The 129,622-nt window shown below is 35.2% G+C and overlaps 3 protein-coding genes across 10 annotated transcripts in view; 2 read left to right on the top strand and 1 right to left on the bottom strand.

Moving 5' to 3' along the window:
- The first annotated feature begins 25,353 nt into the window (after nt 1–25,353).
- LOC127970291 (spectrin beta chain, non-erythrocytic 1) lies at nt 25,354–81,799 on the top strand. Of its 7 annotated transcripts, none has more exons than XM_052572770.1 (33): nt 25,354–26,599; nt 29,384–29,452; nt 33,178–33,330; nt 38,827–38,973; nt 39,496–39,687; nt 40,578–40,661; nt 41,034–41,152; nt 42,496–42,610; nt 42,787–42,864; nt 43,006–43,121; nt 46,730–46,892; nt 53,316–53,407; nt 53,493–53,574; nt 54,939–55,088; nt 56,261–56,410; nt 57,461–57,717; nt 57,795–57,915; nt 58,995–59,189; nt 59,615–59,767; nt 62,248–62,465; nt 63,520–63,703; nt 63,879–64,034; nt 68,612–68,926; nt 69,082–69,189; nt 73,616–75,538; nt 76,296–76,361; nt 76,499–76,579; nt 76,745–76,831; nt 77,028–77,119; nt 77,237–77,322; nt 77,423–77,695; nt 78,630–78,737; nt 79,458–81,799. In XM_052572770.1, the coding sequence occupies exons 1-33, from the start codon at nt 26,135–26,137 to the stop codon at nt 79,682–79,684; spliced, it is 6,825 nt and encodes a 2,274-aa protein (XP_052428730.1). In that variant the 5' UTR covers nt 25,354–26,134; the 3' UTR covers nt 79,685–81,799. The 7 variants fall into 7 exon arrangements, with proteins under 7 accessions (XP_052428730.1, XP_052428732.1, XP_052428735.1 ...); XM_052572769.1 differs by having other exon boundaries at nt 25,936–26,599; nt 40,575–40,661; XM_052572772.1 differs by lacking the exon at nt 69,082–69,189 and having other exon boundaries at nt 25,355–26,599.
- Nucleotides 81,800–90,755: 8,956 nt separating this feature from the next.
- On the bottom strand, nt 90,756–95,198 carry ntpcr (nucleoside-triphosphatase, cancer-related). The gene is made up of 5 exons (XM_052572788.1): nt 95,055–95,198; nt 93,986–94,148; nt 93,818–93,914; nt 93,235–93,435; nt 90,756–91,339 (listed from the first exon to the last, which is right to left on the bottom strand). The coding sequence occupies exons 1-5, from the start codon at nt 95,086–95,088 to the stop codon at nt 91,271–91,273; spliced, it is 564 nt and encodes a 187-aa protein (XP_052428748.1). The 5' UTR covers nt 95,089–95,198; the 3' UTR covers nt 90,756–91,270.
- Nucleotides 95,199–98,452: 3,254 nt separating this feature from the next.
- The window catches only part of LOC127970293 (signal-induced proliferation-associated 1-like protein 2), a 106,929-nt gene continuing 75,759 nt past the window's right edge, over nt 98,453–129,622 (top strand). The window contains exon 1 of one of the 2 annotated variants that reach the window (XM_052572779.1): nt 98,453–98,626. The gene's annotated coding sequence lies outside the window, so the exon portion shown is untranslated. The remainder of the gene's footprint in view (nt 98,627–129,622) is intronic. The other variant, XM_052572778.1, reaches the window with a different exon arrangement.

Below are 129,622 nucleotides of genomic sequence, written 5' to 3'. Positions count from 1 at the left end.
CATATCACAGTATTACCATGTTTTATAAAAATGATTGAGAATGCAAATGCTGTGGTGTTCTTTAATGCCACTCTGAAATCATCACAAATGAGGGTGCAATGTTGAATAATGGGATGGATCCTGAGCAGAGCAGCTGATGGTTTGATTGACAGCACAAGCAGCTGAGGGCTGGAGGTCAGCTGTCCAATGGGCTTCTAAAGGCCTGCGTGGGGCGGGATCAGCGTGTGTGAGCTGGGCTGTGATTGGCAGCTGCTTCACTGGAGCACAATGGAGGAGCAGCTGATGATTACAGACACCAGCCTTCACAGCCTTTCATTCAGAGAACCCAACATACACACACAATGTAATTACAAACCAACATCTGTCTGTGAGTGTCAAGTTATAATTATATAGGCCTACACTATGTTCAAAAGTTCGGGTTGTGGGCGTAGAAGTCCTTACCAATATCCAGCAACTACTAAATTGTCCCTAGAAATAATTTTAGTGATAAAGTTCTGCTTTTTTGTGATCATCTGCTTCTCCCATGCACTCTTTTTACTTGACTATCTCTCTATATAGACTAGACTAATACAATCAGATACAACAATAATTTCTCAAATATTGATTACAATATATACAATATCTACCAATTGAACTGAAACACAAACTATTGCAAATACACAGTAAAAAATGTTGGGTTGTTTTTTTTACCTAACCGTTGGGTTACACACAGGGCGGCGTTAGGGGTGGGCTAAGGGGGCTGGAGCCCCGAATGTTTTCAGTAAAGCCCCAAATGTTTTTATTATTGTCATCGAGCGGCAACCTCTCGCTCTCTCTCGTGAAGCCAATAAGGAAGTGACTAAAACTGCAATTCATCGACTGGCCGCTTCAGGCTGGCTGCAGAAGAGAGTCAGTCCCATAGACTCCCCATGTTAAAATGCCCAACTTTACAGCAGAAAAAAACATGTTTACAGCCTGGTTCAAAAAATGGTTTTGGTCTATATTGCTAATTTTGTCCTTCATGACCACTGTGAGGGGGGTGAATTTTTTTTTTTATAAATCATCCTTTTAAATTATATTAAGCCTTAAAGTTCAGCATAATTAAGGGCGTGGCCACTTGAGTGACAGGTGGATTGCCGCTGCTGACAATGCCGTCGCGCTAGGTGGGCGTGGCTTTAGCAATCAGCTCCCGCCATTTTAGCACTTCAGTTTCTGACGCGCAGACTCAAACTAAGCTTGATGACATCAGCAACCTGTCTTACAGATGTAAATCTTCTAGTAGTTGTGCGTGCAAACTGCCATCGTTAATGTTGCAGAGACGGCGAGCTTGAGCGGGGAGTTCTTTGGCGTGAGTGAGCAGGAGTAAGTATTCTGATTAATTATTTTGTATAGTATTTTAAAATGTAACGCCAGTACGTCATAGGTTAATTGCCTGCGAGCTTCTCCTCCTGTCGGTACGGTAATATCTCTACTGTGCAACAGAGAGTCGAGTGATTATGATGCAATCGTTAGCCTATTTTTACAAAAACTGTTTCTGCGGGGCCATAATGTAACATAGAAGCTCTAATGTAACAAAAATGGAGCCCTTTATACATTGTTGTGTATCTTTAGAAATAAATAATGGACAAATGGAGTCTTTAAACACATCAGATGTAAAGTTATTCGCTGTCAAAGTGACGCCAAAATGAATGCATTCCATGGGATGTCAATGGGATGCTAACGCAAGTGAAGTTCTGCTACAAGATGGCGGCACGCTGCCGACTTCAACTTCCGGTCGACTTCCTTGCCGCCTGTTTACACCCGACGAAAACCGCCCACTGAGTCTAGTGCTTCTGACTGACATGTAAACTGGCCAACCATCGATGAGTGTCTTTACGATCCAGCCAATGAAATGAGATCTTTTGGAGGCAGGCGGTGTGTTGGCGTGTAGTATTTTACTAGATCAATTTATTTGAAAATTACAATTTTAAAATTACAAAATTCTTTGTTTAACGTTACATTTTGAACATCTAACAGTTAACGGTTGCACAATACAGTCTTTAGGACACACACACAGACACACACGCACACAAACACACACAAACACACAGAGCAGTTATAATGTTTGCTTAGCACGGTCTGTGGCAGACCTTTCTGTCAGGACAACAATTCAATAAACAATATAATAAAAAAGACATATTTCGCAAAGGAAATGTTTCCAAACAAAGCATGTTGTTGTGCTCTGCAGCAACACACAGTGGTGTTTACTGAATAAATTTGCTTGAGTAACTTTTGTACTTTTTTTCTGAACGAATCATCCGTGTCAAACGAATCCATTGATTAAATGATTGACCGACTCACTCATTAAGGCAGTGGCATGCCGCCACCTAGTGGCAAAGTACCATTCTAAAATTTTTCATAATTTAATATTTCTGTATTCCAAATTTTATATTTGATACAATTAGCCTCATAAGATTATTTATGCAATTTGTAAGTGCTGTGTAAGTGCTCCTTCAAAAATATGTGTATAGAGCCCTGCATTTATAATTATTTTTGGCTTTAAGTGTACATAAACACAGAGATAAAGTCCTTTGACCGGTGTATCTTTGTAGAGTAAGAGTATGTCAGTCAGCTTCTTATCCCTGTTCTACCAGGACGAGTGTAGTCAGTCAGGCTTGATTGGCAAATAAAATAAAACAGAGACAGAGACAAAAATAAAAGTGAGATAGAGACACAACATCAGCATATGTGTCAGGATACAAGGGATAAACTTTAAATAAAATGTTTTAAATTTGTTTGTTTTTTTAAATTGTTTTTGTATATTTTAAACAAGGTAAATCTTTCTGATTTATTAAAATAAAAAGTCACATACATGGATTTTTCTGGGCTAAGCCCCGGATCTCCACTCACCCTAGAATGACAACAAACTCGAAGAAAGGGATCATTGGGGTTCTATATAGAACCATAGGCTTCTTTACTCATCTCCAAAGAACCTTTTATGCTAAAAAGGTTCTATAATGACAAGAATGAACCCTTTTGGCAAAAAGGGTTCATATCTTGAATTTTGTGATCATTCACATGCATTCATAAATGCATTTGAATACACCGAATAATGCAGTGAAAGAAGGCACTCAAAATGCACACACGCACTAGTATGACATCATCATTAGCCTAACGTTAGATGCGTGCACTTTTTAGGCACGATTTGTTTAGTTTTTTAATATACTTGATACTGTTAAAAGGCACATCGTTAAAACAAAAAAAATACGAGTTCACATATCACACCTAAACAAGCGTGGAAAACGTAATTAGAACTACTAAATTGGTTTAAAATGCCTATCCATATACAGCTATGATTTGCGAACCCCAAACTGACTCAAATGATTCACGAAACCGCTACGAACTCCCGAATTGATTCAAATGATTTGCGATCCCCAAACTGACTCAAATGATTCGCGAACCCGCTTTGAACTCCCGAACTGACTCAAACGATTCGCGATCCCGCTCCAACTCCCAAACTGTAGTCAGATGACTCAAATGATTCGCGATCCCGCTACGAATTTCCGAACTGCTTTAAATGATTCGCGATCCCCAAACTGACTCAAATGATTCGCGATCCCGCTACGAACTCCCGAACTTATTCAAATGATTCGCGATCCCCAAATTGACTCAAATGATTCGCGATCCCGCTACGAACTCCCGAACTGACTCAAATGATTCGCGAACCCGCTACGAACTCCTGAACTGACTCAAATGATTCGCGATCCCGCTATGAACTCCCGAACTGACACAAATGATTCGTGAACCCGCTACGAACTCCCGAACTGACTCAAATGATTAGCGATCAAGCCCCCGATCTCCACTCACCCTAGAACCACCCCTGGTTACACATATTGGTTCAATGTGTTGTGTTATCTTAAAATTTGTTGGGTCATTTATTTTTTGTTATAACCCAACTGTTGGGTTAAATATGTTTCCCGCTTCACTCCGTTCAAATTTTAATGGTCCAGTCAGCGACTCAGCGTGTCAGTGAAAGCCTGCATGATTATGAAAGGTAAGTAACTGTTAATATAATCGTATGATGTATATAACTGTTGTAACATTAAGTAATGTGTATGATACGTTATTTATTATTTTTTTATAGGTTAAAAAAAGTTTTAATTCCCTTTAGTCCGTTTGTTTCCCCCAGAGAATCAGATCTATTGTAAATGAATGCTATTCCTGTTTGTTCGCTAGCATTAATACATTAAAAGATTAGCTGCAAAACTTTTTAGACAAGTATTACTTAAAGTTAATAAAAATGTCTGGTGAAATGTGAAAGTTTGACGAAATCATTAGAGTTAAGCTAGAAAAGCTGCACGGACCATTTATCGGATCGGACCATATCAGTCATGCAAAAGACAACAGACTCAGTTTTGAATTGTTTGAATGAACCTGTAATTTTCTGTTATAAAAGTTCAAAACCCAGACGAAAGAAAAGCGCGCAGTCGTGAGGCAATCCGCTCTTTCAGGGGAAATTTATACCAGTGTCGCAAATTTACATAACGTTACTCCTACAACCAACCTTTAAGAGGGAGCGTAAAACAGAAGCCATATTCGTCTTAGAACACCAGCACTAATTAATTGTACAGTAAGTGTTTTAATGGTTTATTCATATTGAATATTGTTTTGCATCTATTAGAATAACCTATTTTTACAGCAATTTCTCTTATGAAGCTAGATTGATTGACATGTTTTTTTAAAAATGTGTTGTACTAAATGTGTTTATTCTTATGTTTTAGACAATGGACTTTTTCGTGAAGGAAAAATTGCAACAAAAGCAACAATTTCTGCCTGCTAATTGAAACATTTCAAGGTAAGTAACCTATTTAAATTAATGATACATATGTTTTCAATTTTACTTGGACCTATGACTTCCAAAAATTAAGAAAAAAAGACAAATGAGGTGAAATAAGTGTATTTTTGAAAAGGAAACAACGCGATATCACACGTGCAAGACTGGAGTTTTCACGTGAGACCGGGATAGCTCAGATGAAACGTCAATCAGACACTGGTGCTCCTGGTAAATTTATACTAATTTATCTTCCATTTCATGTGTACAAATAGACAGAGAAAAAAGCTTTTTTCTGAAATGAAGCCATGCTTGCTGATATTGTGGTCTATAACTCCTCCCCGAACTCCCCCTGCTCTGTATATTGCTCTCTCATTGGCTGTTGGTCATCGCCGATGTAGTTTTCAGTCAGAACACTTTTCAGACAGCATGATTTTGAATCGCCATCTATGTCTTTTGGAACATGTCTATTCTTTATCATCTGCTGACTATGGTTTCACTAATAATAAACATACGTACATTTGCATAAATCATCCAAGTCTAATCTCACTGTAATCAGCACAAACTGGGCTATAATAATATGTGAAATGCATTCATGTACATGATTGTGATTTTGAGAAAAAAATTTTTATGCGTTGTTAGTGAAAAACTAAAAATGTTAAATCGCTTGAATAACACATACAGAACATTGGTTCCCGGGATTTTTGAGAACTGGTTGCTTGTAGCCTAGAATTTTTCTTTCTAAATTATGTGAAAATCATCTTGTTTACTCACTTACAGAAAATAATATATTGATTTAATTTTTCTAAGACACTTTTTGTTGGTAAATGTCATATGCAAGTAGGTATCAACTATCATGAATATCATTGTGATTTACACCCATAGACAGTAAAAGAAATGGACACAGCGACCCCATTGGAACTCAACTGAGACAATTGAAGCCCATTTTTAGCGTTTTTTAGCACTTCCGTTTCTGACGCGCAGACTCAAACTAAGCTTGATGACGTCAGCAACCTGTCTGACAGATGTAAATCTTCTAGTAGTTGTGCGTGCAAACTGCCATCGTTAATGTTGCAGAGACGGCGAGCTTGAGCGGGGAGTTCTTTGGCGTGAGTGAGCAGGAGTAAGTATTCTGATTAATTATTTTGTATAGTATTTTAAAATGTAACGCCAGTACGCCATATTAAGTTAATTGCCTGCGAGCTTCTCCTCCTGTCTGTACGGTAATGCGACAGAGAGTCGAGTGGTTATGACGCAATCGTTAGCCTATTTTTTACAAAAACTGTTTCTACGAGGCCATAATTTAACATAGAAGGTAATGGAGCCCTTTATACATTGTCGTGTATCTTTAGAAATAAATAATGGACAAACAGAGTCTTTAAACGCCTCAGATGTAAAGTTATTCGCTGTCAAAGTGACGCCAAAATGAATGGGAGTCAATGGGAATGCTAACGCAAGTGAAGTTCTGCTACAAGATGCAAGCACGCAGCCGACTTCAACTTCCGGTCGACTTCCTTGCCGCCTGTTTACACCTGAGAAGACAAAGGCCTGCATAATGAGCTGCATAATGAGCTGCATACTGAGCTGCATAATGAGCTGCATAATGAGCCTTACAGTCAACTGTGTGTCACTGAGAGGGAGGAGTTAAAAGAATGAATGTGAGGACAAAATAAATCTGTATAATTTTATGTTTGTAGTTTATTTAGAATATATTTAATTATCCCACAACATAATTTAATTTCCATTTGGGAGTGCAGTTAAACAGTTTATTTACAATCAAAGCTGACTTTCAAACTGAATTTTTTGCTTCATTACTCCAGTCACACAATTCTTCAGAAATCCTTTTAACAATCTTATTTTCTACAAAAAAAATATTAATATTATTATTATTTTTAAAGTTGAAAAGAGCTAAGAATATTTTTTCAGTTTTTTGGGGATAAATTGAAAGAACAGCATTGTTTGTTAAATTTGTTATATTTGCATTTATTTGCTACATTTATAATATTTACATCAAGCTTTTGAATGGTAAAGTACTGTATATTGTTAAACTTAAAGTATTAATTTAAGAGACATTTACAATACATAAAAAGCAATTGAAAGTCCTGATATATATATATATATATGAGATTGTATAATTCTTTTCCAAACCATCTTTTTGGGAAAATGGCAGCTGTGAACAAGATGAGTTTGTATGAGAGTCATCTGTTTGACCACAAAGAATTCACATTTGACCCAGTGTGTCATGATAAGAGATGCCTCTCCCGTACACTCTCTCTCTCTCTCTCTCTCTGACACACACACACACACACTGAGGTCACGAGAGCGCAGACAGTTGTCCTCTTGTTCACCGCATCCAACTGCTGCAGGAATGCATGTCACTAACAGCAGAAAGAGCAGATGCTGTGAGTCTGATGGTTTAGTGGTGCTGTGGTTTAAATTCGCTGAATGATGGACAGGTGGCCTGTGATTGTCAAATGTCCAGTGGGAGACAAAAGTAAAGTACTTTAACATGGTAAGGCAGAGCACATGCCCAATCACCAGTGACATAATTAAGCTAACTATTGTATAAAGCAAACAAACTGTTTTCAGAGATTTTGGATTAGAAGTAGAGTGATATAGTTAGAAGAATGGTTTCTGAATAGCTGTTGTGCTTCCCAAACGCATAGGAATAAGAGCCACATTTTAAGAGCTGATTCATTTAAGTGAATCCATGTTTTCAATACGGAATAGTTTCGGAATGTGACGTAACCAATGAAGTCCGATTCCTGACGCCATCGACTCTTATGAACGGGTATTTTAATTAATCAAAAACATAAAGCGCAGCTTATGTAGTTCACAAACCTATGACTCTGTCTGAGCCGATTCTCTTTAGTGAATCAACAGCATACATCGCAACCAGTGAAATACGATTCCTGAATGCATCAATCTTATAAACCGGCTCTTTTTAGTGATTTTTACTTTTTAGCAAATATTTATTTTCTTTTTTAACAGTACAAACATTAAAACTCTAAGGCAGTGCAATTACAAAAAAAGAATAGACCCAAGTTTATTCACTCTGTTCATTGCCATTTGTCTATTCATTCATCCCTTCGCATTTTTTAAATTGCAGTAATTTATTCATTTGTGTCTCTGTGATTAGTTTCCCCAGTGCTGACAGATCAGAGCTGTATTCTTGCGTTCAGATTATTTCTGTCAACACGTAAATGTTTCAAAGTAGCATTTCTGAGACTGAATGCATTTGCTGAATAGAAGTGATATAGCTAGAGTGTGTAGACGTGGACTAAATGTTTTTTTACAGACTGTAATTAAGATATTGCTGCATGTTTGGCTTTAACTGGCCTAGCAGTAGAGGAATATGCCTTCAGTTGTCCATCTGAACATTTAGCATATCAATTTTGTCTAATCTTAGCTTCAAACTAAATTTAACTGCACATTTCAAGTATCAGAGCAGATGTTTCTGTGAATCCTCACACCCTAAATAACATACAATCCAACGAACAACAAAGACAACAACTGGGCTGCCATTGCTCTGCTGTAATCTTGTTGTTTTTTCTCTAGCATTCATACTGCTTTCAACATGTGGCTTCGATCCAGGGTTTCTGTATTTCTCAAAGTGAGTCACTGTGTGGGTCTTTTAAATAATATTCATAATAATTCTCAATGGCGTTTAATATGAGTTAAGAGGAACATATTTTTAGTTCGGCATTGGCAAAAAAGCAACCATAAAACCCAAAGAACACCAAGACTAATTTGACCATTGCGAAAACAAGTATGGCATGATTTAATATATTAATATAACTTTCCTGAACAAGCTACGGTCGGACAGAAAGAGTTCGACAGAGTAAGACAGAAGGATGATGTCATGACACATGATCTAATTCCAAGCCTAGATGATTGGATCATACATTTTCCCTTAATTTAGGGGTAATGAAATGAACAGTGCTCCTTTTCTGCACACCCTAATCTCCATCTCAAATGAATGACTGCTAGCCACAGCCTCTTCCTGACAAGTTACCCTTGAATCCTTTCATTTCTTTACGGAAGTAAATGCTGTAATAAGTTCTACTTCGATGGTACGGTTTATGATTTCATATTTTACACCTAAAGAGTTTAATATACTGTTTAATACTGCGTCCAATTACAGTCACAACTGGTGTCACATGACCTTAAATAATTCTACAGGTCTGTTCTAATCGCTCACAGATGAAAATAATGAAAAAAATTTATAATAAAATGCTCATGCCATAAAAAATTGTATAGCAGCAAAATACCATGTAATTTGTTGTTGACTTAAAAGGCTTATATTACTGTAATATTTTGCCTTGTGTTTTGTTCCAGTGTTATTGTAGTGTTAATTTTGTAACAATAAAATTAGTTTCTAGGTTTTATATTTTCATTTTAGTTTCTAGGATTTGTTTTGTTTTTTCATTAGTTTTTATTGATTTAAAAAAAAAAATTTGTGTGTGTAATATTCTAGTTAGTTAATATTCAGGTTAATTTTATTTCAGTTTTAGTTTTATATTTATTTTTATTTAGTACATTTAGTGCGTCAATGTAAACAATATTTCTAGTTTTTTATTCATGTAATATTTATATTTTATTTCAGCCGTCATTCATTTATCAGCTTTATTTCATGATTATTTAATAGTAATAACATTGCTTTGTTATATTTGTTTGGCTGTTAAATCACACTTCTTCTGTTGTTTATGTATTTACAAATTTGTTCATTTTACATTTCAGCCCTCAGTCATGTTAATATATCTGCATACTTTCGGTGTCTGCAATATCTGTTCATTTTTATGTTTGATTTGAAAGATGTCATGTTTAAAATCTGGTTTTCAATTTTATACGACTTTCATAAAAGTATAATTGTATTTATTTAATTTACATTATTATAGCATTTTATAAACAGTATGAAATCTTTAACTAAAGATCAATGCTGTAAACCAGTGAAAAAAACATAAAATATTTAGTGCACATTTAAATTTAGCTGCACGTGTGATGCTGAAAAGCCAGCCGTCAGTTGTGTGCATATGAATGTGGGATTTAAACATTTGACTCGAGCAACTGACTTCAGCAAATGCTGAGACGTGTGTTCTCCAGCTGTCTTCTCACCGCCTGTCTCCAGGCTTGACCGTCACACATATTTGTCCATTACTGTACAAAGAAAAACAAGTAGGATCTCATCCACATCCCTTTGCCTTTTCAAATGACTTTTATATACTCTTAAAAATAAAAGTTCTTTATTGGCATTAAAAGGTTCTTTATAGTTGAAAAAGATTCTTAAGCTTATTAAAGTTTTCCACATGCTAAAGCAAAAATGAAAGACTCTTCACTGAATTTTATTGTAAATCATACATTTTAAGAAATGCATCCATCAATCCATCCACACACACACACAAACAGAAGCTATGGTGGCAATATATTATTCAAATTATTACATTTTATTGCATTGCAATGGTATAGAAATGGCCTGTCTAATAGCAGTATCATTGCGGTGGAAAATTGCAAATGTAATATAAAAATCTATGTATTTTTTTGCATTTATATTTGGTGGGTAATATGTTCTATTTTATTTTGCATAATTTTTTATTGTTTTTTTTTCTTCTATTTAAAAAAATTCAGAGGCTAAGTTTAATTGGCAGGAATTTCTGCTGGATGCCATGTTATTTTGCATTTGCTAAATAATCTTACATTTCCATCACCTGCTATCCATCTGATCTGACACACACTTTATACATACACACACCGGTGTGATGTGTGTGTCCAAACATGAGCTCATCTGTTATCTTTTTATTGTTCTAGATGATGTTTCGCAGATTCAGATGACGCCTGGAAGAGAAAAACAAGACTTCTGCCATCTGAGAGAGGAAGGACACAAATGCCAACTCAACAACTCAAGTAAAATATATTCATGTTTTTCTCAGTGCACATTATATTTCTAAACAGTTTGATGTTGATTCTATAATATCCTCATGCCTAATAGTTGCATTTAGTAGATTAGAGCTGGGCCATGATATAGTTTTGGCATTTTATTGAACACCTTTATGCTATAAAACCATGCAGACACAGACTATTAGGAATGTTAAGGATGCTTTTCACAAGTGTGGCTCAGTACCAATTTGCACATCCAGAGAAAAGCAAGAATTCACTCTTGACATCAGCAGACGGTCTGATGCGTCTGGCTCTCTGATTACAGCTAACAGGCTGTAAACATTTCCTGTGATTAAACGTCATACCTGCTGGGTGAGAAATGAAACTCGCAGAGTTTGCGCTTCGACAGCTGCGTCCATGTGTTTAACCAAACCTCTTCATGTTTCTCATAAACCTCCTGCGTAATGAAGGCTGCGGCCACCTGACAGACGGCGATGACATCATGGGTTAAAGGTTAAACCCTTCATCACAGTAATTGAAGGGGGTAAAAAGTCCAGAGTACAGTAAGTGGGGAAACTGGGCTCCGGCATTACATAGATCATCGCAGAACATGACTAAATGTTGAATGACCTCACGCCGGTCAGTTTCTTTCTCGCTTGATTGCCACCCGAGGCGGACTTTATATTGAGAAGAATACAGAGTCTCATCTAGCACTTGTAATGATTTTCTACTTCTACTTTTCTACTGCTGGAACTAGAGTATCATAGCTTTAATATCTGGGCACTGTGTAGACAAAGGAAATGAAGAAACCAACTGCTGCGAAAGAAACATTATCTGCGCTGATCCTCCTATGGATTTAAAACCAATAATTTGTTCCTATGTTAATAACAAATGGCAAATATAGTGGGATCTATTTACAATGAGTAAACTCCATGAAATTATTACCAAGGTTGGAAAAATAATTTTCTAACCGATGGGACCAGAGAGTTTATACTTGTTTTAGAAACACAAACAAACAAAGTAAGTCTCGACGGTCTATAGTCAAGGTTGTTGTAGTTATCTAAAGATAAATGAATGCTAAAAACACACAGCAAAACTACTAAAAGTTTAGAATTACAAAAAAAGTAATTAAATATGAATAAAAAGTGTGATACTGTGTCTAAAAAAAAACTGAAATAGAATAAAATATATCTCATTCTAGTTTGGTGTAACTTGATGTACTAAAATAAGAAAAATTAACAAAGAACACAAACTAAAAATGATAAAAACTACAAAAAATCTAAAACTTTGACTAAAATGGAAAAGCAAATAAAAACTAATTCAAAACATTAATAAAATAGTGCAAGTTTCTGCTAAAACCAAGCAAAAAATTGTTACTTGATAAAATACAAAATAACATTTAATTCAAGATTTTTAATTCAAGATTTTCATTTTTAGTTTAAAGGGGTGCAAAACGAATGCATTTATATATTATAATATATATATATTATTCACATACTTTACCTTCATTCCACACCATTCTGTTCCTTCTTTGAGAAACACGCTGATCATTTCCTGTTTTCATGAAGCCCCTCCCTCAGAAATAGGCGATGGGCTCTGATTGGTTAGCTAACCCAGTCTGTTATGATTGGCTAAACCGCCTCAAGCACGCGTCTAAATGTCCCGCCCCTCACCTCAGCAGCATGTGCTCCGCTTGTATTGTAAACAACAACGTCGTTAATATTGCTTATCAGTTAGAGCCTGATTGAAAAGCAGAGGATATTATTGAAAAGGATCATGCAGAACCTGTGCATTCACCGCTTTTAATGGTATCTCTGCTAATCTCTGTTTACATTGAACTTTCAGCTTCACAACTTTTACAGATATTGTTTATGTTCAAACAGCAACACTACATACTAACTAACAATAAAAAAATTACTTAATGTACTAAAATAAATAAAAAAAATACTAAAATAAAACTTAAATACATGTTATTAAAAAGTATAATATACTATATAATTTTTTTTATAAAAATAAAATCTCAAATGCAAATCAAATTTGTTGTAAAAATGAAAAAAAGGATAAAAACCCATTCCAACTCCTAAAAAAAGCATAATAAAATATCTAAAAGAAATCTGCTCAATTATTAAGCATTAACTGAAATAGAAATATGAAATAAAAATCTATTTCAGCTATTTATTTCAGCTATTTGCCAAGACAACATTTCTTATTTCTCATTAAAATAAATAAAACTAAAAGTGAAATAAAAATTAATAAAACTATGTATACATATTTTAAAAAGTATTTATAGTTCAAAATGATCATTTATTTAAAAATTAAAATGAAATCATGATAAAATCTTCATGTACAAAAATAGCAGAAATGAATAAAAGATATATTAAAAAAATAAAATAAATAACAATACAACAAAATTGTGGAAACGTAAAAAAATTTCAATTCAGCTGTAGAGCATGAGCTCTACATAAAATAATAAATACAATCTATAATAGTCTGTCACTAAAACAACACTCTTCCTAGTGACTCGATACGGCTTGGGTCCCTGCTTTAAATACGTCTCTGCATCCGAATGTCATTAATTGACTTCTGATTGAGACAAATATAGTTTTGATTAAGTGAAGTGGCACAAAAGCAGGGTTGTTGCCCTACAGAGCTGTATTGACTGGACGTGCACAGGCTTGAGCGCTGCATTATTTCAGCCTGCTGTCTGCGTTCTCCCCCTCTGGTGCTGCTGATTGTAAATGGACACATTGTTCTGCTTTCAAATTTGAATCTGAGGGAACGATCTTGAGAAATGTCTACACGTCTGACCACAAATCTAAAGTAGAGCATTACGTCATTTGGCAAGTCTGAGAGTCACAGATGTTTCATTTCAGTCGTTTAAGATGGTTATCAGCGTAGCCGGACACATTTGGATCATTTTCTAATTAATTACTATTACCATTATTAGTAGTAGCCTTTCTATCATCCAAGAGTGGTACAACATCACCTTCGTGGCGATGTAATAATCTAGCTGTTTTTGCAATTGTGCTTGGTGGTCAAATTTTAATTTTAATTGAATTGAATTTTATTTTATTTTAAAGCAAGCTCGATATGTTTGCATCGTTAGAAGTGTTTGCATTCATGCACATGAGTACGCTGACCTTAAAAAGTATCATTATTGCTTGTGTCTTCTGTATATTTGTCTGTCTTTCCCTCTCAGTGATGCACAACAATCAAACAGCTTGCAAAAGAAGTGAAAGCAGCTCACCTCCAAGGTGTTCATGTCTAGGCCCAGATCCTGTTGATACTGAGAACAAACCTTATTTTGGATGTCAAATAATCAGCTGGGGTGTTACTGAGACTCACATGACTCATAGTTCAGCTCTACAGCAAACTGATACGTAGGGTAATGTGTGGCGATTCAGTTTTAGAGGATGTGAATGCACAGTGGACCTCCACACGGTGTTTGATATTGATCCAGCTCTGGGCTTTATGCTTCCGCTTGGCATCGACACACATGTGTTTGAGCACATGGCTGCAAAGTTCAGCCAGGCTTTAACCATGTCTGTTCTGTTACAGAAATACAATCACTGATGAGTTGTGTGAGTTTGGAGCACCTAGCCACATTAAACAAACCCTCAGAATACATTAGCAGCTGTATTGCAGTGGCCAGGCAGGAATTAACACCACTATCATGGCAATGTAAAAATCTAAATATCTTTCCAATTATGTTTGGTGGTTAAATGTAAATTATTATTATTACTATTATTATTTTTTTTTTGACAGTATGGCGGATACCATAAAAAAATCTAAATATTTTTGCAGTTATGTTTGATAATTACATTTGAATATTTCATTTTTTTTTTTTTCTTTTTTTTTTTAGAATTCATTTTTTATTTTATTTTATGAAGCACCCTTGAGCTATGGAAATATGCTATATAATTGGGAATATTATTATTATTGGTGCGTACTTGACACTTAATTTTTAAGTTGTGGTACAGCTGCAAATTTAGTTTGGTGGTTAAATGTAAACATTTTATTTAATTTTTATTCATTTTAAATTTATTATGGCATTTGCAACAATAAAATTGAAATTATTTTCGCAAGGATGATTGGTGGTTAAATTTATATGTTTCGATTACATTTTTATTTTGTAATTTATAAAAATGTTTATTTGATTTTATGAAGCAACCTCGAGCTAAGGAAAGATGCTATGCAATTGGGACCATTATTATTAAAATTTATTCTTTTTGCATTTATGTTGGGTGGGTACATTTACATAATTTTATTATTTTAAAGCTACACTGAGCTATATTATTATTTTTATTATTATTAATGTGATATTTTCTTATTAACACTGCAAAAATGACACTTCATTTTTGACTTGTGGTATGGTGGAAAAAAGAAATCAAATTATTTTTGCAATCGTTTGGTGGTTAAATTTGAATAAGTGACAAAAAAGAAGTAGTAACCACTAATGAGTCTGTTATTTTAGTGGTAAAATGTCTCTTTTCGCTGGTGTGTCTTTGCACTGCTAACATGAGCTGATGTCTGGGTTCAGTGAAACACACGGCTCCAGGTGTATGCAGACGTCATCCATCAGGCATGCACTCCTCTCAGATATGTAACTTGCTACATATCTCTGGCACATTTCTGAGCATATTAAATCAATGATAAATAGATGAAGTCATAGCTGTTGGGTGCCAGAAGGCCCTTTCTGATGGTTAATGTTCCTTAAAACATGAGACCGAGCATTGAACAATGCATCCTGTTGTGTTTCTCCTTTAAATATGCATGCTTGAGGCGTAAGACAAATTAATGTGCATTATTTACTTTTGTGGGGACAGAATAAAGCAATTTAGAGATTCCAGTGGAGGTCAAGTGTCTGTGCATCCCACGACGAAAACACGAGAGGTTTAGCTCATGACTCTGGAATTCAAGACAAACAAGATACTCGCACCGCAAATTTATGACTTCACCGGTATTTTGCCAGAGTTTTTGTTTGCCTCTCGGTCGAGTTTCCTCCTTTGTTTTCACAAACTTCTCATTCACCAGCTTGGCGAGTCAAACAAGCCGTCCTTTCTGTGATGTTGTGTTTGTGCATGCTGTCATTTTATTCAACTGTCAGTTTCTTCATGTTTACTGATGAAATGATTGGGCGACCGTGATCCTGACCATAACTGGTTGTTCGTGTTGCTGTGTTAGTGTAGGAGAACGGCCAAAACCAAACACACTTAGTTCCTACATTTTATCTTTGTATGGGAATTGTATTATGACCAGATATCAGTCAACATCTCTGCACTGCAAAAAATGGCACTGTTTTAAATAAAACAATGATTATTGGAGTACTTTTTAAGAGAAAATACAATTTAAGACTTTATACCTAAAATGAAGCCTAACTGGATTTGTCATTTTCTTAAAGAAATGGGTGGCTGCCAGGGTGTTGCTATTCAGTCATTAAAGGGTTAGTTCACACAATAATCAAAATTATGTAATTAATAACTCACCTTCATGTCGTTCCAAACCCGTAAAACCTCCGTTCATCTTCATAACACAGTTTAAAGAGCCACACAGATGGGAAATCAAAAATGACCTGTATTACAGTGTATGATGTAGCTGTCCATCAGTGTAAACAATGTGCAAAGTAATTAAACCAAAAAGTACACGATTTATAAAGTTATTGGCTTCTAAAGTAAGGAGTCGACTCTGAATCGCTGAAAAGAGTCGTTATAGATTTCAAATCTTTTGCCCATCTCTATGTACGTCACTAGGACACTTTGCATAATAATCTCCGCCTACCGTGTTGGGAGAAACGAACTCTGACCTGCCCCACCCCCCCCACACACACACATACGCTCTGGTTGGTGTGAGAGCATCATGTCGAGGAGACCGTGTGTTTTTAGTTGTAAAGGCAAGTTTGTTTTATTTTCACTGCCAAAGAATGAAGATCAGAGGAACCAATGGCTAAAATTCATTTTCACCACAATACCAGAGCAGTACAACCAATCCCTTTTGTTGTGTTCACAACATTTCACTGATGACTGCTTTTTTAATCTCGGTGAGTACAGCGGGATTTTCAAAGCGTTTGGCCATAAAAGAGAGTTCATTACCAACTTTATTTAGAACAACGAGCATCTCCGAATCACAACGCGAAGTATGATTATGAAGTTATGTGTCTGTTTTCTCCCGAGCGTCGTATCAGTATGTGTGCTGTCTGCAGCCTTTGTCTGCGCTGATCGTCATGTACAAACACGTCATTAAAATGAAGTGTAACTCCGTGAATACTCAACGAAGAGACATGAGAGAGAAATCTATAGAAAGCTTGACATGTCTACTTTAAAACTAAACAAGTGCTGCCGAAAACAGATATTCTGTGATAAAGTAATCCATATGAAAACAACGCGATGTCTGTTTTTCACGTCTCCCTTCGTTATATGTGACCACACCCCCGCGCTGAACGCTCTATTCAGATTCAAACTGAAGCGCGCGGCTTGAATACACCCACACAGAAGAAAAAGCAGCGAGACTGTTCAAGTTTTTTATTTTACTGTTTGCTTCGCGATGAGAGGAATAAGACATAATTCACCCCAAACAGATGCTGACGCATAGTTTACCGTGAAGTTGTGTACGGAACAACCAATCAAACCTGACTATGTTAGTTGACCAATCAGAACACAGTATGCTACCGAAAGGTGGGGTTTAAGGAAACTGAATCTTTTGAACAGCTTCGCGCGAACCGTTTGGGGATCTCTGAGAATTGAGGTAATTTTAAAATGATATTTTGACAAAATGACAATGTTTTTTTAACCTTGGATGGATTTAAACCTAATGTACAGGACTTACAGTGATAGGAAGCTTAGAATTTTCATCTTACTGGCTCTTTAAGATATTTTAGATTTAGTCCGAGAGCTCTCAGTCACTCCATTGAAACTGTGTGTACGGTATACTGTCCATGTCCAGAAAGGTAAGAAAAACATCATCAAAGTAGTCCATCTGACATCAGAGGGTCAGTTAGAATTTTTTGAAGCATTGAAAATACATTTTGGTCCAAAAATAGCTAAAACTACGACTTTATTCAGCATTGTCTTCTCTTCCGTGTCTGTTGTGAGAGAGTTCAAAACAAAGCAGTTTGTGATATTCGGTTTGCGAACGAATCGCGAAAATGAACCAGTTCACCAAATCGAACTGAATCATTTAAAACGGTTCACGTCTCCAATACGCATTAATCCACAAATGACTTAAGCTGTTAACTTTTTTAATGTGGCTGTTCAAACAAACCAATATCCTGGAGTAATTCATTTACTTAAATGGTAAACTGACTGAACTGCTGTGAAGAGAGAACTGAAGATGAACACCGAGCCGAGCCAGGTAATGAACGAATGATTGACTCGTTCTCGAGTCAAGAACAGTTTCTGTCAGACGCGTCCGAACCGAGGAGCTGATGATACTGCGCATGTGTGATTCAGCGTGAAGCAAACCGACACACAGAGCGTCTGAACCGAACTGATTCTTTTGGTGATTGATTCTTAACTGATTCTGTGCTAGTGTTATGAGCGCGGGTAAACTGAAGGCTTGAATCATCACCAATGACGCCATTAAGTCGAGCACAAAAGAACAGGTGAACCATTTTCTTCAACTGGTTTATTTAATCGAACGGTCCGAAAGAAGTACTGGTGATCCGAAAACCGATGCAACCGGTACTTGACTCGTGAACGAGTCATTATCTGGCTCGGCTCGGTGTTCATCTTCAGTTCTCTCTTCACAGCAGTTCAGTCAGTGTACTGTTTGAGTAAATTAATTACTCCGGGATATTGGTTTGTTTTAACTCAGAGGGAGTGTCAGCCACATTAAAAAAATTAACAGCTTAAGTCATTTGTGGATTAATGCGTATTAGAGACGCGAACCATTTAAAACGATTCAGTTCGATTTGGTGAACTGGTTCAAAAAGATCCGGTTACATCGAAAGATTCGTTCATGAACCGGATATCCAGACTGCTTTGATTTAAACTCTCTCTCACACAGACACGGAAGAGAAGACAATGCTGAATAAAGTCGTAGTTTTTGCTATTTTTTGACCAAAATGTATTTTCGATGCTTCAAAAAATTCTAACCGACCCTCTGATGTCACATGAACTACTTTGATGATGTTTTTCTTACCTTTCTGGACATGGACAGTAGACCGTACACACAGCTTCAATGGAGGGACTGAGAGCTCTCGGACTAAATCTAAAATATCTTAAACTGTGTTCCGACGATAAAAGGAGGCCTTACATGTTTGGAATGACATGAGGGTGAGTTATTAATGTTGTAATTTTGATTATTGGGAAAACTAACCCTTTAAGGTGATCTGAGTGTTTTAGGCCTTGTTCACACTAATACGTTTTTATTTAAAACAAATCTTTTTCACTCCTTTTTTGGCCTTCTGTCCACAGTAAGATAGTGTTTTTAGTAGGGCTGTCAAATGATTAAAATTTTTAATCAAATTAATCAGAATTTTCAGTGGATTAATCATGATTAATCACTATTTGCAACTACACCTGAATCCTAACCATTTTTTTTTCTGAAATGCATACCAAAAGATAAATAACAGGACACAGATACATAATTTTCATGTATTGATTCATCAATATGTGGTTCTTTTTTTCTGAATTTCAAAAGTTTAACATTTACTTAGATCAAATTTACCTGAGCACTATATCAATCAAACCATGCCATTTAACTACAGATAGTGTAAGAGTTTTAGGTGAACCAGTGGTTAAATATAGCCACATATCTATGAAATTATGCATAGAGAAAGTCGAAAGAATGAACTCGGAAACACAAACATGCGCCACCATCACATAAGCAGCACTATGGGCACTCTTGTTTTTGGGAGGTGTTCATTTGCTCTGCCACAATACTTTAGGATCGATATTTTCACGTTCTGAAGGCTTCAAGTGCCAGTAAAACCCAAGTAAAAATGCATATGCTTTCCCAAACAGCTGTAATTTTCGCTGCATTGCATGTAGGCGTTAAGCGCATGCACAGTGTGAAACACAGGACGCTATAACACAGTGATCCTCAAATCTGGCTCGCGAGATCCACTTTCCTCCGAAGTTTAGCTCTAACCCTAATCAAACACGCATGAGTTTGCTAATCAGTGTCTTTAGGATCATTAGTAAATCACAGGGAGGTGTGTTTAATTGGAGTCTGAGCTAAACTCTGCAAGAAACTGGATCTCGCGAGCCAGATTTGAGGATCACTGCTATAACAGGAAGAAGAAGCTCCAGCGTATCAACTACCAAAGTCGTCTCTGTTTATCGAGCTTGGCATGAATGTATTTGAGAGTAACCGGGGTAAAACCTTAAAGGGACAATAAGTAACTTTTTAGGTATTTTATTATCTAAAATCAATATTTTTATTCATAAATATGCCCTCAATGGTGTACAAATACCTATGCCAATGTTTAAACTAATCCTCGTAAATGAAGAATTTATTATCTTTATATACATGGGACGGGTAGGTCGACGGAGGCTTCCATGTAGTTCCACCATCTTGCAAAACTATAATAGCAGAGAGGGACAAAAATTACTAAGCCAACGCGTTTCCACAACGCGTTTTCGGTCAGAGCCAGAAACGCAGGTGCAGAGCAGTGAGAGGCGCTTGAAACTGCACCGACAAGTTTAAAAGTCTGGATTGCATTCTTATTATGGACCATACATACGCCGCGCCACAGGAGAAGAAAACATCGTCGCCAAAACAGTCACAAATAGAACGTAAAAGGAAACGTGACCGTAGATTACAGAAAACAAGAGTTAATGTCGGGGATGCTTTTTCTAGGTGGAAAGAGCTAATGCTTGATAAAGATTTCAAAAGAGACGCTGAAGTGGCCAGTTTTCTTCTCGACAGGTAAGTCAGTGTTACAATCTATATTACAATATTTTTTTTATATCTAACAATGCACATTATTCAGAAAATATAACGAATAAAGAAGACATAACTACTAATTACAATATTTCATGTTTTCCACAGTCAGTAATTCATACTGTAACATTTGTTTGTTTATGGTCATGTTGCAGTTTGTTTGAAATAACACACCTGTTCACCTGAAGGAAAACTCGACGAAGTGCTATTAGAAGACATCCTGTCAAAGCTTTTTGGTACATATCGCCTACCGTAGATGCAACGCGCATTTGAAAAAGCGAGGCGCTGGAGAGCCAAATTAGTTTGAATGCAAAATACAATTTCACCACTAGATGGGAGTAATTCCTACTTAGTGTCCCTTTAAGCTTCTTCTGTGTTTTCGTCGCGGCGCTCGCCGCTGTTTTTTACTATCTTGAGAATTCAGAGATCGACGAGACTTTACTGACCTGCATAATTTGTCACACTGCGCATGCGTGAAATGCGTTAAAAAAATTGACGTAATTAACGACAAACAACTAATTAACGTCATTAACACGCTATTTTTGACAGCCCTAGTTTTTAGTCAAGGAAAACAGAGCTTTTTTTAAACCCTCTCCAATGTGGATACATTTTAAAATGCGGTATTCAAGTATTTCATAAGAAATGTGAGTTCATATTGAGATATCTAACATTTGATTGCAGACACAGTTCGAGACATTGATAAGATCTTTTCTGACAGGTCTTTTTCTTTGGAAAAAAAAAATCTCTAGCAAAAGTCTCCATTTGCTTGGATGTCTACATTAGTAGAAACGATTGAAATGAGAGAGAGATGTCATGATTGTTGTACACCGGGTTTTCGATTTGTAGAAAACCCCAAATCGAAGCATTAAAGTTAACTTGTGCAGACAAGAATGATGCCTTAAGCGAATACATTTTTGGCTTTGGCATTTGCATACAGCAATTTTTTTGCAGCAAATGTAAAGCAGTAGTTTGTGATTTTTCATTCGTGTGAAGAATCTTTGATGTGATTGAGTATAAATGAGCAGCAGTTGACCCGCGTGCTTTTCCAGTGATCACATACATCAAAAGGTTTTTCTTTCTCTGTGGTCGTAACATCTTGTGCTTCTCCATTTATTCAGAGCATCCCAGTAAGAGATCAAACTGATGTGATACTTGCGTTCTGTCAAGTAAAAGGGCCCTTTGTCTCAATGCAGAGCTGTAATTTTCTCTAATGAGGCCCTTGATATATGCTGCGTGTGTGGCACGGATGTGGCTAGACGTATTTATCATACGTGGCACATGTGGTTTTTGCTCGTTTTGTAAATAAAAAGACATTCTGTTGATTTATTTGAACAAATGCACATCAACCCACTTTTTCAGCTCTACTGTGCTTACAAAACTAGTTTCCGTTCTGAAAGTTTGTGAATGCCACTAAAACTAGTTTCTGCTTTGACAGTTTGCAAATGCATGATCATGAAATAATTAAAAGTAATTAGTAAAAATATTACAAAAAAAAAAAACATTGACTGACTGTAAAGCATATTTACTTTTTATTTTATTTTTATTTTTTTATTTTTTAAATCACCTGGAAAATATTAGAATTTTAATTAAATATTAAATTGAAAGATTATTGTTATTATTTGTATTTATTATTTGTATTATTATTATTATTATCATTATTACTATTATTATTATTGATTTTTATTTTGTTTATTTGTAAAGTTAATATTGTTAAATTATTGAATAAAATTCATTCAAGTATTATGATTCAATTGAATTACTTTGTATAGCCTCTGGTAGATAAATAAATAGAAAATGAAAATCTAAAGCTGTAGTAATAAATAATAATAATAATAATAATAATAATAATAATCTTTCAATTCAATATTGAAATAAAATTTCAGTAATATTATAATTATATCATTTTATTTGTATTTATTTTAATATTATTTTACTAATGTTTTGTTTTCATTGAGAAATTAAGCATATTTATGCTATTTTATCAATACTTTTGGCATTTATTTTCATTTATTAAATTTTTTTGGAGTATTATGAGCTGCATTTTATTATTCTTTCTGTTGTTATACAGTAAAATGTACAATATTTCTTAATTCAGCACATGTTGAATACATACTCATAATATAACATCTTTAAAAGTTGAAAAAATATATTTTTATGCATTAGAGTAAAGAGAATGTGGTCTTGTGTCATTACGCAATGCGATTGCATGGTGAAATGTAAATGGAAAAAACTAGCAACAAGTGAGCAAAAAGTTCATTTTCTGTAATCATAAAGCCTTGTATCCCCAAACCAAAGCCTGATGATGAAGGCGAGCAATCAAAGAGCAGAGAAAAGCACATCCGACCGCACATTTTCATGAGCACAGCTACACCATGACATCAGTGCTCATCTCAGAGGAGATTTTTGCGTTTATTGACTGCATTAAAGCACATATAAGCCCACCTTCTGCCAGCCAGCATGTCTTTTATCATCATCTTGGGAGGGCATGATATCATCTAGCCCAGCGTCATCTTCCCGCCGCCAGATCATGTTCAGAGACGAGCAAAATATTTATTTAAACAAGAACCATACGCACACCTCACTTGTTTGATATGCAAGAGTAAGTGCAATCTTATTGTCTGTGGTTTTGGTCTGTTTTCTCTAATCTTCTTTATTCAAATATTTTTCTTTTTAGTTGCTAAATAGTGTTACGACTAAGTCTAGTTTGAACACTAATGAAACTTCAGAAGAGAAAGTAATCCTAAACTAGATTTGCCATTTTCTGTTTTATTAAAAACAAAAGTGTTGCCTTAAAGTGATTTATCACTTTGTTTATCAGTGATTTGTTTATTATATGATGTCTGTAGTTAATTAAATATTTGTTATGTTTTTATTGAGAAAATGAAGCCTATTTCTGCAATTTTTTGCACCATATGCATTTATTTTTCATGAAAATTAAGTAAATTTAATTCCCAAAATGTGAATTATTTTAATTCTTTTAGATTTGAGTAATTTGAGTTAATAAGAAATTTGTATTTATGAGTTTTAATTTATATTAAAAAAAGGTACTTGTAATTTTTTTAATTTAAGACTGCATATTTTTAAATAAATACTCATTATGTTTAAAACGTTACAATTTAAATAATAAATCATACTTTTTTCTCATCAAACCAATATCATTACCATAATGCCGATTTGGAAAAAATGTAAATGAGATACACAAGCAGAAAGTTTTTATTTTACCGTTTGCTTTTTCTGAGGTTTTTGGTTTTTTGTTTCACCATTGTTTATTATATTTTAATGTTTCATTAACACTTTTTGCATTTATGTTCATGACAGTTAAGTATATTTAATTTCCCAACTTCTATTAATTTTATGATTTATTTAAAAAAATGTTATGAGTAATTTGAGTTTATTTTTGAGTTTGAATTTAATTTTAACGTTTTCCTTTTTCACGATTTCAAATACAGTAAAATTTGCAATGTATATTTTTAAGTCAGCATTTATTAAACACTCATGCTGTAAAAAACCTTTACAGCTGAAACAACATATCATAGTTTTTTTTGCATTGCAGTAATGAGAATGAGATATTTTGTCATTACTGTAACGACCGAGGGGAGGAAAATGTTTTTACATAAATTTAAACCATACATTTGAGGTCATATCTGGCCAAATTGTGTAAAATTGACTTTTTTTTTTCAGTGATCTCATCCCAAAGTTCCTTGAAACCAGTAATCTATTGTCTGTGCATATGCCGATATGTTTTGGCATGTTGCAGTACAATTTTAACAGTCTTGCCTAAGACTTGAAATATCAGAACAGGCTTTGAGCTGCGACATCATGTGAAATGAAGGTCCAGCACTTTCTAAACTCCACCCATTTCATTTGTGGCCCCTCCTCGTGTATAGAATTATCTCTGATGTTCAAGCTGCAACACATTAAAGGCTGTGTGTGGATGACTTCATAGTGAAACCAGAGCCTTTTACGACGGTCATTAACCATGTCATAACCAGGAGCGACGCAAGCATATGGCATGCTGCTGAGTGAGGGATCTGCTAAATGATATACCCACTCTTGAAATATTGGCGAAATGCTAAACTATTTGTGTTAAAACATACGTCCTGGTTGTTTAATGAGGCTTAAATGAATCTGGATGAAAGTTTGATTGCCCCAAGAGAAAAGAGAGCTCAGGAGTATTCAAATGTTTCTCCAAAAATGCAAAGAGATAAAGAAATGAAATAGTTCAAATGTGGCGAGTGGATAAACTGAGTTAAAAAGTGGGGTATAAACTTCTTAAAACTCTGGCTTTTCTCACAGTTGCGAGCTTGTATATTGGAATTTACCTTTTCCAGCATTTCACACTTTTTTTTAATTGTATATTTTCTCAGAATAGAGATACAAACTCGCTATTGCAGAATGCCAATTCTGATGGGAAAAAAAATACTATTTTCTTAAAATTTTTTAATATATATATTTATTTGTCTGAAAAAAGAAAGTCATACATCTAGGTTGGGTTGAGGGTGAATAAATTCTGTAATTTAAATTTTTGGGTGAACTATCCATTTAATATTAGTTTGAGGCGTTCTAGAATATTTGTCACAACTTTCTTCTTCAACAGACTTTCACGTCTGCTTTCTCACTCAATCATGTTGTTTTCTCTGCTGTTCAGACGTGACCAGTCAGCCCCACACGCTGTCAAGGGGTCAGAGGTCAGACATGAAGCCAACATTTGTTCAAAACACATGGCATTCCTGAGCTTAAATTAGCTTGTGCACTTTCATTGGGACGAAACCTGTCGAAACAACTGCTACCAAGGCCCAGAACAAAGACGCAGGGAGAAACTCCGGAGCGGTTCACTTGAAGAGCAGACAGAGACGCGAGCGCAACTCCAGAAATCAGAAGCTGCCGAAAGCATAAACACCTCTAATGTTTTTGAATTTAATTGAAGCCAAGAATCTTTTCTGGACAACATCTGAAGACCGTCTTCAACTTTGGAATGTTCCGCTTGAAGGCAAGATTCCGAAACATGCCGATCTTCTACTTTTAATAAATATTTACACTTGGTCTAAAAGGTAAGCGCTTCTGTTCTTGCGCTGCCTCACCCTGACCGAAAGGGTCACCCAGGGGCCTCCTTCCGTCTCCGCCGTCCAGCTCTTATCCCCAGGCTCCTCTGTTCTCAGTCAGAGAGGAAGTTTTGACAGCCAGACTTTACAACCTCCTCTTCCCCCTGCCTGCGCTCTGCACATGCTCTGACAGAGACTCCGGTCCGGTGACTTCATCCCTCATTCACGAAAGCTTCCCCTCCTTCTCCTTCCCTCTCTCTCCGGCAGCATGCCAGCCGTTTTCCTCTTGCTGCGCTCTCTGGTTGTCAGTCTCTTCAGTAGCAGATTAGCAGCTTCTGCCGCGCAGCTCCTTCGCAGAAGCCTGACGGCAGCTGCTGGGCACCTCGGCACCATCCTGCGCCACATTTGGGAGCGAATCAGTTCCCAGGAGTCCAAGGAAGCCATCCTGGGCTGCGTCTTGTGCATTCTCAACATGCACAAGAAGGTGGACAACTAAATTCGAGAGGAACGAGTATAGCTTGGACTTTTTAATTTGTGATTTAGAACCATGTCGGAGAGCATCGTGAGGAAAATCCAGCCGTTCACCATCGGGACCAAACTCTCGGCGCCTGCCGTGCCAAAGTGTTCAGATTTTCCCGATGGTTTTCTTCCGAATCGGACGTTCTCCGATAACTGCAAACTGAGGCACCTGAATGAACAGGTGTGTCTTTATCTCGGCCGTGACAGGCACTGTGGACCTGCGGCGAAACATCGACGCGAAGAGAAGTCCGACGACAACCAGAACCGAAACACAGTCTCGCCACCGAACACTGCGTCCAGATCCATCCGTAAGATCACCATCTCCAGCCGAATGGAGGCTGCGAAAGACAGACTGACTCCAGGTTTGGAGCTGAAGAAAATAAGAGCACACTCAGAGAATATTAATAACAATAACAACATCACATCCTCCAACACGCAGCTGCCTAAAATAGTGGGGGTCAGCTGTGAGAATAAACCCAGCTCACAGTTCAAGGTAAGACACGCTTATGTGAATTCATTTGTACAAATTTGAAGTCCAATCAATAATCCAGTCAGGATGAAAGTAAATAAAAATATTTGTTGTTTTATGTGAAGTTTTCATTGCTTTTTAATGCAGACATACAAAGAATATTAAGGTTATTAACAAAAATGCCTTTTTTTAATATTACGTAATGTATCAGTAAAAAAAACTAATTCAAAGGTTGTTATTGTTATTCATGATGATATAAGCATTCATTTTATTTATGTAGTGTGTAAAATGCTTTACAAGTAAGCGCTTTTATAGATATAATAATGAAAGAATGAATGTTTTAAATGAATTTTTATTTTTTATTTTTACTGTGCTTATTATTAATTTAATTTAATGCACAAACAATAATCTTCAATATAAATGTTTAAATTGATATGATTAGGAAAAAATATATTACATGTTTGTTAGGGGTGGTTAATCTGTCTGATTTCCCGATTCGATTCGATTACGATTATTGAAGTCCCGATTCGATTACAGTCGATTTTCGATTATTAACGATTCTCGATTAACGATTATTGATTTTCCATTTCACAACAGTAAGTAGTAAACAAACTGTGTAAATCATTACTAATAAATGGTAGAAACAAACCGAATGCATGTAGCGGTTGGGATTTTCAGTTTACTACATGCAGCAGGCACTCTGATTCCATGTATGGGGCACATATATATTATTCATATGACACACAAACACAAGTAGACAAGACCTTTTTAGTTCAAAATCTATGCCCCGTGTAACATCGCCTCTGCTTCTGCTATGAGCAGCGTGGCCAGATCTGCCTCGCGCACGCGCCGAGTGTGCACAGCTCGGACTACTGTCAGGGTCATTGCGACTCCCCACCTTGCCTCCTAACTGTCCTATGAATACTTCGACCTCGTCTAACATACCCAGAGGCATTAGACAAAGTTTCCACTACAATACTGTCACCGCGATTGCGGAGAGGTGCGGTCAGAAGACAAATATACATGTCTAGCGCGGAAAAAATCTCCCGCTTCGTCCCCGCAACACTAACACGCCTGCTAATTTCGCAATGAACACTCCGACCCCTGCAAACATTGTTCACACCTCTGACATTTGGCAAAGGACTATTTACATTGGGCAAAGGATTCACCGTTTGTGCTTGGTGTACTTTCACTTTCAATATCACCGTCATCTTCTGGATACAGATATTCCCCTTCAGAATCAGTGTCCGCGAATAGAAGTCCCAACACTTCATTGCGGGTTTATTGAAGCTTTATTGATTCCATTAGATAATAATAAAAATAATAATGATAATAATAATAGTCTAATGCCAATACTCGCTGACGTTGACAACATTGGTAAGATAAAATGGCTCACTCTCACACTAGCTCCGCTTTTTTTTCGCACTGATTCAATGCGCTCTCGAAGATTTTGTTAAGGAGCATTGCGTTTTTTTGAGTCAGAGATTAAGTATGTCTGCTATCTGGTGCAGGGGAGGTCGCGTGAAATTTGACACCCTATTTGACAAAATCGGCCGTTTTATTCAGTGCCGCATCTTGTCGAGTAAACTCAACCATGGCGCCAAGAGGGTTAGAGCTCCTGCCATGAAAACCAAAATAAATCCACACGCTTTGAGCCCAGATGGAGCTGGGTGGTTCGGTTGGTTGCTCGCTCCTGGTTTTTCAATTTTTTTTACAAAATAAAATAATGCAAAAATAAATAAATAAATAAATAAATAAATCGATTTTTGAAAATGTAATAATCGATTCATACTCGTCCATAACATACTCGCGATTAATCAATAATCGATTTTTTTCACCACCCCTAATGTTTGTACATCCTATACCATTTATAAATGCATCACACATGCCAATGAAGATTGAAATGTGATGGTAAATAGCCTGTAAAATCTCATTTAATTGCAGTAAACTTTAAAACATTGCTATATCAAGTTAAACATGCTTACATAAACTACTAAGGACAGTAACATCATGTAACTGGAATAAAAGTGGCATGCCCTGCTATTGAGGAATCTTGTTTTTGGAGAATCCACCACATGTTGCTGTTGTTTAGTAAAAGCTTAAAGAGATGCCATGGAAACGCTGATCCACAAATACACTCTAGTAGCCGATCTCATCCAGGCTGATGATGCCATCACTCTCTCAGCTTTAATATTAGTTCATGCGAGCCTCATGAACTGATAGGCATGAGCTGGGAAGGGCTGGAGATGAGTGCGGTCGTGTGCTCAGATGATGTGTTTATTATGTAACGCTGCTCTTCCTGGAATCACTGCTCAAGTTCAAATGATGTCAGAGCTTCGACTGAAAGGCTCCATTCTGTTCAAATCCACCTTCAGGATTCTGCATGTGTTCACTCGGCTTTTGTTTCATGTCAATGGGTCAGCAGGAGAAAAGCTTCTGTGTATTTATACGATCCAATATAAACGTCTGGCTCCACTAGTCACAATGCTTCTATGTTTCTCATCTTTATTTCATTACGATATATATAAAGTCAGTTTCAGTGAAAAGTTTAGCAATTAACATGATTTTCAGAATTGCTAAGTATTTGTTTTGTTCTTAATATAATAAAAGTGCATTAATATGAATTAATATATGAATAAATTAATAAATAAACATTAAAAATATTCTTAATGAATGTTTTTACTGTGTGTTAGTTTGTTCGAAGAAGTACCGATGATCAGTTTTGGTCTTGAAAAGCAAACCACAATATTGTCGGTCTCAGATAATGAATATAAATCATGACAGCTCGATGTTTATGTCTTTGTTTAGGTGTTGCTGTGTAAAGATGGTGAAAAGCAGTGCAGTGGTGACAAAGAGAAATTCACTTCTTCTCCACAGGTAACTTTATGATCTACCAGGTTAATCTTAATGACGATATTCTGAAAAAAAAAGAAGATAGTTTTAATTATTCAGATTCAGATTTGAGATTTTAAATGTATGTGTTAAGCGGAAAAACAAGCAAGCTGCTTTTTTCATATTTTTTTTCACCATACTGTTTTTTTTTAAGTGTTCATTAAAGCATCAACCAAACTAACCAGCTCTGAGATAAATATTTGAAGCAAGAAATTTGTTAAATGTAAAATCAGATGCTTGTTGTTGTGGTTGTGGTTTCATTTTATTCTAAAACAGTGTGATGATAAGCTTTTGGAAAATACTCTAATAGATACAAAAATGTAATGCATTTCATGTTTAATTCCAAGTACACAATTCCAGGGTTCGTATAAGATGCTTAAAGTGCTTTAATGTGACTTAAGAAAATGTAAGTCCTGGAAAACCCTTGAAAACAGCCATATTTTCGAGAAGGTACTTGAAAAGTACTTTAAAGTTTAAAGGGAAGTATATATGAAATAAGTATACATTTATGTCCTCTATAAAACAATATTTTAACACAAAATGAATGATGCAGCGTGCCTGATTTAAATATAGAGCTGTTTCTCCTGGTTTATAGCAGCGCACAAGATTTTGCGATATTACAGACTGTATAAAAAATGGATGTAGTGTCCGTGACGTAACCATAGGTCTGCGAAGAGCGCTAAAATCTCTGATTTTAGTCCTTAAACCATATATATATATATATATATATATATATATATATATATATATATATATATATATATATATATATATACTTTTTTATTTTTTATTTTTTTTTTTTTTTTTAGTTAATTTTTAGTTAATTGAAGTACATCAAGACTAACCAAGTGAAAATGTAATTTTTTTTTTTTTTTTTTTTTTTATAGTTTTATAGTTTTCGTTAGCTATAATAATCCTGATTTGCAGTGCATCATGGGAGTGGTAACAGTCAAGTCAAGTCATCTTTATTTATATAGCGCTTTAAACCAAATACATTGCATCAAAGCAACTGAACAACATTCATTAGGAAAACATTGTATCAATAATGCTAAAATGATAGTTAAAGGCAGTTCATCATTGACACAGCCACGTCTCTCATTTGTGAATTTTACCCATGGCAGTTCATTCCTAGGTATTTTATGTTATTGTTAAAAATCATTTTTTCACTTCCAGGACATGACTTTTACACAGTAAGCCAGTGGTATTGTAACAGTATCGTCTCTCTGTTGCTCTGTCGGTTTGCAGATCTTGTACTTTTTGTTCTTCGAACACACGACTGACCCCAGACCTGTGTGCAGCAGAGTTTAATTTTAACCGTGAATTCCCTCTTGAGTGGTTTGTGTTCAGCCGTAGCCAGATGTATATAAGATAATGGGCTCTTGGAATATAGGAAGTGATGTCAGTGGCGCTGCAGGCCAAGCCTAAACGACTTATTATTTTAAGTGTTCAGTTGGGTTTTGCAGAGGAAAAAGCAGCGGTGAAACTTTTACAGCCATTTTGGGGTAATGTGAGTGGAGGCCCTTAAAAAGCGGACCGCCCTCTAATGAAACGATGGCCACCTGCTCTGCGCACAGCCCTGTTGTTTGTGAGGCATGATGCCTGTGAAATAAATGTTTACTCGCAACATTAAGGGAAATCAGCACTCAAAACAAACCGGTTGCCTGCCTGTGGGCCAAGGCTTGTGTCATCTGTGACCAGGCCGAGCGGATCGGGAATGGTGTGGAAAACATGAGCTCATACAGGATGGGATGACACTCGGAATCACTGGACACAGACGGGACACGCCAATCCACACTGAGTGATGGAGTACCTCAGCATATGATAGATTTACACACTGCAAAATCATTTCTTTCTCACTGTTCTTCATCTTGATTTTCAGTCATAGTGTCTTTAATGGCCATAAAATGACTGAAATGAAACAGAATTGCTTTGTGATGTTTATTTAATTAAGTGTATTTTCCTTCAAACATTGACAAATTGGGTTGTCTTGTAATTTCAGAGTATATAAACCATTTTTTGGTTTACATAAAGCAAGAAAAGTCAACATGGAAAAACATTAAGTGTCAAAAAAAAAATAATATTTTTTTTTTTTTGAATGAATGGTTTGAATTAACTTTTTAATTAAATTTGTTTTTGATTTATAATTTATACTCAAAAGATAATAAATTGAAAAATATACTGTAATATATAAATATACATTACATTTTTTAATATATATATATATAAATATATATATATATATAAATATATATATATATATATATATATAAATATATATATATATATATATATATATATATATATATATATATATATATATATTTAAATATATATATATATATATAAATATATATATATATATAAAACAATTATTATATAGTTAAGAATACATTTATTTATAAAAAAAATATATAGAAAATACTATATTCTATAATTAATAAAAATAACAAAAACAATATAATGTACTTATTATAGGTTATGCTATTTTTTAACACTGAGTTAATGTAGTTTTAAATTTTAGTGTTTTTATTTTTCGTTTTAATTTCTAATTTTTTCGTGTTTTTATGTTTATAGGTATTATTAATTTGTATTACCACTGTAGTAGCGAAGTTATTTTAGCACATGCACATTTACAAGATACTTAGTGAAAATTAGAAATAATTGTTATATTTTTTTTATTTGAGTTAACATTCATTTTAGTTCAAGGACCATTTTATGATTTATTTTTTGTGGTTTTAGTTAACTATAATAACCATTACACATATTTAATAACTATTAAGCTATACTAAGAATAAACAAATGGATGCATTGCCATCTCAAGTAAATGTATCTTTCTTAAAGGATGATTAATAGAGGAAAACAAGATGATTTTTTTTTTGCAGTGTAATGGTTTTGCAGTACAAACATGTGATCTCATCTTTTATTTATGATTGTGATGATGTGTTGATGTAATGGGCCGCCCTTTCCCACCATCGGCACAGATGTTTCCTGACTTCATTGAGTTTGTCAAATGTTTTGAGCACTTTAAATGTGTCCTCAGCATCCATTATCATCACTGGATGTGCTGACGGTGCCTTTTGGCTATATACGACTGTCTGGCACGAGTTTGCAATGGATTTCTGTATTGTAAACAGTGTTGTTATCTGTTCAAATGGACCATTTACACACTGCCACTATCATCACTGTTACTGTACATATATCTGGCTACACACTCAAACATGCTAATTCATAACGTTAGTCTTGCACCAGGTATAAAATTAGCGAAAAATGCAACCTGATGCAATCTTAAGCCATGTACTGACACTTTAAATTCATTTACACCTTTCAGTTTAATCGTGACAACAGGAATAGATTTAGTTAAATGGTGCTCCTTTCTTATTCAGTGTGTTGTTGTGGTTGATTTGTCACATGTTTAAGCATGAATGGTGCCGATGAGCTGCTCTTTCTCACTCGTAGTCATCGATGACGTGATCACGGTGGGATTTGACTTTGTGGTCCCGTGTTCCAGTGATCTGAAATGACCTTGTTTCTTGCCCGGACTTGTTTTGCAGCTCTTCCATTCTGTAAATGTCTTGCTCTCAATATAAACTCACAATGACGTCACACAAGCTTTTCAGCCCACCAGCACGGTGTTCAGATGTTTTAGCTTGTATATATTACCAGTTTTCCCCATGAATGAGTGATCATTTCTTTTCTTTTTTTCCACACAGACCCAGATACTCAAAACCCAAGCAGGAAAGGATGTGGTGGAGCGTCTGTCCTGCGAGCACAAGGACGTGTGCTTGGTTTCTAAAGTCTCATCGGTGCAAAATGAGCTCAGTTTTACTCATCAGAACGCCATCTTCAATAAGGAAATCACTCAGGTATGATCAGGGAAAATCAATAGAGATGGCTTTGAAAGAATAGTTCACTGAACGAAAAAAAAAAAATACAATTCAGCAGCACCGTTTTATATGTTATTCATTTGGATTTTATGCATTTGGCAGATGATTTTATGGCATTCAAGTCATGCAAGATATTTGCTTAAAATGAGGCAAAAAAACAGTATGCCAACAACACGCTCAGTGTCACAAATTTAACTTTTTGGATTTGAGACATGAATAAAATAAAAAAAAATGTATTTAAACCAACATTTAAAAAGAAAAAATATTATATATATATATATATATATATATATATATATATATATATATATATATATATATATATATATATATATATAGCATTATATGTATTGTTTAATTTGATTATGCATTTTGCTGTTTATTTTATTAAAAAAAATGTGAAAAGAAAATTGAAGGGTAATGTTATTAAATCTTGTATTTTTATTTCTTTTTGGGTATATATTAATATATAATATATTTAAAATACCATTTAAATAACATCATTACTTTCTGTAACATTTTACAAAAATACATATATTAAAGGCAAAATGGTTTGAAAATGTATTTGTGCATAAAGAAAATAAAAAAAAATGTAAAAGCCCATTTACATATTTTGTTTTTATAATGTAATAATTTATTTTTAACAATACAAAATACTGAAAATATTATTTTAAACATAAATTAGTAATTAAGTACAACCAACTATTTAATTATAATTTGTAATTATATAAATACATATATTTATTTACTTCATTGGAGGGAAAATTATGTAAAAATGCCAAAAATAAAAAGCTAGCTTCATTTACTTTATGCAACATTTCTTATTTAATTCCTCTTGATTTTTGGGGTGAATTAAATACTGGAAATATTCATTCAATCTGCTTCAACTTGATAGCTGAAATTCAGTCTTTGTTTTAAAATGTTGAAACAACATTGTCTTTGTGGACCTCTGTGGACTTGTGTTTGGTCACTTTAGATTTCTTCCAGCTAAACTGAATGGGTTGAGTGGTTGCATTGCACAGTGCAGATTAAGTTGTTAAGTCCTTCTGACCCCGTTCAAACCCCTCAGTTTCTTTTCTTCCGCTCTTTGTGTCTGGAGTTGGAGAGCGGGCAGCACTGGGGAGTGGGAGGGAAGGGAACAGCCACAAGAGAAGCAATTATTTTGGGATGAGATCATTGTTTGGCTTTGTCTATTCACGCCTCTGGCCTTCTGAGACTAAACCGAGCCGCTCGAGCGCTCGCGTTATCTCATCGCCACGCTCACGCTGACATACGAGGACATTTTTCAGGGATATTTGCTTCGGGATGCAGCTGCTGCTCTCAGAAGCCCGTGTGACCCGTCAGATCTACTGAGCTGAAGTGAAGCGGGCAGCGCAGTGCTTTAGATGACAGACGAGCGTCAGGAACAGTAACACGTCGTTAATGTTAATAGGCTGCAGAAACGCTGCCATTCGTTTAGGAAATGGCCTTTGGATGAATCTTCGTGTTGGGCAAAGCCTCCAACTCTTACGTGTGATTCAGTTGACTGATAGCATTGATGAATCTGTGTTAGTGTAGCATTATAGAGTCAAGGATGTGGAAATTGGCTTGCGTTTCAGAAAGGTGAATTAGTTAAGTCAACACATCCTCCTGTGCTCTTGAGCAGTGCCCCGTAAAACCCTTCTGGGATTCATATAAAAATGCGTTAATTCTATAACTTTGATAATTAAAAGAATTTAGATTTTTTTTTTTATAAGAAAATGTGAGCCTGTCCAAAAGATTACCTTTTTAAAAATTTTTTATTAAAACATATATTTAGCAAGGCTGCATTAAATTGCATTTAAAGTGATGGTAAAGACATTTATAATGTTGCAAAGGATTTCTATTTCAAATAAATTCTGTTCTTTTGAACTTTCTATATCCCCAAAAAATCATAATAATCAGAAATGTTTCTCGAGCAGCAGATCTACATGATTTCTGAAGGATTTTTAGCTTTTAGCTTTTAGAAAATGTAGCTTTGCACGACAGGAATAAATTACATTTTAAAATATATTGAAATAGAAAACTGTTATTTTAAATGGTAATAATATTTTAAATTTTTACTGATTTTACTGCATTTTTGATCAAATAAATGCAGACTTGGTGAGCAGAAGAGTCTTCTTTAAAAAATTAAATAAAAATCTTACTGACCCCAAACCTGGTGTATGTCTGTAGGATATTTTCCACCTGTTCTCAGGTGAAATGGTATTTCAAATTAGTAATCAAACAGTACATGTCTCCTCAACAAGACACGTACTAACCTCAGGGATAAGGAAGAGTTTTCACTTTAAATCGAACATTTTAACATTTAAATAACCTATTAGATATCAGTTTCACTATACAGTTTCTGCTAATTTACTCAAAAAAAAGGTGAAGCTGGAAAACCGTCTATAGTTCATTTCACCAAAAACTTTGTTATGATTTACAGAATGAGATTTTTTTTTTAAATGGACTATTGTTTTAATGGGAAGCGGAGGAAACAAAGTATGAAGTCATGGGTTTCTCGTCACGGTGGGGTAGAAATGAGGCAATAGAGTTGTTGTTTACACAGGCTGCAAATATTAAAATACTTTGGAGCCTGTGGGAAACCATTAAAAATAATGGCTAATCTTTTATTAGAAGTGACATCATATTATTTTTTATCTGCACTGTGAGATCTTGCCAAACATCGTGGCAGGTTTGTTTTTCTTGTCCACTTGTGATGTGTATCTGTGTGTTTCTGGTGAGAGACAGATTTGGATTTATACTGAAACTCTTGAGACCATGATAAAAATGATATGATTTTTTTATTTTTATTTCTTCAAATATTTTTTGGCAAGATTACTCACTTTAATTTAGTGTAACTTGATGCATTAAAATAAAATAAAAAATGAAATAAAATTGTATATGTATGTGTGTGTGTGTATATATATATATATATATATATATATATATATATATATATATATAATTTTATTTTTTTAAAGAAAAAAAATATTAAAATGACGAACACATCAAAATAACCAACTGCAATTTAAACTTAAAAGATAAAAATAAAACTGATTCAAAATATTTTACATTAGTTTAACTTGATGTACAAATATAGCTAAAAATTAATTGAAAAACTATATTGACAATAGAAAAAAATAAAATATTAATTGCTAAAACTAACTACATTTAAGATAAAATGGAAATTCAAATGCAAAATAATAAAAAATAAAATATTAAAATAAAAACTGAATAGAAATATTTTAATTTGATGAACTAAAATAACTAAAATGGAAGTAAAAATTGGTATAAAGGTATATAAAATAAAAAACTATAAAATATGACAAAATTAAAATAAATTTTTTTCTTAAATATTATATATTATATTAATATATAAAAATAGGAACCAATTCATAATATAAATAAAAACTCTAATAATATCCAGATCCAAAACATTAGTTTTGAAATGCCTTTTACTTAATCTTAAAAGGTTTTTAAGTTAAAGGGGGTTGAAAATGCCTTGTACCTTTCTTAAAATATAGGGAAAATACAAATAATAACAAACATCTCAATCAATGAAACAGTCATGTCTGTCTGGGATGAATTATGAGGCGAGGTTTAATATTTTAATATGCCCAATAGCAGTAGAGATGGTTTCTGTAGCCAGCAGCATTAATAAATATCCTAAGCTGTCTCCTTACATTTAGTGCGATATGTTGGTTTTATTGGCTTTGGAGATCACATGCGTTTAGTCTTACAGAAACGACAACTTCAGTTAACAATCCTTTGGTTTGTGCTGATGTGGGTGGGCTTTTTGAAGACCGCCAGTGGTCATACATTGTGTTCATACCAAATAAACATGTCCAGGACCTATCTGGACTCGGCCAGCTGGTTTCTGTTCACACAGTGCAAACATGGCCAGAAATGGTGCTTTCAAAACCTTACGCAACAATCTGTGAGCTCCAGCCAAAAGAAACCTTCACTGCTCATAGCGTGATATCTGAGAAACGCTGAGCAATCTCCCGATGATGTTTCTGTAAGTCCAGACACAAGTAATCGCTATTTACTTCAAAAACAAAAGTCACAGAGGAACTTCACTTTCCCCGGCGTGAAATAATAGACAGCGACTGTAACTTCGCACATGGGCTGCTTTAGAAAGCTAAGCGAGCGTAAAATGGGCCTTAAGTGTCTCAACATGTGTTCATGTTTCAAGCATTAACAATAAAATGCAAAGAAAAAACAAAAAAGGATCCTCTGTGATGTGATTCAGCCTGAATTGTTCAGAAATTGGTCATTTTGTAGAGTTGCCATTTGTTTTGAGCAGTTTTCTTTAGTTATATTTATTAGAAGTAGGAATATTCTCTTCAACCAGTAAAGAAGTAAATATTTTATTGTATTTTATTTATTGCATGTTATTATGTAGTGTTTATTGCATTTATTGATATTCACTATTTTAGTTAGATACATTATTTATATATCTATTTATTTGTTTATCTAGTAATTAGCAATTTTGTTTCGTTTTACATCACAAATATCTAAAATATCTTAAACCAAGATACATTTATTCAGGTTTTTTTCTTATATTCAGAATATACGTCTGTCAGTGGGACAAGAATTTTTTTTTTATCTTATTTTACCCCTTTGGTGAATACGTTTTCTTGTTTTAAGCATAAACTAACAGAATAACAAAAAACAAGACTTTGTATCTAATTAATATTCATAATTTTTCTTCATTATTCATCATATTTTGTTTCATAAGTAAATGTGTTTTGATTCAAGGATGCATTATGCACTAGCAGTTTTTGTTGATTTTTGATGGATCTATTGTCACCAAGAATGCATTTATTTGATCAAAAATACAGTAAAAACAATAATATTGTGAATTTAATGCACACTATTTTTATATATATATTTTAAGATGTAATTTATTCCTGTGATGCAAAGCTGAATTTTTCAGCATCATTACTCTAGTCTTCAGTGTCAGTAATATAATGATTTACAGATGCTAATCCTTCAGAAATCATTCAAATATGCTGATTTGCTGCTCAAGAAACATTTCTTATGATTATCATTAATGTTGAAAACAGTTTTGCTACTTTATATTTTTTGTGATGCATTTACGTCCACACTGATTTTTATTTTTATTTTTTTTACTCAGGATTTTCTTGTTTTTCATTAGAAATGCTTGGTAATTAATAACTGTGTGTTAAACAGTGTTCTTGTTTTCTGTAAAATTAAGTTAATTTGCTTCTCAAGTACATCTATCTTGGTTTTAGGAATGTTTGCATGTTTGTAATGAGAACAAGACTAAAGTTCTAAATAAGTAGCAAGATTCTTTGTTGAATAGAATGTTCAGAAGAACATCACTGAAGTAGAACATTATGTAACTGTCACTTTTGTGTTCTAAATCAGCTGCTTAAAAGGTTTCACTACAGTTGGAAAGTAAGGATCTTGAGTTTGAAGTAAGTGTAATATGTGTGTGTCCCGCAGGCAGAGACATGGATCCGAGTGAAGCTGCGAGACCTGAGGGACGCCAGTAACGTCCACCGATGTCCTCTGACCGACTGGGAGGAACTCTCTCAAACCCTCCAGAGAGATTTGAAGGACTTCGAGAACACCTTCATACAACTCAACCAGGTGAGGACAAACCGTCTTCATTAGGAGACTCAAAGATTGATGAATCATCCTCAGGTTTCAACAGGTCTCTCGGCCAACATCAACAAAAGAAGTTCTCCCTTCTGCAAATAAACGGCAAAACATTTACAAATTGTTATGGTAACAATCATAACTTCTTTTTAATGCCGACTTGTCAAAACACAATTTTAACAGCTCAGTTTTGACGAGACCTGCAGAGCCTCAGAAAGCATTCTACGAGACCTCCAAAATCACACAAAATATCGAGTCACCCCATGTTTTTCTTTTCCCAGCACAGATGCTAAATTTGTCCTTTTTCCCTTCATGTTGAAATAGTACATTGCAAATAATTAACCTCTCCTGACATACATCCCAAGCGGGTTGCAAAACCGGATCTCCTGTTAGCCTGAGACACGGAGAACGAGGACTTGGCCGGATTTCAAGCGCGCTGATATGATTAAGCTGTTGTTTTAGTGGGCCGTAGGTCTTTTGTTGCTCATGTAGCGCTGCTGAATGTTTGTGCAGATGGGAGAGCAATTAATGTGCAAGCTTAACCCGACGTCTGACCTGGTGAAGAAACAGCTGGCTCAGATCCGCGACCAATGGAACGCGCTCAAACAGACGGCAGCCAATCAAATCAAGGCGATGGGCGGGGCAAAGACTCTCCAGGAGTTTAATAAGAAGGTGGACCGTCTGGAGGCGTGGCTTAAAGAGAAGGTTAAACACACCACTAAACCTAGTTATACTAATTAAAAGAGCCTTTTGATGGGGTTGGTTATGGGTTTTGTCCTAAATCGATCATATTAATGGATATTAGTGGTGATTGTGTGTTAGGATGAACCTCACAAAACCTCCCATGGTCATGTTTCAATCCACAGTGAAAAGACACTGCCAGAAAATTAAGCTTAGTCTTAGGCTCATTACAATTTTTCATATTATTATTTTTGCACTGTGACATTTTCATGACAAAAACACATTTTCAGTAAAATTCACATTCTACATATTTTTTTTTTGTGCATCCAGATGCTTTACTTTTGAGCTTTTTTTGTAATTCCTTTCATTTAAAAAAAATAAATAATGTAATACTAATTCTACAATTTATTAACATTTACATTTTCAAATTAGCCTTAATTTAAGGCAGTAAAACAAATGCTACTATGATATAGTATTAATACTATATATATATATGCATGTGTTTGTATAAACTCTAAATATGTATCTACTATATATAGATGTGTATTATAAATATTTTAAAGAATAAGTAAAATAAATGACATTACAATGAAATTTTATGACATTTATTTTAGTATTCATGTTCTGAAACATACTTTCTTTATAAAATGTGTAGTTTGCAAGACAACATAAAATGACTCATGCAAATATTTAAATATATTGATTTTTGGCCATATTATTCGTTCTTTTCTGCCATTTTTTCATCCTTTGCATGGTTTGCTACGTGTCCAAGAAGCCGAGGTGTTAATTATCAAGTCTGCTTACGTCTCACCATGGTAGCCAGGCTCATTTAGAACAACAGTAGCTGTATTCAAAGAAAACAATCGCTGAGCTACAACAATTCAGAGCTGTAAAGCTTTTATATGTGTCAGCAGGAGCAAGAACAATCACTGGCCAACATCCTTGGGGAAAACACTGACAAGATGCAGCTTACCAGGAAGATACTGGATTTGAAGCAGGTGGGTGATTCTAGACAACAGACACAGAAATTGCTGCTAAATTCTCAGCAGGCCTCGATTATCACTACAGGAAAACAGTTGGATTTTTTTTTTTGAGAGAATATCGTCCAGTAAGCAAGTGTGAGCAAGTGCTTCTGATTTAAAATGCAGTCTTAGAGGCCGAGACCTTCCGCTTACGCACATACAGGCCGTCATTCATTGTACTTACTCACAGATGTCACTGATTCTTTAGCATCTCAAAGCCAGTTGTACTTCCAGGGTTGGGGAAATGAGTGAAAAATGCGGTCCAAGCACCTGGTTAAAATGGGCTTTGGTTAAATGTAAGATCAATCGAGCTCAGGAAATCTTGTATGTGTGACTTTCTTCTTTCAGGATGAGCAGCTATATCATAATCTTCACGAGGAGATCAATCATATGGCCCTCAGACTGGAAAAACAGGGGAAGACTGAAGGAAAGACCATCTCAACCCGCAGGAAACACATCAACAAAATGTTAGTGCACATACTGATAATAATAATAATAATAATACACAAAAAAAGTCTTATTTCTTTTATAATTTTTTGTTTGATTATATGCAAATTATATATGAATGAATGAATGAATGAATGAATGAGTTTTTATTATTGTGTCATGCGTATAATTACGCCCAGCCCGCATGGACTTACAAGACACCAACATTAATAATCATAAGTAAGAGGATTAACATACAAGATCCAAAGTACATAGAATACATTGCTCCCCAAATAATAGTAATAGAATTAATAATAATAATAGTACATATGTATTCAAATTCATCCATGTATGTAATCCTATACACATGTATTCTCATTTATTCACATAATCACCCATATAAACACATAATCCTACACAGAACAAAATTAAATCTAATTAAATAAACTGGCTTGCCTTCTTTTCCAAGCCTTTGAAACAAAGTTTGCAAACTTAAACACATCATAGTTAAACAAGCACAATCATTTTTGATCATCGGCATACCAAAATATTTAAGAAATTTGTCGTGTAACTTCCAGAAACAAAGATTCCCTTAGATCATCATAATGTGTACAATACAAAAGGAAATGAGATTCATTTTCCACTTCACCAAGATCACATAGCACACACAATCTGTTTTCCTCTGGAGTATTTTTGAATCGACCAACCTCAATGGCTAAAGGCAAGATCCCACATCTCAGCTGTCCAACCAAAGATCTATGGCTTAATATATATATTATAACTATAAAATAGAATAAATTATACACACGAATATTTGTATACAGAATATTTTAGAATAACACACACACACACATAATCATCATTTATTACTATAAAATATAACGTGCATATAAATTATTTGATTTTATAATTATATATTACAATAATTCTAATGTTTGCAATATACTGTATATTATATTGACTTATATAAATGTATTGTGTAAAAAATATATACAAATATGCACAATTACCATTTACTATAATTATACATATAACAATAATAACAATAATGAAAATTATTAGTAGTAATTTAATATCATTTGAATAATTATATGAATACCTATATATATTTATTAAAGTTATTTATGTAATATGTATACACATAGAGAGACATTTTAGTATCAGAAATGCATAAATGCATAAATATTCAAATAATATTCAAAGCTAATAATAATAACTCTTTGTATTATAATTACTATATTAGTCATTATGATTATAATTATATTAATACATAAGAAATAATAATAATTATGCAAATAACTTTAATTTGATTATTTCCTACATTATTATTATAATTATTTTTATTTATTATATTTTTTTTTTTTATTATTTGTCAACTACCTAGGTGGCTGAAGGCTCAGTCGCACTTGAAGGAATATCAGGAGAATCTTCAGCTCGCCCTCGAAGTCTCGTCCTTCTACCAGCAGGCCGATAACATTGTCTGTTCCATCAACAACATGGTAATCATTTTCCTTCGTTGAGCTATTTCTGTTCGTGGAAACCTAGTATCTGTGCCATCTCGCTTCAACCTGTCCTTTGATACAAATATAACCTGACTCTGTCTGTATGTTGACATGCTGATGTAATCTAAGAATGTTATTTACGGTTTGCTCTCCTTTTTTAACTTCTCATCCAGAAAAAAAGCCTCTCACCGAGCAACGGAGTGGAAAACGCCAGAGACGGGGAAATTCGGGACATTGCCAGTCAAATCATGGTGCGCGATCCAAAATTCACATCCCATTATAGTCACACGAGGAGCCACGAGCTGTGCTGTGAACACACACTGACCCTAAACCTGTGTCCAACACCAGCCTGACGCCCGTGTTTGTTTTCCTGTTGTTCTGTGTGGTCTCAGATGCTGGATGTGAACGTTTCCCAGCTCTCCAACCTGCATCCATCGCTGGCAGCCCGTGTCGCACAGAAGCAGAGCGAGGTGAAAGACTGCTGGGCCGTTCTCCAGAAGACTCTCAGGTAACTCAGACTACCAGAGTTATAAACCACGCAAGTCCTCTCAGTTAGGATTAAACCCCAAATAGTCAAATTTTTGATGCTTAGATTGAAGGAGCCTGCTTCGATGCCACTCTCACAATCGAATATTCGCGGGGTGTTAGGATCAGTGTTTGGAATAACGCCGTTTAAAAGAACTGCGTTAGGTAACGACGTTATTTTTTCAGTAACAGGGTAATCTAACAAATTACTTTTCCCGTCGTTACAACGCCGTTAACGAACACCTGTCTGTTCTACTCATTTCAACTGACTTTTGAAAACTGCAAAAGAAAAAAATAATTCTCTGATATAGCAACTTTTTTTTTTTTTTTTTTCATACAGTAACGCAAATAGTTACTTTCCCTGGTAACGAGTTACTTTTATTATAAAGTAATTCAGTTACTAACTAGTGAGTAACTATAACTAATTGCTTTTTTAAAGTAACGTTCCCAACAGTGGTTAGGATCATGCCATTTTGGCTATATGAGGGTGCTCAGTGTCTGATTTCACATAGACCAACGGTTTTCTCCCAAATAAGTTAATATACAGCCTATTATCATAATGCAGCCAATAAGAATCTGAAAAGCTTTTAATAAATATTTATTAATGAATAAATCCAATTACCCCGTGACAGATTTAAGCTTCACTTTCCATAATCCATGAGCGATAGAGGAGCATCTTGGCAGGTAGGGTACAAGTTATTTCAAAACATTTATTCCAGTTCTAGTTTTATTTTTGGATGCTGTGAACCTGTGGGTGCTCGTATCGTAAAAACTTGAGATATTATTTGTTCACTATCATTTTGGGCGAAACTGATCTGTCAATCTATTTAATGCATATTTGTGTTTGTGCTCTGGAGAGAATCTAAAGATTTATTTTTGTCCAGTGCTTAGTCCAGTGAAAGATCATAAAGATAATAAAACTTAATGAGATCACAATGAAGACGAGGGACAGCTTTTTAATGATTATAAAGGCACTGTTTTTTGTGTGTGTGTGCTTCTCTAGACTATATAACCTATAATCCATTCAGAATTTGTATAGAACTGTTATTTTTCGACCAAATACACACTTCAGTGTTTCGGGAATGACATCCGCATATTTATGCAGTATTTACATTTGAAAGAACAATGGACGGGACAAAAATATATGTGAAAATGTATGTGAATTGAGGCTAGAGCACAATTTCTAGTAGTTTTCTGTGGAGAGTGCAAGCTAAAGCACGCTTTGCAGGACGTAAAGGCGCCAACGCAATCATGATATGCCTTAAGTTGTGCTCATAAAGGTAAGAGTAATACATAATTCGTTACTGTAAAGGGTCTACTTTTATTTGTGTGCACTCACAATCTAAACAAAATGTTGTGCTTTTATAAAATAAAGAAAACAAACATGATGCGCTTTCTGCCTCGTCTCGGTCTAGAACTGGAGCACTTCACAAAAATGAACCGAAACTCAGCGAATACATGCCTCACAGACATAATAAATATATCTATAGAAAGCTTTAAATTACTACTTAACGAAATAAAACATATTGAAAAAAAAACCATTGTAATATAATCATAATGCGTAAAGATGTACTTCTCTCTGAAGGTGCGTCTAATAAGACAACATTTAGTTGGAAATGGTGCTAAAACTCTCATTTGTTTGTTTGTTTGTGTGTTGCAATGTGGCAACCAAATCCAAGTGTGAGCTTATTTTGTTCTTTATTGCACCATCATCTAAGGTGTCCGTATTGATTTCTTCATCATTTGAGATTTTAAAGTCTGCAATTCCTGTCCCTGAGCCCAGTTAGTCATGATAAGCTTACTGCAAAAAGCTTGCCATCTCCTCTTGATGCCTTCGGTTGAAGATGAAGTGTGTTTGTTTATAATTAGAGGAATTTATTCCTTATATTAAATGCATAACAGTTTATTTGGGCAAAGCAGATGTTTAATCAAGATGAATTCATGGCAAAAGTCACTAATGGCAAAATAAATGGCAGCTCGTTCTGTTCTGTGAATGCAGTAAACGTTCATAGCCGAGTGGGACATTTCTGATGGAAATTAATAGTTTCTCTATATAGAAGTGATAATATAAAAACAGATTCTGTTAATATGTGTATTATTTTAGTCGTTTCTGACAGTCCCGGGTGTAATACTGTATTCACTGTTGGGTATGTCTTGAATTTGGAGCAGTTAAAGTTCACCTGTCAAACACTAGCTCTGCTTTTCTTTAACACCTGTGCATTTATGGATTATGTGTGACTGGATTTATGAACAGGATAAAGTCAGGCCGGATACTGTATGGTGTCATTGTTAACATCCACATTCTCTTAGTCTACAGTATTAATCATCGTCAGGTCAGTCGTTACTGTAACTTTTAGAAAAGAGATGAACTTCTCATGCATCAATCTCGCAGAACAAAATGCAGGTTTTATGTGACCTAGGAGTACTTTATTTATTTGTTTAAATGTTTTAATCTCATTGCATGCATTCCAGAATGTAAAAATGTAAGCCTTAGCTTGGATTTGACTATTTAGATTGCATGCTATGTGCATTACATATTAATATATAATTTTAATAAAAATTATTAATGTATAGTAAATGTTTTTCCTTATTCTTTATTGCTTATTAGTAGCATTAGCATTATTGTGGCAAACTTTGCAAAGCTAAACACCATTTACATTTTCTTAGGGCAATGTAGACTTAAAGTAGTGTGCATAGAATAGAATGGAATAGAACAGAAATGTAATTTATGTACTGTATATATATATATATATATATATATATATATATATATATATATATATACATTTAATATATAATATTAATAAATTATAATTGTTAACATAATATATAGTTATGATATAAAATTATATTAATAAAAAATTATAAGTATATTTATTATCTGTATTATATATGATAATTATAATATTTAATTAACATTTAATATAACTACTTGTTTATAATTTTATATTTTATTAGGAATGTGAACTAATGTATGTATAATATATAATATAAATACAATTTTATTAATATACATTTTTATTTATAGATATTATTATTATTATTACTATTATTGTAATTATTATTGTTATTATTATATTTTATATATAATAATGCTTCTCTTTATTCCTTATTAGAGGTGTTTTCATTTCTTCACATTTCTTTATGCTTTGTTATCATGTCTTTTACACTTCACATCATTTCTTAAGGAAATGTAAATGTATTAAAACTAGTGTGTGTATATTATACTTAGTATATTATATACACAAATTGTATATTATATTATATGTATGCTTGTGTTTTATCCTCCAAAAGTTTAGCATTTCAAGCTTTAAGTCTGAAGGAATTTGATTATTCCCATGTGCATATATAAACATGATGTAGTGTGTTTAGTGGCTTAGTTTAGAAAACCTTTCGGAAGTTGCAAATAGCAGATGTGTAATCCGTGATCATCTGTCCCTTACAGTTACTGTATTAAATCTGTGTAGAGTGACAACAAATGCGAATCCAGTGTCAAAATAATTCGAGGCAGTGCTGAAGCTTCTGTGATCTTGGCTTGGTCTTAGGTCGCGCTGGCAGCTTGATTTGATGGCTGAGTTTTTGTGTTTGTAGGAACGACAAGGCAGCTCAGCTCCCCTCCGACTCCTCGTTAACCAGGGACAGCAGTGACCCTGTAACCCCGAGCCAAGAGCTGCCCGGCAGCGTGGGAACAGACCCACACAGGATTATGGGAAAGGAGGTTAAAGAGGAACAAAATCGTCTGAAGGGGTTTACGGTATGCAGCTTTCATTATTTCATTAAGTATATTCTTGTTCTCTCTCTCATATCATTTGTTTTTCTTTTGGTCGTCCTTTTTGGTTTTCATGCTGAACGGAAATGTTTAAATGACACCAGAGGACTTTTCACATGTTTCCCAAAGTATACAATTCAGAGAATTGATGCTTCAAGCGTCATGCAAATTTATTGATTTCACTAGGATGCAATAAAGGTGTCTACCTCTTTGTTTTGTGGCAGTTGTTTAGTTTACACAGTGTTCAAGCCACAAAAAAAAAGAAAAAAAAAGTGAGGGATGAAATTTCTCATAATAGTGGTAATGGTTTCTAAGCCATGTATTATACACACTTAGTGCAAATTAATAAATAGTAAAATTGCACTTTTCATTTGGAAGTCAAAGCCACTGTTGCTGCTTGTTTTGAGAGGTGTTTTTAGCAGAGGTATTTTTTATTGATTTTAGGTTTTTTTATATGTAATAACATATATCATATATTAGTGTACTTTAAACAAATTAATAAATAAATATTTGTAATTATTTCTAATTACATATTTTATTACTGTATATTTTTACTGTGTAATAATGTTTTTCATTATTCATTATTAGTGGTTATGAGCATTTTGTTGGTAAATTAGAAGTGTTTTAACAGTGTTATTTTCGTGCTGTTTATATACTTTTAAAGTATTTATAATATGTTGAAATTAGCTATTTTGTTACTTCAGTTAACAAATACACATTTTTATAGTTTTATTTTTAGCTAACAATAACAGCACTTGTTTTCAGAGTCAGGCTTTATTATCATTTTAGCTCTATACAGCTTGTACACAGTGAAACGAAATAGTATGTATTTTATATATGTACAGTGGGGCTCAAAAGTTTGGGCACCCCTTACAGAATCTGTGAAAATGTGAATAAAAAAAAAAAAAAGAGAGATCATACTAAATGCAGACTAAATGGGGTTATTTTAATAATTTCAGCAATTCTTTTGTCTTGTGGACTAAATGTAAACATCTTTTATGTACAGAATCTTACTCAGGACAGTACTAAATAAAAAATAACATGCATTTAGTATGATCTCTCTTATTTTTTTTTTTATTATTCACATTTTCACAGATTCTGTAAGGGGTGCTCAAACTTTTGAGCCCCACTGTATATATAATATATGTTTTATACATAGAACAGGTCACAATATTAATAGACAAGGCACAATATTGAGGTTGATTTATGCAAAAGATTTTAAGTCGTGTGAACAAACATTAAGTGTTTCTACTGCTTAATGCTAAAAAGATCAGCACTTGACATAATTACATAACAGATGCTGTAAATGACCTCACTTTAGGCCACACAAGTCAAATACAGATGCTGCTCTTTATGGATGATGATGCAGTTCGCTGCTTTAATTTAACCGAGTCACTAATTAGTTAGGAGGGAAGAAATGTGAGGTAGCTCTTTCTCTGTGTGTTGGTTTGGATAGGATGTAGATGAGTCAATTTCTGTCATTTATTTTATGACATCCTGTCGATCTAACAAAGCCTCTTGTGTCTGTGAGACACTGCATTCAGGAAAGCCTTCAGAGGTGTTATTGACACTGGCACGACAAATCTAGACGTTTCCATTATGTATTGTGCAGCGAGGGCAAAAACAGGCCGCCAGGACAAACAGCATTCTCTCAAAACTCCCAAATCTAGACGTTTTCATATCCTCTCTCTCTGACATTATGGCTGTAATAACATCTTTTGGACGTACCTGCAGAAAATGGGGGAAAACACTCTTTGGATTAAAGAAATAGCAGCATAAACCATTTGTTATATTATGTTACAGGCCATTAGCGCTGAAGAAGAGCTTCATTGTGTGTAGTATGATTATCTTGGATGTGTTTCTGGATATTATTTTACCGTTCCTCCCTTTCTTAGTCTTTTTGTATTTTTTTTTTTCTGAAAGGAAATTAATAATTTTATTCAGGAAAGACGCATTATATTGATCAAAAGTTACCATAAATACATTTATAATGTTACAAAAGATTTCCATTTCAAATAAATGCTGCTCTTCTGAACTTTCTGTTCATCAAATCATCATGAAAAACAAATGTTTCACAGTTTATAAAACCATATGAAGCAGCACACGACTAATACATTTTTTTATGTTAAATAAGAATTATTATTGATTATATTAACTTTTTATAATATTTGTCAGTGTATAAATATAAATATAATATCGTTAATATAAGTAAATTAAATATATATGTTAATATTAACAATTTAAGGAAATAAAATATTTTAAATAACAATGTAAACTAAATTAAAAAATACTAATATTATTATAAGTTTGATTTCTAATTAATATTAAAGTATCATTCTGAAAAACCACAAACATGAAGTGGCACAAATGTTTTCAACATCATAATAATAATAAATAAATAATAGCAAATGTTTATTGAGCAGCAAATCAACATATTAGAATGATTTCTGAAGGATCATGTGACACTGAAGGCTGGAGTAATGATGCTAAAAAACAAGGTTTTGTTTACAGATATCAAAATTTACAATTAGGGATGCACAATATTGGATTTTTGCAGATATCCGATATGCCGATATTTTATCCGATATAACGCATTTCGGCTGATAACAACACCAAGTCACCCCTGTACAGAAATTATAAACAAATTATTTTTAATGTTGGTTAGTTTTTAACAAAAAATAATTAAATAAACAATGAAGTTATTTTATAATGACACTACATTGAAAGCTTTGAAAGTAATTGTTAATCAACTGTATATCAATCACATTTTTTTAAGAACGATGCGGTGGTAACCTTAAAATATTATTTTACGATTTAACATTTTGTAGATGGTCTGAAGCAAAAGTGCTGTAAAAATTCAGAAAATCTTTTAAAGCTTATAATTCATAAAAAAAAAAAAAAAAAATATTACACATTAGTGAATAAATCTGCATACATAAAATGATTTAATTTACAAGCGTCATGTTTGTGACTTTTTTTATTCATGTGTAAGCTACAGCTTCTGACTTTTAAAATCATGATTTTAAGAGATTGATACTGCTTTATTCAGAAACACAACTACTGCACGCACTACTGACTATTTACTCTTATCACACACCAAACGCATCATCTTGTTTGTGCATCATCAAATTAAATGCAGGGATCCAAAAGTCCCCTCAAGAATGACCACACTGCTGGACTTGATCTAATCGCTAGCACACCCTGAGCATGTGTGAGTTAATCCTCTTATCGGCAAGAAATATCGGCATATTTATTCATATCAGGGCGATGCCGATAATTGCATTTTAAGCCATTATCAGCCGATAATATTGTGCATCCTTATTTACAATATATTAGCATAGCAAACTGTAAGTGTAAGTTGTAATAATGTTTTACAATTTTACAGTTTTTGCTGTATTTTTATTAAAATACATGCCAGCTCGGTGTATAAAAAGTAATTTTGGTTGTATTTCTGGACCTGCAGTATTTCATACATAAACTGTTACTGCCAAAAGTCAAGAGTAATTTCCAGTAAAACATAGACTGTTTCATCCATTATTTTTTTGGACTAGTTTTAATTGTTACATCCCAACATAAGCTTTTGATCAGATGGTTTTCTGGCTTGGTTTTGACTGGCACAGTGCTGGCGATGTCTTGGCTAAAGCAGGTTTGTAACAATGGTCGCTTGTGTCAGTGCTGGTAGCAGAGGTTACCTGGGTGTATCGTGTATGAGAGCCGTGCTCATTATGCTTTATGGAGACTTTTACTGGGAGATACAAATCCCTAGGACTAACATGATGCCAGACGGCACCACCGGTCCAAATGCTCTCCATCATCCAACTCCAGTTCTCTTCAGACTGTTGTTTTGCCATGACTGCAGTTGATTGAAAGAGAAAATGAGACAGTTTATGCTAATACTCACTATAGCATCTCTGGCATAGTTTTTTGTTAAGTATCACATATATGATATATTTGGGCACTTTATTTAACCAGCTAAACACCAGCTTGACCAGGTTAAGAGACTAATTTAACACTGTAAAGCCTGACATTATTTAATGTGTGACGTTAGTCTCTTAATCTGGTCTAGCTGGTTAAATAAAGTGCCCAAAACCAATTTTATCAAATATATATTATGAGTGTGTGTGTATGTATCTGTTTTTTTCTGATCATTATTTCATGTCAGGTTTTACAGGGTTAAATTAGACCCTCAAATCAAGTTGGTGCTTAGCTGGTTAAATAAAGTGCACAAAACCTGACGACCAACTAACCTGGATTAATTTAAGCAGTTTTTTTTTCAGTTCAATCATGTGTAAACCTGTGTATTTTCATGCATTATGAGCATGTGTGTGTTTATGTATAACTAGACTTCTTGTTTAGTGACGTGAGGTAAACATGACGAAGAGGTCTGTATTTCTGTCTAATGGCTCCCAGATGGCTCGCCACATGCTTCATATGTGCTACGAGAGTGTTTTGACATCGCTCCACAACTTTACACTGAAAGACTCTCAGAAGAGCTGATGAAATACAGCACTAATTACTATCAGCGCTGAGAACGAACAGAGGAAGCCCTTCAAGAGCCGCTCGGTGACATAATTCACTGTCCCTTAGTTTTCATCACGCAGAAAGCCTGGATTGATTTGAAGCAGGCATGTGGAGAAGAGACGTCGGAGTGTGTAATTACACCACGCTTGTTACTCAGACGCTTACCGCTTGCGAATAGCCCGATAACGTGCCGCTGTGTGATTAAACTCCAGGCTTGCACTCTTTGAGTGGCGTGTTTATAAATGCTATTAGGCCTTGTAAATTTACTGCGCTCTCCAAATGGCACTTTCTCAGGCGACTGTTTCTTTCTTTCTCTCAGGCATCATGCGTTTCTCTCTCCCAAACTCTGACTCATTCATCCTGAGCTCATAATCAGAGAATGCCCCGCTCAGAAATGAGCCGATGGGGTGCCGTGCATGAAAACCAGTTTTGTCCGTGTGAAAGAAAGCACTGTGGAACTTTTGCATGATTTTGCAGTTGGTTCTCACATATATATATTGTCATTTATTGTTAGTTGCAAAATTCTAATTTTTGAAAAATCTTTGATATCTTTTAATTGTGCTTTTTGTCTTCTGTCCTCATTCACTTTTACTGTCAAAATTGGTTTGGAACAAAAGGATAGCATAATAATCAGTATTAAGTAGTGCTGTCAAATGATTAATCCCGATTAATTGCATCCAAAATAAAAGTTTTAGTTTTGTATATGTGCATATTAATTATGTATTTATAAATATACACACACATACATTTATATATTTCAGGAATTTTTTAAAAATATAATATGTATATTTATTTATTTATTTATTAAATACATGTAAATATTTTCAAAATACATACTCTGTGTATTTATATATACATTATATATAAACACAGAACACACACATATTATACAAACAAAAACTTTTATTTTGAATGTGATTAATCATTTGACAGCAATAGTTTTAAGTGAACCTTTGCTTAAAATAAGTACAAATAGCATTGAAGTTTGGGTACTTAAAAAAAAGTTTTTTTTAATTTTATATATATATATATATATATATATATATATATATATATATATATATCTCAAAATGTAATTTATTCCTGTGATCAACAGCATCATTACTCTTCAGTGTCACATGACCTTTCAGAAATCATTCTAATATGCTGATTTGCTGCTCAAGAAACATTCCTGATTTTTATCAAAGTTGAAAACAGATGAGCCACTTCATATTTTTGTGGAAACCATCATACTTTTACATTACACTTTAACATTGATTATATCATACTGATAAATTATAAAATGAATACCATCAACAATAATGAATATTTTATATAAATAAATAATATTATTCATTATTAATTAGTTATTTTTATATTATTAATATTAATTAGACATCTTAAATATACATTTGCATACATTTATATGAATTACACACACACACACACACACACACACACAGATAATTGTTTTTTAAGCAACAATTAATAATCTAGCATTAAAAAAAAAAGGTTATTTTCCCCAATACTTGTGATTGCTGTATATTGTTATGATTATTAGAGTATCATGTTGTTCATAGCTGATGTAATGCCCATGAAAAAGCAAAGACCTTCTACTCGAGACATGATGGTGATTATACAGAATAATTATTTTCCCATGTTGGCTTCCTCATGTGATGCTGGAGCTTGTTTAAAAAGCACTGCTCACTGTAACTTTCCAGAAAAATGAATTGGCTTTCTTTCTGGGATTACATCCATACTGTCCGCACGCTGATTGATATTCAGACCCGGCTTACCAGCCAACCTCTTCAGTATCACGGAGGACCACCGTGTTTTACACAAGCACACAAGGGTCCGTTGTAGGCGTTGTCTGCTGGATGAACACGCAGTTTGTGTTTCCCTCCGCAGGCCGGGAGAGATGCCGAGAGCTACGGGAAGCCCTCAGACAGCAGGGATGCAGAAGAGATGGCAGTCCTCAAACTACACACGGCCGCTGAAAGGTGACATTTTCACTTCGGAAAATTTTTTGCACACGTGTAAATTAAAGATGCACGCTAAATAGAGGTCCTGTGTTTGGCTTTACAGTGGGAACGTGCCAAGGTCCGACTCCAGCAGCCACACACCGCTCCACGTACAACTCCAGAAGTTCACCGTCTCTGCAGACAAGGTGCCTATTTATTAATTCACCATTACACAAGAGTTACACAATCACTTATGCTGTGAAAAGACCCACTGAGTCCAGTCAGAGCTGAACAGAAGAGCATTTCCCCACTTCGGATTCCTCTGATATAAACCTCATGAGAGGTTGATCGATGGGTCTTTGCTGTTTGCTTGAGGATCTGCTAGTGTATGTGACTTCCAGGAATTGTTCTAGCTTGAAAACACTGCCAGCAGCTTCTGAACGCAGTCTGGGCCGAGCAGCCAGAGGTTCAGAGGTCAGCCAGGTCTAAATAAGGATCTCTTTCTGTTAGAAATATGTCTTCCTGTTTTTTCATTGAATGGGGCGCCTTGGTTCTGTTCTAAAACCTAGTGAGCTGTACAGAAAGCATTTAGGCAGAATAGGTCATAGTAAGTCAATTAATCAAATTAGTTATTAATCAAAAATAAATAAAATCTATAATTATATTAAAATAATAATCAACACATAATACATAGAATTAGATTTGTTATACTATTGTTATAAAATTACTGTAATTATCAAATTTTATAACCATTATTAATATTATAAATTAGTAGTGATCAATAATAAAAAATATTAACTATAATAATAAAAATATACTTTGTTTATTATTTACAAACTTAAAATATTATTTTTTATTTAATTTGCATTAATTTAATGAATTTTTATACAAATTGTTTATGTTAACTATGTATACTTATTATTAACTGTATCATTATTCATATAAAATAGCAATATTATAAATGTATATTATACTTATAAACATAAAAAATTTCTATAATTTATCAAATTCAATAATTAAATTAACCGTAAAGAGAATTACTATTTTTAAAATTATTTTTTGTTTAAATGTATTCATTTCGATTAAAAAAATTTACTTTAAAAACAATATGAATATTATGTAATTAATAAATATTAATTATGTTTCCATCGATTTTCAGAAATTATATGTAAATAAACGTATGTATTTTTACATTATTTAATTATAATTTGAATTATCAATATTATGAAATAATGACAAAAATTATAAAAAAAAAGTTATAAGTATATACTAAAACTTAAACTTAGTTCATAATTAATATTTTTAGAATTCATTCAAAAACCTAAATATGATTAAAAATAGTTCTAATGAAAACTTTTTTTATAAATATATTTCATGTGTGAGCTGTTTATTATGATCATTAGAGTGTTGTGTTGTTAGCTGAGCAACATGCTAATGTCTAACTATAGGAATGAGTCAAAGGTGCATCTCTTGTGCAGTTCATGTGGAGTAGACTGCTGTCTAGGTAGGGAAGTCTCTAGGTGTTTAGAACAGAGCCTCTGTGTTCATGTTCTCATTGTATTCTCCACAGACTCTCTCCTGGCTCAAAGACAGCGTTGCGATGGCCACTCAGATCTGCAGTTTGGCCGGACCGAACGGTTTTGAAGCAGCCAAGAGGCGTCAGGCCTCACTGGAACAGGATATCCTGTCCAACAGAGCCAGGATAGAGCTGGTCAAGAAGGTGAGCACCGCTGTCAGAGTGTGTTAGCTCTGGGATGTTCAAGTGTGCTTGGATTCCTCATCGTGCACTAACATTCGTCTTCTGGTAATGCACTGTTTGGAAATGACTTAAGTTGTTATAGTGTAGAAAGGGAAAAAAAAGCTACTTTTTCCAACAAGCAGAAGTGTATTGCGTTGATTTCTTACTGCGTGCCATATTTTATTAAGAGAATAAATCCAAGTTGTTTTTTGTTTTGTTTTTTACATTTACACAAACAGGGTAAATAATGTTTTATGTTTTGATTAATAAATAACGAAGATTGGCCGGTTTTAACTTCAGAGCTGATGAAACTGAAAATATGCACTAAATAAAAACCTAATTATCCAGACATAAAATGAAATCAACAGATGCCAGAAGTATTCGATGTTTACTCTAACTCTATAGAGACTTTCATGGAGGAAATTCAAACCCTCATCAAACCCCATGCGATCGCTTAAATATGTGAAGCTGTCCCTTGTCTTTCTTCATCACGCGATCTCATGAAGTTTTGTTATAATGAGAGGAATCCTGAGCCTGCACTGGACAAAAATAAACCTTTTGATTTTCTCCAGAGCACACAAATATACATTGGTTTGCCAGATCTGTATGATAGTGAATAGATAGGCCTAATATCTCAGGTTTTTCCTTAGCCATCTTCAAGAATGGGCTATAAACACATATTTTCCAACTCTAGCACTCTCTAATTTAATTATATTCTTTAAAAAAACAATTTAGACTTTGTTTACTAACTGCTTGTTTTCTTAAAAAACAACAACAACAACAACAACAACACTAGCAAACTCTATTCTTTTAGTATTCTATTCTGTTTTCTTTTTAACAAATTAACAAATCACAGATTCTTGATTTTACTGCATTTTACAAAACGTCCCAACTTCTCTGGAATCGGGGTTGTGTATATATATATTTAAAGCAATAATATAAAAAATATATATTTATATTATACTGATAAATATTATAAAAATTAATATCATTAACATATGTAATAACCATAATGACAATTACTAAAATTATACTTAGAAATCAGACTTTTAAAATAATATGAATATTAATTAATTAACAAATGTTAATTATATTTGCATAATTTTTTTTTTTAAATGTAACAATTCTAATACAAACCACTTGTTCCCATCCAGGAGGGTTACAGTCTGGTGAGGGCTCAGCATCCGGGCAGCATCAAGATCCAGGAGTTTCTGAGTCAGCTGGAGGTTCTGTGGGACGAGCTGAAGAGAAGGCATGAGAGGAACGGTCTGGTCCTGAAGGTCTCAGAGGAGCTAAATTATAGGGTACATATACAGTATATGGGGCTTTCCTGAATGTTTGGAAGGGCATGCCTTCAGCTGTTTAAAGAAAATAGCATGCACTGTGTATACTGAGCAAAATATGCCATTTATTATGCCAAGAAATGCGCATACAGCTACATTTCCCTAAATGTACTGAGCACACTGTGGAGTACTGTATCCCATAATGCAGTGCGTGCATCATTGAGAATACATTTCCAGTGTAATGAGCAAGAAATGCTATCTATCATGATTTGACTTTTTTTTTTTTTATTAAACTGACAGAAAAAATACACAAAACTGGAATAAAAATGTAAAAACAGTATTACTTTGCAAGATGGATTAAACATGTAACGTAACAAGGTTATGTAACAAAAATGTAGTGGATTACAGTTTGAATTAAGACATTTTGATAATAAATAAATAGTAAGCACTGCACAGTGTATTTTGAATGAAAAAATGTATGTAAAAAAGTGATGTGTTTCTAAATTACATATTACATTTATGTTTATTAAATTATAAAATATAAATGAAAAAAAAAAAATATATATATATATATATAAATTTGTTGCATTTAATATTTGCATTATTACAGTCTTAAAAATTTAATAGGTAATCCAAAACAAAAAAAGAAATGTAGCTACATTACAGGAATTTTGTGATGGAAAATGTGCTTAATTATCTTAAAAATAATGTCACTCTGCAAAAGTTGTAATTTGAATACATATAATACAAATGGCAAGTAAACTAAAATCAAAGTAACATAAAAAGGGCAAAAAGAAAATCAATTAAATATTAGGACATATTTGCATATTTTTTAAAATCTTTTTTACTCTCTATTTCATTGGACTGCCAAAAGATAAGATATTCTACACAAAATTTGATTTCTAATGCAAAATAACCATGTTTTTGCCAAATGCCTGCAGTTTGTAAATTGTTCAGTAAACAATCATCAACCTGCATGGAATATTATATCTCATAATGCAGTGTGGGATAGACAGTCCACAGCAGCTGGGTTTAAGTGATCATTGTGAGTTGTTTGGCTGTGATTGGCAGGTGGTGCAGATGCTGCAGTCTCTGGCCAGTCTTGAGGCGTGGTTGGAGGCGGTGGAGCTCTCCATCAGGCAGGCGTCTCTGGCTGGAGACCCCGAGTCCGTGAGCGTGGCAGAGCAAGAGAGCTGCCAGCTGGAGCAAGAGCTGGAGGCCAGACGCCTGGAGCTGCAGAACCTCAGACAGGAAGTAGATCATCTGAGCAGTCATAGACATCTTCACACTCAGCTGCTTCCTGCACGCCTGAAGGAGGTGGAAATGAAGTATGTGCCACAGGTTCGATACAGATAGATGTTTATGCTGCGGTGTTCGGATGTATGAGTGTTGGTGTTTCTTTCAGGTTCAGCAGTGTGCAGATGGCACTGACCCAGCAGAGCTCAGAGCTGAAGGACACACGGATGCTCACGGACTTCCTGGAGAAGCTGGAGCTCGAGGAAAGCCACTACAGCACCCTGGGACAGGTTAGATAGCGGTTGTGTTTTTATAGTTCATTTGCATTCATGCATTTTCCAGATGCATTCATATAAAGCAATTTACTTTTCATTGAAGGTTTTTATTTTGTTGGTTCTTGCATTCGCTGGGAATCGAACCCATAACCTTGGAAATGCATTTGAACTACAGGAATGAATTTCTAGCATTAATAGTACCAGGTTAATAGGCATTGGAAATAAAGTGTGCCATAGAAAGATGGTGTGGTTTAATAATAATTAGAAAGGTTCCTGGTCGAATCCAGATTTGAACATCACTCCGAGAACTGTATTGTAAAAATGTTTTTCATTATATTCATAGCATCATCTCAAATGGTTCCATCTTTTTGTTAATAATTGTAATAATGTATTATTATTATTATATATAAATAAATATAAATAATAAATATATAATTTATAAATGATTATCATTATAAATAAGATTTAAATGTTAAATATTATGTAATAAATAAACATAAACTGGATTTGCATTAATCAGTCATACTTTTATGTAATTATAATGCAATTAATCATTAATAATTAATTATAATAATTTTATTTTATTATTAAAATATACTTAGTTCAGTTTAAAACTTAATTTTAGAATAAATTAAAAATAAAATCAATAAATGTAGTTGTGTGTGTGTGTGTCTGTGTGTCTGTCTGTTTGTTTGTGTTGTGTATTGTTATAATTATTAGAGTAGCATGTTGATAGTTTAGTCAAGTTGTCATAATTTGTCAATTCTATCCAATTTTAGAGCGTTTTCAGAGTTTTTCTACTTCTAGCCAGAACAATTCAGATTTGTTTATAATGACATTCAAAGTAATCGAAGACGTGCAATGAACTTGCCACAACTCAGAACAAACGAATAACAATATTTTGATTTGAGTTTAAATGATTGTATTATATGAGATGGAAGAGATTGTGCAGTGATATGAGGCATCAAACTAACACATTGTGTTGGAGAAAACATTTTATTATGCCATTTAGTCTTACTTTACACAAATATTTGATGTTTGATATTTGAGTGGTAGGCTCGACCAATCAGATACTGTGTACCATGTTCCTCCAGCCGCTGTGTGGTGAGCTTGACTCTGGACCGTCTCTTCTGGGCTTGCCCGTGAGCGGACATGACCAGCCCCTGATGGAAGCCATTGGGAACCCTGTGAAGGAGCTCAGAGAAGCAGTGGAGATGCTCAATGACACGGCGCGGGAGAGAGGCCGCTCGCAGTCACATGACCAGAGCATCCAGGAGCTGCTCACCAGGGTGTGTAGAGTCAGAAATTAATTGCATCCCATTAACTTTTGTTTGTGTTGAGGCGGACCTGGCATGCAAGATTTAATATGTAAATCCCAATTCTATTCTAATTCTCTTCACCTACACCTATGCCTTCCCCTTGTCCCTTGACATAAACTCTCAAGGGGTGGGGTGAAAATATTCCCCTAAGAAAAGGGACGCGTCATCATGCCTCGTACAATATTCACTTCTATACTGGTGTGCATTAGAGCCTTAATCTCCATTCTATATTAATATCAATATATAAGCTATGATGTGCATGAGACAGGATTTTGAAGTGGGTATACCCTGCACTATACCAAACAGAAGAGATTTGAGGGGTAATGGGTAGAAATGGGATTGGGCCTGAGTGTTCACTATTTCTCTTTTCTATTGGTCGTCTCCTTGTTTCCCAGCATGCCATGGTGTCAGCGCACGTGGAGCAGTGTCTGCAGCGCTGTGCGGAGCTCGCCGTAGATGTGCTGGAGATTGAAAGTGAGATGGCTGTGAGATGTGAGCCGGATCGCTGTGGTCTGGATGACCTGCAGGAGTACCAGGACCAGCTGGAGGTACGGGTGCACTGAATGTTACTGCGGGACTACCAGAGAAAAATGTTGCATGCGTTTAGGGTGAACTTTACAAAACCTAGCTCACCTTCTACCTTATTTTTAGGACAAGTAAAATATTTTGCAATACTTGCTTCTTTTTTATGAGTTAATAATTTTCTCCTAACAATCGTATTGCTGTAACACACACACACACAAACACCCAACGCACAACGAAGTTGACGTATGAGGCCCTCTACAATTGTGTGTGTGTGTGTGTGTGTGTGTGTGTGTGTGTGTGTGTGGTAGTGGTGGTGGTGGTGGGGGGGGTTATAGTAACGAACGCAACTTAAACATGCATCTGATTGATTGTGATGCTGTGCTCACTGACATGCTCGTGCACAAATCACGGTCACCCATAAGGACCTACTGCATAATAATAATAAATTAAATAAGTAAATAAGAATGCTAAAATGAGTTCAAGACTTGTAGACAGTTAAATATGAAGAGTTCAGATGCAAAAGCCTCTAAGTGCCATCAAACATTTTCTTCTAAAGTGATTATTTCCTCATGCTCCTATGTTTATGTTCAGTTATTTTACTTTAATGGGAAAGAAAAGAAACTATTCATTGCCATTAAAGTGAAATTACTGAACCTACACATGGGAGCCTGATAAAAATGCTCATTTTTAGAAGAAAATTTCAAACGGCTCTTACAGGCTTTTGCATCTGAACTCTTCATATGAAGTAGTAATCAATTTACACTATTTGAAACTAAAATTTTATTTTAACGTGCACACTCACTCTTATTCGTATGTCTAACAGTCGAAAACGCAAACGTGTATTGTCACATTTATTTATGATATACTTGAATCATTAGTCTATCGCATATTTTCAATTCTAAACGGTGATATTTGATGAAAGGTCGAGTAGTATGCATCACTAGATAGTCTATTACTTTCGGTCGCTAAACATTTCATCATTAAACAGATTTCTAATAGGCTACTACTTTCTCCCCTTTTCCCAAAACAGCTTATGCTACTGTTCCAGCTATTACAATAATTCAGTTTTGTATGTAAAGGCAAAGTGATTATATTTGATTTTGTTTTTGTATTAATTTAATTTAGAAAAACATTTGGACCATTTTTTTTTTTGTTCGTTAAATATACTTTTTTGTTTTTTTTAACGACCAATCAGCCAGCGCCAGACAGTAATGTTTGATAAATTTAGCCTTTTCGAATCATCACAAATCACCTAAGAAAAATCTATAGGTATAAAACTATTCAAGCATGTTGAAACAATAAACCTAGATTAAAATGCGCTATATCCAGTTGTTTTTTGCAGAGAGTGCAAGCTAAAGTGCGACATGGAGGTAAACCTGAAGAGGACATGGAGACGCCAGCGCAATCACTTGCATTTTTTTCAGTGGATATGCTGTCATTTTTGCTCATAAAGGAAAGTGTAATGCATTACTGTAAAGGGTCTACTTTTATTTGTGTGCACACAATATCAACAAAACATTGAGCTTTTATAAAATAAAGAAAATAATGATCGCTTTCTGCAGTTTCGTCTTGAACAGGAGCGCTTCACAAAAACGAACCAAAACACAGTGAATACATGCCTTTTTATTTTTTATTATTTTTAGTGCGTTTTATTTCATGACAATTAAGTAATGCAAATAATACAGTATAAGAAAGAAAGTTCTAATAAGGAAAAATAATAATTTGTATTATTATTATTCATACAGGTTTGTGTTATGAAATGTTACCCCTGCGAATCCAGACAGCAACCAAGTGTTTTCGCAACAATAACATGTCCGAAGCATTTACCAGGAAGCATCTTGTTTGCCAGGACTCTGTGACCTCCTAATGTTGATCTAATGGAAATGTCTTTCTCACATCTCTTGTGATGAATTTGTTTTAGCACATTGTTTCTAGAATCTGTTTCCTGTTGTGGTTGAAGCTGGACATCCACTGAGGCTCAGCCAGATCCTTGTTTTGTTCAATAGATGTTAATGAAGTGAGCCCACACATGCCTTTATTATCCACACAGGACTCCATTGTGTGTGTTTTTGGCGTTTATGATGTGTATTTGTATGTGTCGGTTGATTCATTCGAGACTGCAGCATTGTGCGGGTGCATGCAATGCAAAAATACCTCGATGGCGTGCAAAACGCGAACACATCTGTCTGGAAACCCCAAAGCCCATGAAATGACCTAATGGCTCATACTAAAATAGTTTGATGGTCATGCACAAAGCATCTGACAATCTCTGCTTTGCAGCCGCAGATCTGAAACACAGAGGTTTGATTCTCATTAACACTTTTAATTAGCTTCAGAAACTCTGTCAGTGATGCCAGCAATGCATATGTGAAGCATATGGTTTCTTTAACAGATTTAAAGCTCTGAAAGTGTGAGTTTGCACAACTGGGGTCTATGTTGAAAAAATAGCACTTGTAGGATGGTAGTATGCAATTGTGAACTGTGAAACGTTTTATTCTTCCAGGCTGAATATGGGGTCTTGAAGGAGGAGGTCGAGGCCATGGTGAGTCTGGCGAGCTGTTTGTCAGACGTGTGTCCGGAGAGGATGAACGCTGTAGGGACTGAGATTCAGACCAGCCTGAACGCTTGGGACGAGCTCGGCAAAAGTGTGGCTGAAAACAAGAAGAGACTCCTGCAGTTTGGACACCTGCGCCATTTCTTTAGGAACTACCTGGCAATGATGTAAGTCACTGATAAATCGATTAAATCGAGACCTTGTTTTGTTTCACATTTTGTTAAAGATACATAAGAAGAACACGTACAGCTCATAATTCACCCCAAAACCAATAGCTAGGAATGATAATTAATATGCATAGTTTACATTAAAAAGTACTATTTTTAGGACCGTCAGACTTTTTTGCATTATGAAATTTTTATGATATATATGATAAACAGTTGATAAACATGAAAAACAATTCTCCCTAAGTTTTTATTAATGTGTTAATACACATTAATAATACATAGAAAATACAAAAATAATTAAAAATAAAAACAAAAAATATTACTGAATATATAATACAAATCGTTAAATAACTATATATATATATATATATATATATCCTATTTTACGTGTGTGTGTGTGTGTGTTTGTGTAAAAAAAAAAAATTTATTTTATTCATCACAATTAATTAAGTTTCCTCCAAAATTTTTATTATTGTAATGTGGCTAGGCATTACATTTTTTTTATTAAAACATTTTATATTATTTTTAAAATCAACATTAAATTAATTAAATAAGAATAGAATAAATGCTTCCATAAATACCAAAAAACTAAGAATTTAATAGCCTTAAAATAGATTTAATAAAAAAGGGAAAATACTAAAATAATGCTAAACAAAAAAAATATTGTAATAATTAAAAAAAAACACTTAAAAGTAAATAATAGTTGTTGTTTCTTACAATAAAAATACGAAAACAAATGTAAATGTCTGGACTCTGGACGTATCACAGTAATGCAAATTTGCAGTAAACTTGCTTAATTGTCAAAAACTCGTAATGGTGGTACTTTCACTTTATTTTAGGGTTAAGTGTGACTTGGACATGTTTTGGTGTGATTGACCAGGAATGTTCTATGAATATAATTTGCCGAGCTATTATTTGATTTATTGATGGGAAATGTTTGTTCACATTGTGTTCTCTTCATGTGTTTAAAGAAACGTCTGTTGAGCATCATCTGGTGTGTGTTGGCCTGAAGCGCTTGTCTTCACCTCTCTGCTGTTCATCTTCTCTCCCACAGCTCTTGGACAGAAGACACCCGCTCCTGCATTTTCTCAGAAAGCGCTCTGCGTCAAAGCCGAGAGAACCAGGAGCCTCTGGTTGAGGTTCTGGATCGGCAGATAGAGCAGAAGTTCGAGGAGTTCGATCAGCTCGCCATGGCTGGAAAAAAACTCTTTGACAACGAGCATCACCTCAACAAAATGGTATAAAAGCTTCCTTTATTATCTACTTCGGTTGCATTGCTCAACTGATGTACAAAATGTTTAACTCTACACTCTCTCTAAGTCTCCTATGAAAGAACAATCTCAAGTTTTTTTCTGGATGAAATAAAGTTTAAATGGTTTGGGGTCTATTTCCATTGCTGTTTGTCTTGTGCAGATCAGAGAGAGGGTGGAGGAGCTGAGGAGCATGCTGGGATGGATCCTGGTCCACTGGAGGGCTCAGAAGGATCAGCTGTTGAGCAGACAGAAGACTGAAGAAGCTCAAACTGACGCTATTTACTCCGAGGCCATGGTCTGCAGCCCACAAACACAGGTAGAACCATTCATTTCTAAATTTCCCTTCTGGGTATAAATAAAGTAATTGATATCAATATCATTTTTTCCATGATTGTTGCAGTAAAATACTGTAATGCAATGATTCAAATTTTTTTACAGTTTTATAGTTTTTCACATTAGCTAATTTGAAGATGGGAAATGTACTTATTTGTCTTAATATCAGTATCAATCAGTCAATACTAACAATATATATATATTTTTTTCATTTTACATCAGAATATATAAATATAATTTAGGAGTAAATAAAGTTTAGCAAATGCTACTAAATGTAGAAGTATTTCACTTTAAAAAATTTCACTTTTTGAACTATTAAAATCGTTTTTTTTTTTTTGTATAAGCTTATACAAAATGTATCAAATGCTACTAAATTTAGCAATACTTTGCACCATTTTTTTTTTGCATTTTTTTGCACCAGCCAACATTACATGTGTTTATATTACGTTTTAAATGTTTAAATACTTCACTATTTAATATTATAGAATTTTTGCATTAAAGTTTTTTTTATTATTCATGTTTTACATTAAAAATCTTTAATATTTTTTTTATAATTTCACTTATTATCAGTGATATTTATATAGATATTTGTTTATTATATTGCATTTTTTAAATGAAACAAATGCTACTAAATGTAGAAACAATCATAATGCAAACAAGCTTTACTATTTTATTGTATACTGTATATTGTATACAATAAAATAGAATATTGAATACTGTAATTATGTACTGTACATATATACACACACACACACACACTCACCAGCTACTTTATTAAGTACACCTATTCAATTGCTTGGTAACACAAATTGCTAATCAGCCAATCACATGACAGCAACTCAATGCATTTAAGCATCTAGATGTGGTGAAGACGTCTTGCTGAAGTTCAAACCGAGCATCAGAACGGGGAAGAAAGAGGATTTAAGTGACTTTGAACAAGGAATGGTTGTCGGTGCCAAACTGACTGGTCTGAGTATTTAAAAAAACTGCTGATCTACTGGGATTTTCACACACAACCATCTCTAGGGTTTACAGAGAATGGTCAGAAAAAGAGAAAATATCCAGTGAGCGGTCAGTTGTGTGGACGAAAATGTCTTGTTGATGTCAGAGGTCAGAGGAGAATGGGCAGACTGGTTAGAGATGATAGAAAGGCACCAGTAACTCAAATAACCACTCGTTACAACCATATGGAAGCATATGGGTAGCATTATTCAATTTGGGATGTAATATGCAGAATGACAATGCAATATGTAAAATGGCAATGCATTTCTGTATTTACATTTACATTTTCCAATACATTTGTGCAACGTTTGGTGCAAAATGAAAATGAAAATTAAATTACATAATTTTAATTTGCCATTTACTACACCAGTTTTAATATGTAAAATGAATATTAATTTTAACGCTTTATAAGTTGCAAAATTAAAATGAAAATGTATTACAGAAATGATTAGATATGTCTAACATGTTAAAGCAAAAACTGTGGCAAAATGATCATTTAAATGCTATTTTTCATAATTGCATTAACACTCACAGTCAAGACACTTAACGATTGCATTTTCATTCGGTGTCCCGCAATGAATGTAGCAAAACTCAATGTGCACATTGAAAATGCATTCCGAGCCGATCACGTGTCCCCGCCCTCGCGCCACGTCAATCATTGTGTGAACAAGGCGGGGCTTACAGAAGGTCAGAGACTCAAGTCTCAAGAAGAGGATTCAATCAAGTGAGACAAGATGGACAAGACAGTTGGTCCGTGTATGTTTTGATCATTGATCATTTCGGTTTATGGCTTCAATATTTCATTCGGACTTGTGGGCGGAGCTGAAACGCTGCTTTCATCTGATTGGTCGAATCGGATCGGTTTTCATCTGACAGCCTTCAGCTGAAATGTCTGAAACTACACTCACTGTAAATTAGCATAATATTTGAATCAGATGTAGCTGGGCACATAATTCCTGCTGCTGAGACCTGCAAATTATTTCTAGGTTGTAGTATTGTATGAATATTGTCCCACTGATAAATACAGTGCAAATAGTTCTGTCCCTTTGGATAACAGTAAAGTGGAAATAAATATAGTTACATTTATGAAATAAAATTAAATAGGATTTTTTGGGAAGGTAAGTCTGGCCAGTTATACAAGCAACACGAGTCGGACGAGTCTAAAGATATGAGCTGAATTGGGTGAAACATTAAAGTTCTAGTCTGTGTCAATTACTCTCATAATAAATAATAATAATAATATTAACTGTATTTTTCGGTATAAGTTGCATCAGTCCAAAAATACGTCATGACGAGGAAAAAAACATATATAAGTCGCACTGGACTATATGTCACATTCATTCAAGACCAAGAGAAAACATTACCGTCTACAGCCGCGAGAGGGCGCTCTGGGGTAGGCTACAGGAGCACTGAGCAGCATAGAGCTAATTTTACTATTTTTATTTAGAAATGTAACTATATTCATTTTTACAATTATTTATTAATGTCACACACACACATACCTAGTGCCTTATGACTTAAAAGATGAGAGTGGTAAATGTTACAGACATGGAACTGTTCAGTCTATTATTGATTTTAATTTCCACTTCACTGTTATCCAAAGGGACAGAACTATTTGCACTGTATTTATCAGTGGGACAATATTCATACAATACTACAACCTAGAAATAATTTGCAGGTCTCAGCAGCACGAATTTGCCCAGCGACATCTGATTCAAATATTATGCTAATTAACAGTGAGTGTAGTTTCAGACATTTCAGGGCTTCACTCGCACTGACTCTTATTCTGCCTGAAAGAATGACAAGACCGAGCTGAAGGCTGTCAGATGAAAACCGATCCGATTCGACCAATCAGATGAAAGCAGCGTTTCAGCTCCGCCCACAAATCCGAATGAAATATTGAAGCCATAAACCGAAATGATCAATGATCAAAACATACACGGACCAACTGTCTTGTCCATGTTGTCTCACTTGATTGAATCCTCTTCTTGAGACTTGAGTCTCTGACCTTCTGTAAGCCCCGCCTTGTTCACACAATGATTGACGTGGCGCGAGGGCGGGGACACGTGATCGGCTCGGAATGCATTTTCAATGTGCACATTGAGTTTTGCTACATTCATTGCAGGACACCGAATGAAAATGCAATCGTAAGTGTCTTGACTGTGAGTGTTAATGCAATTAAGAAAAATAGCATTTAAATGATCATTTTGCCACAGTTTTTGCTTTAACATGTTAGATATATCTAATCATTTCTGTTATACATTTTCATTTTAATTTTGCAACTTATAAAGCGTTAAAATTAATATTTATTTTACATATTAAAACTGGTGTAGTAAATGGCAAATGAAAATTATGTAATTTAATTTTCATTTTCATTTTGCACCAAACGTTGCACAAATGTATTGGAAAATGTAAATGTAAATACAGAAATGCATTGCCATTTTACATATTGCATTGTCATTTTGCATATTACATCCCAAATTGAATAATGCTACCCATATGCTTCCATACAACCAAGGTGTGCAGAAGAGCATCTCTGAACACACAACACATCGAACCCTGAAACAGATGAGCTACAGCAGCAGAAGACCACACCGGGTGCTGCTCGTCAGATAAGAACAGGAAACAGAGGCTATGATTCCCACTGGCTCATCAAAAATTAGACAACAGAAGATTGGGAAAATGTTGCCTGGACTGATGAGTCTTAATTTCTGCTGTGACATTCAGATGGTAGGATCAGAATTGGGTGTAAAGAACATGAAAGCATGGATCCATTTTGGCTTGTCTCAACGGTTCAGGCTGGTGCTGGTGGTGTAATGGTGTGTGGGGGATATTTTCTTGGCACACTTTGGGTCCCTTAGTGCCAACTGAGCATCGTTTAAATGCCACGGCCTACCTGAGTATTGTTGCTGACCATTTCCATCCCTTTATGACTACAGTGTACCCATCTTCTGATGTCTACTACCATCAGGATAATGCACCATGTCACAAAGCTCAGATCATCTCAGACCGGTTTACTTTATTCACATGTCCTCCACAGTCACCAGATCTCAATCCAGTAGAGCAGTTTTGGGATGTGCTGGAACGGGAGATTCACATCATGGACAAATCTGTAGCTACTATGTGATGCTATCATGACAATATGGACCAGAATCTGTGAGGAATGCTTCCAACACCTTGCTGAATCTATGCCACGAAGAATTAAGTCAGTTCTGAAGACAAAAGGGGGTCCAACCCGGTGATAGCAAGGTGTACCTAATAAAGTGGCCACTGAGTGTGTATATGAAGACTTCAGATGCAAAAGCCTCAATTTTTTTTTTTTATATATTTATAGTAATGGGAAATAAAAGGCAGGAAATGTGCTTAATGTGCCTTACTGTCAAATAATGTCACAGTTCAAACAATTTTAAAAGTCTGAAAAAAAAAAAATATGTGAAATACAGTTTTTTATTTTTATCTTCTTTACGAAATGCAACTTTGAATTCCTGGAGAGTTTTCATGAGATTGACCCAAAGATGCAGTCTCCAAATAAGGCGTTCTAATTCTGCCATTTTTCAGGTGGAAGCCTCACCCAAGGTCTCTCAGAAGAGAACAAAAAGCATCACAAGTGCTCCCCCTGGTGACATGGAGGATGGTTTGCAGCACAATTATGAATATGAGGTGATGCAAAGTGTCAGTCCTAAAGGAAGCAGCGACAGCGGCCATTTAGAGAGGCCGGATTCACCGTACCTGGTGCTAAAGGAACCCAGTCCCTCAGCTTTAGGAGGCACCGTCAACCTCATCCTTAGCTTCAGTAACTCTGGAGACACACAAATCGAGGTACAGGCACCTGGCATGGAAGATGGTGTGCCGGTGTCCGAACCTGTGCACAGGGTGAGAATGATTAAACATCACAATCACACACTGTCAACTCCTATTGAACTTAAATGCTGCTCTGTGTTAGAAATCCCTCTCAGGCTCCTCACATTTCCTTCTCTTTCCTCAAAAACACCCTTCTCTGTTTTATTTTGTTCTACGTTCCTCTTCAGCCTGCTGAGTCTCACTCTTCTGCCTGTAAAAGCTTTTGGAAGCGCTGCCAGGGGCTTTTTGGTAGTTTAAAGCGAAAGACAAAGATTTATCGACACAGTGCAGAAGAGGTAAATATAGTTGGTCGGTGGCCCTGCACGAGTAAACAGAAACATGGTAATTGTGTGCAGTGCTGGGTAGTAACTGATTACATGTAACCTGGATTACGTAACCAGATTCCAAAAATGAAGTACTTGTAGTTATATTATACTACATTGTGAAATACTTCTAATCAGACTACAGTTGCATTTTTATTGGTGATGTGATTGCATATTATTTACACAATACCAATAAATTAATTCATTTTATCATCTTTTAAATGTTACTTTCTGAAACAGGCTGTCACTAAAGTTTAACTATGTATTGTTATGTCTTTGGAAGGCTTTTGTCTTTCAAACACAATTATTTTAAAATGATTGATTTTAATTTTAAATTTTTATGATACAATTAATTATAAGCTTTTAGTTATTAGCTTAGCATTTTCTAATTATTATTAGCTCCTTCACAAACCCCAGTTTGGGAAACCTTAAAGTAATGTAATGTTGACTGCAATTTATTTTGTTAAAAACAAAGAGTGGAATTTATTTTAAACACACACACACATATATATTATTATTACAAAATTAATTAAATTACAAAACAAAATTATTAAGTATTACAAAATTATCCTATTTAAATCAATGTGATAAATAAGTTAGGTCAAAATGGAAGCCCGTTTCTGCCACTGAATTAAAAAACAAAAAACATAGTATTAAATAACTTTGGAGTTGTGGGATATAAAGTCAGAATTGCATGATATAAACTCGCAATTACGAAAGATTTTAAGAAATGTGAGGTTAAATCGTTAAAATTTTTTTAGTTTATATCTTAAAATTGTCATAAAAAACTGAATTGTGAGTTTATATCTCGCAATTGCAAGAAGAAAGTCGGAACTGTGAGATTAAAAGTCGCAATTGCCTTTTTTATTTATTTGCGGAAATGGGCTTCCCTATAAAGTAATCATAAAGTAGTCTGATTATATAATCTAAATTGTGTAATGTTATGGATTACATTGCTAAATACAATTTTTGTCATGTAATTTGGCATTAGTATCAGACTACAATATGTAAGTAATCTACCCAGCTCTGCTTGTGTGTGTGCATGAGGACTGTAGTGTGGTGGACTGACTAACATCATGATCTCAAAACATCTCATCATATTTTTTTGATTACCGAAGCATTGCTGTACATCTTAGATTCATAGTGTTGCCATTCTGAATTTTCGCCCCTGGCTTGATCAATTATTTGTGCAGTGGTTGGAAAGGCAACAAAGCCAAAGAGACTTTGATGGAAGAGTGGTCACTGCGGATTAGAGGTGATTGCAAACAGGTATGGGCAGGTAATGAAAAGATGACGGAGGAAATAGCCACTTCCAGTGATCTCATTTTGAGCTGCCAGTATATGGGAAGTATTAGAAACCGGGACGGGAAACTCTTCCAAGACTCATATAAAGCCTCATTTCAAGCATTCGGGTTGTTTACAAAACTGTCTTTGGAAACATTTTGAAAGTAATTGCAGCAAAAAAAAAAAAAAAAAGTGTGTTTCTTGGAACGGTTACAGGGCCTTAAAATATAGTAGCATATAGTAGCCTTAAATGGTTTTGCAATATCCTTGGGACTTTTATTATGCTATTAGGGTCTGTGAAATGAAAACTTTGGTCAGTGTTAGAAGTTATTTTGGAAATTTTGCCCATTGCTGTAGAATCGCAGTTCTCGTATAATCCAGTATATATTTTTTAAAACATTAGGAGGATTAGGGTTTGTGGGAAAGTGTCTAGCTGCTGTCATATTGTTTAATTTCAAATTTTTTATCTGTCACCAGGATTTTCTTTTGTGACCTCGCAGCTTTCAGAACATATAAAGCCACTAATAACAAAAACAAGACCCTAGATATCTGAGCGTATCATCACACAAATTCAGAAATTAGGATTCAGTCATCTGCACCCATACAATAGCTTTGCATGAGGAACAGAGCAAACTTTTACTCTTTTTACTAGTGCTGCCACCCATATTTGTCAACGAGAAGAGGCTTAGTTTACCAAAATGTCAGTTATCCCCCCCCAAATTTTTTTTGTCTCTGATAGACAGACATATCCTTGTGGCAACTACAGTATATCAGACAGAAAATCAAAATGTTCGCCTATCATTCATCACTTTCAAATATGGCTTTTCATTTGTAATTGAAACATCTAAGTAGTAGAAACTTTACATGGCAGCTCACACTTATGTTAACCTAGATAAATGTGCTCTATTAGGTGCATATCCAAGTGTTTGTGTTGAGTGTGGAATCTATTAGTGCACACTGTATAACATGGAGGCTTGCATTTTCTCCTGATAACATAAAAAAATCTGAAAAAACACTTTCATTTTGTTCATACAGATAAGAGTAGTACATCATTTCAAACCGTAAAGACTCAAGTCACAATATCAACAAAATGTTGTGCTTTTGTAAAATAAAGAACAAACAACCCCCAACAACCAAGACGACTTTAGTAGTCTAACATTACTAACACTACTTTACTCTTTAAACTCTTCCTCCATCATGACAAATGAATCAGAAACCAGCAGAGGCCAGAGGTTTTTATTAGATCTAAAGATTTGCTGCAAATCAGTTGTTTTAATCAGTTATGCGTGGATGGAGAAAGACAATGACAAAGGAGGCAGAATATAAAAGAGAGATGAGATGCATGCAGTGGGGTTTTTCCCTCTTGTATAAGCTCTCTTTAGGGCTGATGTAAACTCACTCAAGACAGCAGCACGGTGCTGAGATGTGACCTCACCCTTCGCTTCCCATGATCGCGGAGTTTTGAAATGGCTCCCAGCAGGACCGGGGGGTGCTGGAGAATTTGTTGTGAACTTTCTAGAAGGCCCTCCTGACTGCCCTGTGTGATTTATGGTCTGGGGCTGCCAGAGCAGCACAAGATTAGTCATGGGGTGAAAGGTCAAGCCATTACAGCTGTGTATGACGACATGTTTAAAAGCAGATGATTCTTATTAAGCCCAGAGTTTCTTTTTTTTTTTTTTATCAAGTGTGGTTGTATAGTCATGCTAGTGTTCTTTTGTTCGCATTGTTCTCCTGTAAAACTAATGTTTTTGCATTAGTCGTGGTGTTTGCTATGGTTTGGTGTGGCTATTTGATGTAAGCATGCACTCAGAACACCAAAGCACAACCATCTAGAACATCAATTACATAGCCTTATCAACCACCCGGAAAACACCTTCGCAAATACTGTAACAACACACTAAAAAAAATCAGAATAGCTTAACAACTGCACAATAACACCCTGACAACAGTTCATAACATCTTAGTAACAGCATAGCAACTACTTAGCAACCATCTAAAACAACTTTGCTGTTGAATTGCAATGCCTTAGCAACCACCCAGAACACATTAGCAATCACATAGCAACATACACACAAAACAGTCAGAACACCTAAGCAGCTTTATTGTAATGCCTTGACAACTAAAACATAGAAATACTTTAGCAAACACCTAGAGCTACTTACCAATAATGTAGCAACACACTAAAATACTCGAAACCTAACCAGCTGCTTAGTGACATCTTGAAGACTAGCCACATATTAGCAACGGTATAGCTATACCACATAGTATGAAGCAATGACATGGCAATGCCCTGGAAAAACTTGCACAACATACTGCTGGTGTATTCTTGCATAAATTTTCTTCACAGAATGTAAGAATTTTTCTTTTTTCCTATAACAAATGTGAATTCTAGCTGCTTAATGTAAGCAGTGAAGGAAAATATGTTTGAGCATTTTAAATGTTTTTTATCATTGCAAAGTAATGTCATCATTCATCAGTAACAAATGTGAAGCAACATGTTGTCTATGTTGTTGCTTTGGAATGCTTTGCTTGAGCCAGACACCCACAAAAGTGTTGGGTTCAGATACTAAAACACTTATTTTCCAAAATCCTTTTTCAGTGTTTGAATTGTAAATTACACTGGCCATAAAAAGTATTTGGACACTAAAGCTACACTTAAATATGAATGCCATTGCATAAGATAACAAAATACCAAACCAAGTCACATTTACTGTATAACAAAAAAAATAACACAAGCACACTTACAAGGTCCAAAATGAAGACACCTTGTGGTTGTGAAATGTTGATAATTTAATGTGATGAACTACACCATTGTGTATTTGAGAGAAAAAAAAAATGACATTAATGTGCATGCATTAAAAATGACAGCAACAGTTGTTTGCAGATGCCACTTAATTTGATATTTTGTTTGTCAAGGCAATGGCATTCATTCATTTTTATGTGCAACCTTAACGACCAAATGCTTTTTAGGAGCACTGCACATCATACAATTAGCATGATGTATCTTTGAAGGATGAATTTTGTGTTGAAGTGTGTTACTTATGCATGCTATCCACTTAATGCATGGAAGAAGAAAAGTGATAACGCTCTAAAAAAAGTTTTCTTTGTGTTTTAGGTAAGTACTTACTTGCATGTTACGGAAAACAACACGTCAGTGTATGAAAGTATGGTGCTTCACCAAGACAAAGCTCCAAGGCCTTCCTCCTCCTCTCCGAGGACCCTGTATAATCTCTCCTCCCCTTGCACCTCCCCATACTCCTCGTCCTCCATCAAAGAGACACTTCAGCAGGCCAACAACCTCCTGCCAAAGAATGGCAACATCTCAATATTTAGCAGCCTGAAGAGGAAGAGCAAGAAGGCCAGGAAGAAGAAAGATGACCGTAGACACACCATTCAGAAGATCATGGGAGAGGATCCGTCAGAGGAGGCTGATTTGCCACCTGTACGTGAACCGGTGACATACGATACACATACTTGGCCCCTGAAGGAAAGAAAGAAGCGGAAAAATGCAAGAAAACCAAAAAGCGATGGAACTCAACTCTTGGACTACATAAAAAACCCTTTAGTGAAAGACATAGATGCAGAATGTTCTGGAGAGGTTGGATCTCCAGTTCACAGCACCTCAGAGGTTGCCACCCAAGGACATGTGAAGAACCACTGCAGATTTCTGTCCTTGGGCTCTGTGTTAAGCTTTGACCTGCCCAAAGATATGAGCCTTATCCCTAGCATTCAAGATGTCATCGCAATTGGCCCTCCTGAGCAAAAGAAGATAGACTCTCATCACCAGAACACTCAGATTGATCGTCCAACAGCTTTGAGCACCTTTAAAACAGTCCGCTCACGTCCAGTGCAAAAGGAAGAGCCCAAACAAATTTCTCAAGGTGAAGTAACCCTTAAAATTGATTGTAAAGACACCAAAAGGATCAGCATCGACACGGTTTCTTTTACTGAAGATAAATTTCCTCCTCCGCCTTCTCCATTTGTTGAGGACATCTCATTTGAGGAGAATCAACCCTCATCAGTCAGTGGTCGGACCAATATTCAACAGAAACATCTATCTGGGATCAGTTTAGTGCCCAAAGAAGAGGTGGTTAGTTGGAACGCAAATGGGACTCAACTTGAGAACAAGGAGAGCCACTATGTAAGTGTTCCAGAAGATGCCATCCAAGGTATAGCCAACCACAGCTCAATTATGGGAGAGATTCATGTATGTCCTAGCGTCCATACCTTGGTTCACAATCTTCATGGACACATGTTCCATAGGCCAGCGAAGAACTCCAGCACTCAGCAATTAAGTCCCAGCCATGCATCTCATGTAGTGTTGAACTTCAGAGCCAATGGAAGAGAGGACTCAGTGGACTCTGGTCATTCCAGCTCTGGGAGCTTCAAGTTATGTGCCGAGGGTCCATACATGGACTCCTCAGATTGTCCAGTGCCCAAGAGGACCATTGGGAAGGTACCATCCCTAGATGCAGGAGTGTCCAACAATAACTTTGAGTTCTCCAAGGACAATAGCATTACCTTATCTTTCGACATTGATGATCCAGTTCATCCTGACCATCAACAGTTTGAGCAGGAAGAGGAGGAGCTGGAGGACATCTGGAACCACACCAACAGCTACCGAGAGAGTCTGAACTCTGACATCATGTATAATGGCTACCAGGCAACCTCTTCTCTAGACCAGCACCGGGAACCCTCACCCAAAGAACAAGCAGTGCTCTTCAGGAAGTTGGTCACGGCCTCTGCACCCAACCTTCTTGTGGCGGAGTTCAGACTGCCACCATATGTCCAGACTATGGTCGGTTCTGGGAAGCAGCAGAACCCAAGGGAAGAAAGGCAAATTCTGGATAAAGGGGACAGAAGGTCTTGGGCTGCGTTCACTCAACAGGAACAGGTTTACAAACAAGTGACTGTTAATGAAACGGCTTCAGATATCTTGAAACTACCTGAAATACAGGACCAGCAAAAGTATATCTACCATTATAGAGAGGAGGAGGAGGAGGAAGGGGAGGAGGAGAAGGAAACAGGTTTTCTGAAGGTGAGGTCTATAAGTTGGCAGTCAAGCCTTGTTAGATGTTGTTTAGGACTGTTTTAGTCAGGGGTGTCCAACCCTACTCCTGGAGGCCCACTGTCCTGTAGAGTTAAGCTCTGACCCCAGTTATACACACCCTGAACTAGCAAATCAAGGTCTTTTAGGCATACTAGAAACTTCCAGGCACGTGTGTTAAGGGAAGTTGAATCTGAACTCTGCAGGACGGTGGTCTTCGAGGACTAAGTGGCTTAAGTCCTGCTCTTGGACGGCCAATGTCCTGTAGAGATTAGCTTCAATCAAACACACCTGATCCAGGGACCTCAAGGTCTTCACGATTGCTAGAAACTTCCAGGCAGGTCAGGTGTGTTTAGGCAAGTCAAAGCTAAACTCTGCAGCACAGTGACTTTGTGGTTTAAGTACCCTGGTTTCAGTCCTACTTCTGGAGGGCCGCTGTCCTGAAGAGTTTAGCGCCAATCCCACCTGATCTATCTAATCGAGGTTTTACTAGGTTTACTAGAAACTTCTGGAGAGGTGTGTTGGGTACAGTTTGAGCTAATCTCTGCAAGACTTTGGCCCTTTAGGACCAGGATTGGACATCCCTTGAACACGTCAGAATGATATTAATGAGATGAACGCTCGTGGCTGAAGTAGGAACTTCTGGAAATCTTTGCCATCAAATTAAGTTGTGGCCAACATATGTAATATATTTTTGCCCACTACTGAGGTTCTGATTAGTGCATTGATCTGTGTTCTCTCTCCGCAGGACCAATCCTTGAGCCTCCTGTCTGTTCATAAGGGATTGAATGGGAGCAATGACAATGATATCCAGGTACCTAAAGTATAATTGCAGACAATATACAAGAATAGAGAGTATATGCTTAAGAGTTCTTTAGAATATTGAGAAATAATTATTGTATCTCATCATATCAAGGTTGTTAATTCTAATCTTTGACCAATGTTTTTCAGAGTGGAAGACAAGAACTGGAACTGCCATCTATGGAAGGTACACTGGAGAGGAAACACAAACTACAGCTGGGTGGAAAGAAGGTAAATATCACAATTAGAGATATTTCCTTGACCTCAATCGCAAGAAATACGCATTGTGTGTCTCATGACTCATGTTTTACCTGCAGGCTACTTTGGTAGACGTCAAATGATGGTTGCATTTCGGTTGGTCTTTATGTAACCAATAAAATAAATTCCCTATTTCAGGCACCATGCAGGGCGTGGAACTCCTATCATGCTGTGCTATACAAACAAACAATATGTTTCTATCAAGACAGGAAGGACACACTCATGGTAAGCTTGAAGACTTCATGTTCTGGCTTTGTAACCAAGCAGAAAACTTTGTGTTCCTTTATTGCAAAAAGACATCATTAGTTACATTGCAAGGTTGAACCATGATTAAATTGTTATTGAATTACATTTAATGGCAGCTGTAAAGTATCTACGGGTATGAGTTTAGCCAAAATTACTCTATATTTGTACCCCATAGAGCTGTGTGACCAGCCTTCCTCTGAATCTAATTGGAGCGGTGTGTGAACCATCGCCAGAGTACACCAAAAAACCCAACTGCTTCTCCTTGAGGTAAATGATGGAACAACTAAATGGCGTCTCATGTTTGTCTTAGTTAGAGATGGAAGTAGTTATTTAAGTCATTTTTACCTGCACATATTCAGTTTAAGGACTTCACTTTTCTCTCAGATTGCGGGATGGATCGGAGTATCTCCTCAGTGCACCGTCCCGATTCATGATGAAGAAATGGATCCTCAGAATCCAAGCACACACTGGTAATATACCATTAACTGTCTGCCTGTCTGTCGTTAACAAGTTTTCAATGCTGCATTATATGACCACTCATATTCACATGCAATCCTCTGATTTCTACAGCGTCTATTGATTCTGTAGTGAACAGATCAACATGTCATGGGTCTTCAGCTTCAGCGACGCTCCCTAGACATTCTCCTGCTATCACTGGCTGTCAGTGTGGAGATAAATGTCACTGCTTCATGAGAAATTATGTCACCACCACTGTTTTAGCACAGAGTCAGCCCACCTCAGGCCGAACCAAAGAGATCATAGTTCACACCAGCGAGGCTCTGCAGATCCATCAAAGGCATCAGGATCTGTTGCACCCTTCGTTTTCAGATGCGGGACATCGTGGTAAGAAACTGTGAGACTAATACAGTTCAGTGAACTAGAAAAAAATTACAACAAATTGCAATTTTAAATATATCTCAATACAAAACAGTAATTTTAATCTTTAAAAAATAATCTATAATTCATTTGATCCAATAAATGTAGCTTTAGTAAGCATAATTTAATTTTATAATGTATTTATAAATGTAAAATATATATAATATATATATAATATATAAAATATATATATATGTGTATATATATATATATATATATATATATATATATATAAAATGCCGTGCATTTTGCAATAGTTTAGTGCTTCTGTTCATTATTTTTATGTCTCATTTATATAAATAACTCAAGGTTTAGTCATATTTTATAAACCCTCATAGCTCTGAGTATTTAATTTATGATAAATGTGTATAAATTGTATAAATATGTTGTTAGATAGTCGCTTGACCGTAGTTGCATTACTTTAAATAGCACTACAAAAAAAAAAATCAGTATTTTGCCTTGTCCAGGAAAGAGGAAAAAAAAAAAAAAAAAAATATATATATATATATATATATATATATATATATATATATATCATTTATCTTAAGTATGCTATTATAGGGGATTTAAAAGCATATACTTGATATAAATGTAGCTTTCTCAGCAGCTAATTCAAGTAATAAATAAATAATATGCCAGATAAATGTTTTAGACATTCAAAAGAGGGCAGTAGAGGACTCTGGTGCTGATCAGCGCTTCACCAGACATTATGAGGCATGGTCACATCTGTTTGCTGTCAGCAGCTTTCTATTTCTGGAGAAGCACTCTGGAATTTGTCATCTCCACCTTGGTCACATTATTTCTCACCTCGAGTACTTTGTTACTCACTTACACTGTCTGCCCTTGTACTGCAGAGGTTGAATGATTCATTTTCTGTGTTGTGATTTTTCTCTCTCTGTAGAGGATGAGTTCGACTCTCATGGCGAGTCTCTGAGACAGAAACCATCCTCTATGTCCACTGTTCAGGGCTGGACCAGCGAAAAGAGACGCTCACACTCCTTTACCTCAGGTACATATGAGCCACATACAATAGGACTGAATTCAGCTGCACTTAAACTAATATAGGGCCTTAAGAATTTTTTTCCTTTCTTTCTGTTTTTAACATTTCTTCGCTGTTTAACTGGTTGAATTCAGTTTCAGTCAAAAATCATGACATTAAGAAACAATTTATAAAAAGTAAAAAAATAAATAAAAATAATTCAGCCATATGGAATGTTTTATTTCTTCCCCCAAATTCCATTTTTTCCATTTAAATTATTCTGGATTCCATTTTAATGGTTGATTTAAATGTTAGTAATCAAAAAGCATATACTGTAATTGAAATCATGGAACTTTATCTGAGTAAAAAATGAAAAAAAAAATGACTGCCCTATAAAATACATTCTATTTTTCTTAAACTCTGTTTTCTGTCAAAATTGTTCTAGATTCAGTTTTAATGGTTTAATTAAATTTTAATAATCAAAAAGCATGACTAATCAATTGAATTCAGAAAACTTTACCAACTTGTGGTTAACTGTATGGTTTAATACAAATTATAGTCCAAAACTGTGGTAATCAAATTAAGACATGGAAAATAACAATTTAATTAAAATGTAATCAGATGAAAAAAAAAATATATATTTTCTTCTTTTTTTGGCAACAGATGCCTACTATTGAAATTAAATAATGGAAGGAAAATTGCATAATTATTCCTTAAAAAACATTTCTTACTTATTACTCATCTCTACAGCCACATATCAGAGGATCAAGCCTGTAGCGCCTCCTTCAGGCAGAGGCCAGGACAGCAGCTCCAGCTACTCAGTGACTCTCTTCATCAGAGATGGTGAGATGCCATCAGTCTGTAAAAGCACAGCGACAGCCTCATCAAACACCGATCTGCCCATGAGGAGCTACATGAGCCTCCCACGACCCCCCAACAAATCCGTCTTCAGGAAGTTCTTTGGGAAAAAGGAGTGATGGACACTTTCTGTGACACTGCAGGTCAAAGACCCTGACTGACACATGTGCAGGACACAAGTTCAAAACATTTCTCTTACATTTATTTATGGATCTGATGGAGAACCATTTGTGTATAGTTTTTTGAATGAGATCTTGTATGATTGTGTTGCTTCAAGATGTGTAATGTTCACTCCTACTTCTTCTCACTTCATCAGCCGTTTTGATATCGGCTCATGGACGGTTCAGTTAATCATTTACTCACCCTCATGTTGTTGTTCCTAACCCATATGACTCTTTCTTTAATGGAACATTGTGCATTTAGCTGCACTTTTATCCAAAACAAATTACAAGGAGGAACAAAAATTTGCAACGCTAGCAGGTTTTTTAGACTATTCAGTAGCAAGCTAGAGAAGAGAAGAAACGCAGAGATATGAAATAATTGAAGTCTGTCAAGCTCCAAAAAGACAAAAGCACAACACATACTGCATTATAACAGTTATGCTTATGACTCATCCACTATATTTCAAATTGCTCTGAAGTCATAAAACCGCTTTGTGTGAGAAACAGACCCAAATTAAATTTTTTACTCCCTACCCAAACATTTTAATATGAAAGTCCAAAAATCTCACTTGATTGAGGGCTGTTGGCTGAATGTTAATGCATTATAAACTAGCTATATTATATTGGTATATTCAATTTTGCATTAAATTATATTATATAATATTAGTGTATTAAATCCAACTAAAAGATTTTATCTTTGCCATTTTCCCGCTTTTTTTTTTTTAGATAAGACTGATAAAACTGGGACTCGAACTCAGGACGTCTGATGACAGCATGATATCCCATTTATCAAATAAATAAAAAAATCACTAAAATCAATTCATTAATTTTTTTTTTTTTACAAATCTTAGAAAAATTCACTTTTCAGTGCAAAAAAAAATATTATATATATATATATATATATATATATATATATATATAAATGCTAAAACAAAAATATAAATTAGAAATAAAATCCTCTCATGATAAATGGCATGACGGGTCAATTTAGGGCATTTTTGCACTCTGCAAATCTTCCCTTGGTGCTTTCTTGTCATTTTGGAGCACAATTAACCCAGTCCCCTTTTGTTACATAAAACGTGTTTCCAATTGTTCTGGAGGGTCACTTTGTTGCACAGACTTGAGTGTAATGACTTAGGCTTGTATCAAAACTCTGAATAAAAGTGGCTGTCAATGAAAAGTATTAGACAGAATATAGTTCAAACTATAAAAAACACTAGAAAATAGGAACATCATGAGGGTGAGAAATAATCGGTTCACACTAAACATAATTACTATATTATATTCTATCAAAACTTTATAGTTAAAGGTGTGAACTTTCATTTATGGATGACCTCTTCCTTCAACCTCAACATTTTCCCGTGCTGAGATGTCTTGAGATGTCTTTATTTGCCAGATTTGTTTCATGTGTATAAATGAGTGCAGTTTGCTGTGGATGTGATGACAGCTGTAAAATACTGCCATACTGAATCTACTGATATGATACTTTCGATAGCTAATGTGTTCAGTGTTCCTACCACATTCCACTTGAGGTGGTTTTCAGTTCATTGATGTTCTGTTTTTGGTGTGGATTGCAGTTTCTCTGAGGTTTTGGCACATATTATTTCTCAGCTTGTCATGTTTCTCTGCATCTGCTGGTGTGAGTTCTGTGTGGACTTATAGGGTTCATTCAACCAAAAATGAAAGGTCTGTCATCATTTATTTACTTGAGGGTGAGTAAATGTTGTCAGTAATGAACATTTTTGGCCAACTGTACCTTAAACATGTTGTTTTTCTTTCTAAACTAAACATTTGATTCACATATACTCTAGCGTTGCCTTCTGTATTTAAACTAATGCAGTGTGTCAGGAGAAGATGTTTTTTACTGTCTGGGTCATGCATGATCTTTTGAGATTGGTTGCACGAATGTCTATGATCATTTTTAAACAATTTAAGAATGTAATGCATTATTTGAGATATTTTACATGTGGAAATATGTTCAGATTGTAAAGAATTACATTTTGTCTTGAAAATAATGCATTCAAAAGCATTGTAAGAAAATAAGGTCATTACAGTTTGAATGAGAACAATGAGTATTCACAATGTGGCCTTTTTTCCTTTAAACGCGTGGTAAAATAGAAACACTACACTGGTTATATTTTATTGGGTCATGTACCTCCATAAACTACCATTCAATTATGAGGGTCCAAAAGCCTTTGGTCTCTGTCTCTAGAAATGGCTATTTGAACAATTTGTACTTTTTAAAAATGACTTTTAATGCTTTGTGTGACCTACTGAATAAGATTGCAACAAGCGTTTACAATCATTTGCATTCGTTTGCTGTATCAAAATCAATAGTTACATAATGGTACTGGATTTTTTTATATTTTCCATACTTGACTGGAATATTTAAAATTGTATTTCATTGTATATACAGGGGAAGATTCTAAGGACCGGAATATTGCATTTCAGTGGAAATATAGTCATATCTATTTGTGTATCGCTTTCCGCAATATGCATCATTGCAAAAATGTAAACGTTTCTACATTTACATTTAGTAGCAGTTTATCAGTGGTGACAGTCTCAAGGTGATGAACATATGGCAGAAATGTACAGTTCAGCTCTTATTTTCTAATAATATTAAGGGGTGAGATGTATATTGTAAATAGCAGAGGGCCTAAGACAGATCCTTGCAGTACTTCACTTATACTGTGCTTTGTAAAAAGAGCTGAATTTGTTTCGTATAGGCAATGAAAAGTCTTCGGCCCTGAGATAAATCAATGTCCACAGCTTCTCTCATAGTGAGAAATGAGCTGTTTGTTTGTCTGATGCCTGTTTTAACGATCCACTGGGCACAATTCAACACACCCTCATCTTTCCCTCTCAGACGGGGATTTCAAAAGTGCTGATATGGCAACTGCAGATTAACATTGTAAGAAAGCCTCCTCAGTAATCATTAAAACAGCACGGAGGAGATCTGAGCCTTCGACTTGGGCCCCAGACCCTCGGAGGTCGATGTTGAGCTCGTGTGTTTGCATATGAAAAGCTGGATGTCCCTCCAGTCCCTTTAAGCTTTCAGAGATTCTCCGCACACATAACTGGTGAGCATTTCATGTTAAAATGATCATAAGAGACAGTACAGTCGCCACTTGAAATAAAGCAAGCAGGGTGCCAAACAAAAGAGGGTCGGCTGTAAATCCGGGCGTCCCGGACCTGCTGTCAGCGGTGGGGGTGAAAGTGCTCAAACAATGGCTTTCATCACACGGTTAATGTCGGATTAGATTGCATTAAGTACTCGAAATGTGCTGAGTGCAAAGGGACGGGGCTTATTTAATGAGCCATAACGGTGTGGTGTGGCCCTGTATATGCAATACGAGATTCAATAATATTTTGCATACTTAATATTGAATCAATATTCTAACCAAGAACAAAATCTAGTCGAATGCAGCTATTGCTTTTGATACAGAAAAAACAAATTCAAATCTTAAATATAGGACGCATAAAGCTTTAAAAAAGCCTCTGCCATATTTTGGTCTCTTGACAGCTATTGGTAAAATGTGTGGTTTTTAATAAGACTTAATGTTTGTTGAAATGTGACTGGATTTTTTCCCCTCCATACTCGAATATTAAATATCAATTGTGTTTATATAAAGAGACCAGAATATTGGAGAGGCTTTATGATGCCTTTATATGTTTGCAGAAACTGAGAAACTGTTTTTTTCTCTGAATCTTTTTAATACAAAAAGTCATATTGTAAATGTTTTTACTTTCACTTTTGATTCATTTATTGTCTAAATGTATTAATTACTTCAAAATATCTTGACCCCAACCTTTTAAACGGTTGTGTGTGTGTGTGTGTGTGTGTGTGTGTGTGTAAGGCTGTAGACAGGACATTCATTTAATCCATTTCTTTGTCAATGACTCAATATTTCAGTGAGTCAGAGTGAAGTTGAGCAACGCTGCTATTTTCCCATCCGTCCACATCACGTCTCACCTCAGTTTGATCCCGTGATGAATCCATGAAGACTCACAAACTTATACAAAAGACATTAGTCAGTGCCCATTAAAAGCCTCAAACAGAAATGAAAATCACAAGACTAAATACAGAAAATAAGGAGAATTTTGCTTTATCTGATTTGCTATACTCATTCATAGCTCTCTATTGATTTTCATCTCTCTGTATGAGACAAAGTTGATATTTAAATGACATCTAGTGGGGTCTGAAAGTCTGGGATCACTATATCTGACGTCCTCCTGTCACTTTTGCTCCGTGATGTTGATAAATGAGCGGAGCGTGTTTAAAAAGAGCATTGACTGGTGCTCACGAGTCAGTTACGCCGATGAAAGCCAACAATGGAGGTCTTTCTCTGCCGGTCATCAGAAGGGCTGAACTGGAGAGTGTCAGAGCAGAGGGACGTGTCACAGAGGTCATGACCTGCTCCTGTACCCCACGCCACAGGTCAAACTCACTTTGACTCTTTAGGACAAGAACGAAAAAAAGCAATGTGCACTAACAGGCGTCTCATTCTCAATAGTTTGTATCCTTGTCGGAAACAATGAAATAATTATTTTATCGAATATTTAAGAAAGATTATTTTAATATACTGGTCAAAATTGTAAAATAATAATAAAGAAAATGTATTTGCTTGAAATATAACTCTTTTCCTCACCAAGTCTGCCTTTATTTGACTAAAAATACAGTAACTACAGATAAATTGTGAAATATTATTACAATTTAAAATAACTGTTTTCAGTTTGAATATATTGTATATTATAATTTATTCCTGAATTTTCATCATCATTATTCCAGTCTTCTTTAAAAACATGTTCTATTATTAAAAATGCTGAAAACATGACATGTTTTTCAGGATTTTTTGATTAATAGAAAAAAATATTTTATAATATGTCTTTATAGTATCTTTTGATCGAGTTAATGCATGCTTGGTGAATAAAAGTATTAATTTAATCATTTTTTATTTTACAGATCCCAAATTATAGAATAGTAAAAAAAAAAAAAAACTGGAGGAATGATCCTGTAAATTCAGCTGTGCATCACAGAAATAAATTACAGTTTAAAATTTAAATAGAAAAGTATATTAAAAATATTTTACAATATTAATATTTTACTGGATTTTTGATCAATTAAATACAGCCTCTGTGAGCATAAGAGACTTAAAAATAAATAAATACATTAAAAAAAAAACTCTACAAAAGTGGATTTTGCAGAGCATCTTGGTGGTGAGGTAAATCTAGTTGTGCATGGTCAAAAATATCATGAAAATTGAAGGGAAGACTAGCTTTTAACTTTCAACAGACTCCTCTTGCAATGTTAATATGTTCTTTTCTGTGAGCTCGAGCTGAAGGGTTTGACCTGGTGTCATGGGAAACTCTCTGTCCAAATGTGTCCCTGAGGGCCGTTTCTGACCGTCTCTCTTGTTATTGTCACTGCTGGCCAGTTCCTCAGAGGTCACGACCTCTCACTCATTCATATGAGGAGGCTGGAAAACATTGCGTCAATAAGGACGGGTTTGTCAGATGGAAACAAGAGCTCTTCACTGAAGCAAACACTTCATAAAATCACAAAGGAAATAGTTAAAGTAGTTAGAAAAGTTAAAGCTGGTCTATGTGCAGCAGTTGTTTCAGTTTCACAGTCATGCATTTGGCAGATACTCTGCATTACATTACATTCAAGATGTATGTTATGCATTTCTTGGGATTTGAACCTATGACTTTGTTGCAGGCATCATGCTCTATTTGAGCTATAGGAAAACATTTTCTTGGCTCTATTTGTAAAAACAGATAAATTGTGTCTACAATAATGCACTTGCATAGAGTCAGTTTTAAAGCAGAACTGAGAAGCTTGAATTTTGCATTTCAGTTGCTTTTTGCACAAAATGCTCATAATGGCGATCTGCAAAAATAGTCACAAAAATAGAAAGATAGTGCATACATTAAAAATAAGTGTATTATAGTGTAAACCTGTTTTAGTTTTCTGAATGTCAATTTAAAAAATAAATGAATTATAATTTGACTAACTAATAACATAATTTAAAATGCAAACAAAGGGTTAAATGTGTAAAATAAATGAATTATAATTTGACTAACTAATAACATAATTTAAAATGCAAACAAGGGTTAAATGTGTAAAAAAATGAATTATAATTTGATTAACTAATAGCAAATTAATCCATATGCGAACAAAGGGTTAAATGTGTAAAACTGAAATAAATTAATATAAATCAGATAAGTCAATCAATTTAAAATCAACCGAGTTAGAATTTCAATAACTAACTGCAAATAATTCAATATGCAAACAATATTTATAAAAAAAAAAATTATAATAATAATAAGATGCCTCCAAAAGAAGATAAATCATAAAAATTACAAAAATTAGGTCAAAATACTGTTTTTATCTGCACATCATTTTATTTGCATTATTAAAATTGATACAGGGTTTTTTTTTATTTACATTTTTTTAAGTAATGCACATACAAGGAAATTGCATTTTGTTTAGATCAAGTGAAAGTGACCAGGTTTAGCATCTTCACGTGATCGTGACAGTCCTGGAGAACTCAACAAGGTTAGTAAGCGATTTCATGATGTTAGTGTAATGCTAACATAAAGTATATAACATTTATATCTTAAGAGTGTATTTGAATGTTTGTCCTGTGCATGCAGCGTCTTGCACCACAGATGTCCAATGTACTGTAAGTGCAATGCTACAAAACCAGTTTGTGCAAACTGAAGGATGATTCAAAGGGATTTTCTGTGGTTAATGGTGATTTACATTGATGATTCCTGTAATATATTGAGGGACCGTCTCATAAGTTGAACCAGAGATGCATGCATCACACTCATTTATTCTGAAAGCTTGTTTTTGTATAGATGTGAGCGTGTTTGGCTCATGAACAGGTGTCTGGTATCGTGTGATCTGTGCTTTTATATCTCTTTACTGTGGTCTTCCTCGGCCGCTTTGATCTGCGTAGCTTCAAAGGTGAAACTCTACACGTGTGTTTTGAAGGGCAGTGATGTATGCGTGTCCTCAAGTCATCATGACTCACAGGACACTTCTGTTTTTGTGCTCGGTCCTGTATTTTTGTTCTGCTCTTTCATATGGGTCCCAACTGATATGTTAATATAATAAAGATCCGATAAACAGTTTTGTCTGTATTTGAGCAGTTGAACAATTAAAAGCATTGTAATTTGGTTAACTAATTGCAAATCATTCATATGCAAACAAAGAGTTAAATATATAAGTCTGTTAAAGGTCTGTATTTCACTTGATCTAATAATTCAATATAACAAATAATTAAATGTTGCAATCAATGTTTACTGAAAAAATTAAGATACCTTCAAATGAAGATCGTTCAAAAGCATTATACCATTGTAGCAGATAAATAAATCACTAAAATGACATTATATTATTGTTTTTGTTTGCATTATAATTAACACTGTACACAGTTATACAAGAGGAAAACTGTTTAGCTTTTAAAAACAATACCTTTCTGTTCCATCCTTGTGACCAAAATACTCTGCTTTCTTTAATTTCCAAAGTCTATCTTTTATGCATTTAATAATTCAATACCTAAGACTAATACATGCTGCTTCTGTCCGGTGTGTGTCTCATTTGTTGAACTCTGAGGCATTGGTTAATTTGTTGCACGCCTGTCTGTTGTGATTCATCTTGATGTGCAAAAAATCTTACGTACACTATAATATGCAGAGAGGGGTACGACATTTAGCGTCTGCCCTCCGTGAATGCATGTCAGCAATATGGAAATGAAAGGCGATTTAAAGACACCCAAACATGCTTATTCAGTTAGGCTTGTGTTGATGTCTCTGTCAATGAGTGAAGAAACACATCTGAAACCATCTGTATGTGTTGGCACCGGATGGAGCAGCTCTTGTGGGCAGACGCTCCTGGAAATCACCAAGACTCTTCTGCAAGCTCAGATAAAGTGGACTTATGGAAATTACTTCTATCCATTTTCAGTTAGTCTAAACTCATCTTTAGTGTGCACAAGGGAAAGCCACTGAAAGCAGTTTTAGAGGAAAATGAAGAAATAACAGGATACGAAATCATTAGGTGTCATGATGCTCCGGTGTTAAATGCTACAAGTCCTATTAAAAAAACGAATGAGTCAACATTTATGCAGAATCATTAGTAGCCTAATATTTCAATATTTATGTCAAATATTAAAGGGGGGGTGAAATGCTGGTTTTCACTCAATATCCTGTTAATCTTGAGTACCTATAGAGTAGTACTGCATCCTTCATAACTCCAAAAAGTCTTTAGTTTTATTATATTCATAAGAGAAAGATAGTCTGTACCGATTTTTCCCGGAAAAACACGACTGGCTTGAGGCGTTACGTGTGGGCGGAGCTAAAGAATCACGAGCGTCAGTAGGCTTTTGCGTTGAGAGCGTTTGGAAACTGTGACATTATCGTGAGGACAAAACCATCATCCAAAACAAACCAGTGCTAACAGTCAGATTCAGCCGTTTATTTATGATCAAGAATCAGATCCAGAGGCTGAAACTGAACGAGAGCAGCAGCAGCAACGACTCGCTACGAGCGGGGCTCGAACCCGGGTCTCCGGCATGGGAGGGGACGCACTAACAAGGAGGCAGAGATATTTGAAGCAGTTTTACTCACCGCCTGCGGTTCCAACACACAATCGTGACCCTTTTTTGTTGGGACTGCATTATCCTTAAGAAATAAACAATGTGCAAATCCGGCGTCAAACTGGGCCTTGTTTGTAAAACAAGCATCTTCCAAATGCAGGGAACAAACACAAACACTTGCACAACTCCGTTGATGCTCTGTAAAAATAAACTCCATCCACTGGTCCCTTAACGCTGTTTCTCTTTTGGTAATCTGTGCAGGGTTGTCTTGCCCTGGCAACCAAAAACACACTTCTTTTGTGACATTTGGCGACGCTCTCGCTCTGATCAGTGAAGTCTGTTGTGCTCTCAGTGCTCTGCTATACGGGAGCGCGCGCTCTTACGGCAGAAGTGCCTCAGGACCCATATAAGGAAATTCTGCTCCATCTAACGTCACACAGAGCCATACTCGAAAAAAACTTTCCGAAACTTGTGGCAAACCGGAAGGAGTATTTTAATAAATACTCCTTCAAACGTACAACTTAATTTTTGAAACTTTGTCCATGTTTAGCATGGGAATCCAACTCTTTAACAGTGTAAAAAACTCAGTATGCATGAAATAGCATTTCACCCACCCTTTAAGCAATCACCTCCCAGACAATTATACAGGGGAGGAAAATCTGTATAATGCATATTTTAAAGTGGCCTTTTATCGTGGCCAGTCTAAGGCACACCTGTGCAATAATCATTCTGTCTAATCAGCATCTTGATATGCCACACCTGTGAGGTGGATGAATTATATCGGCAAAAGTGCTCGCTAACACAGATTTAGACAGATTTGTGAACAACATTTAAGAAAAATAGGCCTTTTGTGTACATAGAAAAAGTCTTAGATATTTGAGTCCATGCAGCTCATGAAAAATGGGGTTAAAAACAAAAGTATTGCATTTATATTTTTGTTCAGTATATTTAGTAGTAGCTCGTGTACATGTAATGTACTGTAAAATTCAGTTAATGACGTAATCATACAGACGATGAACAATATTAACAGCAATGATTATATGTCGAAATCAAAATTTGGTAGTTCTGTATATTTGGACTACATAGCAACTAAATTAACCTAGCAACAATACAGAACTCCCTAACTACATGCTAATCCTCCCACAACACTGATTTTTGGGAAACTTTTGGAATTTTTATTTTTATTTTGTGCGGCCTCTTTTGCAACTCTAAAACATTGTAAAGTGTAAATATATCGTCTCTATTAGGGAGTTTCTAAACGTCCTTTCATGTGAAATATGTTTCTTTATTCATGGTTAAAATGATTCCCCAAGGCACATGTCATGCATTGGTTGGTTAATCAAGACGACATGAGGCTAGTTAAGGGTATGGATCTCAGAAGACAAATGCATGTAGGGTCAGTGATCTCTGTCGCAGTGGGTGAGATATGGGACAGGAGCTGGCACGGCCCCATCAGCGCTCTTATGTAATCCATCTGTGCCGCCACTGCGGGCGATTGGCACAGCCTTTATGAAAACAGCAGCAGGGTGACCCTCACCAGCTCTACCCACAATCCCCTTCACCTTCGAATGACCTGGCACAAACACACACACTGAGATTCAGAGACATTATGAACTTGTTTTGATGTGCAACGATATTTCCCACACAAATATTGCAGTTTCTCACAGTTTCTCACAATCTCACTAATTAATGCAAATGCAATTGAAGGGAGATTAATTTTCAATTTGATTTCACAAAAGAGCATAATCCTCATTGTGAATGTTGCTCAATAACACTATAGATTTTACTGGCTCTGCATACATTTTTATTTTTCAATGTAGTTCTTCAAATGTTAATGTGAGATCAGACACTATAAAGTGCAAACAGCTGCAGTGGTTGGATTTATTGCATCAGTCAACTGAGAACTTAATTTTATTTTTTATTTTTTTGCATTGTGTAATAAAATTAAATGTACTCATATCAGTTTTTTGTAAAGAATGTTTTAAATGCTTTTGAATTCTAGTATTTACTCACTATATAGTTCCAAGCCTTTATGCCTAAATCTATAAAAAATTACATACAAATGAAATAAATACAATTCTAGTTTTAAAAATGAAATGGGATCAGACGTTTTAAAAGCAGTTGTTGTGGTTGGGTTCGTAGCATTGCACTGACCATCTGCGACGACATGAACGACTTATATTTAGCAATTTGTTATAAACAATATTGCATGCATTAAAAACAATTCTTTTTTGCATATTAAAAACTTAAATTACATCATTTACTCACTATATTGTTGTAAACATATCTAATTTTAAAACAGTTGCTGGTAGCCATTAACTTATGGAAGAATATACTATAGAAGTCAATGGGTACCGGCAACTGTTTGGTCAGCAACATGTCACAAAATACCATCTTTTGTGTTTAAAAGAAGAAACTAATACAGGTTTGGAACATGATGACAACATTTTATTTTGCCCCTTTAAACAGACAGAAAAAACAAACAAAGAAACTTTTTTAACTTTGTGAAAGTAAAAGACAAAATGTACGTTTTTATGCATTCAAGTTTTCAGTAAATAATGACATATATAACTTAATATGCATTTATTATATCAAAGTGAAACATATAGTATTACATGTTTTAAACATATTCAGGAACATGTTTCCATATACATATATATGGTAAAAATAAATAAAACACCTGGAAGCCTGACAGTGTCGTCCTCTCAAACATGAATTTATTTTCCTGTCTAATGTGAAGCTCATGAGGAAAGGTCGCGTCCTGTCCCACTGAAAACATTTAAGGGCTGACATCACCTATGTTCATCTCACACACGGCTCCGTCCATTACGAGATGTGCTGAAGAGAACATGCTTAATCACACGCATGCATCACACACGTATGAACACGGCTCGACGGCAAACAAAAATCACAATTATCCTGAACACATGCTCCTCCTCGTTTACTTCAGGCACTCTTGTACAGCTGAGACAATGTCGTCGAAGACCACGTCTCTGTTTTCCTTCGTGATCTGTTGGAGGACAGACAGACAGCATGACTTAACTGGAATTTGACACTTTTGAAAAATAAATAAAATAGATCAAATGAGCAATAGTGAAATAATGGCCGATTTGTTCATTAAACATCCATTTCAGAGAGTTCTCAGCTGAGGTTCTGACCAATAATCTTCCAAGATTTCTCGTACTGAATAAGAACTTTAAACAGCATTTTATATGGCTTGAACTCACAAACTGCAAGTTGTAGTAGACCAATAACTAGACAAATCTGTATTGAAAAATCTAAACTATATTGGCACAAACTTTGCCAGTGCAAATTTAAAAAAAAGACAACTTTTCTTCAAAACAGAATAAAAATAAAGCTGACAGCATTATAAAATAGTATTGTTTACATTTCAGTCAAATCTCTTGCAGTTCTGATCAACACTGATTAAGTGCTGGATTGCACAGAATTTAACGCGAGTTTGAATTCTGTTGATGTGGACTCAGATTCAATACAGACCCACAATAAGCAATGTAGAGGAATCTGTTATCATTTATCATATGAGCAGTGCACATGTAAACCACACACTGAATGTTTCCATATGTCTGGATTCATCTTATGCTTATCTAGACACATGTCCTGTTTGACTCACAGATAAACACTCAAATGAAGCCATACATCCAATTTCATCCGTGTGGAAGGCCAGCGTGCATCTGATATCTTTTGGGGAAATATGCACTTCTGATTTATAAAAGCATTTAGGTCTAAATTAAAGAATTATGAATTTGAATTGCATGTAGAGTTTCCATCCATTCTGAATTGCACAATTTTAATAAACCTGAGTGACATGTACCATATTTTTCGGACTATAAGTCGCACCTGAGTATAAGTCGCAACAGTCCAAAAATGCGTAATGATGAGGAAAAAAACATATATAAGTCGCACTGGACTATAAGTCGCATTTATTTAGAACTAAGAACCAATAGAAAACATTACCGTCTACAGCCGCCAGAGGGCGCTCTATGTCTTCAGTGTAGACTACAGGAGCATAGAGCGCCCTCTGGCGCCTGGAGACGGTAATGTTTTCTCTTGGTTCATTTCTCTCGGTTCATGTCAAATTAATTTTGATTAATAAGTCGCACATGACTATAAGTCGCAGGACCAGCCAAACTATGAAAAAAAGTGAAAATATGTAATGTGTCGGTCATGCATAAATGAAAGTGATCAGATTTGTGTACTCAAAAAAAAAAGTTTCTCTATTTGCATCTTGATTTTATTTAAATAATCATTTTCAAAATGCATTTATTCCAGTTGTTTATAATCAGCACTTTATTGTAAAAAAGTAAAAGAAAAAAGTAAACAACATTTAGCAAAAAGTAAATCAATCCGTTAGTGTATTTAAAACGAATTCAGTTCATTATAGAAATTGTGTGTTTTATTTCCTAGCCTGGCACTTTGGAAAGACCCTTTAAAAAAAAACACTATTACTTAATTACACCATTACGATTGCATTTATTCTGTTCAAAAGTATGAATATTGTTAAGATACGGCTAGCTGTGGAACAAGCAATGTTCAGTTAGTTGATGATCAAATTCTGACTGGTGTTGCACCACGTTAAGTTTATTAGTTAATGTTAAAACGGTGTAATCCAAAAGCATGGAAATTTTATATGCAATTCAAATACATAAATCTTAAATTTAGGCCTATCTTTTTTTGGAGTGTATCATAGGGTCAATATAAACTCTTTAAAATAGATAAAGGACAAGAAGAGTGTATTTCTGTAGCATCTGGTGAATGATCTGCAGTATGTGTGTGTGTGTGTGTGTGTGTGTGTGTGTGTGTGTGTGTGTGTGAGTGTTGCATGCAACTGGAAGGTGAGAAGGAGGTTTGCTTGGAAATCTTGAGTGATGTAAAACATGTTTTTACCATAAATATCTTGACGTCCTGTCGGCTGCGCACCTCCTCCACCAGCGCCAGAGGTTTTCCTTTAGGAACAGGGATGGTGCCCAGGATGGAGCAGCTGGAGGCGTCCAGCGTCTGTCTCACCGCACGGATAAACGCTTGGCTGAACAACTCCATCTTTCCGATCTCATCGATGACAAACAGCCTCTTGCTTCCCTCCCGCATCTGTTCCATAATCAAATTTCATTTAGTTTAACTTGATGTACTAACATAACTAAAACAAAAGCTAAAATAAAAAATAATTAATATATATATAAACATAAAAAACAGAAACTAATAACATCTATTACTTAAAATAATTTAAATTAAATGTGTATGCATATATATATATATTACATTACATTACATTTATAAATTAAACCGATCAGATTTGTATACTCAAAAAGAAAAAAGAAAAACACAGTTTATCTATTTGTTATCTATTAGACAGTAGACTAATACACTTAATGAATAAACAATAAAGCTATAGACCTAAAAAAAAAACTAATGGAAAAAGGCTACACATTCAAATAAAAGTTAACTGAAATTAAATCAAATCAATACGTACGTCTCTGAAAAGAGGGAGAGCGAGGCTCTCAAACGACTGAAGATCGACCACGTACTGACCGACCCTGAGTTCACGTCCACCTGCGGCGGCCTGAGCGCTGGATCAAACACAGAAGAGTGTGTTAGTGACTGACTCTGAGCAGCCGCTGACCGATGGAGAGATAGATACCTGAGCCTGGACAGCTGTCCTCTGTCCCCTGTGAGTGTGACCACATCAAAGCCCACTCTCCGGCCTCGCTCTCGGACCTCCTCTGTGTAGAAACCACTGACAGAAACCCCGGCCGAGACCACGGCGTCACACACTTTCTTCACCAGAGTGCTCTTACCCACACCTAGCACACAAAACACACGCTGAGGATACTTCATGTCAGCATGAAAGGGTGGCTATAAATGATCTCACTACATGATGGCTTAACTGATGAATTAACCTGTTAACTGCCACTCACATTTTTGAACATAGACTTAAAAGTGCATGATCCAAACCTAAATTTTGTCATACACTCTTGTCATAAATTAATGGATTTTCCTACATATCTAACGATTTTGACTTATTTTCTCTTGCAATTTTGAGTTAATATCACAAGTTCCAGACAAGTACATGGAAACTATCCAAAGTTCTGTTAAAATTCCATAGCAGTGAAAACAGCATCTCTATATTCATCCTACATGTCTTCTTAAGGTGGAAAAAAACAAGGTTATTATAGTTAAACCGTGGTAAGTAACCACAAATAAACCAAGGTTTTGCTACACTAACCATAGATAAACCATGGTTTTTAAAATTGAGGTTAAACAACAACAACAACAACAACAACAGAAAACATGGTTACTACATTTTTACCACAATAAAACCATGGTTAATTTTCTTCAGGGATTTTTTTCTTCTTGCTTTTATTTATCTTTTATTTATTTATTATTATTGCCCTGTCTTAATGGTATTATGTTTCGTATGCTGTTTGATTAAAATATTAATAATAATAACAATAATACAAATAAAAATCTGAAAAAAGATTCACGCTCCTGATTGATCGAAGTCATGCGTTTGAATCAAACGAATCGGTTCCAACGTAAATTACTCGCTCAATTGAATCGGTTTATCTGTTCCCTCCGCTTTTCGCGTCTTTAGTCATGTTTACACGACACTGTCAGCACTTTACGTGCTTATCTCTCTAGTTTTATGACATTGACTAAAATAGTATGACGCTTATAATTAAAATATCTAAATGTATGTTTCATTTTACCGGGAACGCCAGTCAGGAACACGTGCTTCATCATTTACAGATGATTCCTGCTGCTTTATTTCAGGTCTGGATCCCACACATGTACACTTGATACGTTATTTGGCGTGTGGACACTCACTGCTACATAACTTCCGGCAACAAAATATGACGCAAGCGCAAAGGAAGTCACGCGCCTGTGCGCAGGATTCAAAAGTTTATAAATTAGGACATTTTGCATGCACTGAGGTGCTTGTCTTCTTTTTCCACAGGCAACACCGACCGTAGACTCTGTTTTCTGGCTTGTGTGGTATTAAATGAGCTCCTAGACTTACAATCTTATAATGTGGGTTACTGGGAAATGGAGTTTATTAGTTAGTTCTTTTCATAAAGGATTTTAAACAATATTGTAGTTTTGTTTAGAAGTACAATGCTAATAAAGCGTATTACTGATAATAAGTGGAACTGATTTTATTTTATTTCTTATTATACTCTGACACATTTTACTTTGAATAATTATAATAATTAAATATTAATAATTGTTATTTGTATTAGGTTGGATAATTTTACATTTACATTGAAGTTAGTCATTTAGCAGACGGTTTTTATTCAAAGCGACTTACAAATGAGAACAATTGGAGCAAATCAAAATCTACAAAAGAGCAATGATATGCAAGTGCTATGACAAGTCTCAGTTAGCTTAACACAGTACATGTAGCAAGATTTTTTTAAATTATATAATTAATAAAAAGAAAACAAATAGAATAGAATAAGAAGAGATCAGGCTAGTGTTAAAGGCCTTTTTGGTTAATTGTATAATAAATTAAAAGAAAACAAATAGAATACAAAAAGAACAGAGAAGCTAGTTTTTTTTATTTATTTACGTTTTAACCATGTACACTTGGTTACGTGTTGCTAACGAATGGAACATTTCTCTTAATGTTGTTCTGTGGTTGTAAAAAAAATTATATAATAATGATAATATCATTATTTATTTTCTTTATTATTATTATTATTAATAATAAGTATTGCATAGGTACACATGAAGCAGAGGCCAGAGAAATGTGTTTTTGATCAGCCGCAGTAATTTTTAATAAAATGGATCTTCAGTTATCTTTTATTATTATTATTATTATTTATTTATTTATTTTTTGCATTCATATATCAGGGGTGGTTCTAGGGTGAGTGGAGATCTGGCGCTTAGCCCAGAAAAATCATTGTATGTGACTTTTTATTTTAATAAATTAGAAAGATTTACCTTGTTTAAAATATACAAAAAAACAAAAAAAACAAATGTAAAACATTTTATTTAAAGTACTGAGGAAAATACATTTGCTTTTTGCAAACAAAAATTAATAATTGCAAAACAAATGAAACAGCCTAAAAGCAATGATTTTGCAATAAATATTTTCCATGATCTTATCTATTAATATATTTGCAACGCTGCTTTTATTTTGCGTGTCAGTCTAGTTTGAGCTTGCGATACCATTTTTCCTTTGCGCTTCACCTTTCTGCACGTCTCTCTTTGTGGCACTGTTTTGACGTGGGGGCGGATTCAAGGGACAGGGGCGTGTACAACATGCCTCCCTGGAAGTGACGTCATCGGCCCGAGACGCAGCTCACTGATCCAGGTCCTGTCATGATGAGCAGAGACTATCGAGTGGATCGTTTATTTTTATTCAGTAGCATTAAAACATTCATGTTTTCGTTTTATTTACTTTATTAATAAATGTATGTGTATTAGCAGCGTTTGCTCAAGTTAAAGAAGTTATTAACATGAACATCTGCTGTTTATTTCTGTCTATGTGCACACTTTTATAGCATTATGTGTACTGGGATCGCTAATCATTTGAGTCAGTTCGGGAGTTGGTAGCGGGATCGCGAATCATTTGAGTCAGTTCGGGAGTTCTTAGCGGGATCGCGAATCATTTGAGTCAGTTCGGGAGTTCGTAGCGGGATCGCGAATCATTTGAGTCAGTTCGGGAGTTCTTAGCGGGATCGCGAATCATTTGAGTCAGTTCGGGAGTTCGGAGCGGGATCGCGAATCATTTGAGTCAATTTGGGGATCGCGAATCATTTGAATAAGTTCAGAAGTTCGTAGCGGGATCGCGAATCATTTGAGTCAATTTGGGGATCGCGAATCATTTGAGTCAGTTCGGGAGTTCGTAGCGGGATCGCGAATCATTTGAGTCAATTTGGGGATCGCGAATCATTTGAATAAGTTCGGAAGTTCGTAGCGGGATCACGAATCATTTGAGTCAGTTTGGGGATCGCAAATCATTTAAAGCGGTTCGGGAGTTCGTAGCGGGATCGCGAATCATTTGAGTCATCTGACTCCAGTTTGGGAGTTGGAGGGGGATCACGAATCATTTGAGTCAGTTCGGGAGTTCAAAGTGGGTTCGCGAATCATTTGAGTCAGTTTGGGAGTTCAAAGCGGGTTCGCGAATCATAGCTGGATAGGCATTTTTTAACTAATTTAGTAGCTAGTTCTAATTACGTTTTCCACGCTTGTTTAGGTGTGATATGTGAACTCGTATTTTTTGTTTTAATGATGTGCCTTTTAACAGTATCAAGTATATTAAAAAACTAAACAAATCGTGCCTAAAAAGTGCACGCATCTAGGCTAATGTAAAGTTACATGATGAAGTCATACTAGTGCGCGATTTTGAGTGCGTTCTTTCACTGCATTATTCCGTGTATTCAAATGCATTTATGAATGCATGTGAATGATCACAAAATTCAAGATATGAACCCTTTGTGCCAAAAGGGATCTTTCTTGTCATTATAGAACCTTTTTAGCATAAAAGGTTCTTTGGAGTTGAGTAAAGAACCCTATGGTTCTATATAGAACCCCAATGATCCCTTTCTTCTAAGAGTCTGTTGTCATATATATATACATACATGAAGAGTTAATTTGCAAAAAACAGATAACAAATTTTTTCATTGTGCATTCCAATTAATCTCAGTCAAACTGCAGTTGGGTTATTTTGACTAGGTTAAAAATAATGCGAAAAATAAAGAATCATATGTTATTGCAAATTAGAAAACAAATGCTGTTTTAAATTTAGTTCATTTCAAAATCCTAATAATAAAAATAATAATAAAGTAATTCTTTGAAGTCCTTTTGTGAAAAAGCTTTTCTTCAGTTTTCCAGTTGGGGCCACTATTACTCCAGGTTCAGATCATAGTTGTTTTTCAATTGATATCCAAGGATAATTCAACCTTGAATACCCAAAGACCAAACAATCTCAACTTAAATGAACTGATGTGAAAACTATGAAGTTTTCAGAAATACCTTTGGTGAAAAGTCTATTTACCGCTGTATGTGGTCTTTAATCCTGCCCTCCCTGTGAACAAGTGCGTGGGCGGAGTTTGGCAAAAGTTCAACCAATCATATGCCGCGGTGGGCGGGGCCACAGACCGGCTTCATGTGATCCGAACAAACGCAGTATTTGGCTCGAGAGAGTGGAGGGTGAAGATACCAGCTGCTCTGAGAACATCAGTGTTTCTCTGTGGAATATAATCATTCACTGCCTCTGTATTTTAAAGGAATGAGACTGACGTTATGGGATTTTCATTTACTCTGAATGCTGAAGGTAAGGTCCACTTTTTAAAAAAGTAGCCCAGTGCCAGACAGACAGTCTGTGGTTGTTACTTATTGTGTTGCGTTTTTTGTAACAATAGCTGCGGTGAGTTTCTTTAGGTTTAGTAAAGATGTGTCAGGTTTAGTCATGTAAACCCTTGGATTGTGACCTAATGAGCTTTCTATCTAGGCGTCACAGGCGCGTGCAGCAGGTTTTGGGCGTTTTGGGCGCGTTCCTTGTTGTCAACACAAATGATGCCCAAACATGATGTCTGTTTGACAGCTCACTAAGTATTGGGAAAGTCCTTCTTTTTTGGAGGTGTGTGAAAAATCCTGAGTTCTCACTGTTGTGTGTGTGTGTGTGTGTGTGTGTCCTTGAAACAATACTGAGAAGGGCTTAGGTGAAAATATCACACAACCACAGACTAATGACACATGCATTTAGTCATTTTGTATCTTTATTGTGTTTAATATGGGATTTTCCTGTATCTGAGGAGTTATCAGGTTCAAGTGTAGCCCAGGGACTGTGCTTTAAATAACACACAAAGGCAGTCAAGATAAAGTTGATTTTAAACACAAGCTGTCAGATATCCACTAGAGGGCTCTTGACTGTTCTTTTGGATCAACAATACAGGGCTGTTAGAATATTTTATATTATAGTGATTATCTATAGCACGTTTCCAACACATTAGTCTTTGCAAGGCAGATTTAAGAGTTTGGTCATCTGGAACTGTAACACAATAACATGCAGTTTATTTACTATGTTTACTGTTTAGTTGTGTTTCTGATGCTTGAGTGTCATTTTCCATGGCATATGAATGTGACAATCATTCAGAAGCATAGTTTATATAAAATACCATATCTAATGCCATTGTACTTTTTTGTAAAGAAATAAAGTCTTTGCTGCTGTGATCACTGTTTATTATGCTCTAATCAAAGAAATCACGAGTGCTTTAATGTCTTTGTGTACAGTGGAGATATGAATGCAAGCATCTTTATGCTGTGTCACTCAAAGGACTTCAGTATGAGTGTTTTCTGTCTTCTGAACAGCCAGCGCTTATCAGATTATGGTCAGGTAATTGCACGTTTGATTAGACAAGTTACACAGCCAAGTCCTTGTGTCAAGGTTAATAAAGCCATTTTCATTATAGCCGTATCAGTGATACGTGAGGGACACGGACAGGAGAAAATCCTTCTGATGTTCGCTTCTTTCATGCTTGTAAATCAAATTGCATCCCTGTCTCTAAGGATAAAACCAACCTGGAAAGCCTTTATATTTTGTAGACTCAGAAGTGCAATGTTCTTCAAGGTGAAGTGTGCTATTAAGATAGTTTTTCCTAGTCTAGTTTAGGCCTAAAATATAGAGCCAACTATATGTGAACTATCCGTGTTTATTTGTTCTGTATTGTGACTTACTTCCGAAATTAATTTATTTTGAAAAATAAAAACATAGGGCTGGGTTCAATCTATCTAGGGCAATGTTGTTGATTGAATTTTAAGAAATGATCATTGCATTTAAAAAAAAATTAATATATGCTCATGCACAGAAGAAATGCTCACAATAAGATCAACATGCATTTGGAAAATAGTTAGAATGCATTTTTATTTAATGCTGAAATTAAATGCAAATAACACAGCAGCTAACCATCTAGTCATGCATTCATAATAGACTTATTGAATCCCAGATCTGCTGTTGTTGACATCAAAGGCCGTTCATCCAATCAAACTATTCAGTGCTAATCGATCTGTCATTTTGAGAAGTTAAACCAACTACAGAGATGCCACTGCCGCATTGTGGTAAAGTGAGGTGAGAATACTGACAAGGTGAATGACTATTGTATTAGTCAGTCTGCATAGTCTCTTTACTCTCTTAATAGACTCTTGTTATAGGCAACAATTGACAATGTTGGCACTCATTGAACTGAACTGAATCAACAATGCATCTCAATTCTGAATCTAAACAATGACACTGTTGCTTTCTGCAGAGATGCTTTTGTAATGGAAATTTGAAAGCACTTTAAAATTGATGCAACATGATTGATGCAATCTTGCAACTAACATTGTTACTGTTTATTACTGTTAAGCAGCTTTAAAAACAATCTGTATGTGTAAAATGCTATGCATAAAAGTGTCTTGGCTTTACTAGATCTAGAAAATTGTGCAATTTCATTGTTATCGGCATGTTTAAGTTTTCTTGTTGCTTGCCTACATTTACCTGTGAGAAATGAGATGTCTTCCCGTCTCTGGGTTTAGATGGCATACTGACTACAGAGGGATGTTTATCTTGCGTTGCCCTCCTGAATGCATTCAGAACATAACGACAGGAAATTAAAGCTCATTTTGGAGACCTCTCTTGAAAATAACACCTGTCAGGACAGGTGGACAGCTGTTCGCTACCCTCACATCAATCAGGAACTCTTTGTTTAATATGCACCAAGTTACTAAGCGTTATGTGTATTGTTTAAGTGTGTCGGATATGGAAACCTGTTTCGATGTGCTGTAGTACCAGTCTGATTGAATAGGAAAGGGTTGTGAGACAACAAACATATGAATCTTAGCTGTGCATCTAATCCGTCGGATAGGAATAGAATATCTTGAGATGTGGCAATCAGGCCCGAAGGATGCCAAGACAACTGTTTATCGCTGTTATCGCCCTCATTGCATGATATTACAAGGATATTTCATGTTTAATCAGAAGAGATGAGATGGACTCCAAATGAAATGGATTAGTAGAGGCCATCTGCTCTTCATGTTTACTGGCAGCTCATTCAACGTCTAATGGAGCCCATCAAAAATGGCCTTTCCCAAGGCAAGAGTCAGTATTATTAATGCTTGGCGATTTGTGAAAACCACTGATGCTGAGTATGAAATTTCATCAAATTTGTTTATGTACCAAAAATATGCATGATTCCTCAAATTCATAAAATAGGCAACCTACAAACTCAAATCATAACCACGGACCAAAATATCACAGAAAGATTTTTTAAATTGGATACCATGGATCTTTAGCAATGCAAATTTGTGCTTGGTTTGTAATCAGTCACCCGTCTGGTTCATTCTCTCTTGTACTTGATAATGACCAACACTTGTGACTGGCATCATCAGAGCAGATCCCTGCCAGCTGCTAGTTGATGCCTCAACACGCCTGTCTGTTTATTCCAACCGCATTTGTCTAACTCTTGTCATTTGGCGGAGATGCGAGTATCACAACAATGAATGTTTTTTGTTGGTTTTGGAGTGTGGAAAATGTAATCTTTTTTTAAAAACGTAGTGTTTTATCAGCTCTCATCACGCTGTTTGGCCATTCTGTGTCAAATCAACCAAATCTCAGAAAGTTCCCAGACTAACATGAATAGTGAAGAAAACCAAAATATGAAATCTCATGGATGTATGTTTACAAAATAATTCACTATTTTGTAGAGGGTGGTCAAAATGAAAAATTTCACGTGAGATTTGGAAGGTAAAATGGCTTTAGAAAGATGGCAGCATCAGTATGATATTATTCTTACTTGGTCTATTAGTGTAATCTGTTGACTTAACAATCTTTATTGCTGTATATTACAGTTCAAACACAGGAAAAAGCACTTTTTGAATTTTCCTCCAAATATTTGCATGGTTGTAACTCAAGAGGTATTAAAGATATCTTAATGTCCTGTAAGATTCTGGTTCAAACTGTTCTTTAGGTATATTTATTTTTAAGGCCATATACTGTATGGTCTAGTTCCAGAGATATTGGGATATCTGAATGTGTAAATCGTTGAATTTGACCCATTTTAAGTGGTCGAAAACCAAATGCAGGTCACTTTGCATACAGATGACACTTATTGTGAATGAACTAAAGATGAATGTATGAAAAACAAATAATGCCGAAGCTAGAAATATATCTTGTTTTCCTATATCAAACTTATTTTAGAAGTCCTATTGGTTACTAGTAGTCCACTGCTGGCTTCACATTGTAAATAAATAAGGTTAAAGCGTTTGAATGCCACTATTGTGTTCACAAGTTACTCTTGTTGTGCGTCTTTATCTCATGTGTTTGGCTCATGATTTGAATGGTAGGATGCTGTGAACACATTAATTTTATTTGTAAGACCGGTTGTGTAACACCTTCTTTAACCTCTGGCTGTATCCTGATCTTTGGCTCGAACACTTGACATTGTTCTCAGCTATAAGGACATGTATACACATGAAATCTGAGCAGGTGTATCTCCATCATTCATTCTTCAGTGTGCACGCGACACCATCTCATCGTTCAGTTGGGTGAAGGAGACGCCCTGATTGAGTTTCTTAGAGATGTTCTTGTGTTGCACGCTGTCGTGCGTTTCTGAGCAGGAGATGATTTACTGGCCCAGGGAATATCTGCTGCTGCTAATTTTGTCATTGTCACTGACGTTGCTTTACCCTTTTGTCTGTTATTGTGTACGGATTCAGTCCCACAATGCATCTGAGTTTGGTTACAAATGAACGATTAAGAAATGAATGCTTATATTCATCAAGGATGCATTATATTGATCAAAAGGGACAGTAAAGACACTTATAATGTAACAAAAGAGCAGCAATTCAGCATATTAGAATGATTTCTGAAGATCATGTGACACTGAAGACTGAAAGCAGTTTTTATGTGTGTGTATATAAAAGAGGCTTCTAACTTAAACATGTCTTTTAAAATGAAATCTACAGCACAAAATTGGTGTATCTGCATGCTGCAAAGATATTTTCTAAGCATGCCCAGAGGTGAATGTGTGAGCATGCATTTTCCAGCCTCCTATAATCACCTTATAAGATCCAGTGTAAGCATGTTATGTTTTGCAGATGAAATATAAGTTGGTTATCTCCTCGTTCTGTCACTCATCCCATTCTGTTTCTGCCATCATGGCTTCACTGCTACATCTTTATCAGAGTTAAGCAGTAAATTAAGCTGAAATGGGTAATTTTTGCACTATAAGCACCCAGTTAAATTGCACAAATAATGTTTTTCCCCCCTTTCATTGTTTAACATGCTGAACTCATTTCAGTGGTGTCATAAATGGACACGTCAGGCCACTCAAACAAACTGAGAGTTGTTATAAAAGTGTCAGAGTGTTTCATTATTCAGGGAAGTATTTGAACATTGAACAAATTGCATCACAAATCCATTTTGTTGTCAGAGATGTTGGCAATCCTTAGCCACACGAGTGACGTTTTGCAGTATTCATACAGTACATCAAGGACCGAAGTGGAAGAAACCGCTCATTTGTCATGTACTGTATAGCTTTTTTGAACACTTCTTTATAGGCTCAATGGGATCTGTGCATAGCCTTAGTTTGATTTTTATTCTATTCCTTATTTTTTCTGCATGTATGTTTATGTTTCCCGACATGTGTCAGGGATGCGTATCTGTGTTTGATTTAACTGCTGTAATCCAATCGCCGGATATATGCCACATGTCATCTGGCGTTGGTTGATGAATGGATGGCTGCTTTCTGACAGTGGAGGCCCATTATTAACACGTTTCCTCAAAGTGTGCTTTGTGTTAATAGATGCAGTCTTCTCAGATTGTTCTCTAGTCTCAAACTGGTCAAGAAGATTAAGAAGAACAAGTTGTTAATGGGTTTTGAGCACAACATGGATGTTGAATTCAACTGATATGCGTCTGACTGACTTTTAGAGAATGTAGGGTTAGCACTAAATGCTTCATATTAGCATGCAGCATGGCACTATGTGGGTCAGTATGCCGACCCGTCTGGTCAGGGGTCGTGATATATGGTGACAGAGTACTGTGAGAAGTTATGACCCAGTTATCATCTGAAGTATGAGCTGCAGACGCGGTTCAGTGAAATGTAGGCTAAGACCGACGTAAGGCTTACATGCATTTAATCCTGAACAATTTATCACAGAGTGCTGCTTGTGGAGGGGAAAATGGATTTCATTGCTTTTGAGTCCCTTTTGCAGATAACCGCTCTTGTTCATAAACGGTTTGAGTCAAGATCATCACATCACACAAAACAGTCGAAATGATACCAGGTTGCTTTACAGGATTCATGAAAAATCATATTTTTCCCTATGGAATTGAATTTGCATTGAAGTTTAATGTAGTAGCTGAATGCGTGGGTTAACAATTCAAAAGGATCAACAAAACTATTTTTTATTATAGCTTGTCATTTTGTGTTTGTGTGAAATTTGCAAAACGTGTTTTACATCTCAATCTAGACACATTAGTATTCTAGGCTGTAGACACTTTTACATGAATTTACCACAGTAAACCATGGACAAAATCACAGTAAATGCAGTCTCTCGTGTCTAACAGCATTTATAAAATGGCAGCAGTAGCAAAATGAAAATACACTAGTGTTCAATAAGTAATTTAAATTAAATAAACCATTTATTTGATATTTTGATATATTTGATTATATATTTTGGTCTTATATGTGTCTCGGGCCTATTCTTCATTTTAAGTTTGTGGTATTTCCCACGCTGCTGAGACCGGCATTCTTCTCAACAACAAAATAAACACAGCAAACATGCCAGTGTGGGAAAGCAGCGGTTAAGAAAGTATCCATTGATTTAAAGCTAGCAGCTTCTACTTGATTTTCAGCTATAGCAGCTCTATATGTAATGCATGGAATATGTTCAACTCTATTTTAATGAAGTGCATTGTTTTTGGTGTCATCCCTATTCAATAAAGACAGACTTCTGCAACTAACTTGACCTTTCTTTTTAATAAACTTGAAAGCCTCTACACTCATTTCCACGTGCGCTTACCTATAGCGTGCTTCCCTCTTCTGGTTCCCCACTACAACAAACAAACAACAATTGTTCCTATTGTCACATGCATGAGCTGATCAAAATCTAATGATTAATGTGTGAAATAATCAATGATCTGAATCATTAGTGGCATTAGTGGCAGCCCTCATGATCATATTATAATTATTCCTCACACAAACAGTTTTGCCTTTTCAAAGTAAAAATAAAACCCTTTTCAGTTTTTATACTTCAAAAATGTCATGTTTAATTTAATGTGTTGCGACGATTACGTGCACTTTGAGTGAAAATGTTTTCAATTCTACAAGTAAATCCTGCACCAACTAACTTTATAATTATCTTTTTAGTCTTTGGCATCTAGATTCAACGTATTTCTCAATGTTCGTTGTCCATCTTGTTGTTGAATGTCTGTTGTCTCACAGAAGAGACAGTAAATGTGAATCAGTCATTAACCCCTCGGCCGCTGGACTCGCTGGGCCACGAGGGTTAAACCTGCTCTCTTTTCTCCAGTGGCTCCAGACAATTGGGACACTGACCCTGACGCTCCGGACCTGGGATCTGAGATGAGAGGGATTTCGAGCACATACCTCTGGCCTATTGTGAGAGAGAGGAGAGGCATGCAGTCGCTTGTGGACTCTGTTCTATTCACCTTCTCTTGACTCAGCCTTTTTCCTGTGACATGTTCACAGTTGTGTGAGATAGTGAAGTGCAGTTTGCACAGCTGGTAAGGCCACCGAATAGAAACATACGCAGGTTGGTACCAAAAGAGAGCAGGGTTTCACGGGGAATATGTTCCTGTTCATTTGGCCTTAAGCGACTTTTGTTCTCTTGTTGTTTGTGAATTTAGGTTTGGCCCCGTCAGCTTTCCCTCCATGTCTTTAAAATGGTCTTAATCAAATTTTAAAGAAGCAGTCAGATTGTATGCTTCATTTTTTCTTGTAAATAAACTTAATGTAAGGAAAATTTTTTAGTTAATGTATTCTAAGTGGTTTTCAGCATGTTGATCAGGTGTTCTGGATGGTTACTACACTCTTAAAAATAAAGGTGCTTCACGATGCCTAAAATATCTGATGAACCTTTCTGTTTCACAAAAGGTTCTTTGTGGTGAAAGAAGGTTCTTCAGATTATGAAAAGTAAAGAAAAAAAATAGATGGTTCTTTGAACAACCTTGGACTGAATGGTTCTTTGTGGAACCAAAAATGCTTCTTCTACGTCATCGCTTTTAAGAGCCTTTTAAGCACCTTTATTTTTAAGAGTGTATGTTACTTACTGGTCAAATTCTGTATTAAATTCTTCCAGAATCGTGTTTGTCTATTTATTTTGTTTTTAAGTTTTTTTTCTTGGTCTTTAAAATTGGCAAAATTACATCACTTAATGCAGTCAATGTCGCTTTCATTTATTTCCTTGTAAATAAACATCATCCTTTATTTTTTCAGAGGAGTTTATGGACACTCATAATGTCAAAAAACATCAACACACAAAGCATTTAGGCATTTTTATTTAAATATTTATAAATTTTTTATGTTTAATCATTTTAATAATTGTATTTGTTACTTTTTTTTATTTATAACTTCAATTTTTCACTTTAATTTAATGTCTTTTTTCAGTGTCTTGTGATGTTGTAAGTTGTAGTTTTTTTTCCATCAATTTTTATCCCCAGGAATTGAACCAATTACCTTTGCAAGAAATGGACATATCTTTTAGAAACACACTTTTTTTATATATAAATATATGTATTATATTGTATCACTCCTGCAGACAGTATTTTATAGAATAATATAAGCTTGAAACCTAAAGTTTGATCAGTGATGAAGTATTTTTGTTGCATCCCAAAACCCCTGATATGCATCAAGGACTTGAAAACAAGCTGACATCATTCTGTGTGTAATAATGAAATCTCATCAGCCGTTGTGTTGGTTGGAGTAGATTTGTATTTATTAGACCTGGCTGTCTTATTATGAACTCTTAAAATGCTGTTTTTATGGGTGAGGAGTTTCAATTATTGTTTCAAATGGAGCGTAACCTTGACAGATGTGTGCTAATGTGGTCACGATAATAAGGTTTGTGTTAGTTTGAGCCGCTTTGGGAGTTGATGCTGGATGGATTGATGTTCTAACCTCCTTCATCTGATCTTCTTTGGGCAAACAATATTAGAAATCATGCAATACATCTGGGCTAGATAATAATATTACAGCAAGTTTAATGCAATGGTTATGTCAAAATGAGCTTTGAAAACTGCTGTATGTAAGTTTGACATTTTATTAAAATGATAAACACAACATAATTTGTAACATAAATAGTTAATTTCAGTTTTGATTGGATAAACATGTTAATCAAAGATGGTTTATTGGTATTAAAGAAATGCACTAAATGCTTGATTTACACTCCTGATTTACAAACTTGTATAATGGCCCTGTTGTTGCACATACATGATAATACGGTTATTATACTGATATGAAGATATTATGTTTTGTATATGAACCATATTAAGACTATATAGTTTTCAGACATGCACCATTGAAAGTAAATATAAAAATCTTTCAATGTCAGTGCATCTCTTGTAATCTGAAACAATCACTTGTACCATGGTATTCCTGTAAGACTTTTTCCCCCGAGTGAAATAAAAGCTCAGTACATGCTTCTACAGGAACAATAGACCTGTAAAATGAAAATGCTGACATGTCGTCCTGGGTCTATTTTTAGGACTAAGCAATTTATTCTAAGAATGGCTTAATTACTTTTACATGCATCACAAAAGGACAATCACAGAATCATGGGAGCATACTTTCCTGGGTAAGAAAACACTATTTGATGTTGAACATGTTTACCTTGAATAGTAAACCGCAGGCTTTTTTTATTTTTACTTTGCACATGGTTATGTATGGATGTGACTGTTTTTATATTCAGTGATGCTGACTGTGACGAGTTTGCATGCTAGTGTTTAAAATGGTTAGCATTCAATGACCTCTTAAAAATAAAGGTTCTTAATTGGCATCTGTGAAGAACCTTTAACATAGACTCTTCCATTGAACAAAAGCTTCTTTATAAGGGAAAAATATTATTTTGATTTTTGAAATGTCCTTCACTGTAAGAAAAAAAAAGAAGCTTATTTTAAGAACTGTTTACTGAAACATTCTTTGGAAAAACCAAAAACTGTTGCATCACTGCAAAAGAAATCCTGGAAATACCTAATTTGGTGTTTCCTGTCAAACAATAATAAACAGACTTTTTTTCTTATAGATTGTCATTATGCAGATTCACCATTTTTGGTAACTATTTCTCTTTCAGTTATCCCCCCAAAATGCACAAATTGTACCATGTGTCAGCAAAGTCAGTATTTTTTTGTTTTTATCCAATTCAAAAGTTAACATTTGGTTATTGGTCACATGGTCAGGCAGCCTGATGTGTTAGCTGTCAGTAAAACGTTTCAGTTCATGGCCGTCGCCGTCTCCATATATTCACTCGTTATTTTTTTTCAGCTCTGGGATTGTCCTCAAAAGCGCCGTTTCCCTTTTCCTGTTTAACTAATGAAGGCCAATTAAGCTTAATTGGAGAGTCACTTATCAAGCAGTCCTGTATTTAACCTTCCCTGTCAGCGGAGCAGCCAGCCACAGGTCAGAGCTCATTTAGTGATGCATGAAAGCTGAGATTTAACTCATTCGGTTGCTAGAATGCATCGTGCAATGACATTTTAGAGAATTTAAATGCGTTCTTCTGCAATGTTAGTTCTGCCCTCTTCAAGTCTTATCAGATCGCTTCTCCAGCCCAAGAAACTTCCTGCGGCCGTGTATAATTGCTGATGACCGTTTCATGAATACGAGCCGTTTGATAAAGCCAGCGATTGTCTCATTCCAGCGGTCATGTGGTCTGATTTCTGGAAACAACTGGTTTTCATCGTGTTGATAAGAAGTGACTGATTCATGTTTCTTTTACCAGCAGAGATGTTCACAAATGCTTGATTTTGACATAAATGATGTGAATGTTGCAGTTCCCCGTGCATTGATTTGACAGACTAAAGCTTCTCTCCTCCTTTAATGGGGATTAGATCAGTGAACTACAGTCTCCTGAGCTTGACAATAAACAATATTTTAGTCAAACAAAATCTTACAGGTTCCTAGGCCTATTTTTAGTAATGCATGACACATTTAGTAAAAGTTAAGTATAATAAAACATTACAGCGATTTTACCATGAATACAAGGTTTTTTACTAAGGATGTGTTCAGAAAATGTTAATCATTTTTTGATTGTATCATTGTTCATTCACCCATATGTTGATCTTAACCCATATTACCTTGCTATAAATTAGGAAATTTGTTTATAGATCAAAGACGAGGCATTTGTTTCGGCATCATATTAAAATTACTTAAGCAATTTTATATTTTTTGTATAAATGCAATGTTTTCATTCAACATTGTGCCAACTTTTTCATGACATCACTGGACTCATGTTTACAGGATATGAGTGATTTTGACAGGAAAGAGCCTGTCACTCTCTGAAAGAGCCTTTTATCAAGCGTGTGAAGGAAATTGGCCTTTGTTTCCTGTTGTGTTGTGCCATGCTGGTCACTCTATTGTTCTCACATAACAAGTGCTTCGAGAACACAAGCACTTTTATTGTCACTCAAACCACATTGGAAACCAACTGATGCGTTTTACATTCGATTACCTAACACTGTTTGGTAACATTATCTTGTTGCACTTCCAGATTCTCAGGCAAACTGGAAAGGACTTAATACGCTTTTGTCGATCATGTTGTCCATCTCAGGCCAAGGTTGCACATTTACTGAAAGTGAAAAGAAGGAGAAATGGATTCTTGGTTGCCTTTTTTCCTGTTACAGAAGTTGAACATATAGGACATTAGTGTACATTGTTACTCGCGTGTTCTGTACTGTTTTCGATCACAAGAAGTGCGTTTGACTGGGTGCGAACACCAAACTGAACCCTCTGTTGTATCTCATTCACTCTTTGCCTTTAAACAGATGCTTATACACAACATGATGACAACATATCAATCTCGTCAATCATTGTGGAAAATATGTTGTGATGTGTATCATTGTATTAAATCTGTGCATCAGGTTTTAAGCCCAAGACATACTGCATTATTTTAGCAATCCTATAAGATAATTGCATGTTTAATTAATGCAATTAGACGTTTGCTGATAGCATATTTAGATCTACCTCATACACGAACCCTCTTCGTACACTCGGGCCATTTTCAGTTAAGTTTTCACCTGCTAGAGATCTGGACTGACAGTGGCCTGATTCTTCCTCATCTCATCTCTTTTCTTGTAATCTGTAGCTCCTTGGCAATGTCGAGCAAATCACAGATCATCTGCTCCTATTCCCTCCCCCTCTCCTCTCCAAAGTCCTCTCTGGAAGACTTTCTCCGAGCTCACTGTACGGATGTTTAATGAAACAGAAGCTACCTTCTTTGCTCTGGGGTGAAATGGAGCAGGGATGAGGCAGATTTCCTCCACATTGTACTGGAACGGGATGAATTGAAAGGATTGTTATGCAACAGAGATGACCTTCTTTGCTTTAACCTATCAAGTTTATTATTGTCGTTCTGCTTCATGATGTCAGCACTTGAAATCCTCCACAGTGGGCTTCGGATGGGTTGTGAGTGTTTTTAAGAGGTGGTTTTTCTGAAACAGGGTCATAAACATCCAGATCTTTGAAGCCCCAGACACTAACCATATTTACAGTGCAGTAATTGCAACAAATGCCACATGTCACAAACATGGTTTCCTTTCATAAAATGTTGTTTTATTGTGAGTTTGTTGTAATTGTCTGTAAGATTTAAGATGGTGGGCGGGAAAGAAACAAACATAAATGAAAAACATTCTCACAGCTTTGATTGCCATTACACAGCAACCTGTTTTAGCTTAGCATTGGTCAGTGCTGCTGAATAATATAAACTAAAACTAGATTAAGTCATAGTTGTGTTTGGAAAATGGCTGGCTTCTAGTTGGTAGAAGCAGGTTAAGGTGGTTAACCACACTGAAAAAGGCATTTTTTGGTTTTACAATGCAGTTGACCTACTAGCCAAGGGATCTAGTTGAGCTGGTAAACCCAAAAAGTTGGAAAAATGAGTTCAAGGTCATAAGGTTCCTTCCCAATGAAAACAAGAACTGATAAATTGTGTACCTTGAATGCATTGTATAGGTCACTTTAATTGAATGATTGAAATTAATTAAATGCAAGTCTAAAGTACTCAGTTAACAGCCTATAGAAATACATTCATTTATTACATAACCAATAAGGGTTTACGTGAATAATTAATAAGCGCCATGTCTTGGCATATTTTTGCATATATTTGACCATTTAGATGCACACCTTGAGCTAAAAGATGACTTTACATGTATGTGTTCTGAGCGCATCCACAGAAATCCTCCTGAGGAACAGCGCAAGTTCTCTTTCGCGTTTTTACAAGCATGAATAATTTAATCAACTTTTATAAATAAAGCACGTTCCATTTTGCAAAATTCACGTTACATGATTTTACTGATTTGCACGTGAAATTGGGCTTTTATGGAGGATGCTATCTGAATGTTGCTGGAAACGGGGCGGAATTGGGCGCAAAAATAGTTTTATCTTAATTATTGTATTTTCATTATCGTTTGAGGCCGAAATCAGAACTGTATTTCGATTAATTGCACAGCCATAAGGCAAGTTAAATAATCAGATACTTTTTTGGGGGGTAACTAGTAAAGTAGGACATTTGTTTTTAATTTACAAGAAAATGAGTTACCTTTTCAAATAAGTAACGCCAGTTACTTTGTTTTCCCATTAATTGACTGACAGCTCTCCTGTCCCCATGTAAAAATCAAGAAATGCAAACGACTAATTAGTTACTGTTTTAGGGGTTAACGCAATATTGTAATGCATTACTTTTAAAAGTAACTTTACCCAATGTTATGCGTTAATGTAAGTGTAAATAATTGATTGATTGGTTAACTAGTCCATTAGGCAACCCAAAGACTTTGAAAACATGTAGTTTTACTAAAGCCAAGCAGAAAATCATTTTCCAAATCTACTTTGCTTTTACCTTCGCTGTCTATCTGGATTGTCTACTGTTGTCTTTTTGATTTTCATCCCATTGTGTCCCAAATAGTGAGCTCGATATGGACTTATAGTCTTGTGGCTTTGGTTCATCCGTTTTTGTATATAATGTTGTTGAAGTTGAGCTCTACGACTATTTTCTGCCGTAGGCCCATCACAGACCCAACAGCTTGTTTTAACCGGCTCAATGCAGCATGTGATTTGAGGCCTGTAAGAATCAGCTTAAGAAAACCCATGTGAGAGTTCAAGGAGACTCAGTTCCCATGCGGTGGACTGTTATTATGCAAAAAACGTCTTCAGTAAAATCTTTTGTAAAGTCTTTTGTAAAAGGTTCTTAAATGAGTCCCCTTTGGGCTTAACAAATCTCAAGTCTGCAGCTTTCTTCAGCATAAATGTCATATTTATCTGTGGTGGCTTTATTATATCTGCAGGGGAACTTTTTTCCCTGGGTGTGAAATGAAGTTGTGAAGGTGAAAGATCCTCTGTGGTACTGTGCAGCCGTCCGTAACATTGAAAACATCTCCAGACTTCAATCAGAAACCCTGCAGTGAGGCGATAAGGAAGAGGGGAAGAGGAATGATGGGTTTATTTGGGTCCATGTGGTTGGGCTCCAGCGGTGCTGCGATTAAGGACAAGCACCGTCCTCTGTTCGTTTTTCATCTGGTGACTGATCTTGTCTCGAGGGCTTGTAAGAAACATTCTCTCTGTGTAACTGAAGCTCCCTTTATGTCACTCTGAATTATATAAACATTTACGCCATGAGATTTTTCTGAGCTTAAACACTGAGTCTCTTTTATGAACAAAACAAGCACTGTAGAGTTGCATGCTGATTCAAATGGTGCAGTTTCCCATGGCATAGTGGCTAGCATGTGTGCTACAACACAATAGTTCTCAAGTAGGTTTGAACATAGCTTGTGTTGAGTCTCAATACTTTTTCCTCCTTAGTTGATCTCCCACATTGTATCTTTTTATGTGTTTATATACATACCCCCCCCCCTTCAAAAAGAAGTTTGGAATTTAATGCTAGTACCTTTTTTCATTATATCGCTCTATTTATTGCTCTATCTATTTAATAACAAAATAATAAAAAAATAAAAGCATCTGCTAAATGACTAAATGTAATTGTAATCTCTATCTATTGCTCTATCTTTATCTTTTTGTCAGTTGCTCTATCATTCTGTCTGTCAGTCTTCCATTTTATCATTGCTTTGTTGCTCTCTCTCTCGATCTATCCCTCTGTCATTCTATCATTCTATCTACCTATCACTCTATCTGTCTCTAGCTTTTTATTTCTCTACCATTCAACCTATCCATCTATCATTGTTACTTTTTCTGTCTAATTGTCACTCTATGCTTGTTGCTGTATTGTTCTGTCACTCTATTTCACTGTCTGTTGCTCTATCACTCTATTGTTCTATTGCTCTGTCACTCTGTTGCTCTGTCTGTCGCTCTATCACTCTTTTATTCTGTTACTCTGTTTTTCTACCACTCTATGTATAGCTCTATTGCTCTGTCACTCTGTTGCTCTGTCTGTCGCTCTATCACTCTTTTATTATGTTGCTCTGTTTTTCTACCACTCTATATATCAGTCTATTGTTCTGTTGCTCTGTCTGTCGCTCTATCACTTTCATTCTGTTGCTCTGTTTTTCTACCACTCTATGTATAGCTCTATTGCTCTGTCATTCTGTTGCTCTGTCTGTCGCTCTATCACTCTTTCATTCTGTTGCTCTGTTTTTCTACCACTCTATGTATAGCTCTATTGCTCTGTCATTCTGTTGCTCTGTCTGTCGCTCTCACACTTTCATTCTGTTGCTCTGTTTTTCTTCTACTCTATGTATAGCTCTATTACTCTTTCATTCTGTTGCTTTGTTTTTCTAACACTCTATATATCACTCTATTGTTCTGTTGCTCTGTCTGTCGCTCTATCACTCTTTCATTCTGTTGCTCTGTTTTTCTACTACTCTATGTATAGCTCTATTGCTCTGTCATTCTGTTGCTCTGTCTGTCGCTCTATCACTCTTTCATTCTGTTGCTCTGTTTTTCTACTACTCTATGTATAGCTCTATTGCTCTGTCATTCTGTTGCTCTGTCTGTCGCTCTATCACTCTTTCATTCTGTTGCTCTGTTTTTCTACCACTCTATGTATAGCTCTATTGCTCTGTCATTCTGTTGCTCTGTCTGTCGCTCTCACACTTTCATTTTGTTGCTCTGTTTTTCTACTACTCTATGTATAGCTCTATTACTCTTTCATTCTGTTGCTCTGTTTTTCTAACACTATATATAATTCTATTGTTCTGTTGCTCTGTCTGTCATTCTAACTGTCACTCTTTCTATTGCTCTTTCATTGTATCACTTTATCTGTCGCTCTATTGCTGTTTCTATTGTTCAATCACCCAAATTTTTTCTATCCCTAATCATGTAGCCAGTTCTCTTAAACTCCCATAATGCTTCTCTTTATATTTGAGGTTCAGTGCTGTGTCTCGTTATATTATTAGCTAGGATGGATTCATAAGGTCAGAGGTGACTTCACCACCAGGGCTCTGATGTCAGGTCGTATCAGCACTCAGTGGAAAATGGGAGTTTATCCAGTTCACCTCTCTTGAACACTTTTTTTCTTCATTAGACCGTTTCACAGGAGCAGTGGAGGAAAGAGACCAGCTCATATGATCTGCAGGGAAGCCTAATAAATGCATCCAGAGAGGGAGTGTTTTTTTTTTTTATTGAGAACTGGCAAACTGTCTTGGTCTGTCTGTTTGTCTGTCCAAATGCCAAACCTGTTTGAAAACAGCCATTATGGTTGAAATTCTGCTTGAAACTTTCAGTGCACTATTAATGAAATGATGGCACTCTGCATTTGGTCCATGTAACTTACATGCTTAATGAGCTTGCAGAGTAATTTGGTCTCTGTTTGAACTACAGCTCTCATTTATTTTGCATATCTGTGTGTGCATACATTTCCACACATCTTGGGTTCAATCCCCGGTCGAAGAGGAGAATGCATTATGACTCATATCACGTCAGACGTATTCGTTTTTTTAAAACCGCAAACGCATGTCACTTGATGAGTCGATTCACAGAGTGAAAGAGAATCTCATTCATGGGGCTTGCTTCTCACACCTGAATGAGAATGCCCTCCTCCATTAAGTCAAGTGGTGCATTGTGTAATTTACCAAAGAAATGCAAATACTGGTAACAGATGTACTGGGCTTCTCTCTTCTGCTGTCATTAGGAATGATCCTGTACTGAAGGACCCACTGCGGTGAGATGGGCCCATAGTCTTTACAAGGGAAAAGCCATGTCACCCCGGCACGTGACTCCTGCCGGATTCTTTAGCTCTTTTCTTTGCCGCTACAAACTCTCATGAAGGATAAATGGGTTTTTTTAGTGCACCGAGCCTGAGGGAAGACTCACTGAATGAAGGACACACACACACACAGCGAGATTCTTTTCAGTAGAAAAATGGGAACTTTTAAAAAGTGTCTGCCGCTCAATCCCTCTCTCTTGCTCTTCATGAGAGTTTCCTCGAATGTTTCCACCCCGCCCCGTACGAGAGCGGGATGAGGGAATGGAAATGACTTGGACCATGTTCTGTTGCATTTCTTTTTATGGGGCATTTCAGTGAGTTCCTTTCCACTCCTTTTAATAAGGGTTTTATTCACTGTAGGAGAATATATTAACCCCAGCTGATGTTTGGAGGGTTTTCGTCATATTTTTGGTCTTCAAATTACAGCAGAAGTTTTGTATGTCCATAAAATTGAGAAACACATTTTCAAGACAAATTCTCTCCCACTTTGCCTCTAAATCAAGCATTGTAGATATAATTTTATTTTTATTAATTTATTGCATTAAATAATAATAATAATTATTATTAATAATTGCTGTTTTTCGGGCTTCATAAAAAATATAACTAATTTATACATAAAACAATATTATTAATAAATATATTTTAGGAGTAGTTATAATAATAATAATAATAATGTTTTTTTTTTTTTACATTTTGAAAAACTACTACGTTTACTAATTATTATTGTTATTATTGTTTTTCTTGCCTTTTACATTTTGCTAAATGTAGATAATTGTTATTATTATAAAATATATTAATTATTATTATACTTTTAATACTACTACTTGTAGATTAATATTATATTTTTAAGTGTAAATTTAGCAAAACCACTACTTTTAATACTAATACTAATAAATTATATATTTTTGTATTGTATTGTGTTGCACTTTTGCTCAATTTCTTTTTCTTATCATTATCTCTCTTGTTTTCGTCTAGTTTATCTGTCCTTTGGGATGCTTCTTGGCATTGGTTTGAGCGCTGCTCAGTGTGGCTGTGTTGGCTTTGTCTGGTCATTTCCACGTGATTTGGATTCATCTGCCGCACGTCTTGTCAGAACGGGCCCGTGTCTCACGGCTGATGCCCACAGAACAGCTGTTTCCAATGGCACTTTCAGAAGGGCTTTCAAAGTGACTCTTATAAAAAAAAAAGAAGAAAAAGAGAGAGAGAGACGGCAGCTCCATGACTGAGGCGAACAGTCAGATTCTCATGGAGCTTTATCGAAACCATCTCCCTGCGGGGTCCATCAAGGCTATGGAGAATAAGTTAGCGGTTTTTGGTTAATCACATTTCTGTTGTTGGAGTTTCGCTTTTAATTAGTGGAAGTTCCTGCTGGGATGTGACAGATGTTCAAAGCTGCCACCATTTCCTCTTTGTCATTGTTTATTCATTCTGTCGGCTGCGTTTGGTACCCAGCTGCTCGACAGGCCGCTATAAACCCTCACCTCCAGATGCAAATGCAGAAATTTGGTGGCAATTTAACCACCATTAAGACTAGAAATTTACATTTCCGTTATTTGATTGAGAGTACTTTGACAGATATATCAGCTGAGTGAGTACTTGAGATGGAGTGAGTTGAATTTGTGCAATTTATTTTGTTTTGTCATAAAACTAAATAGTAAATAGTTTCCTTGTAGCATATGCAGCAACAAACATACAGTCTGACCAGACTGATTCACAAACAAATGTGTCTGGTGAAATGATTCTTTTAAAAGAATCGCATGTGTTTTGTTTTGCAAAGTAACTTGTAACTACACCACAGAATAACACAAAGGCAGTAAATAGACCATTTCTCTGCGTTTGTTTCTGTATGCAACAAAGCTACAGCGTGACCAGTCTAGTCTGATTCATAAACAAATGACTCTTATATGCCAATTCTTTTAAACGAGTCTCAAACTTAAACTTGAGCATATGTTGTTTGTTTTGCAAAATAACCAGTAACTACCACAGAAAAATGCAAAGACCGTAGCTAGAGAATTTTCTTGTGCTGCATGCAACATCAGATATACAGTGTGTATGTGTTTCAGTGATCAATCATTGCTGTCTCTTCTCCAGTTTCAGTGAACTGCTCATCCCTAATGGTGACATCAGTCTCTTTCATGGCTTTCCCTGCTTCTGGGCAAAAGCAACAAAACCTCCCTCTGTGCTTTTAGCTCTTTCCTCATCTCTCAGTTTGTCAGTTTTTGTTGTAGACAGGTAATGGAGCTGATGGAGAGTGTTGCTGTACTGAAATAGGTACAGATGCTACTGTTAACACACCAGACCAGTGAGAAAACATTGAGAAGTTTGCGCGTCTAAATTAATTCTCTAAAGCATCTTTAATACAACATTATATAACAGATTCATCGCTATTAAAGATATATTTAAAGTTTCAAGCAATGACTTTGCATTGCCTTAGGACATATTCAAATGCGTCTGTATGTCATGTCTCCCATTTTTGTTAGGATTAATAGTTTTGTGCACTTGAAGATTATAGATATTTACATTCATGCATTTGGCAGGTGCTTTCATCCAAAGCAAATTACAGTGCACTCAAGAAAGATATGCATAAATGCATTTAATTAATAGTTCATGCATTATCATATTTATTTGAGTATCTCTGTCAGCTGGTCTATTTAGATGTATAAATGAGTGTTGCATTTTTAAATGGCATGTTGAACTAGAAACAGACTTCATTAAACGAATAGTTAACCCAAAAATGAAAATGTGCTAAAAAATGTGCAATTATGATCACGTAGCATTGCATCACTTTGCATGAAATTGCATGAAAGTCCAAACAGCTGATTTAAAAAAAAAAATCACTATAATCTACTCAGGTCCATCAATTAACATCTCGAGAAGTGCAAATCTGCATGTTTGTAAGAAACAAACGTTTTTATCTTCAAGCTGCCACTTCGGGGAAAAAAAACTGACTCCTTAAAAACACTTCCTTCAGTGAAAAAGTCATCTTGTCTAAATCAGGAGAGAAATCTGCACATAGCAAACACTGTTTACAAGAAAAAACAATCCAAAACAGCTCTAAACAAATATGTGGGTGGAATTTGATGTGAGATGCACTTTTTCACTGGAGGGAGCATTATTATGGATTACGAACTCTTCCTTTTGAGACCAACCAAGTTGATTAGACAACCTAGTTGAATTTACATTTGCATGTTTGCATTTGTCAGATGATTTCATAGATGCCTTCAGCCAATTGTTTTTCACATAACCATCAGTTTGGGATTATATGAATCAAATGTAAGGGATTTATCCCATCAGGTCTGTTTAAGCAGCAGTTAAACCTTCACGCTCGGTCTCCTGATGTCCGTTGGTGTATGAGTTTTGGTTGAGTGGCTCAGTTTGGTCCTGTGGTGCCAGCAGTGTGCTCACTGTCTGCTGTGACTAAACAAAGCCTGCCAGAGCCAAAGCGTCATCTCTTTGTGTCATGGTGAAAGTGGTCGCCAGGTTCTTCTCTTCTCATTGAATATCCTGTTTCATAAATTCATATTCCCAAGGAAAAATGGCTGGTAGACAGCATATCTCGGTGCAATCGTATCTCAAACGTGATGCATTTAATTTGTCAGCTTTTGAAAGCAAATTAGACTCATGCTGTCATTGGGGACAGCTGGATCAAGCTGGGGTTACCAAATTGAGTCCCTCTCTGTAGCACTAGTGAGGGATGATGGGAGAGACTGAGTGTTTACAGTTTACAGCTGACATCAGATGGATGGGACGGCACGTTTGAGGGTGAAAACATCAATGAATAGACCTCCTGAGAGTAATAGATGCCCAAAACACTCACCGGCTGCTGTGTTACATCCTCTCAGGTCACTGTAAGCAAATCTGTCTGAAGAATTGGTCTCAATGGATTCTTGAATAATATGAAATTAATTTCATTCTATTTTACAGGCATATGATCTTTGTGTAAATACTATGTTAGTACTTTTCTAAACAACATATTTATTTGTGAATAATGGTCCATTTATTAAAATCTGGTCCGGTTGGTTAGTTATTTCTTTTGTTTAGTTTTTTTATTTTTTTTTATTAATTTATTATTATTTTTTAAGTCATTTAGTTTAGTATTTTAGATAATTATTTGGGGTGATTTAGTTACTGTATTTAGTTGTTTTAAATTTACTTCGTTATTTTAGTGATTTAGTTGTTTTAGGTCATTATTTGGGGTGATTTAGGTATTTATTTGATTTGTACATTTAGTTATTTTAGTCATTTAGTTGTTTTAGTTAGTTATTTGGGTATGATTAGATTTTTTTAGTTTTTTCGGTAAATTTACTTAAGTTTTTAGTCATGTAGTTGTGTTATTTAGTTTTTTAAAACTCATTTAATTTAGAACTTGTGTTTGTTTGTGTATTTGTTTTTATTGCATTTGTTATACTTGTGTTTTTATTTTTATTTTATTTGTTTTTTTGCAATGAAAATAGCCTTAGATGCTGACATGGCATTAAATAAATATATACTTCTACTAGTTCATAGTCATTTTAGTCTTGAATTTATTTATTTAGTAATTTTTGTCACTTATTTATTTTTTTGTTTGTGTAGTTTTTATGTATTCTATTTGTCGTTAAATTTGATGTGACATTTTTCCATAGTATTTATTTCAAAATATTAATCCCTGTTTTTCAGAGCAGAATTCATTGATTTGTTTTGCACGTCTCCCTGCCAAACAAGTGTCCTTGTTGTGGTCAACTATGGACAAGTTGGCCGACAAATTGTTACCATGTTTCTAGCTAACCTGGCCTCGTTCTGTGCATGCCTGCTGTTCATTCAGTCGTCTTCTACTCAGAAGCGTTTATGTGTATTAACACACAGGCTGTTGTGGTCTTGATCAGCACTCTTAAACCTTTATATTAGTTGATTTGATTGAAAGCATCTTCTGAAGGCCTACTCATTAACATGGATGTTTATCTTCCGCTGATAAAGCTACCGTAAGTGTGTTTGTTGTTGGAGAGCTGTGTGACTTTCTATGGTGTTAGACAGTCAGTATTTAAAGTGGCCCACATGAGGGACGTTCCTCTGAGGGGCATGACATCTGTTCTCAGGGATTCATCACAATCCCAGAAGCCTTTCTGTGTTTTTTGTTTCATCCTCTAGGTCATTTGCATTATTTTATGTACATGCTACCCTGCCGCCCACTAAAAACCTCCAGAATGCTCCTCTGAAACATAAGTTCGTCATGACCAGACCGCATTTGCATTTCAAAGTCACTCTGTGTCCTGAGCAGGTGCCATGAGACAATGTGATTAATCCCAACTAAGCAACAGTACGGATTTGGTTTCTGTTTTGCTCATGTACTCAGTGGTATATCAAACATGTTCCCATTTACTTTTAGTTCTGATGAAGTATTTTTGCTGGAAACTTGTTGGATTACATCTGTTTAGGATACAGGGTTTCACTGTGGACTGGAGTTTGAGTACAAGACCGTTCTACTTTTTGCTTTGGAGAGTCTGGCTAAGTTTAGAAAGGAGTTCAAGCACACTTCTAACTGAATACTGCCCACTATGTACTGTGTACTGCCTTGTCTGTTTTAGAAAAGGATGTGAAACTGGATGCAATATGAAATGGTAAATTGGTACACAGTAGTCGTTCAATCTCTCTCACTGTCTGTAGGTCCTTTTTTTTTCTATCTGTCCATCTATTATTATTGGATGAGTGTCGGATAACCAATAAGCAGAGCCACATTATTTTATTTTATTTTATTTTTTACACAATTTAAATAGTAAAAAAAATTACACATAAAAAGGAAATATCCATTATTAATATTCTGTGATTTTTTTTTTTTTATTATTATTTAAATATATATATATATTACACTAAATTATTTTGTATTAACATGTTTTGTATTAATTTAATATGTAATAATGTAATTTAAGTAATTTAATAATTTTCTTGTCTTTTTCATATTAATGTATTATTTTTATATATTCATTTATTTATTAAGTTGCATTATTTATATATATATATATATATATATATATATATATATATATATATATATATATATATATATATATATATATATATATATAATTATTATTTTTATTTTTTTAATTTTTATGTAAAATCCTAACTTTTCACAATGATTTAAATAATGAAAAAACGTGGTTGTTTTTACCTTGATTTTATTCAGTACTCTGAAAAGGAACGTCAAACACTGCATTGAGGACGCACAATGTGTTCTGTTCTGCATATTTTGATGTATTTATTCTGAACAGAGAACATTGCTAATTACTCACTGCTTCTGCTAATCCACACAAACACACTCAGCTCTCAGTGCATATGAAGTGTGTGTGTGCGGCATCTGAAGTGTCCATCACATATCAAAAGCCTCACTGTCATGTGAATTATGCTGCACTCCTTCAGGTCCTCCTGTTGAAATGTGCATGAGAGGCCATCTTTCTCCCAAACATCCCCCAAAACTGAAGTGAAACAGGCGTGTTGTCCTGAACCCCCTCCACCCCGCGCAGTAGATCAAAGTGAAACCGCCTGGAAGAAAGGCCACACTTACACAAATGAATGCAGCGCAATTAAGCTCTGCCATTTCCTTCCACTCAAACGATCCTTTATTAGATTCTTTCTAAGTTGCATTGATGCTGAGGAGGGGGTGGAGGGGGGTGTAGCTGAACGTGAATGTCCTGATGTTGAGGAGTGACCGGATTATTCCATACACACACACACACACAGAGAGAGGGAGAGTGTGTGAGCGTCATTGTGAGCAGTTGAAGTAAAGCCAGCTGTGAGCTCACTGCACTGCTGAACACCGAGTGTAACCAGCCAACCATCAACAAACACTCGACAGCTTTGAGGATGATAAAAGATTAGGCTACTCCTCATTGAAAACGTTTCAAAAATGTTTTTAAAACAGGTCTGTTATAGCCTAAATAAAATTGTTAACACTTCGCTCAAACTTTAGCAGCTTTATTTTAAGCTCTGACTTTCAAAAACAACCCGTTAAACACGAAATACGTTTCTTTTCATTGTTTTCATTATGTTCAGGCCACAAGAGAAACATTAAGCAATATATGTCTGTCGTTCTGTCTGTCTGTTGTTCTGTCTGTCTTTCTGTCTTTCTGTCTGTCGTTCTGTCTGTCATTCTGTCTTTCTGTCTGTTGTTCTGTCTGTCATTCTGTCATTCTGTCTGTCATTCTGTCGTTCTTTCTGTCGTTCTGTCTGTTTGTCGTTCTGTCTGTCTGTTGTTCTGTCTGTCTTTTTGTCGGTCTTTCTGTCTGTCATTCTGTATTTCTTTCTGTCATTCTGTCTTTCTGTTGTTCTGTCTGTTGTTCTTTCGTTCTGTCTGTCTGTCGTTCTGTCTATTGGTCTGTCTGTCTGTTGTTCTGTCTGTCTGTCGTTCTGTCTGTCATTCTTTCTGTCGTTCTGTCATTCTTTCTGTCGTTCTGTCTGTCTGTTGTTCTGTCTGTCTTTCTGTCTGTTGTTCTGTCTGTCATTCTGTATTTCTTTCTGTCATTCTGTCTTTCTGTTGTTCTGTTGTTCTTTCGTTCTGTCTGTCGTTCTGTCTATTGTTCTGTCTTTCTGTCTGTCTTTCTGTCTGTCATTCTGTCGTTCATTCTGTCATTCTTTCTGTCGTTCTGTCTGTTTGTCTGTCTGTCTGTTGTTCTGTCATTCTGTCTGCCTATCGGTCTGTCATTCTGTTTGTCATCCTGTCTGTCTGTTGTTCTGTCATTCTCTCTATCTGTCTGTCATTCTGTCTGTCATTCTGTCTTTCTGTTGTTCTGTCTGTCTGTTGTTCTTTCGTTCTGTCTGTCTGTCGTTCTGTCTATTTTTCTGTCTGTCTGTCTGTCGTTCTGTCGTTCATTCTGTCATTCTTTCTGTCGTTCTGTCTGTTTGTCATTCTGTCTGTCTGTTCTGTCTGTCTGTCTGTCTGTCTGTCTGTCTATCTGTCTGTCTATTGTTCTACAGGTTTGATGTTGAAATGCACAGATGCTGAAACATATGTAAAGCTGCATGCAGAATGTTTGTCAGTGAGATAAAGTCCTTTGTACCGAACAAATGCAGAGCTAAACACCTGCATGGATTCCTTGAGTGCCAAAACCATCTCTCAGCATCCAGAAGGTCACGTATCGAACCGCACACAGGAACAATGGAGGTTTTCTCCATCATTCTCCTTTATTTTCCAGTGAGGTTGAATGTCACAGTCTAGGGCTGGCCCTTTATATATGCAAATGAGCCTGTTCTGCACAGCGGTTGGGGGTTTTGTGAGCGTTTTCCTAAACTCAGCCCCAGCCTGCCATCCTTCTCTCCTCAACTTTCACCTCCTCCTGTCCTCGTTCTCGTCTGTCTTTAATCTCTAAACTTTAATCGTTTTTTTATCATTTATATGTTATAAAAAAATGAAATTGGATAATTTAATAATAATCATTATAATTGTTCTAATTACTATTACTACTAGAATTAGAATACAAATTGTTTGTATTATGGGATGGTTTTTATTTTACAATGCAGTAGCATTATTTTTGCAGCATTATTTATTGATTGATACTTTTTATAATTTAACAAAACATAAAACTAAATAATAAAATAATTATTAAATTAATAACAAATATTATTTTAAGCAATATTAGTTTTTATTATTATTTTTTATTTTACAGTGCAATGGTATTGCAATATTTAACATTTCTAAAAATTTAAATTAATATTTTTATAATTGAAATGTGAATAAGTAAACTATTCTTTTAATAATAATAATAGTAATAATAGTAATGTATATTGCAATATTTTTAATAATTTTTTTATAATTATAATAAAATATTGTTTTGAATAATCATAATAAAATAATAATATTATTATAGAAATACACATTTTTATTTTATAGTACCATTGTATTGTTGCAATATTTTTAATATGATTTCTATGATTAAAATTATAATAAATTATTATTTTGAATAGTTAGAATACTAATAGTTGTTGTTGTTTTTGTAGCTGTTCTTATTGTATAGTCACACTGAATGTGGGGAAAGGTTTTTCCTCTTGTTTTGGTCTGAGCTGATTATCTGTTATCTAAGAGCACTTTCTCTTGTAGATGCTCCATGATGTAAAAATGTGGTTCCTGCAGCAACAAGTGTCCTGAAGGACCATCACATACAGCAGGACAAAGGGCCGTGTCTTCAGGGACGGCTGCTTTAATACATGTGGACCGAGGATAGATGGCTCGTTAATAATATTTTTTCATAATTTATTTATTTTAGCTATTTTTAATTTACTTCGTTTTAGCTATTTTAGTACATCAGCGTATTTATTTTATTGTGGTGTTGATTAAAAAAATAATAATTTTAAAGCAATTTTAAATTAGACTGTGCAATAAATTGTAAAGTTGTATTGTAAAGTTATTATTGTTCTTATTAATATTATTATATTTTTGAAATATTCCATTTTATAATTTTACGGCAACATATTACAATAGTTTAGTTATTTTAGTTTTTAAAGTAATAATTGTAACATGAATAAATTATTACTTAAAATATAAACAGTTAAATAATAAATATTATAAATGATTTTAATTATTAAAAAGATAAATTCTATTATCTTCTATTTAGAAATTTTGCAGCAAAATACTACAGTAGTTTTCAGTTGTTTTTATTTAATAATAGGAATAATAATTAATTAATTAAATATAAAGTATAATAATACTATACAATGTTAATATTTTAGTAATTAAAAAATATTATTTATTAATTTATGAATAAAAAATAATAATAATAACTATTATTATTTTTAAAATATTTAATAATTTAGTTTTTTTGCATTATGCATAACCACAAAAAGGTGAAGCTGCCCTAATTTTTATTTTATTTTTCACAATTTATCACAATTTTTTTAAGAGCCTGAGCGGCACGCTGCTTCTAGTTTGAGTGTCAGCTTGTGGTGTACTATTATTTTATTATTGCTATATAACCAGAAAGCGTTGGGACAACCGTGCAGCTCCTCTCATCTTCAGTGTTTTCTGCTCCTTGGAGGCTGTGACCTGCTCCGCTGAAGCAGAAATAGCAGTGTTTATGAAACCAGAGATGCCAGGGTCTGCTTACAAAGTGAGGAATTTAATAATCGTCATCCGAATCACCTCAGGGTTAAAACAACGGCTCTCGAAGTCTGATTGAAAGCAGAGACGTCGTGTGAAGTGTGAACTTCTTGTGTGTTTGTTCTGAGTTCTTCAGCTCTTTGTTGAACCTGAATGAACACAACTCAACGTCGATGGATAAAGAACGTACATTTTAGTTTGAAAAGGAAAGTCTCTGAGTAGGTTCATTACCTCATTTTGGCATTCGGCCAGTCATTATATCTGAAAGCCGTTTAGTGTGTAAGGTGTCTGATTATAGACTGTTATTTTAACTCTTCTTGCCAGCCACTTGTTATTGCAATCATTACTATTAGTTGCTATTATTGTCCAAATGCCAAGCATTAAACTTTGCTACATAACTACATAAGCAGTTTGTGCTGTTCACATGCATGCTTATTAAAGAGAGCTTGCTATTGCTTACATCTATTTAGTTATTTTAATCTGACGGTCTTAATAAAGGGCTTTTTAGTCTTGATGAAGGCTGAAATACATTGGCACAATAAAGGACTGATTTTCTATAGCAGCACCTTTTTATTTCTTAATTTCTCCACTCCACAAGTGTCATTGGTTTTTCAGTTTTTGCCTTTTACTGGTTGGTTTTGAGAAGTTCTGATCAGATCTGACAGATGTACAGTGAATGAGAGATGGGGAAATTAGTTTTTGTTAATTTAAATGAAGCTAATATGAAATAAGATGCAAATATTTGATGAAACATTTAAAAAATTTGCCTTGGCAACTGACTAAAGCCTTTGACCCGTAGTCTATGTATATTTCTAAAGATACTTCAAATATTATTAAAAAGTATAATAGTGTATATATGAATAAAAGGTACAAAAGTTGTCTCTGGGGCTGGACATTTTCTAAAGATACTAATATTTACTTTTAGACACTAACATGTACACTCTAAGCACCTTTAGGGTCCTTAAATGCAACCTCTTCCCAGTGCAGCTTTGTACCATTTATTCTGAGAGTTTGAGTTATGCATCTACAGTTATACTACTAATATTATTTTTTAAATATTGAGATTTCATGCTTTCTTTTTCTTTTGCACTATTAGAAACATTTGAGGGTGTTTGATTTCAGAAAGAAATGAAATTTGAGTGTTAATATTTGACTTCTTCTCACTATATGAGAGTTGTAGTGTTGTGGGGGTTTAATCTCAGGTTAGGTTTGCGCTCATGCTGTCAGTGAAACCCTCTGCGGTGTCCTGACTTTGCAGCACAGCTCTCCTGTCAGATCCGGTTTGGAGGAGGAGGAGGTTTGGGGTGACCCCTGTGCTCAAGAGAATCGCAGCATTCAGCGCTCTCTGTCCTGCATACCTCACATCTTTAATGCACTCAAATGTGCAATGCATAAAAAATACTATAGTATTTTTGTGCAATTATTTTTTTTAATACTCAAATTAAATAGGTATGAGCTCAAACCCCCACAAACCTTTCTAATGCACAAACATGTGTGTATATATATATATATATATATATATAAAACCTTAGAAAATCACCAATCTTGACAGCAACTGCAATGATAAAAGCTATTATTATTATTATTATGCACATGCACAACTTGCCGCTATGATGGTATACAGTGGGATTTAGAAATAATTGTGTGGAAAAAGGTAAAGTAAAAATTTATAGTAAAAATAAAAAATGAAAGTTTGTGTCCATGCACAACTACAACTTGTTTTTATGATGCTCGTGATGTGATTTATTATAAATAAGATTAAGATGAAAAAAAAATTGATATAAAATCGCTGCTATAAAATCTATTTGTGTAAATAAGAAAAATATTAATGCAAAAAATAAAAGTTAATAATAAAAAAATAAAATGTAAAACAAAATTTCACAAGTGCCACAATATCTACGATGTGATTTATTGGAATAAATTATATATTTGGAAATAAGGTTAAGTAAAAGGTTCATTGTAAAAATCACAATTTAAAATAAAACCCCCCAAAAATAAATAAAAGTTATGTCCATGCACAACTTTCTGCTATAAGGCCACAGTATCTACAGTTAATTTATTATAAATAATTGTGTTGGAATAAGAAAAAGTTTAAGAGTAAAAATTTACAATGTCAAATAAAAATAAAAATAATAACGGTTGTGCCTATTCACAACTCACTGCTTCAATGCCACAATATCTGTGATGTGATTTATAATAAATAATTGCTTATGAAAAAGAAAAAGATCAATAGTCAAAATTTGAATAAAAAATAAAACCATTTTTTATTTTTTTTAATGCAATTTATTCCCAAGCATAACTTTCTGCTACAATGCCACAATATGTGATTTATTTTAAATAGTTTAGTGGAAATAAGGTTAAGTAAGCAGATCAAACTGATGAACAGGAATGAAATTAAAAATAAAAATAAAGATAACTTTAGCAATGGCAAAATAAGGTTAAACATGCTCACATCAAACGGTGTGCTCCTGATATTTTCCTCAGGGTGCAGCGATCTCATCTGAAGTAGATGACAGAGGCGTATCATTTTAAAGATGGCTGCCAGCAGCGGGTTCATTAATACTCCCGCAGCCTCTAATCAGGCCACCATGTCAAAAGATTATTTTAAGACCTGGCGAAACGGCACCAAAGACACAAAACCAGCCCAGCCAGCGACAGAAAATGAGTTCATCGCCATAATTAGTCTCACAGAAGCCCCCCTCCATCTCCCCAATTTCATTTATTTGGCCTTGGAGGTTGACCAAAGATAATGAACGCTTGAGCTCGTTAAAGACCTCTGTGTGTGTGTGTGTGTGTGTGTGTGTGTGTGTGTGTCAGACCTCCCATCATTAGCTTTCTTCGCACACACAGAAGGCCCAGTCAGAAAACGAACCCTGCACAGGTCAGAGGTCAGAGGTCATAGGGATGATGTATTTTTGCTGACCGTGAAGCTGTGCTGCAATCAGGGGCCCCAGTAGAGGAAGACACGATGGAGAGCTTTTATCATTGTCTGTGTTCTAGATAGAGACCACCATGATGTCTAGTTTGTGTATGTGGCAGATGTTTATTTTGTGTTTGAGTTTACACTTTCCAGAGACTTTCTGTTCTACTCTTACTGTTTCTCTGTGTTTGAACGAGCCTCTAAAGGTCTGAACTGATGAAGACACGTCTTGCTAAAATATATATATATATATACAGTATAGACCAAAAGTTTGGAAACATTACTATTTTTAATGTTTTTGAAAGACGATTCTTCTGCTCATCAAGCCTGCATTTATTTGATCAAAATATATATGTATATGTAATGTGTGTATATATATATATATATATGTAATTGAAAAACTATTTCATAAACGTCTCAGTATTGTCTCAATATTAATATATATTCAGCAGCCAAAATTAAATATTTAATTGTGCATGCTATTTTCTTCAGTCTTTACATTTCTATCTTTTAAAAACATTAAGAATTGAAAACTGTTAAATGTAATCTTTAGCTAAACTCAAAGATGAATATAAATCTTTCATACTATACATTATTACATTGTAATGATAGGAAAAATAACTAACAACTTATTGTTAATAATGAACACTTAGCCTATCTATGTATTTATGTGCAGTATTAAAATATAATAGATTTTATGTCAGTCATTAAAAAAATAGCTTATTGTTAAAAATAAGCACATTCATTCATGAATTTTTGTTCAATAATAAAATATAACTTTTAGTGTAAGCTATTAAAATAGTTAAAGGGGTGGTTGATTGCGTTTTCACTTTTTTAACAGTAGTGTGTAATGTTGCTGTTTGAGCATAAACAATATCTGTGATGTTAAGGAGCTGAAAGTTCAAAGAGTCTTTTATAAT

This window comes from Carassius gibelio, chromosome B13 (assembly GCF_023724105.1).
Source record: "Carassius gibelio isolate Cgi1373 ecotype wild population from Czech Republic chromosome B13, carGib1.2-hapl.c, whole genome shotgun sequence".
Classification (NCBI taxonomy): Eukaryota; Metazoa; Chordata; class Actinopteri; order Cypriniformes; family Cyprinidae; genus Carassius; species Carassius gibelio.
The sequence above is the reverse complement of the archived record's forward strand: the minus strand, read 5'-3'. Positions and strand labels throughout refer to the sequence as shown.

Bases quoted from the DNA above. Each gene is read 5' to 3' on its own strand.
- ntpcr (XM_052572788.1), bottom strand. From the start codon at position 95,088: ATGATGAAGCACGTGTTCCTGACTGGCGTTCCCG. The intron at 94,149-95,054 runs GTAAAATGAAAC...TTTGTGTGCTAG, and splicing joins GTTCCTGACTGGCGTTCCCG to GTGTGGGTAAGAGCACTCTG. The intron at 93,436-93,817 runs GTACGTATTGAT...ATTATGGAACAG, and splicing joins CTCTCCCTCTTTTCAGAGAC to ATGCGGGAGGGAAGCAAGAG.
- LOC127970291 (XM_052572769.1), top strand. From the start codon at position 26,135: ATGTCGGAGAGCATCGTGAGGAAAATCCAGCCGTTCACCATCGGGACC. The intron at 38,974-39,495 runs GTGAGGACAAAC...ATGTTTGTGCAG, and splicing joins CCTTCATACAACTCAACCAG to ATGGGAGAGCAATTAATGTG. The intron at 40,662-41,033 runs GTGGGTGATTCT...TTCTTCTTTCAG, and splicing joins AGATACTGGATTTGAAGCAG to GATGAGCAGCTATATCATAA.